We start from the raw sequence: 144,179 nt of genomic DNA on the forward strand, positions 1-144,179 counted from the left end.
TGTGATGACATCATGCTCAGCAATAAAAGCTGAGAGAAGGAGGAAAGGGGAAAGTTTGGAGTCATAACATTTGTCTTTCCAAGTAACTGATACGCGAGATGGAGCACTACTTTCCTGGAGATGGTCCTAAATACCTGCTGCCAATGAGTGGCAGTGAACGAATTCCTTGTTTTGCTTTGCTTGAGCGCACAGCTTTTGCTTCACCTATTAGACTGTCTTTATTTCCATCCATGAATTTTCTCACTCTCACCCTTCAAATTCTTTCCCCCATCCCACTGGCAGGGAGTAGGGAGCAGCTGCTTGGGGCTGAGCTCCCTATGGGGGTTATACCACAACACAGTGCAGAAAGTAAAACTAAATTAAATTGATATAGTATAATTCAGTATGTCCCTGTGCCTCCCATATCCATGGAAGAAGGACAAATGTGATCCTGGAAAACCTTTCACCTTTTTACACAACAGCAGCTGCAGAAATTAAGAGAACGCAATGATTCTCAGAAATGGGAGGGATGAAACCTGGATTGCTTGGTACCCACTTCAGCAGCAAAACCTTATAAGATATCCCTTTAATTTCATAGTAGAGAACAGGTATTTCTAACAACATTATATACACAGCACTGTGAAATAAAAAAAAATATATAAAGAAAAAAAACAATTGTAAAAGGTTCATCCCAATGACTATGAAAAATGGGAAACTTCCAGGAAGATTTGTAACAGTGAAACAAAGTAAGAAAAAATTGATGGAGATCAACCATGACCTTAACAAGAATGGGGAGATTGCTAACAGGGTATAGTAACTGCTATTTAGGTTACTTCTTCTTTGTTTCTGAAAATATATAATTTCTGCTTTGTATAAGAAAAATAAAAACCTAAACCTGCTGTATTATTGATTTTGGTTTTGGGGGGGGGTTGTTGTTGGATTGTGGTTTTTTTGGAGTGGTGGTGCAAATTAATCATCCTGTATGATTATATGATAAATATTATTGGAAGTATTACAAATGTATAAATGAAAACTTGCTTTTTTGAATAAAGGCTGCATAAGAAACATAAAAATAGGAAAAAAATCATGTTGGGAATAAAAAATGTGGTGGTATCGTGGGTTTTTTAAAATAAATAATGTTCAGAATTTTTTTCCCCTAGAATGTAAGGAGATGGTACATACACATCAATGATCATAAATACTTAAGTCTTATAATGCTACTTGTTTAAAAATAAATATATATGCATTGTCACACTTTTTATGGACTTGATTCAAATACTATAAAACAGACTTAGATTTCTGAAATTTTCGAAAATATGTTTTGAGCAGTTTTACCTACTGCTTATGTAACAGGCAATTTTGATAGACCCTTATCTTAATTGGTAATAATTATCAGTGACATAACTACAAATAAATAAATAAAACTGAATTACATCAGAATGAAACTAATCAATTATAATGCTATTTACCTGCACCTAAAGATTACAACCATTCCTTTTCTCTGAGGCTGAAATTAAGCATAAATTGAGGAAAGTTTTCAGAAGGTTCTCAGCTGAATTAACAATATTATAAGCATAAAGGTCCACAAGTTTCATTTTAGATCTCCCCTAAAACTAACTCTTGAAATTTTCCATATAAGAACAATGTGGAATGTGTGCATAAGGGGCAGTGGATGGTGCATCTTTTCTTTATAGATCTGTCTCATTAATTTTTACATTTTCTGAAACAGATCATGACCTTGCTTTTCTCAGTACCAGTTATCCTGCTATAGGGTGGCTTCTATGTGTTTTATATAAAGAGATATTTTTAAAAATCTGAGTGCAAAACCATGGGTTCTGACTTGGAAACAGAGCAAAGTTTTAAATCCAAGGTTTTTATGCTAAAATTCTATGGTCTAATTATCCATGAATTATATCACCTTGTTATTCACTATATTTTATGACTGTATAATTTTTCATTATATATGTTATGAATTAATATAGGAAAATAAAAATAGCTGAATAACAAAAGAAATAAAAAATCTATTAAAGAACTAACTTAGAAACATGAATCTGTAGAATATTGAAAAGTTATGAGATCTAATTTAGCAAATGCCAAAACCAATATTAAAACAGTATTGGTTTCCATCACTTCCATGTATTGATTCACTGTGAAGATTGTAAATATAAATGTAAATGCTGTGCTAATGATTTTAAATAAAGCTAAAATCAACGAAGAAATCACGGGAATAACTTACACTAACCAAACAAGAAATTATAACAAATAACACCATGTCAATGCTCCAGTGCTGTAATGATTTTAAATTAGAAAAGCAACATTTACAGAACAGGTTGCTCATTTAACATTTTTAGGATCTGTCAATAGGATCACTTTTGGCGTGAAACAGCCTATTTATTTTGATTAAAGGAAAATCTCTCAATGAAAATACTCTTGAGCAAATACCAGGAGAGGTTCTTGACTTGTTCAGTGCCTAAAGCATTCCTGCATATCACAAGGGTTTGAGAAAGAAGCAAATAGTGCTTGAGGATCTGAAAAAATGTCAATGCGGTTTGTAGGTAGCCTGTTGAGGTAACTAAAGAATATTGTTCCAACAAAGGGTGGGAAGATAGAGATCCGATTAACTCCTTGGCTGCACTGTTTGTATTTATTTACAGTGTGCCACTTGATGGATGGTAAGAGTGCTCTCGCTTACTGAAATAAACTTTCTAATGAGTCATTCATGCTGAGTAAAGCAGATAGCAAATAATGCTTAACAAAGATTAGCTGGTGCCAGGGTTTTTTGTGGTTTTGTTTGTTTGTTTTTGTTTTGTTTTGGGTGTTGTTTTTTTTTTTCTTTTTTTCCTGTGAAAAACAGACACGTCTATGAAAGGCTCTGTGCGCAAGTCCATTTCTTCCACTCTGATGCACCCTTTGTGTCTTTGGAGATGTTTGCAGGCAGGAGAAATATAATTCATATCAGTGATATAATGACTACAGCAATACAGCCCAACAGGTACTACTCTACTAAGAATAAATGTGTTATGCATGCCATTCTCATTTACTTTGTCTGCTACAAAGTCTCTAAGCTAACCTTTCAAGGAGGAAAACTGTCATCTGGATGAGCTTATATCTTCAGGGACAATGAGGGCATTAAGTATTTTGTTTAGTTACTTTTATTCTAGAAGTTAAAAAAAAACCATAAAATCTTATATAAAAATAAATTACATCAAAGGAAGTATGAGGAACCATAGCATTATATTACTTAGTATCATATTGAAAGCAGAATATAAAATCCTAGAATCATAGAGTCATAGATTCACTACAGTTGGAAAAGACCTTTAGGGTCATCAAGTCCAACTGTCAACCCAGCACCACCATGCCTCCTAAACCATGCCCTAAAGAGCCATATCTACATGTTTTTTGAACACCTCCAGGGATGCTGACTCCACCACCTCTCTGGGCAGCCTGTTCCAATGTCTGACCACTCTTCCAGTAAAGTTTTTCCTAATACCCAATCTAAACTTCCCCTGAGGCAGCTTGAGGCCATTTCCTCTTTTCCTATCACTAGCAACTCAGAAGAAGAGACCAACACCCACCTCACTACAACCTCCTTTCAGGTAGTTGTAGTGAGTGATAAGGTCTCCCCTCAGCCTCCTCCAGGCTAAACAACGCAGTTCCGAGATGCTCCTCAGAAGATGTGCTCTTCAGACACTTTGCCAACTTTGTTGCCTTTTTCTGGACTTGGTCCAGCACCTCAATGTCCTTCTTGTAGTAAGGGGCAAAAAATCAAACACAGTATGTGAGGTGTGGCCCCACAAGTGCCAAGTACAGGCCAATCCCATACCCTGCTCCTGCTGGCCAGGCTATTCCTGATACAAGCCAGGATGCTGTTGGCCTTCTAGGCTGCCTGAGCACGCTTCTGGTTGTACAGGTCACATGGTTTTTTTTTTCAGAAAATCATGAATATACCAATACCAAGGCCTTCTTTCTAAATAAAAGGGTTTATTTTGCTTGGGATGTCTTTTGGTCTTGTTTTTCAGCTGCAAGCTAAACACTTCCATTTGGAAACGTGAAGATATCCAAATATTTATTTAATTCAGTATAATATAGATATAATAGATATTATTTGGCCAGTAGGTATAACCTAAAGAGAAAATAGGAATTTAAATTAACCAGATTATAGACCCAAGTCAGTGTAACACCTAAGACATATCCAATTTTATGCAAACCCAGAAGGGAAGCAGGAAGTCCTTGTCATTATACAAGTATATGATCTACCATTTCTTGTCTTTTTAGGACACTTGAAATTGTTGAGTTGAAATTAACTATTTATACTTACACTGTTTAAATGATAGATTGATTAATAACTCTAACAGAGCATATAATTTCTATTTTAAACATCTTGAATTCTTATTTGTTTCAACCATCTTCAATTGATGATTGCACGTTGACTGCCCATTAAAATGAACAAGCTAGTCTGTAGATCAATTTGAATATTGCCTTTGTTTGCACTGAGGTCTTGATAACATTTTTTGGATCATGGGCACACAATCTTCCAATAAAGGTTCATTACCATTGTAAAACAATTACCCTTGATTACATAGAATTTGTTCCAGTCAGCAAGACCTTTTCAACAATTTGCAATAAAATGATCAGAAAATAATTAACAAGAGCAAAGAAAAGTTGGTGTGCATGCTGGAAGCAGATTATATCAGTATTATTTTCCTAAGATTAGGACACAAAACCAAGGCATATAATATTAGAGGGACTATCCCTAGTTAGCTAGATTTTCAAGAGATAGGCCAACAGCTAAGTTTTTTCCACCACAGTGTAAATCACTAAAAAGGCTTGAAAGCTGATGATAGCTATGATCTGACATACTGGATATGTTAGCTGTGCTTTTTTTCCCCTGTCACACCAATGTACTTATGGATAAAAATGCAACTACATTGTATCTTCTGTAGACAATTGCACTTCGCTAACACATGTTTTTGCAGAAACTTTTTGTTTGTACTTGTGAAAGAATCTGTTCTGAGTGCATTTGATAACCAAGTTCTGGAAATAAAAGCATCTGATTTATCTGACCAGTTACACATGAAACAATTCAAATTGCAATGTTTGCCAATAATTCAACATGTAAACAACATCAATATCAACCATGTGTTTAGTAAATCAAAGGAAAATTTAAATCATTTCTAAATATAAGGACAACATATATTTCAGTGTTATAAGCAATATATTCACATAAAGTATATTAATATATGGACAATGTACACTTCTGAATATTATTTTTGTTGTAAGGTTATTATCAGAATAAATTTTTTAAACATTGATTTGCTGTGCATGGATCATTCACATCTATACAATATTACATAATACAAAGTAGCTCTGGTCATACACTGGCTATAGGCCCCATATGTCAACGTTCCCATACTCACAGGCTGAGACCTCCCATATAATTGTGTTCCTTGTTTTCCTCAGCAGAAATCTGTGCATGGATTTACAGTTATTTTTATACTCCCAAATACTTAATCTTTTGATCTTCCTCTGCTACTTCAATTTTCTACTGCTCTTGCTTTGCTCAGAAACACCTACATCAGTAGAAACATACCCATTTTCAGAAGTTCATTGGTATATAATATTCTTCTAAGCAGCTAAGCAGAGATCTAACTTGTCTAACCCATCTAACTCTTTCTTATTTCTGCTTCAGTGTTTGTCTTACTATTCCCATCCCATCTTCTCACCTGACAGCTTGATTGTTTTTATAGTCCAAAATAGACCTCATTGTAGTTCTGTCATTTATTGTCAAAGAGATTATGCAAATGCATCTCTGGCCCTATATGAAGCTTCACTTTCTTCAAAGCAATATGGCAGATGTGCTTATGGCTGGCAGCCATGCCCTTAAGCCAAAGTAGTGATTGTTCCTGCCTGAACCGATTGGCCTTTTACCTGTATTGTGTTTTCACAGGTTTTTAGAAGGGAGTTGGAGCCCGGTTTAAACAAATGAGGGCAAATGAGCACCAACAGCAGAAGAAGATAAATGTCATCTATGGAATTACATCTGTAATAAGGCAAAAACTGGAATCAGGGAACAGGTGGCTAGAGAAGTTGATGATAAAACAAATACAGTAGAAGAAAAATATGTTAATTTACCTTCAATTAAAAAATGCATTCATTTTTACTTTCAATGATTTAGTTATTATTAACTATTATTTTCCTTTCCAGACTCTTATGTTTATACAGTTATATATCATTTTACATATATAAATTCTCAAATAACGATATCAAGTTCCTTAAGGAAATTAAGTTTAGCAATATAGGAAATTTACTAAATACATAATGAGTCAAAAAATGTTAGTAGTGACACAACATAATTACTATCTTTAATTTTAGCTAGCTTGGAGTTCTTCCAGCTATCTTTGACAGAACTTGAACCACTATCAAGTTCTGCACAGAGCTTAACAACCAACAAAATAACATCTTGCATCTATGTTATGCTCAGCTAAAACCTGTCTTTCCTACCCACCTTAGTTAATTGTAAGTCTTCCTCCTTTTTATTAGTACATACTCTCTTTTGCACAGCTTGTCTGGCCTTGTGAGGAGCTAGTACTGCACTGCATGTCCACTCTACACATGCACTAAAACTCTAGTGTGAAAGGTGAAATTCACTCAGTGTAGTGAGCATTTCTTATTGAAGGGTAGGCTTTAGTTTTAAAATTTGTATAACTTAAGTAGAAAGACGTTCTGTTTAAATACTCTCTGCAGCTCAGTTCATGATCTCTTGGTTTTCAAGTAAGTTTGTTTAAATTTTTCTGTATGAAGTCATTCTGACTATACAGAAAAAATATCAAACCCCCATAATCTGAGACTGTCAATACTATTGTTTTTATCTTTATTTCAGTGGTCCAGATAAATCCAGAGCAGATATATCTGTGCAGGCAATAGAAGAGAGATTTATCTCCTGCATTGGATCTATCTGTTGATGCAAGACCCCAAACAAGGCAAAAGACTCAAGCTCTGTAGAAAGATAAGAAAGAAAATTTTCTCCCTTAAAAGAGTGTGCCAGGGGACAAGGGTGTTTAGAATAGACAAGAAGAGTTAGAGAAAGGAAGCATTATTCTTTTATAACTAACAGAAATGGAACTGAGCTCATAACTAAGACTCAAATTTTTCTGAAATTTTTACCTAAACGGATTGCCCTAGATCACATACAGCATTTCTGGCATAGCTAAACCCAGATTTCCTGAGAAGCCTCGGTAGGAGAATTCCTCTAATTTAAAAACATCCTGATTTATCTTCCAAAAATCCAACTGCTAAGAAACCACTTCTTAACGTTCTTCTGAAAATCCAGCTGAAGATCTTACTTGCTCTGTTTTGCATCTACATATTTCACAGATGAGTGCAAAATCCTTTTCCTTAACCCATGTAATACACTGCATTTCTTTCTAGACAATAGCCTCTGCCAGTGAATATTACTAGTCCTGAGTTTATTACTGTATTTCACTTCTGTGGGTTGAACTGTGAGCCACTTTTCAGCTCATAAGCTTCTTCTCTCCAAATCCTTTTCAATGTGTTAACTCTGTTATTCCACATTTGACAGAACTGCTGAAATTTTAAGGCAGCTTTAGTTGTGGACATGTTTTAAAAGTTATCTTATTGAAAACCATCTGTAAAGGAAGAAAATCAAAGTCATCTTAACATGGAAACAGGAAAATATTTTATACCTGACATCAGATCTGTAGTATCCCTATTTTGATTATTTAATAAAAGAGTAAGATATGATTTACCTCCAGTCACTGTTAATAAATGCAATATTAAGTTGTTTATATATTAAAAAAAAAAAAAGACATGAAACAAACTCTCCTTTACTTCTTTACAGTTTTTGAGGAAATAAGAATAAGAGGCAGATAGAGTTGGTTTGTTTTTCAAACTCTGCCCATAGAGAACTTTTTTTTTATGGCCGTTTTCTGGTTGTGTTGGTTTTCTTTATTCTTTTTTCTTTCTTCTTTTTTTTTAAAGTAACAGTAAAAGCAAGTTAAAGCACTATATGACAGCCTTTCTTGTCATGTAGGAGAGGATTCATATCACAAAAAACCTCAGGTAAATAATTTCAGCTAGTGTGCCTTTCTTCCTCTAAAATCACTGAAGAGGAAGGTAATTCTGGAGGTCAATTTTTCCTAAATATTTTGCCCTGAGGGTTTATTATCAGCAGAAGCTGATAGCAACCTAGATTTCCACTGGAAGTTATGATCCTGCACTTTTTGTACCCCACCCATTGGCCAGTCTTTTTTTCTCTCTGTCCTGGCTTTTGGATATAACACTCACTGACTTGTTAATTGAACAATTTGGTGATCTGACCTATGATCCCCCATGTATTTCTCCCACCACCTTCCTGCTACCAGAAAACTACAGTCCAGTATTAAGAAAGGAGCAGAAAACATGGCAAAGGCCAAAAGGAGAGTGAAAAAATAAATTACTGTCAGAAACAGGCTGATCTTAAACCAACCCAATTAACAAAACTGATTAATTAAGCAACTATGCCATAAAATTTTAAGCCAGCCTGTTTGAGGTCTTCTGCCAGAAAGTGGTCAGTCTTACCCATACCTCTGGTTCCAGAATCAATTCTCACTGCTCCAGGGAAGAGGCTCAGCTTAAAGCTAACCCAGCAGAACAGTGATTAGTTTTCAAGCTGCTCAGTCAAACTGGCTGCCTAAATCCTATTGCTGGCACAAGAATGAGGAACCCACAGGGAAAGATGGGAAGAGACTGAAGAACTCCTTTCAGTAGCAGCTTGTTCACTCAAGTGATAGCGAAACTTAGCCAGAAGAGTCGCTGCTGGAGTTCAGAAAAGACTCTCCATTAACCCTCTGGAAGAGACAAACTCTACAACTTGTTTAGATTAGATGCAAAACTGTTAAATACACAAAGTGTGGTGAGATGGATTTCAGGTTTTAGCCATTCCCATTGAATTCAGTGACTCAGGAACCAGTATCCAAGGTTGCTGATGTTAACGTAGTTCTTAATATTAGCAATTTGAGATCCAAATGGGATGATTCATATTCTTAATTTAATATGGGCAGAAGTTCTGACAGGACTACATCCTCTGAGATTGATTTGTTTAGGGTTTTTTTGAAAATAGGTTATAAGCTGTAAGAATCTTAGAGGGGGTATTATTGATGCTGTGATATTCCCAGTGGAATTCACTGGTTCCTTTGTATAAACAAAGTGACCCCACTACAATGAGCAACTTGAAATATTGGGCCTTAATCAATTATCTGGATACAATCAGATGTCTTTGTCCTTGTTTCTCTGTGTTTCAGGAATGCATTAAATCTGCTTATATATAAGCAGTTTAATATCTACCTGAGTCATTTATTTATTTATTTATTTATTTATTATTTTTCTTTGCTTTATTCTGTTCTATAGCTTCAACAGAATATTGCAGATGTCATGTTTTCTCAGACCAAAATCTACATCTTTACGGATGATCCAAAATATTTCAGTGATATCAAAATTATTCAGATTTTGGAACTATAAAAACCATAACATTGAGGTGTAGTCTATTTTTATGACTTGTACTCTAAGGGGTCAGTATGCAAAGAAAACAATTTTTTACTTAAAAGACTTGAGTTTCATTCAAATTGGAATTGGTCTGAAACTCCATTTTTTATTGTGTAAAGGGAGCTATTGTGTGTTCACTGTGTTGTATAAAAAGCAAACTGTATAAATGCAACGGTAATAGGATAGATATTTGTACATGCTATAGTACCTCATAAGAATTTTTTCTGCATACATTGAATACTGTTCCACTGACTACATTTAAAGCGGGGTTGCAGACTAAGCAAATAATATTCATGTCAATGTTTGGGTTTTCACTATAGCTAATGAATATTCTTAAATAGACTTATGTAGCTGGAAAAGAATGTATTTATACTTCTGAGAAAAAGGCTTTAAACAAGTTAGCAATTATTTTCTAAATTTTAGTTTTTCATCAGAACTTTGGTAATGTTTTGAGAATGTGGTGGATTTACATGGATGGCAGCAAAGCCTCCACCCAGACACTTGCTCAGTCCTCCCAAAGGGATGGGGGAGAGAATCATAAGGGCAAAAGCAAGAAAACTTATGGGGTCAAGACAACAATAAAGTGAAAGAGAAAGAAACAAGTGATGCAAAAACAATCACACCACCAGCAGACTGATGCCCTGCCAGTTTTCAGGAAACAGATACTTGAGGAAAACTCCCCTCCCTGTTTTATTGCTGAGCATGATGTTATATGGTAAGAAATATCCCTTTGGTCAGTTGGGATCAACTGTCCTGGCTGTGTCCGCCCCCATCCCCTTGCTCACCCCCAGCCTCCTCTCTGGGGCAGCAGAGCAAGAAACAAAGGCCTCAAAGCTGTGCAAGTGCTGTTTTGCAGTAGCTAAAACATTGGTGTGTTACCAACACTGTGTTAATCACCAATTCAAAACACACCATCATATCAGATACTATGAAGAAAATTAACTGCATACCAGCCAGAATCAATACAGAGAGATTAGAAGATAGTGCTGAGAAGTATATATTCATATATCCCTCAAATTCTACTTACATAATTAAAAGGGATCCTGAATGAAATAAATAATTTTGAAGTGACAAAAATTGCCTAGACTCTTTACCTTTGTAAGGATATAAGACCGATTTCATTACAGTTCCTTTATGTTTAATGCAGTTTAATATGCATATTTAGAGAGAAAATTTTATCCTCTCAGAATGGATCTATGGTTAACATCTCCAAAAAGTTTGATGTGGCCAATCTTAGATACCTGTCTCATGAAATGCATTACTCTCTGAAAGTATCTATTTCTCTCCGATGTGTGTAAAGGGAGCCTGAAGCAGGGTAAGATATCTATAAGTTAGTTTTTATGTTAGCTGAATCCCATTTTATGTATGCATAAGGCTTCAAAAGCAGCAAAAGGACAAGTCAGGGAGGAGGAAAGTTTACTGCTGCTTGCAGCTGGGCCTTGAATTGGAAAAGCTTTTTCCTGTGCATTTCAGCCCCTGGCTCAGCCACGAGCACTCCATCCCATCATTGTGGAGATGATCATTTAGAGCTGTCACCACAAATAGCTTCAGTTTCACAGGCATGGCGGATGATCTCCTCTTCTATGCATTTTGGTACTTTGAAATCCTTTCAGTATCCCTGGTTACAGATTAAACCGTTTAAAAAAAAAAAAAAAAAATTGTCCCTCTTTCAAACTGTGGCCTTGACAACTGGATGTATCACTAGGAAAGAAATGACCAATGCTTCCAGTCCCTGTGAATGGGCAAGAGCAATCTACTCCTTCTGCTAATCTCAGAAAACACATACATATTCTGATAACTGGAGCAATTTAGTTATCTCATATGGGATTTGAACACTCAGCAGTAAACAAATGGCAATACTTACTAACGATCATGATTTACCATGATTTTGGCTGAGAAAGTATCATTAAAAAGATGAACATATTTTGGTCTGCATGTCCTTAAATTAAGTCATTCGCTATGAGTTTCTATACAGACTTAATTAGCTTCTCTGCTGACGTAATTACTCCTTTTAGCAGAGTTGTATTTACATAGGTAAATCCTGAAGCTGGATAGGAAGCATCAAGATGATCTACACTGGCGAGAAAAACGAGGAGATTACACAGGTGTAGGGCAAGTATAATTGATTCCAAAAAGTAGACTAAAAAAACTAACCACATTATATTTTATATATCATACATGACACACTGGCCCTTCTTATCATCATATCAATGTGTACTGCAATACTAGTGTGAGAGGCTTGTTAGATTGTCAGATTTCTTAAGGACTGCTTTGTCATGAAAATAAGAAGTCATAACAGTTTGGGATTCAGAAGTGAGACCTCAGGAGAGTAAGAGACTAAACCAGCTTTTTGTCTGCTCTTTTGTTTTGGACTTACCTTGTGCCAAACATAAGCCTGATCAGAAAATCTCTCTGCTCAGAAATGGATTAAAGATTTATCTCTTTACATATTTTTTTACTGCCAGGAAGAGGTCAGTGTGGGCAGGCAGGGATTGAAGAAAAAAAGAGTAAGGAGAAGAAACAGGCAATGACAGAAGGAGAGAGAAAGAGATGAAAAGGTAATTTTAACAAACATTTCCATTTCATTTATAAGGAAAAGTAAGAAATATATTATTCTTTGTGTAGCAGCACAGGTAATTTTATCTGTGTGGGGTATCACGATGGTGGCTATGTCATTTAATGTTACATTGGTTACATGAAAATGTGTATGCTTTTTTTTGGAAGCAAATATATCTTTCACATCAAAGTGATGAGATTCCCTTTGTATTTTCCTTTCATTTTTATCCCAGTATGAAACTGCATTAAACTATCTAGTTTCTCTTGATTTTCTGAAGTGTATTTTGAACTCCTGCTTCAAAATGCATTCTGATTTCACAAAATGATTGTTAGTTTAATCTGAATTTTCTTTCTTCAACATTTATAATAAACTTACAAGATTATGGAGGATTTGACCCAGGGAAAAATATGGACTTCCACCATGTAAGTGGGATAATTTCAGAGACGTATCTCAGCAAAGCCAAGAGCTCAAGTGGGACCAGACTTTGATACACACACTCATTTTACAGTTCCACTCTATTTTACATGGAGTCCAGTAGAAGTGAACAGAAGTGATTTTGATACACTTTCCTTTGTGTGCTGAATAATAAATTACTCTGTCAGTTTTATATGTCTGGCTTCCAGAATAAGCTAGTTCAGTGTTTCATGGAAACTTGCTTGAGTGAAAATTAAATACGTCATTTTTCTGTCCTGCTTTTCATTGATCTGGAAAGGAACTGGTTGCTGTCCTCTCAGTATCTATCCTTTATACATTTGAAAACTGATATTATGGTCTAAACCAGCCTTCAGTTTTCTAGATCAAACAATTCCAGTTTCTTTGTTGTTTTTTTTTTTTTTTTTAACAGATCTCATTTTATAAACAGATAATATTTGTCTTCTTTTACCGCAGTATCTAAGTATCCTATAAGTTTGTGTAGTTTCTCTAATTGCTTCAAGTTTGGTTTTTTTAAAGGGATCCAAAACAAGACAAAATAGGACTATTTAAAGAGTTACCTTTCACATACCCTAGAAATGCAATTCACAGCACCTATGTTTTCTTTTCTTTATCATATAAGGAAGGAAAATAGTTTCTGAGGAAAATGGATACTTTTTAAGAAGGAGACTTTATAGAGATTACAAATAATTCCCACGTTTTGTTTTAAGGATTTACTATTATTAAGGGGAGAGGAAATAGTCCGCTTCCTGGTTTACAGGCATTTTCTTAATATACTTCAAAACGAGATTTACTTTTTTGATTAACCTCATGTTTTTATTCAGGCTCAGCTTGATTCATGTATATCTCCATTTTAGATTTCCACATTTGATTTCTTTTTAATATGGTATTTCTCCTACTTTTATATTGAATTTACCCTTATCAGTTTCAGCCCATTTCTCCAATTGATCATGATCATTCTAAGTTTTAATCCTATTCCTCGTGTATTTTATAATCCTGCCAAGGTTGCTGACAGCCCACATATTTAAGTCGGTTTTTTTCTGTTTCACCTTGCAAGACATTAATGTAAATAATAAATACTATTTTTTCCAAGACAGGTTTATTGGATATGCAGTGTAATGCAGTGGAAGGCAGATACACTGCATTTAGCTTTGAGTAAATTATGTTCAAAGTCAGAACAGGTGTATCTGTAAAGCAAGTCGTCAACACTGGAGTCACTATATTCCTAAAACGGCCTTTGAATAGCATTGCATTCGCTTAGCTATCTTAGCTATCTGTAACAAAGCACAGCATCATGGAGTGGAGGTATGCCCTGGGACACCTCACTTGAAATATCTTTCCATTTTGAAAAGAGAGCTATTCACGAAGGGGCTTTTTAAATATTATTTGTTTGTTTGTTTGTTTGTTTATTTATTTATTTTCAATTGGTTGTCCATCCACTTATCATCATTACATCTGGAACACACTTCTCTGGTTTGCTTATATGTTTATGTCAATAACTTTTACTAAATAAAGTTTCCTGTGGATTTCTATCAACTCTACTCCGTCCTCACTTCTAAAAAGATGGAATTGAGATAGTTCTGCATAGTTTGCCACTAATAAATTTTCAATTTCTTATTCTTCTTTCACTATTTTGTTCTTTCTATGTACACACTCTTTGTTTAATAATTAATTAGCAGCATTTTTCTGTGTGTTGTTTTTATGTTCATTAGTATAGATTTTCACAGGCTCTTCTTCTCCCCTTTATTGAAAGCTGTTTTAACTGAGGAGTATCATTCACTAGTTCTCTAATACCTAAACCAAGCCTCCTCTCTTCTCAAAGATTATAAGTAGCAGTTGAGAGAGAACGATAAGAAGTTTTGTAATTGCTCTAATATAAATTTATTCAAGGCCTGAATTCTTAAATATTTCTAGCTTTAGCTAAATACTCTTTAAACTGTACTCTCTCTCTATTCTTGCCTATGCCTGTACTTACATGTTGTTAATTTTGGTTATGTTGAGCCTCTGGCCACAATCAATATTTTTCGTGAAGGCTCAGGGAAAACAAAATGGGGAGGGGGAAGCATTTCAGCCTGTTATGTATTACCTGTTATATCTGCAATAATTCAATCAGTATTAGGTTTAGCACTATGCCTCATAGCAGCACCCTGTGAGGCTCTATCTCAATACTGACCAAGTAAGGAAATAGCTATACTACTTTTAAAGTTGGGAATAAAATTTGCTTGAGTTCAATGGGAATCTTCACAGTGACTTCAGCAGAGTTTGGAGCAAAAATTTGGGACAAGGTACTGGACCAGTCTTTAAGTACAAAATGTATATAAAAATTCCAGCTTCCCACCTGCTTCCAACTTTGGAAGCATCAATTATTGCTGATTTCTAAATTTTCCATGGCTAAGTTTACTGAATCTCTCAATGAACCTTTCTTTACCACCTCGTCTGCCTTATACAAACATCTTTTCCCAACCTGAAACAAGGAGCCACAGGGAATAATAGCAACAGGAATAGCAACCAAACTTGCAGTCTCATGGTTGCTCCAGAGAGCTGGGCTGCTACTGAATGAAGGCTACACGAAGAACACAGTTCTTGTGTGATGGCAACCTGATGGCAGCCACTGCCAATTCTGAGAAATAAGGATGTAGGGATAATGCAACCTCTGTAAAATGTCGCATCCTAATCCCATCAGCAGTGCTCGCAAAGAAAGAGCAGCAACAGTGTAACCCTGCGTTGGGTTGTGGGAGGCTGGGTAAGTGGATATGTTTGGATGTTAAGATAAGAAATACTGATGAGACTGGTTTTTTCCCATCTTTTTCCAAAATACCCTGCACATTAGGCAGAATCATCCTGAGGGCAAGGGCCAGACCTGGACCAGGTAACCAATCAGTTAGTCCAAACTGATCCATAATCTGGTTACTATGTCCTGATGGCTGATGGGGCTTTGGATCTGCTTTGACAAAGACAAACAATGTGTTTATACTAGATAGGTAGTGTAGATATAAAAAATGATTGTAGACATATGAAGCAGCAATAGAAACTCTTCTCTGCCTTGTTGGAAAAAGGTATTTCACATTCTCTTAAATTTGAAACAAGTTAAATGAAAAATTCCAGGAATAAAGGGCTTTACATGTAAAATGCAGGTAACTGTGTGTGCAGGTAGCACATACATTCCTTAAGGAAACTCGAGTAAGCCATGTATTGCCAGAGAGCATTCTCATGTACTGAGCTCATCTTTCCATACTGTTAATTGCTAGAATGATCTCTGATAAGCTTTTGGCCCAAGTAAATGCTTACTCTCCCAAACAATTTCTAAGCATATTTCATCTGTTAGCCCAGAGATAATTTTTAACAAGTATTTTAGATATGACTGCTATGTTTGGGGGATCAGGGAATGCAATAGTAAGGATGCAGGTCATTCTGTGCTGGTTGACATTAGTGTCAGGAACATGTATGTATGAGCATTGTTTCTTCCAATACTAAAGGTGTGGTCCTGCAGCTCCATTAATGGAGAGACAAAGCTTCCTCCAACATCACATGTCAAAATTTTGTCTTAGTTCAACTAATTTCTCTTATTTGTTCTCTCTAGTAATCTTTTCTTATATAGAAATCTATATTTCCATTTTTCAGTAAGCCTACCAGTGTTAACTGTCCAATCACAATTGGCTCATTTATTCCAAACTGGAACAACAAAAAAAATCAAACAAATCTTTCTTTTCAGTACCAATGACTGATAGCAACCCTCTCTGGCTGAATAGCTGAATCCGCTTTCACTACTCTTTATATGCAATAGTAATTAAAAAAGAAACATCAATTTCCCTAGTTGTTAGAATGTTAGACTACTGTTTAGTACAATTTTGTAAGGAAGAAGATTACATGAAAAGGTACGTATATCAATGCAGGTGTTATGAATCTTTGGATAAAAATTAGTAACAGGCTTTTGGAACAATAAGAAAAAGAAAAGAAACAGAAAAAAAATCATTCTTAATTCTCAGGTTCCAAAAACCAAAGATTAAGCTGCATTGAGAGGGGAAAAAGCCAAAACAACAACAAAAAACCTCTCAGCAATTCTATGAAGAACTCCAAGTAACATTAATCCCAGATTCTTCCCAAGTTTCTTTTCTCTCCTTTTCCCTTCCATTCGCCTTACAGTTGATTTTCATCTTAACTTTTTGGCTGCTTTTTTTACTGTAGCTTCAGAGCTCAACAAAACATTACAATTTCCTTTATAATTGTTATAACACACACTGTTTTATAGACAGTTACTATGCCTAATACACGACACAATAATGTACTTTTTATTCTTATACTTGCTTTTATGGAACCTGGTGAAGCAAGGAAAACATTCAGAATATGAGGTGAGTAATATCTATTCCATGTAATCTTCATGAAAGAAAGGCATCCTTCAAGGAAGATGTTATATATCACCCAGGAAAATGGACCACCATGGCAAAAGGTATCCAGTACCTGATGGAATTAGACATGCTTGAGGTGATTTATGGTGACCTGGATAATGAACAGTCTCCCAAAGATCTAGATGAAGCACAGTACATGTAACCCATGTGGCAGAAATTTGTACAGAGTGCACCATCATCGCATGTAAATGGAATGGCAGTAATGTCCTGGAAAGATGATGAGGCACCAACAGTGGGGGATGTGATTGACAGACTCCAGGATTATGAAGCAAATATCTCTTCCTTCCTCATCTCTGCTGTGGAAAAACTATCCCAAGAGGTCCAGCAACTCAAAGAAGATATGTCCTACTCCACAACGGTACAGACCAGTACCTTAGCCATTAGGAGTAAGCGTCCCTTTGCTTAAGAGAGAGTATACACACCACGGGCCACCCTGTGGTTTTATCTGTGTGACCACAGGCAGGACATGAGGATGTGGGATGGCAAGCCTACCTTGACCCTAGAAGCACGGGTACATGAACTGCAAGGAAGAACAATCACTCAGGGGAGTTCTTCCAGGAAAGTTGCTGCTCCAATTTCCAGTGAGAAGGTCCTCAGACAGAGGAGTAGAAGCACTGATTTGATTTCTGATGTTAATAAAGGGGCTTTTGAATCACATTTAAAAGATGCGGGTAGTGAATACTATGAATAGGACTAGGGGGTCCCTGCCTCCAGCCAGGTGGAGGAAAGGCATAACCAGGTTTACTGGACTATGTGGATCCAATGGCCTGGCATATCTGACCCACAGGAGTATAAAGCTTTAGTGGACACTGGTGCACAGTGCACCCTAATGCCACCAATCTGTATAGGGGCAGAACCCATCAGCATTGCTGGAGTGACAGGGGGATCCCAAGAGCTAACTGTATTGGAGGCCAAAGTTAGTCTAACCGGGAATGATTGGCAAAAAATCCCCACTGTGACTGGCCCAGAGGCTCCATGCGTTCTTGGCATAGACTGTCTCAGGAGAGGGTATTTCAAGGACCCAAAAGGGACCAGTGGCCTTTGGTATAGCTGCCTTGGAGACAGAAGAAACTAAACAACTGTCTGCCTTGCCTGGCCTCTCAAAGGATGCTTCTGTTGTGGGGTTGTTAAAGGTCAAAGAACAACAGGTGCTGATAGCCACTACAACAGTGCACAGGCAGAAATATTGCACCAACCGAGACTCCCTGATTCCCATCCAAGATCTCATTCATCGACTGGAGAGCCAAGGAGTCATCAGTAAGACCCACTCACCCTTTAACAGTCCCATATGGCCAGTGCAGAAGTCTAACAGAGAGTGGAGACTAACAGGAGGGAATTGACTGCCTCAGGGGTGGAAACACAGTCCTACCATTTGCCATGGACTGATTCAACCTGCACTGGAACAGGGAGAAGCTCCGGAACACCTACAATACATTGATGACACCATGGTGTGGGACAACACAGCAGAAGAAGTTTTTGGGAAAGGCAAGAAAATATTCCAAATCCTTCCGAAGGCCAGTTTTGCCATAATAAGAATGTAAGGTCAAGGGATCAACACAGGAGATCTAGATTTTATGAATCAAATGGCAAGACAGGCGTCATCACATCCCAATGGATGTGATCAACAAAATAGCAGCCATGTATCCACCAATGAGCAAAAAGGAAACAAACTTTTTTAGGCATTGTGGGTTTTTGGAGAATGTATGTTCCAGATTACAGTCTGATCGTAAGCCCTCTCTATCAAGTGACCCAGAAAAAGAATGATTTCAAATGAGGCCCTGAGCAACGACAAGCCTTTGAACAGATTGAACAGGAGATAGTCCATGCAGTAGCTCTTGGGCCAGTCCGGGCAGGACAAGATGTAAAAAATGTGCTCTACACTGCAGCCGGGGAGAATGGTCCTAACTGGAGCCCCTGGCAGAAAGCGCCAGGGGAGACCCGAGGTTGACCCCTAGGGTTTTGGAGTTGTGGATGCAGAGGGTCCGAAGCCCGCTATACTCCAACTGAAAAAGAGATATTGGCAGCATATGAAGGGGCTCGAGCTGCTTCAGAAGTTGTTGCTACTGAAGCACAGCTGCTCCCGGTACCCCGACTGTTGGTGCTATCCTTCAAAAGGAGGGTCCCCTCTACACGTTATGCAACTGATGCTACATGGAGCCCAAAGTCATAGACTAAACAAACTCAGTGGACATTTGTGGACATTTTACAGGGGTGGTCCATAGACTAAGGGAATCATATCTGTGTATTATATCAAAGGATGCGGAGGGGGTGGTGGTTAATGGGGTTGTATTGAATAGTGTGGGACCGTAGTATGACATAAATGGTATGGAATAAGGAGTGGATACTGTCATGGTTTTGGGTGGGATAGAGTTAATTTTCTTCACTGCTGCTGGTATAGTGCTGTGGTTTGGATTTAGTATGAGAATAATGTCGATAACATACTGATGTTTTAGTTGCTGCTAAGTAGTGCTTATACTAGTCAAGGACTTTTCCAGCTTCCCATGCTCTGCCAGGTGCGAGGTGGCACAGCCCAGGCTGATCCAAATTGGACAGTGGGATATTCCATACCATATGACATCATGGTCTGTGTATTAACTGTGGGGAATTGGCCAGGGGAAGCAATGATCACAGCTTGGGGACTGGCGGCATCAGTCGGCAGGTGGTGAGTGGTTGCATCACGTTTTTTCCCCCGCTGTGTTTCATCCCCCTTCTGTCTCTCATATTATTATTATTAATAATATTATTATTATTATCATCATCATTTCTATTACTATTTTATTGTAATTATTAAACTGTTCCTATCTCAACCCACAATTTTTCTTACTTTTGCTTTTCCGATTCTCTCCTCCATCCCCACTGGGGTGGGGGGAGTGAGCAAGCAGCTGAGTGGTGCTTAGTTGTTGACTGGGGCTAAAGCACAATAATATCATTGGTAGGAAATACTAATGTTGCCTACACAGAGTAAGAGATAACATTTCTGGCAATTTTACTACTACATGGCCTTACAAGCAGCAAGGTAGCATAGAAACTAATGGAAGAGAGACAGTAGTGTTGGGAATGTATTATATGTGAAGATAAAATCGGTCTTTGTACGAAAATCAAAGATATATTTCATGGCTGGGGAAAATGCAGTAGAATAAATCCAAACTGTCATTTAGGCCTGGTTTATATGACTGCACCTTGCCAAAGATACCCATACAAGGAAATACATTTATATTTTTCTGTAGCTTTTAATGATGCAAAGGATAATCTAAGAAGCCACAGTTTACTCTCTGACCATACAGCAGAATGATGAATAAGGAGAAAATAACAGAATGTGTTTTAGCATACTCCAGGTCTGTCATGAAAATAAACAGTTGGGAGGTAAGTATTGGTTGAGATCAGCTTCTGAAATGATCATTTCTGCTGGGTCTGTGAGACAAGCTGACAGGGAGAATTGCGTGCCTCAGGGAGCATTGACAGAATTCCTGCAAGATGGACAATGCCTGGAGTGGTAAACCAGGGTGAAATTGCATCAGTACCTGAAAGAAAAGGAAAAAGCTGGCGGACATAAGGAAAGAAAAGGTAAGAGAACTTAAAGGTAGCAATTGAAGAAGTTAACACATGTGACATAAAATAAAATCATCCAATAAATGTCAGACTGTGTGGACCAGATGTCAGGAATAAAATATAACTCAATAACTGAAATATATGTTTTAACAGAAATGGCTTCATGCTGCAAGAATCAATTCAGGCGTGTGCAGGTATGGAGTTTTGGTTTACCTTGTCAGGTACAAGTATCCTCTTCAGAGAGGAGGGCTTTATTGTGGTAATAAACAACCAATATAATTAAAGAGTAACTCTGTTGAAAACAACTGTTTTATGTCAGTATAGTATAACTACCCATGAGAATAAAACCAGAGTTCTGCATGTATATTGGGTTTGTATTCTGAGTCACAAAGAACAACAGCATACAAGGGCTTAATGCCACCTTTCAGTTGAGGATTGTATGTACTAGTTATCCTACTTAAAATGGTTTCACTGAGTTACACATAAAGAAAATAAGTCATTTCAAAACCAGAAACAGTGTTTTAAAAGACCCTAGTCTTTTAACAATATCTTTGCAGATATATTTCTGTGTGCACATGTATCCCTGATGACTATTGGATGATTCTTATGAGTTTTTTGGTTAAATATATCTGTGGATCTCATTTTGGAACACATGTGTTTCTATGCGAAATCATACAGTACTTTAAAATCATTTCTCCTTTCTATACTTAGGGGGAAAAAAAGACAATAACGATAAGAAAATGGTTGATAACATTGATTTAGAAAAAAATGGTAGACTGCAGGTGACAACAAGTAAAAGTTATCCACACGTATCCCTGTAGGAAGCTGGCTGAGCATGGATGCTCAACTTTCCTTTTTCCTCTTACAGCTGAGAATGTAATGCATTGATGAGACAATGTAAGGAAGTTGTCAGTTCTTGCTGTTTCCATCCTGCAGTTAAAGAGAAAGCTTTATTCACCACTTTGTGTCTAGAACCTTACATAAATCATGACTTAATAACAAATAAAGAATTTAAGCAACAAATTGGCCTGGAATGGGCATCAAAGCAATCATTTCATGGAAGTAAACAGACATTTCAGGATTGCACCACATCCTGTTTCCAACTCCCTCCCCCAGCGTACAGACATAGCACACACTGTTTTGCAAAAACAAAAAGCTTATTTTTGGAACTGACAGAATATTTTCCTTTACAAGGTATGGAATCACATACAGCAATGATTTGGGTTAGAAGGTTCATTTGGTCAAGACTACTGCAGTCCGGCAAATTTGATTTCAGGACCCCTAAAACATTGCTTATGAATGGGTATCAAACCCTAACCTCGAGTATCTCTACTGAAACCAAATCCACTTCACCCCTCTCAACTTAGTCTTTTCCCTGACTATTAGCATACCTTTTAAGTTTTTCCTAATATTTAATCCAAAATTCACTTCTGCAACTGGAACCCGTTACTCGTCTTTCTGTTCTTACTGGCTAAGGGCAGTAATTTCTCCCTGTCTTCCATGAAATACAGCTATTTGAATTAAAGGACAATTATATGCATTTTCAGTCTTCTTTGGCTGTAGAATGAATGCCAGGTTCACTTAGCCTTTTCTCAAATATCTTCTTTTTAAAACCTTTTATTATTTCTCGTCTCTCCTCTGAACTCTGTCCAATTATCTTTATTTTTATTTTTTAAAATCTACTACCCAAAATCGTGTAGAATTCCAGCTCAGTCCAGGGTAGCATGGAGTACAGAATAACCACTTCTTCTCCTTTATTTTTATATGATACTTCTTTTAAAAGGACTTGAAAAGGGTAGCGGAAAAATGATGCTAGTTCTCTAACCTTTTAGAGATATAAGGAAAAGGGAATATTCACGTGTATTAGGTTGACATGTCCAGGTTCTGGTAGTGGGGGACTGCACAGGTGGCATCTGTGAGAAGAGATCAGGGCTGCCCTGTGCCAGACACAGCTGGTTCCAGGAGAAGGAGGTGCTACAGAAGTTGGAGTAGATACTCCCTGCAGCCCATTGAAAAGACCACAGTGGAGGAATGGAAAAGGGTATGAGGAGGGAGGAGCAGCAGAAAGAAACCTCTGTGTACTGATTGTAACCCCTCCACAACCTCATTGTCCTGCATGACTTAAGGTGGGGAGAGGAGTCTGAAGTGAAGAAGTGAAGATGAGCTTGGGAAAGAAGAGAAGGAAAGATATTCTTTCATTGTTTGGGTTTTTTTTTGTTTCCCACTACCTCCATCAATAATTAAATATTTATTTTACTTGGCAATAAATTAATTTTCCTCAAGTTTCTTTTGCCCCCAACGGTAACTGATAAGTTATCTCCCTGTCTTGATCTTGACCCATGACCTTCCTTGCTCCTGTTCTTTTTATTTTTCTTCCCCATACTCCTGGGGGAGTGGGGAAGCAAATAAGCAGCAGGGTGGGCATTTAGCTGTTTGCCAAGCCTAACCTATCACATCATGGTAGATTTGTTTTAGGTTAAATTATGTGTATTTTCCTGTGTTCCTCGTGTTTGGATTCTTTCAAATGAGAAATAATTATATATAAAACGAACAAAATGTTCACAGCACACACACAAAGAAGATGGCTTGAGTGACAGCTTATAAAAGTATCTTATTTATTTAAAAATAAAAGAAAACTAAAGAAAAAGAAAACCACCAAAAAGGCTTCATCACTTTATATAGTGAGAAAAAACCCATATTGTAAATATAACTCATATTTTGACAGCTACTTGAATCTGTCACTATAGTCAAAGAAGAAATTGCCTGTCCGTACATCAGTATTTTACTTTGGATCAGAGGAATACGTCTGCAGCAAATCTCCTGATCATATCCACTTCCTTTACTTAGGTTCTCATTCTGGAGAATGAACATTTAATCCATTCAGATAAAAATAAACTCAGAAGGGTGTTTCAGGAGCTCAGTGTGCTCCCAGTCCTGGATGGTATTCAGTCCAGGAGACCAGACAAGAGCTAATTTGAAGTAAAGCATCCAAACTGCATATAGAGGATATACAGATATTGGGTCCTCAGCATCATTTGTTTTGCTCAAGACATCTGTTCCTGTTACGCTTCTCTACTTGCTGATATCCCTATAACTCTTACTAAGAGAATATTTTGGTTCTCCTCTTCCAGTAACAGTTCAGTCCAAAGAGAGGTGAAGGCCTTTATTCATAAGACATACTGATGATCTTTCAAAGTAAATGTTCAGAATGGAGAGCAAAATGACATGCTCAGAATGGGAAATGAGTAAATTGCTGGCTGCTGATTTCCGATTATTACATACCCTCTGTATTGCTGACTCTGAAAATGCAGTTCCATCTAACAGGGAGAAATATATCATGGTTTTGATAGAACACTGATGTTTTGTTTTGCTTTGCTTTGTTTTGCTTTGTCAGAAAAATGTTACCTGCTAGGCTGCTTGGAGTTGATCCTCCAAGACTAATGACACCAAAGGTTCCCATGTAGACTGCCATCCAGGGACTTCAGCATGTACGCTTTAAGTCTGCATGATGTGTGGACTGCCTGACAGTCAGAGATCACTGAGGCTATCTGCCAATACAGGTGCATAAAACCATTAACAAAGCATCCAGCAAAGACTGAGAATTTCAGAGACTGGAATCACGTTCTCTCGTCAGTTTCTAATCATCATTTGGGTCAAAGCTACTAGTGGACAAAAAAATTCCCTGTACCTCTGAGGTTTATGGTAACTTCCTTATTGTACTCTAGTTGTGTGCCTTTCCAAATCCAAAGGACTATTATGTACTGACTAATATTTGCTGATTCCTGCAGATGTGATCCGGAGCAACTGAGTCTGATCCCTCTTTCCATCATTACCTAGTATATGTACTCTTCTGTTATGCATATATATAAAACTGATCACACAATAGCCTGTAGAACTTACTTATAATGTGCAATTGAAAGCCTCATTTACACATTTTTACTTTAGTGAATTAAATATGTGGTGTTATATTTATTTTAATTATACCTTTATTTATTTTACTTAATTCAGTTGTTAAGGTCCTTTGAAAAATTGTCATGCATATTATGTTGTTGCTCAAATTCCACTTGAATTTTCTTATGTGTCACATATACTGACTAGCAGGCCCTGAATTTCTGCTTAACATCAGAGGTGAAAAAATAAAAATGTGATTAGTTCATATGGCAGATTTAGTTTTGATGAGGTAACAAAGCTTCCTTCTATTTTATTCTGATCAGGATTTCTGAGAGAGTCAGCAAGGGTTGAGAGGGCTGCCCCAGGAGTAGGGTATGTCATGGTTTATCTCTTGGCCTGTGTAATGTGCCCACTTAGGGGAATATTAACATGTTAGATCCTTTGTACAGCATTTCTCTTTGTCAGCATCTTGCTTTGAGACTTCTGTCCTCATGCTCAAAAAATGACACTTGGCATACAACTACAGTGGCTTGGGGATTGGATGGATTCATCTTCTGTTTGTCATTCAGTAACAGATTTACGTTGAATCCTCCACATGCCTAAAGATAATACTGGAGTGGAAAAATTCTTTTTGACATTTTAGGTCCTTTACTTGTAAAATTTGGCATCCGATACTCACTGGTCCATGCTTTCCCAATTCTGATATTCAACATTTCACTGTTATTGTAATTACATGTGACCACTAGTCCTAAAGATAGAGGGTTTTTGAACAGGTACTGCTTTTATTTCCCCACACATTTGTATAACTTGAAAAGAACCAAGGAAACCCCATACTAATAATATTGACATAATCATATTTCTTTTAATGACAAATTATTACAGAAATATTAATAATAACACACATATATATCTGTATATATAGATACAGATATCGATACTGATACACATTGTATTTTATTAAACAATTTATATACTGTATATCATGTGTGATAAAAATTTGCTGAAATTGCTAGGAACGCACACAAGAAAACGTCATTGGGGACCATCTGCTGAAGGATTTCCAATATACCATCAAAAAGTGCTATCACTGGCCTTGAAAATGAAAGCAAAATGGGATATATGGTAGATGGCCGCTTTTTGATGTGTTTGAATGCAACCTTGAGAGGAGCTAATGGCATAGTTTGCACAGGGGTTGCATAGTCTTATCATGCACAGAACTGTGTATCAACCTATGAAAATAGCCCATAACTGACTATGTAGTTTTCATTAGACTGCGTATGTAAGTCCAAAACCAAAGCAACTAGTTCCACTGATTCTGTACTTCAGAATGGGGAATGGGGAAATGGACATGCTGATATCTTCTCCTGTACTGGTTTTTAGGTAAGTATTATGATCAGTAATACTAAGTTCCGTGAAAACAATACAAATGTAATAACAAAAACATCTCATCTTAAAGCACCTTCTCTTCCAGAGGAACAAAGCTTTGTGCAAAACCTAGGAGTATAACCTCTGCAATGGAAGGCATACACAAAGATTAATCGCTTTACAAAAACAATACAAGGATTAGGGAAATGGCTGGTGTTTAGAAGATAAGTATTGTTGTAAGACACACATAGTTTGAAAAAAAAAGCAGAAAGCAAGAGAATCTGAAGCTTCTCTTTCTCCAGGATAGATACTTTTCGATGTGGGTACACCATGGGGAATAATGATTGGTACACAGCTTTTTTGATCCAATTTTGTAAAAAGGTGTTGGTTCAAGGAGACTTCTTGCTGGAAGAATAACTAGTGTGTTACATGTTAGCATTCATCTACAGTGGAAATGAAGACTATAAAAATTGACCTCATTGTTTCATTCTAGTTGTGGTTATATTATTAGAGTTACGTAATTCTTGATGTACCTAGAATTTTGGAAGTTCATCTGGCTCCTCTTTCCAGTATGTTTCCAGGGCATAACTTCATCGTATGGAGACCTAATGATACATGGTATGTTTTGCTAGATAACAATCTCTGTCCCCTCTACCAGGGAGAGCTTTTGAAGAGTTAAATGCAGCCAGCTGAAGATTTACAAATCTGCCCATATCTACTTGAAAAGCGGTTGTTATGAATTCATCTAATGGCTGAAACGCTGTATTAAAACTACAACACATTTCACCGGTGTTTAAGTCCTTTCATTTAATGGCCTATCTCTCATGAACATCATCAGAAGAGACAAAATATCACTGAGGATTTTACATGATAAATGGGATAGAGTGAAAAGAGATACGATAAGGTTAAAAAGAGTACACCTAACCATCTTTGGAATTGTTAGAGGGTTTTAAACATTCTACCTGGTTACTATCATCAGAACTGTCTTTATAGATAATAAAAACACATTCACAGCAGACATTTTCTAGAATTATCAAATCTGTAATATGTCTGAACCACAAACAAATCTAAGAACAGAGCTTGTCAATCAAGGGACACTATGTTCTCTCCTAGGTAGGAATCGTAATTATAAATAATTTATAATGCTGATATAAAGCATAGAGTTAGAATAATCAGGCTTGGTGATCCATATGTCTGATGAATATCTAATCAATGGATTGCACACAGGTCACTTGATATAGAATCATAGAATCATTTCGGTTGGAAAAGACCTTTAAGATCATCAGGTCCAACCGTTAACCTAGCACTGCCGAGTCCACCACTAAACTGTGTCCCTAAGCGTCACATCTACATTTCTTTTAAATACCTACAGGGATGGCGACTCTACCACCTCTCTGGGCAGCCTGTTCCAATGTTTAACAACCATTTCAGTGAAGAAGTTTTCCCTAACATCCAATATAAACCTCCCCTGATGCAGCTTGTCACCATTTCTCTTGTCTTGGGACTAAAGAGAGATCGACCCACATCTCACTACAACCTCCTTTCAGGTAGTTGTAGAAAGAGATAAGATCTCCCCTCAGCCTCCTCTTCTCCACACTAAACAACCCCAGCTCCCTCATAGAGTCTTCACAAGACTTGTTCTTCAGACCCTTCACCAGCTTCATTGCCCTTCTTTGGACACGCTCCAGCACCTTAATATCCTTCTTGTACTGAGAGGCCCAAAACTGAACACAATATTCAAGGTGTGGCCTCACCAGTGCCGAGTACAGGGGCACGATCACTTCCCTACTCCTGCTTGCCACACTGTTCCTGATACAAGCCAGGATGCTGTTGGCCTTCTTGGCTACCTGGGAACGCTTCTGGCTCATATTCAGCTGGCTATTGACCAGCACCCCTAGGTCCTTTTCCACTGGGCAAATTTTGATCCACTCTTCCCCAAGCCTGTAGTGTTGCATGAGGTTGTTGTGACCCAAGTTCAGGACTCAGCACTTAGCCTTGTTGAACCTCATACTAATGGCTTCATCCCATCAATTCCAGCCTGTCCAGAGCGTTCTTTAGGGGGAATCAAGCAGATCAACACTCCTGCCCAACTTGGTGTTGTCTGCAAACTTACTGAGTATGTACTCAATCCCCTCATCCAGATCATGGATAAAGATATTAAACAGAACTGGCTCCAATACTAAACCCTGGCAAACACCACTTGTGACCACCAACTGGATTTTACTCCATTCACAACTCTTTGGGCCAAGCCAGCCATTCATTTTTTTACTCAGTGAACAATACACCCACCCAAGCCATGAGCAGCCAGTTTCTCCAGGAGAATGCTGTGGAAAATGGTGTCAAAGGTTTTAACTAAATTATAGGTCGACAACCTTGTCACATTGTCCTAGAAGGAGATCAGGTTGGTCAAGCAGGACCTGCCTTTCATAAACTCATGCTGACTGGGCCTGATTACCTACTTCTCCCATATGTGCCTTGTGATGGCACTCAAGATGATCTGCACCATAACATTCCCTGGCACCAAGGTCAGACTGACAGGCCTGTACTTCCTCAGATCCTTCTTCTAGCCCTTCTTGTAGATGGGCATCACATTTGCTAACTGCCAGTCAACTGGGACCTCCTTGGCTATCCAGGACTGCTGATAAAGGATTGAAAGTGGCTTGATGATCACTTCCACCAGTTCCCTCAGTACCCTGGGGTGGATCCCATCTGGCCACATAGACCTGTGTGTCTCTAACTGGTGCAGTAGGTGGCTAACCATTTTCCCTTGGATTATGGCGCTTCATTCTGCTCCCTGTCCCTGTCTTCCAGCTCAGGGGGCTGGGCACCTGTAGAACAACTGGTCTTACTATTAAAGACTGACGCAAAGAAGTCATTGAGTACCTCAAACTTTTCCTCATCCTTTGTCAGTATGTTTCCTCCCACATCCAATAAAAAATGGAGATTATCCTTAACCCTACTTTTGTTGCTAATGTATTTATAGAAATATTTTTTATTGTATTTTATGGCAGTGGCCAGATTAAGCTCTATCTGGGCTTTGGACCTTCTAATTTTTTCCCTGCATAACCTCACTGCACTTTCATACTCCTCCTGACTTGCCTGCCCCTTCTTCCAAAGGTCATAAATGCTCTCTTTCTTTCCTGGGTTCCAGCCAGAGCTCTCTGTTCAGCCAGGTTGGTCTTCTTCCCTGCTGGCTTGTTTTTTGTCACATGGGGATGGCCTGGCCTGTGCCTTTAAGATTTCCTTCTTGAAGAATATCTAGCCTTCCCAGACTCCTTTGCCCTTTAGGACTTCCTCTCAAGGGACTCTGTCAACCAGGCTCCTAAACAGACCAAAGTCTGCCCTCTGGAAGTCCAAGTGGCAGTTCTGCTGACCCCCCTTCTTACTTCTCCGGGAATCAAAAAATATAATTTTGTAATTCCTGTGCCCAAGATGGCCTCCAACCACCACATCATACACAGATCATTCTCTGCTGGCAAACAACATGTGTAGTGCGGGACCTTCCCTAATTGGCTCACTTACCAGCTGTGTCAGGAAGTTATCTCCCACACACTCCAGGAACCTTCCAGACTGTTTCCTCTCCTCTGCATTGTATTTCCAGCAGACATCTGGTATGGCAAAGTCCCCCCCAAGAATGAGGGCTAGTGATCAGAAGACTTCTCCCAGATGCTTAAAGAATACTTCTTCTGCCTCTTCATCCTGGTTGAGTGGTCTATAAGAGACTCCCACCACGACATTTGTTGACCTTCCCCCTGATTTTCACTCATAAATACTCAACCCTAATGTCACCATCATTAAGCTTTAGACAATAAAAACACTAACATAGAGGGTTGCCCCACCACCTCTCCTTCCTTGCCTATCCCTTCTAGAAGAGTTTATAGCTACCCATCACAGCATTCCAGCATGCAAGTCATCCAACCATATTTCTGTGATGGCAACTATATAATAATTTTCCTTTTGCACAATGGCTTCCAGCTCCTCCTGTTTGTTGCCCATGCTGGTTGCATTCATGTTGATGCACTCCAGTTGGGCTACTGATTCTGTTACCTTTTTGTGGGAGAAGCCCCAACTCCTACGTGACCATTCCCAGGTGCTTCTGTGGTTGCTGACACATCAATAACCCCTGCATCTTTGCTGCCACATCGATCTCCTTCCTCTGCCTCTACTGAGAAGGCAGACTGAAGGACCTTGCTAGCACACTTTCCCTCAAATATTGGCATGCCATGCCCAGGTTTATCTCTAATGAGCTTGGTTTTATCCCTTTCCCCCTTCAAATCTAGTTTAAAGCTCTTTCAATGAGCCCTACTAACTCTTATGCAAAGATCCTTTTCCCCCTTTGAGACAGGTGTACCCCGTCTGCTGCCAGCAGGCCTGGTGTCGTGTAAACTGACCCATGATCAAAAACCCCCAAATTCTGCCAGTGACACTGGGCTTAGAGCCAAGTATTGATGTGCTGGCTTTTCCTGTTTCTTCCCTCATCATCCCCTGCACTGGAAGCATAGAGGAGAACACTGCTTGTGCTCCTGATCTCTTAACCAGTCGTCCTGAGGCCCTGAAGTCCTTCTTGATTGCCCTTGGACTTCTTGTTGCAACTTCATTGCTGACTACCTAAAAAATCAATAATGGATAATAATATGAGGGCGGTACCATGGTAGAAAGTTTTCTCTTCACATCTTTAACCTGGGCCCCCGAGAAGAAGCAGACTTCCCAAAGAAGTGGCTCTGGTCTGCATTTTAGGCTTTCAGTTCACTTCAGAGGGAGTCTCCTATGACGATGACCCATCTTTTTTTGTTTATGAAAGCAGTTTTAATGCAGGGAGTAGGCTGACTTAACCTTGGTGATGCCTCCAACCAAGATGAACCATCATTCCCATTATTGTTTGGTTCCACTTGCACAGCCTTGTATTTATAATTCAAGGGCACCTGGGAAGGTGGGGTAGCCACAGAGGAGACATACCTGCTGTGCCAGGCAGGAACTTGAGAGAACACAAAGAACCTAGAAAGAACACAAAATAATGCAGATTCTGGAAGAAATTTTACTTAAACACAATACAAATAACTTTTAACAGGAGTCTTTGACACTGTCTCCCCGAAGGTCCTCGGGACAAGGTGTTGCTGTATGGGCTGGATAAACAGTCAATGAGATGGGTTGAAAACTGGCTGAATGGACAGGTCCAGAGGACGGTGATCAGTGGCATGAAGTCTAATTGGAGGCCTAGGTGTCAGTACTGGGGCAAATACTATGTAATATCTTCATTAATGAACAGGATGGTGGGTTGTAGTGTACTCTTATTGGGTTTTCAGGTAATCTGAAAATCAGAGGAGTGGCTGATATACCAGATAGTTGTGCTGCCATTCAGAGGAGCTCTGAAATGTTGGAGAAATAGTCTGCCTTAATAGAGATCTTATGCAGTTCAAAACCAGGAAATACCTTGTCCTTCATCTGGGGAGCAATAACTCCATGCAGCTGCATAGGCTTGGGTCTGACCAGCTGGAAAGGATCTTTGCAGGAAAGGACCTGGGGATGGACAACAAGCTGACCATAAGCCAGCAATGCACCCTTGCAGTAAAGAACACCAACAACCTAGACTGCATTAGAAAGAATATTGCCAGCAGGTCAGGTGAGGTGATCCTTCCCTTCTCAGCACTGGTGATGCACATCTGGAGTGCTGGGTCCAGTGCTGGGGCCTACAGCACAAGAGACGTGGACATACTGGAGCAAGTCCAGCAAAGGGTGACAGACTTAAATAAAGGATTTGTCATATAAGGAAAGGCTGAGAGAGCTGGGACTGTTCAGCATGAAGAGGAGAAGGCTCAGGGGGATCTTATCAGTAAGGAGAAATACCTGAGGGGAGACTCTAAAGAATATGTTCTTTTCATTCACATCCATTAACAGACAATGGGCACAAATTGAAATATAGAAAAATTCACTCTTAAAAAGAAAAAAAAATACTGTGAGGGTCCAACACTGTAATAGCCAGAAAGCCTGTGGAGTCACAATCCCCCGAAATACTCAAAACCTGACTGGAGATGGTCCTGAGGAACTTGCTCTGGATGGCCCTGCTTTGAGCAGAAAGCTTGGAGTAAACAATTTCCAGAAGTGCTTTCCAATCTCAGCCATCCTGTATATCATTGCTGACCAATATTCCTGTGCCCTAGTCTGAATTTTTTATTTGTTATGTTGAAAAAACCCTAAATATTTTGTATTCTTAATTGCAAATATTCTGTTCTGTATATCTGATTTGTCCATACTGAAAGGGTTTTAGAGGTTATGGATGGGTAGCAACTTAAGTATGAGTCAACTACGTGTTCTCAGTGTAAATAAGAGAAGCCACATACTTGGCTACTTTAACAAGAATGTATGGAAGAAGAGGGGAAATTATTATTCTCCTCTACATGGTGTTGTGGAGACCACGTTTAGAGTACTGCATGGCTTTGATTTACTCCAGTTGAAGATGGATGTGGAGAAGATCTAAGAACCGCTTTCAAAATGATAAAGGCACACTACATACCCTGTGAAAAGAGATTAAAGGACGTAAACTTGCTTAATCTAGAGATGAGAAGAGTAAAGGACAATCTAAATGATTCTCACAACTATTTTAACGGCAGCTTACAAAGCTGAGGGAGCCACCTGTTCTCAGTAGTACCAGATGATGTAAAAAGGGGCAGAGGCCACAAATTTGCAAGCAATTTTACAAGATTTGTCACCGTGATTGAAAGAAAATAGTAAAGATAATGACTATGAGAAATATTTCCAAGTGTGCATGGAAAATTATGTGTAAGTGTTGAAGTCATGGAGCTATGCAAGTGATAACGAAGTTCTCCATTTTGGACTTCCAAATTAGAAAAGTCCTAATATATCTAAGGAGAATATATTGATCTTCATCTTTATGGATATTTAAAATCATGGTAATTCCTAAACATTTGGTGAAATGGCTGGAGAGTTTTTATTTTAAATATTTCATGAGAACTTGGGGCATCAAAAATCTGAGCACCACTGCAAGTTTCTGCCAGAAGAATCAACAGATAAAAATTTGTGGCCTGAATATTACAGCATATGCAAGTAATTTCAGCTAGAATGTTCAGATTTGGTCTTTAGAGAACTGACAGTTCATTCCCTACAGTTTAGAGTGTCATAAGCATATGCACTACATATTTATGAAAGGAACACAACAGTAGTGAGATGAAACTTCAGCAACAGCATTTGCACCAAGAACCAATATATCCCTTTATATTTTTTATGACAATGAAAATTTTTCTGCTGGAGATTACATGAGAAACTCCAATGAAAATATTTTTTCATAAATTTCAGTATGGCAGGGTACCAAGAGGATAATCCAGAAAGGATTTTTGAATGATGGAGGGCTGAATCAATTTACAGTTTGGTGATTTAATCAGCTGAGAAGACACAAAGTATATGTTTCATGGACAACAATAACATAGAGTGATATAGAATTCAAATTTGGGCAATTATTCAGATATACCAGATCATTACTGAAGAAATGCTCAGGGAACTGCATAGTAAGGTCCCCTGGAAAAAAGCTTCTGAAGGTGCTGGGGTCCATCAGTGGTGGTTGCTTTTTAAGTACCACCTCCTAACTGCACAGGAGCAGGCAATCCCAAAGTATAGGAAGTCAAGCAGGTGAAGGCAAAGGCAAGCTTGGCTGGGCAGGGATCTTCTTCATCAAATAAGGACAAAAAGAAAGTATATGGCCAGTGGAAGCAAGGTCAGGCAACATGGGAGGACTATAGGGAAGCTGCTCTCCACTGCAGGGAGAAAATATGTGTGGCCAAAGCTCAATTAGAGTTGAAGCTGGCCAGTACAGTGAAGGACAATAAGAAGGGCTTTTTGAAATACATTAACAGCAAAAAGCAGGCTAGAAATAACATTGACCCATTGCTTGATGAGAATGGTCACCTCACAAGGAGAGACATAGATAAAGCAGAGATATTTAATGCTTTTGTCGCCTTGGTCTTCAACACTGATGGTGGGCTCAGGGACCCCCAGAGCCCTGGGTTAGAGAACCATGACTGTGGGAATGATAAACTCCTAATAAACCCTGAACTTGTGCAGGATGTGCTCCTCCAGCAGGAACCCTGTAAGTTGATGGGGCCTGATGGGATTAATCCAAGGGTACTTAAATAGCTGGCTGATGTCATAGCAAGACCTCTCAATGATTTTTCAATGCTCTTGGGAATCTGCAGAGGTTCCAATTGACTGGAAGCTGTCAAATGTTGTCCCAGTCTTCAAGAAAGGCAACATGGATGACCCTGGTAGCTACAGGACCATCAGTCTCACTTCTGTGCCTGGCAAATTATGGAGAAGATTATTCTGGGAGTTATTGAAAAACACCTGAAAGACCAAGCAGTCATTGGTCCTAGCCATCATGGGTTCGTGAGGGGAAAGTCCTGCCTAACAAATCTGATTTCCTTCTATGACAAGGTCATCCACCTAGCTGACCGAGGAAATTAAGTCGATGTGATCTTTTTGAATTTCAGTAAAGCTTTTGATACTGTCTCTCACAGTATCCTCCTGGACAAAATGTCCAGCACACAGCTGGATAAACATGTAATGCAGTGGATGAACAACTGGCTGACTGGTCAGGCTCAAAGGGTCATAGTAAATGGGGTTCCATCGGCTGATGGCCAGTCACTAGTGGGGTTCCACAGGAATCCATCTTAGGGCCGGTACTCCTTAATCTCTTTGTTAATGACTTGGATGCAGGACTTGAAGGAATACTAATTAACTTTGCCGATAACACAAAACTGGGAGGAGCTGTTGACACTCTCGAGGGCAGAGAGGCCCTGCAGAGGGACCTGGACAGACTGGAGAGCTGGGCAATCACCAACTGTATGAAGTTTAACAAAAGCAAGTGCCAGATTTCACACCTGGGGCATGGCAACCTTGGATGTACATACAGGCTGGGGAACGAGAGGCTGGAGAGCAGCTCTGCAGAGAGGGACCTGGGGGTTCTGGTCGATGGGAAGTTGAATATGAGCCAACAGTGTTCTTCGGCAGCCAAGAGGGCCAACCGTGCCCTGGGGAGCATATTGCCAGCCGATCAAGGGAGGTGATTGTCCTGCTCTCCTCTGCGCTGGTGCAGCCTCACCTCGAGTACCGTGTGCAGTTTTGGGCGCCACAGTACATTAAGGATACAAAGCTACTAGAGCATGTCCAGAGGAGGGCCATGAAGTTGGTGAAGGGTTTAGAGAGGAAGCCATATGAGGAGCAGCTAAAGTCACTTGGTTTGGTCAGCATGGAGAAGAGGAGATTGAGGGGAGACCTCATTGCAGTCTACAGCTTCCTCACAAGGGGAGAAGTGGGAGGGACAGGCATTGATGTCTTCTCTCTGGTTACCAATGATAAGACCCAAGGGAATAGCAGTAAGATGTGCCAGGAGAGGTTTACGTTGGATATTAGGGAAAGGTTCTTCACCCAGAGGGTGGTGGACCACTGGAACAGGTTGCCCAGGGAGGCAGTCATGGCACCAATCCTGAAGCTATTCAAGAAGCACTTGGTCAATGCCCTCAGAGACATGGTGTGAATTTCAGGTTGGCTGGTGCAGGGACAGGAGTTGGACTTGATGATCCTTGTGGGTTCCTTCCAACTCAGGACATTCTATGATTCTATAATTCTAAAAGATTTCTATGTCTACAGTTTATAATAAGGGAAATATATAACTTATGTAAACTTGAAATTACTATATAGACTGTTTTGTATATAGCCATGTAGATATCTCTTCTTACTGAAGACTCTTGACTGCAACAGACTGATCCTGCTGTGGGCAAAATAAAAATGCTGTTTCTTCCTCTTCACTGTTACTATTACAGATAATCTGATATATGGCAGTAGGTCACCAGTCAAAGGCTACATTACTGCAGGCAATGAAGACAATACCTGACATCACTGTGCAAGCTTCACTGAGCTTACTATGCAGTGCGTACAATTTTGAAGTGAAAGGGATATTTCATACCAAGGATCTTATGACAACATAGACATCTTTATAACCTCAGTTGTCCTATAGTAAGATAAACCACAGACAACTTTTAAGGAGGCCCAATGCTGCTCGAAGACTGCTAATTTCAAACCTGGGTTATGAACGAACACCAGTTCAAACACCAATATTGTCTAACATTTCTGCATGGAGTTTTGGCACAAGATAAAAAGCTCTCATTCTGATTCTGAATTGTCTTATTTTGAATAGTCTTCATGCAGCTCCCACTGGGTCATACAGATCTGAACAAGCTCATAACAGACTATTGTTAGACCACGTGGATTTTGGTTGAACTAGGATTATTCTTTTCTTTGTCAAATAGCACTACACAGCCTTTTCATAATAGTGACTAAGAGAAACAAGATGTTTTGAAAATGTGACTGTATTTTACCAGATGTATAAATGCAGAAATTTGTCTTAGAAAATTTATAATATTAAATTAATTGTGACTATGCATTGCTAGGTGAACTATTAACTTAAGACTTACTCAAACCACTCATAGTATCAAGCATCATTGCATCCCAAGAGTCACCTAATAATTATCAGTGCATCCAATCTGAGGTACAGTGCTCCTTAGGCTGTTAAGGTGATGCTCTGTCTCATGTTTATAAAACATAGATGAGAGCTATGAAGTGACTATCTAGTACAGTTCAGAGATGAGTAGAAAAGAACCCTATCTCTGCTTAAATGCATACGTTGACTGTGCTTTAATCACCCTTTGGGCTGATTCACTACAAGGGAGAGTACATCTTGTTGTAACTCCAGTTACAGTATAGGCAGCAGTACAAATATTATAGGGCTATAGATCAAGCAAGTAAAAAGAAATGTGACATATGACATGGGATTGGTCATCTGGGAAAAAGAAATCCTGGATTTCCGATCCTGATTGTGTTGCTACAGCTTTTCATTAACTCATTGGATAAAAAAACAGAAAGAAATGAAATGTGTATTTCCATTTTTTTCATCTAACTTTAAGAAACAGTAATACATTGTATCTAGAAAAAATGCAATCAATTGATAAATTCATCTTTGTGCCTTCAGCTGGACCATTATTCAATTCCACCTAACATATTTAGACAGGCAAATACTTGGTTTCATATGGAAAAAAAGAAAAGCCCTGTACCTTGTTGCCTAGGTCACTACAACACATCAGGTTATTCATGCTAGCCATTAGTTCTTTGCTATGTAAACAGTAAGGTCTTCTGGGGATTCCCAGGATATGCCGAGGTCAGGGATTCTAATAAGTGCAGACTGTAAAGGCAGCATTAGTGAATTCTTCTTTGGTAGTAAACAGGCCAAGCTTGGGTACTTGAAATGTTAAATTATCCAGTAAGATTTAGTTCAGCTTATCATCTTTCGATCCATTTCATAGATATGTTTGTGTGTCCATAAATACATGTCTAAATTGAAATAATTTAATGCATAGAATTCAATGATACAATTCAAAATTGTATCAAATGATACAATTCAAAAGATGATAATCTAGAAGATAGTTTTAAATATCAGATGGCCATTCTGTTTTTCTGATCTAGAATATGTGGGTTCTTCTTTTATAAACAGACTGAAAAAGAACATTCACTCAAAATCATTCATCTGAGTTCTCTCAGCCAGACTTGAATGTCCATTTCTTTGTCTTCCCCCCCCCCCCATTTCTGGACTATTCCCTTTGAGAGTTTCACATTTCTAAAAATATTAATTATATGGTTGATATTTTAACAGCATGTAAGTTACCACACTAAAGTGCATGACTTAGCTAACACTTGTAACTAAATCTTAATTCATATTTCTTTTCTAAATTTGCTCCCAAAACGACACTTTCTATATTTCCAGTGGTTATATTGTACAGTCTCATGACCATTAATCATGTTCTTATATTAATGGTGTTAGGCATACTTGATCAGTTTGTTATTCCCCCTACCCCATTTCATCACACAGGCAGCTGAAATCCTTTGGTACATGCATCCAGTGGAGTAAGTGAAACTCTTAGTTTCTTTTTCATGGGCACTTTCATGTTTCGCTATACTAACATTTTTATGTAAATATGAAGAAAATTAAAAAGTACAGAAAATGTGAATTTTGGCAGCAGCAAAGAACATTCAAAACAACTACCTCTACCTAACCTAATAAATAATTTTTCAACTTTGCCTTTGGACTTTTGCAGAGATACCTAGAAGTTTCTGGACACTTCAGTCAATAGATGATGTTTAAGGTCCCTTCCAACCCAAACCATTCTATGATACTATGATTCTATATGAATTGAAATTTGGATGGACATTAACTTGCTGCTGTTGGCTAGTCAGGAGCACAGTTAAACATTAAAAAAGAAAATTTATTGAAGTCCAGAGGAAAGAACAGGTGAATCTGCTAAAAGTTGGTATGCTTTGAAACATGAACTATTCACGGACTATGACATCAGAAAGATGGAAAGAGAGAATGACTAGAACAGTTTCTCTAGAGCTCAGCATTTGTACAAGACTGGAAGATTAAAGAAATTAATGTGATCAAAACGTATTTTGATGCCCACTATTCAGTGTTTCCTTGCTGTAGTACTTCTAGGTAAATGTAAGAAACTGCAAGGAAAAGTAGGAAAATGGTGAGGACTGGGGTTCTGAAAGTGGTAGTAATGAAGGTTATGATTTAGAAATATCCCCAGCCCTAACTGTAATGTTTTAAAAGTTGTATGTGTCCTTCTTTGGCTGTACTCCTGTTGTGGTTCAGCCTCAGCTGGCAACTGAACACCACGCAGCCGCTCGCTCACATCCCCCCCCACCCCTGTGCAATGGGGAAGAGAATCGGACGAGCAAAAGAACTTGTGGGTTGAGATAAGCACAGTTTAATGATTACAATAAAATGATGATGATAAATGATTATGATAATAATGACAATAATGTTAATATAATAAAAGGGAAAAGGAAGTAAAGGGAAAACAGGAAAAAAACCGCAGCAACACGAACGATACAGCCGCTCACCACCCACCGACCGACGCTGCCCGTCCCCGAACCGCGATTGCTCCCTCCCTCCCCCGGCCAGCCCCTCCCAGGTAACATACTGGGCATGACGTTACATGATATGGAATATCCCTTTGGTCAGTTTGAATCCGCTCCCTTAGCTGTGCCCCCTCCCCTCCCAGCTTCTTGTGCACCCAGCAGAGCATGGGAGGCTGGACATGTCCTTGACTAGTACAAGCGCTACCCAGCAACAGCCCAAACATCTGTGTGTTATCTCAACATTTTTTTCCATGCTAATTTCAAAGCACAGCACTATACCAGCTAGAGTGAAGAAAATTAACTCTATCCCAGCTGAAACCATGACAACTCCTAATCCATAATTATTTTCAGCGGTTTACAAGGACTAAATTAGGTGAAACATACTGCAAATCTGAAAACAATAAAGAAGCCTGAAGAAATTTCTTCCCATTAAACTAGTATCTATTCTAACAGTACACTTGTTTTGAAAGTGTTTTTCTGAACTTTTTTTGTTCTGACAAAACATGACCATCCTGTATAAAAGTTGCTGTGTAGTTGATATTGCCTTCTCAGATCTGAAGTGAATGGGCATTCACCTACATGAACTAAGTTAAATTTGACCTGCTGAGGTGACTGGTGCCAGGGAATAATTTGTTAGGGAGTTCAGGATAGGTACTAATCTAAGCTAATAAAAACATTCGTTAGCACCCTGAGAAAGGTGGTGGGTGGATGAAACTGAACTGTTCTTGATGAGTCTATAAGAGTCAGAAGGAATCCACAGAATATTCAAGGTTTATTTTCTTGAACAAAGCCTGTATGAATACCCTTTAATATTTTCTTAATTAGAGGTTTTTAGGTGTTTTGTCTTTTTTTTTCCTGTGATTCTGTGATATTGAGATGGTAAAAAAAAATACTATTCAAGCTTTCCAGAAATGATTTATCTTAAAACAAAACAAAACAAAAAGTAAAAAAAAAATTAACTTGAGAGAAAAGAGGAGAAAGAAAGCATTGAGAGGCAATCTATTATCAAGCTGAATCTTCAATACCCCTTTCTAGCACATATTCATTAATTACCCAGTCAGTGAAAGACGTTTTCTGTGAGGATATTTTCAATGACAGATCCTATAATACTGCGCACTTGTTCAGTCATAACACCGTTCAGCATTTGTTTTTAAGTTATTAAAGAAAACCCAGTACTATGAACAAAAAAACTACCACCACCAACAAAAGATTCAAAATAATGGGCCATATAACCTTACATTATAATGATAGGTTTTAATAGCAATTATATAAAGTGGATTTAAAAAAAGACTTTTCAAACATATGTAGGTAAAGCCTATTAGGAATCCCTCATGCTTTTTGCTGATAGGAAGTTAGACTGCTCAGGATTCACAGAAGATAGTAAGTCCTTATTCAGAGCATTCTCCGTCTTGTGATTATACTACTACTTGCTTAGTTGCAGCCCATATTTCTTGCTAATCTGTCAGTGCTCAGGCCTGTCAACATTATTACATCATATTTTATGCTCAATTATAAGCAGCTTGGTACAACTATTTACAATCTGTATGGTATTTTTTGTCTAATTTTGTGTAACAGTAGTAATAATATTTCTGTAATATCTAGACGTATCAACATTTTAGGAATCTATTTTCCTAAATAGATTTCACTGTAATCTATAGTTGAGAACTATATATAGTATAGAAAAACTATTTCTCTATAATCATAGTGTTTGTAAAACACGGCCTTGCTTAGCATAGTTCATAATCCAAAACAAATAAGTGGAGGAAACAAACAATGGACTGAGGAGATTTACCTAACGCCACACAACTTGTAAGCAGAAGACAAAAAGTAGTTTCTTGGACATTACAATGGTCTTGCCGAGGAACTAAAGACAAGTCACTATTCAGGACTCTTGCTTTTCTGACGGCTGTGTCTCATTGTGGATGCTGTTCAAATTTGGGAAATCCTGCTGAGCCGTGGGGTGAAGCATTCTCAGTGCTCCTAAAATGGTTCTGGGAGTCATTAGATAATTCAGATTTGGTTGAGCTGGAATTTCCTTTATTTCTTTCATTTCGTGCCAATGATCTTGTTTTGTTGCCCATGATTATGTAGCAGATGATGATTGAGGTTAATGTGATGACAGCTTTCTGCACTGCCCAAAGTAAAAGAAAAAGGTGGAAGAAGAGAGAAGAAAAAGTAATAGAACGTCTAGGTTTCCTTTCTTTTATTCTTGCCAGGATAAAAATATTAGCCACATATTAAACATCATTATAATAGTATCACCAATTATCATAAAAATGAGAAACAAAAATTAGCATACAAAAAGGCTATGGAATTCAAGGAAATAAAACAGTTTTGGCATGCCACTTTAGTTACTCATGTTTAGTGTACAGGGAAAATGGCTGAACTGTGGGATCAAAAGCCATTTTAGTTAATTAATTGTGGACCTCTTTAGCATGTTCATTAGAGCAAAAAGTTTATTATTTGGCAAATCATTGCTCAGTCTGTTATTTAAGCCTGTGCAATGCAGACATTTGTGAAATTCGATGGTGTAAGGCACTGACGTGAGAATGTGCTCGGAGGGTTTAGCGTTATAGAGAAAAGTTGAGAATCTCTGTGTTACTGAATCCTATTTATCTCTGTCCTTTCTCTTTTTTTAAGCATAAGAAGAATATGCAGCAGGCACGGAATCACCCAGGGATATAGCTCCCAGTTTTCTCACAAGAAGAAAGGCGCAACAACAACAAAAGAATAATTAACTGCAATATTTGCAAATGTTGCTGTATGCATAAGATGGTTTATTGATATAGTTTAGCTATATGATTTTTGGCTTACAATGAGAAAATAACAACAACAAAAAAATAAAGATCTAATAGATACTTTCCTCTTTCAATGAGAATTTCCAAGATTCCTCAGGAAACTAGTGCCAAGCTCCTTACACAGAGGCCTCAGTTATGACCTTTCACCCATACTTGAGCTTTTTAGTTCCACTGTGCTTTATCATACATAAGTACAGAAATTACTTAATTTCAGCTAACTTAGAGGAACCCAAAAGCCTTTCATCTGCCTTTCAAATTCCTTAGATAATTTGGTATCCCGAATGCTTGCCTTTGTTTTTTCTACAGTGAGTCCTGTGCAAGAGGTCAGCTGCACCCTTGAAGTCTGTGCTTTTAAATACTTTCTGACTCATAGTAATGATTAAGACTAATTGAGGACAGATAAGACTGGTTTTTTTCTGCTTTATTAGATAAACCAGTTAGTTGCTTTGTTTTCTGCTTTGCCTAAGAAGCTAAAATATATGTGTGTGATTCCATAAAGCCTTGAACACGTGTCTGAGTTGTACATAACCTGCACCATTCAATACTGTACTTGCATATATAAGAACTACTGGATAAAATTTCACAAAATCAAGCAACACCCTTGGCACGTGTGTCTTTGTGTGAGGAAACCTTAGGTATGTATCACAAAAATCTCCACAGACACATGCGGAGAATGCAAAAACCCATTGGCTTTCCCTGCACTAATTTCACTTAAATCTTCAAGACAGAGACCTCTATATAATTACTCTTATGGGCTGTTACCATTTTAGCTGCAGCATGAAATTGTGAAAGAGGTTCCAAAATTATTAACAGCCTAATTGTAATTGTATATATTTGAATTTTAAATATGCTTATTGGTCTGAATCATGAGTTTTATTAGGGCCAGACTAGAACATTTAATTGTAGCAAATGGAGGCTGTCCCTGTCATGTTTGCAAAAAAGTCCCTTAACCCAAGCAGGCAGCAGCTGTTTCCACTGCTGCTGGATACAACCTTTTCTGCACCATCAATCACTGCTTGGTGATGCCCTCCTTTTTCACCCCACTACCCCAAAAAGCTATTGGAGCAAACCTTTCACTGAAACTATGAACAATGGTAAGATCTTCAGTTCAGAAAACAATTTGAACCTTTGGACTACAATTGAAACTATATGGACAAACTGTCTGTACTAAAAGCCAAACTCCAAACCAGTGGTAGATTGATTCTGATCTTTTTATTAATAAATACTTTCTTTATTTGCCTAAAACATTTCCATTTCATAAAGAAAAGGGTCATTGGGATCCTTGTATTAGGTGGATACATTAATACATGTATGACTCTCATGTAAACATTGATACAGAAGTGTTGGGGTTTTTTATAGGGACGTATTTTTTACATCAATTGGGGTTAAAGTAAACCAGCATAGAGCTTTTTATGATTGATACTTGTTGCTTGATAGAGATAATATATCACCATACCACAGTTTGTCACATACAAAGAGTTTCAATAATTAAAGAAAAGCTGGAAAGAAAAAAAAATAAAAAGGAAAATGCAATAAATGTTAGCTGGTGATTTTCCTTTTTGTTTGTCTACTAACCTAAGCAAGTTGTCTTTTATTATTTTTTTTTCCTCCACAGGTCCAGACTGCTTTCCTATTTATCACTACTGGAAAGGAAAGGACAATACAAAAAAAAAAAAAAGACGAAAAAGAAAAGACAAAGAGCAGTGTAGTCTTATAAGTAGTAAGAAAATATTTTATTTTTTTTTCAGAGTTCACTGAACTTGTATTTTGTGTGCTTTTCTCTGAAGGGGGATGTCTACTGAGAGCAATGCAGTTACTTGCATAAGTTGCTTTAACCCCATACAAGAAGTGCATTACATTCAAATGTTAATCTCTTCTTGCTGGTGAACTAGACTAATGCCATCATAAGTACTGTTAATTATTTTTAAACCTGCATAATAGATTGCTAGAATAAGAAGGAGGGCAGAACGGTAAGAAGGCAGGAAAGAAGGAAGGCAGGAAGGGAGGGATCAAGTGAAGGAGGACAAAATGGGAAAACAATCCTTCAGGTAATTTAATGTAAGTAACTAAAGATCAGTAAAACTTTGTAGTTACCTACAGTGACCACACTTCCATTCTTTTTTAGTAAAAGGAACTCATTAATATTGGGTTCACCTGTTGCAAAGGGGGAAAAAGATTCTGGCTCAGGAGTTAGCAGGCCTCATTGAGAAAGTTTTAAACTAGATATGAACGGGGAAGGGGATAAAACCTGGCTTGCTAGGGATGAGCCTAGGAGTGGCTTGTATTGGAGATGAGATCCATAGATCAAGTGAAGTGCATTTACACCAATGCACGCAGCATGGGCAATAAACAGGAGGAGCTGGAAGCCATTGCGTGCCAGGGAAACTATGATGTGGCTGCCATCGTGGAAACATGGTGGGATGACTCACACAACTGGACCACTGCGATGGATGGCTACAAGCTCTTTAGAAGGAACAGGCAAGGAAGGAGAGGTGGAGGGGTAGCCTTGTATGTGAGAGAGTGTTTTGACTGTCTAGAACTCAATGATGGTAATGATATGGTTGAGTGCTTATAGGTAAGGATCAGGGGGAAGGCCAATAAGGCAGACATCCTGGTGGGAGTCTGTTATAGACCACCCAATCAGGATGAGGAGACAGATGAAGTACTCTACAAGCAGTTGGCTGAAGTTTCACAATCTCTAGCCCTTGTTCTCATGGGAGACTTCAACTTACCAGATATCTACTGGAAATACAACACAATAGAGAGAAAGCAGTCTTGGAAGTTCCTGGAGTGTGTGGGAGATGATAACTTCCTGATGCAGCTGGTAAGCGAGCCAACCAGCGGAGGTGCCCTGCTGGACCTGCTGTTTATGAACAGAGAAGGCCTGGTGGGTGATGTGGTGGTTGGAGGCTGTCTTGGGCTCAGCGACCATGACATGATAGAGTTCTCAATTCTTGGAGAAGTAAAGAAGAGGTTCAACAAAACCGCTACCCTGAACTTCAGAAGTGCAGACTTTGGATTGTTAAGGAGTCTGGTTAACACATTCCCTTGGGAGGCAGTCCTGAAAGGCAAAGGAGCCTAGGAAGGCTGGATGTTATTGAAGAGGGAAGTCTCAAAGGCACAGGAGCAGGCCATCCCCGTGTGCCATAAGTCGAGCAGGTGGGGGAGAAGGCTGGCTTGGCTGAACAGGGAGCTTTGGCTGGAACTCAAGAAAAAAAGGAGAGCTTACTGCCTTTGGAAGAAGGGGCAGGTGACTCAGGAGGACTACAAGGATGTTGTGAGGTTATGCAGGGAAAAGATTAGGAAGGCAAAGGCCCAGATGGAACTTAAACTGGCCGCCACCGTTAAAAATAACAAAAAAATGTTTTTGTAAATGCATCAGTGACAAAAGGAGGGCCAGGGAGAGTCTCCCTCCTTTGTTGGATGCAGAGGGTAACCTTGCCATGAAAGACGAGAAGGCGGAGATACTTAATGCTTTCTTTGCCTCAGTCTTTAACAGCCAGACTGGTCATCCTCGGGGTTGTCAGGCCCCTGTGCTGGGAGATGGAGATAGTACACAGCATGAAGTCCCAGTTGTTGAAGAGGTGGCAGTCACCGACCTGCTCCTCCACCTAGATGTTCACAGGTCCATGGGGCCAGATGGGATCCACCCGAGGATACTGAGGGAGCTGGCAGAGGAGCTCGCCAAGCCACTGTCCACCTTTTATCAGCAGTCCTGGTCAACCAGAGAGGTCCCAGGTGACTAGAAACTAGCAAATGTGATGCCCCTCTAAAAGAAGGGTCAGAAGAAGCATCCAGGGAACTACAGGCCTGTCAGCCTGACCTCGGTCCCAGGAAAGGTCATAGAGCAGATCATCTTGAATGTCATTACGTGGCAAGTGTGGGACAACCAGGGGATTGGGCTCAGCCAGCAGGGGTTTATGAAAGGGAGGTCCTGCCTCACTAACCTGGTCTCCTTCTATGATAAGGTGACCTGCTTAGTGGATGAGGGGAAGGCTGTGGACGTTGTCTGCCTGGACTTTAGTAAGGCCTTTGAAACTGTCTTCCACAGCATTCTCCTGGAGAAGCTGGCTGCTCATAGCTTGGACAAGTGCACTCTGCGCTGGGTTAAAAACTGGCTGGACAGCCGAGCCCAGAGAGTGGTGGTGAATGGAGTCAAATCGAGTTGGTGGCCAGTCATGAGTGGGGTTCCCCAGGGCTCAGTGTTGGGGCCAGTCCTGTTCAATATCTTCATTGATGATCTGGATGAGGGGATTGAGAGCACCCTCAGTAAGTTTGCAGATGACACCAAGCTGGGTGGAAGTGTCAATCTGCTGGAGTGCAGGAAGGCCCTCCAGAGGGACCTGGACAGGCTGGATCAATGGACCAAGGCCAATTCTATGAGGTTTAACAACATCAAGTGCTGGGTCCTGCACTTTGGGCACTACAACCCCATGCAATGCTACCGGCTTGGGGAGGAGTGGCTGGAGAGCTGCTTGGAGGGAAAGGACCTGGGGGTGTTGGTTGACAGCTGCCTGAACATGAGCCGGCAGTGTGCTCAGGCAGCCAAGAAGGCCAATGGCATCCTGGCTTGTATCAGGAATAGTGTGACCAGCAGGACCAGGGAAGTGATTGTGCCCCTCTACTCGGCACCTCGAGTACTGTGTTCAGTTTTGGGCCCCTCACTACAACAAGGACACTGAGTTGCTGGAGTGTGTCCAGAGAAGGGCAACAAAGCTGGTGAAGGGTCTGGAGAACAAGTCTTATGAGAAGCGGTTGAGGGAAGTGGTATTGTTTAGTGTGGAGAAGAGGAGGCTGAGGGGAGACCTTATCGTTCTCTACAACTACCTGAAAGGAGGTTGTAGCAGGGCGGGGGTCGGACTCTTCTCCCTAGTAACAAGCGATAGGACGAGACGAAATGGCTTCAAGCTGCACCAGGGGAAGCTTAGGCTGGATATTAGGAGAAACTTCTTCACCGAAATGGTTGTCAAACATTAGAACAGGCTGCCCAAGGAAGTGGTTGAGTCTCCATCCCTGGAGGTAATTAAGAGAAGGGTAGACATAGTGCTTGACGATACGGTTTAGTGGTGGACTTGGCAGTGATAGGCTAGAGGTTGGACTCGATCTTAAGGGTCTTTTCTAACCTTAACAATTCTATGATTCTAATCTATGATTCTATGATTATGATGATGCCAGTTCTAACAAGTATTTATGGATGGACATAAAGACACTAAGAGAGATTCAGCGGTTAATGTCCTAATGTAAATCCCAGCCCAAACTCCTAGCTATCAGAGTATTCTGGTTATATTTAAAACCAAACCAACAACAAAAGTAACCCTAAAACCAAAGCAACAACAATCCTCCTCCCCCCCCCCCCAAAATAGAACAGAAGAAAAAATGAACAAAAACCCCACAGAGTTTGAGATCAGATAATGGTTGACAGTGTCAATGTGGAGTTAATGTTTCTAATGAGTGCTTGATTAAACTCAAGACTAGAGGCTCATTAGTAATCAGATGGAGTTAAGGTAGTCCAAACTCATTCTAACTATTTTAAGCTCTTTAGTGAGTTTTTTAAGAATTTATCTTTGGGTACCCCCAAGACAGATAAAATTTTTCCCACCCCCAGAAATTACATAAGTCCTTAGGAGCAAACCCTCTCCTGTATAATCCTGTCTCCATTCCTGGACTGTAGGGCAAGCCTAACAATATCTAGATTGCAAAGAGGAAATGGGCTGTGAAGCAACCTTTGCCTTGTGATCAAGGGGTACATGATGTCTTGCATCATGCTGCTGAGAAGCAGCAGCATTCTTACTTAGAAGAGAATAGAACCATCCAAAATAGAGCCAGGAAGTCAGCTAACAGATTAATAATGTTTAATTAAAACTATTTTCTCCCTAGCTTTCTGTCATTTACTAATATAGTTAAATAAATAGCTGTACTTAAGTTTCAGCTCGTACTCTGAGGGACAAGTCTTCTGACTAAGATACTTTGCTATTGTAGAAAATGGTTAGCAGTACTCAAAGGACTAAAAAACAAATGAAGGAACAGCATACACTTGAAAGACAGCAGGGGAACTTTACTCAGAAACAAAGAAGACTATATATCTAAACCAGAATTCTGAAAGAATTGTACAAAAAGGTGGAGTACGTTGTGGATGGAAATGTTCAGGAAATTATCCTTAAAGTCATCTACCCTTATTATTTCTGATTTTAATCTGAAGTTCTATGAGTATCAGCTAAGTACTTTTCACTGCTTAAATTTTCCTCTCTGTTGGCTTTAATTAATGTTGCCCTTGGGGCAGCATCTTCAACCTGGCAAGTTTCAAAGCACACTTTTTAAGCAAATAAGCTTTTCTCATAACAGAACAGATTTTCTGTTATTATGTAATTCATATGATGGGTAAGAGTAATATATATTTCTTAGCAATATGCTTGCATGCAAGTAAATTCAGGAAAACTGAGGTGTAGGGAAAAATGAATCACAGAATCACAGAATGGTAGGGGTTGGAAGGGATCTCTGGAGATCATCTTGTCCAACCACCCTGCTTGAGCAGGGACGCCTAGAGCAAGGGGCAAAGGAATGCATCCAGGCAGGTTTTGAACGTCTCCAGGGAAGGAGACTCCACAACCTCCCTGGGCAGCCTGTGCCACTGCTCTGCCACCCTCACAGGAAAGAAGTCTTTTCGTATATTGAGGTGGAACTTCCTGTATTCCAACCTGTGTCCATTGACCCTTGTCTTGTCTTTGGACACCAATGAAAAGAGTCCAGTCCCATCCTCTTGACACCCACCCTTTAGATATTTATAAGCATTGATAAGATCCCCCCCTCAGTCTTCTTTTTTCTGGGATGAACAAACTTAAGTCTCTCAGCCTTTCCTCATAAGGGAGATGCTCCAGTCCCCTGATCATCGATGTAGCTCTCTGCTGGACTTGCTCAAGCAGTTCCATGTCCTTCTTAAAACTGGGGTGCCCAGAACTGGACACAGTGCTCCAGATGTGGTCTCACTAGGGCAGAGTAGGGGTGGAGGATAACCTCTCTTGATTTGCTGGCCACACTCCTTTTAATGCAGGCCAGGGTATTGTTGGCCTTCTTGTCCACAAGGGCACATTGCTGGCTTATGGTCAACTTGTTGTCCATCAACGCTCCCAGGTCCTTCTCAACAGAGCCACTTCCAGTAGTCCAGCCCCCAGCCTGTACTGGTGCATGGGGTTGTTCTTCCCCAGGTGCAGCACCTTGCACTTGCTTTTGCTGAATTTCATCAGGTTCCCCTCAGCCCAGCTCTCCAGCCTGTCCAGGCCTCGCTGGATGGCAGCACAGCCTTCTGGTGTATCAGCCACTCCTCCCAGCTTGGTATCATCAGCAAACTTGCTGAGGTTACACTCTATCCCATCATCCAGATCACTGATGAATATATTGAACAGACTGAACGCAGTGCAGACCCCTGGGGAACACCACTAGTTATGGGCCTTGAGAAGATATGAAAAAAATATGACGTAGGTGGTTACTGGGTACTTTTTATGATGCTAATCTTTCAGTTGTCTCTGAAAGCTTATATTACTTTTGACTAACTTGGGCTAATCCAAGAAGAATGAGAATAACATCTTTTTGTTAAAGCACAACTGGAAAACTAAAAGAAGAAATAATAGCTTGCCCATGAAACAGAAAGTCAGTATTGCAATTCAGAATCAAGCATATCACAGTAGTATTAGGCATCTCCAATCACAACATTCAAAATGACATAGTAAGTTAGAAACACAAGGCAATTTTACCTATCACATAGCATTTCTTATTATCTTAAGAACCTTAATACATTCTGACAGTCTGTCATCAAGACATCCAGTTTCAGGATAGCTTTTCTGGCTTAAACTTTCACAGCAGCTGGAGTCCTACACAAGGAACACCGACTACACTAAAATCACTATTCTTCCTGTTAATGTACCCCACAGGTTAACAACATAAAAAGCAGTTACACTCTTTCACTTTAAGAGTTTGATTAAACTATCACATACCGTTTGTATGACGAAAAACCTTTTTAAAAAGAACCTGCTTCAACACTCCTTTCTTTTCACTGTGTTCACATTATGGGAAATCAAGATATGTGTCAAAAACTTTGCTTTCACCTATTCTTCATTGTGTTTAAAAATTAATGTTATTAAGAGCTAACTGGAGTAAGTTTGTCATTCAGTGGCATGTTTTTATTTGTTTGTTTGTTTTCCATGCTATAGTTCAAAAGCCTTTGGTTTCTGTCTTCTGCCTTGTGTGTCACCTATACTTCAAGCAATCTGGTTGCATTTAATTCCAGATTAAGAAACCTATTTTTTCCTTCCTACATGTGGACCAGATATCAAAGCTCCCAGAACAGTAAATTATATAGTCAAGACAGTAAAGGAAATCTGTACATCTGCTCAGCTCACTGTAGATATATACATGGAGTCAGATGGAGACCTCTCAGTTTAATAGCCCTCACATAGGCAAGAAGTGCCCATTCAGGTAACTTATGATGTTTGAGTCACCTACAGGGGCTTGCAGATATGACAGAGGACCTATAGAAGACCTATATTTGTGTGGTAGATAGAGACCAGATAGGAGTCTCTAGATCATGTGCAAAAGCAAGCATGACCAATGTGCACAACTAGAGTGTCATGTGCAACACACTCATTTAACCAGAATTGAGTCTCCATTAAGTATAATGGAAATACTGGGCAAGTTAACATGTAGACACCTGCATCTAGACCTCTAAATTTAGGTGACTTCAAGCTAAAGCTAAATTTCAGTTACTGTATTCAAGTTATATTTTATACAGAAAGTAACTAATTAAATTACAGTTAAATATTCTGTTTCTGTTACCTTTACTTTGTTTTAACTCTGGAAGTCTCACCTCTTCTCTCCTAGTGCCATCCTTTTCTCCCTCAATATTTTTTCCTAATTTTTAATTTTTCCATAATTCTTCATGTTTATAAATCTTCATCTTATCTCTTGGAAGAGTTTCAAACAGGTTTTTTTTTTCTGTCTTTTCTTTTTTGAACTCCAGAAAATCATCTGTCTTGAAAAACTATTCTACTCTGACTTACATTGTTTTCCTTCTTAGTTATTTTCTAAATGTCTTCTTTTATTTGTACCTAAACTTCCCAGTATACTCTAGGAACGATATACATTATTACTACACCTGTACAGAAAAAATAAAAAGTGTTAGTGTAATATGATAGGCAAAGGAATAAATTTCATCTTTAAAAGAATTGCTTAGTGGTTCTAGTCATCCTATAATTCATAGTCATTCAGTACATTTTTGCAGTAAAATAACTGCTTGCTTTTGGGTTTTTGTTTATTTGGTTGGTTTGGTAAAATTTTTAAATATTTTTCTTTCCATAAGCTACAGGAAAATAAATTGTATGGCAGATCTTATGTGGTGGATAGCAACATACTATTTTTGCTATTTATCATATTTTTGCTATTTATCCTTAGTTATCCTTGAAGGTTAAGCCCCAATTAACTTTCAGTAACACTCTACATTTGTGTATTTATATATATGGCTGATTTCACAGCAGTATCATTAAATTTGATCTTTGGAAACAATAATACCCTTGGAAAAAAGTGACAAATTCTACTTTCTTGGAAATAAGGAGCCTTGGAGGTTCAGAGTGAGATGAATGGAGGTATTCATACATCTCAGAAGCTTTATTCTGGTTTTTCTACTTACCTCAGGCAGAAGACAGTTCATCAGTTTACAGTGTCTTCACGTGTTTGAGGTTATATCTCTTGAAACCACAGAAGATAGAAATACAATAAAAAATTATTGAGGATCATGGAAACAAATTTTTAGGGAGTGTTGAATTTCAGAGACACGGGAAACATACAGCTCTATTTACACCAAAATATTCAGGCGTGCATCTAGGGGACTTAAACCTAGAAATTGCTTCATAATTCTTCCAAAGAGTGAAGAACATTACAAAAAAAAAGAACCCCTGAGTTATACTCAGCACCCAATTTTCATCACCTTTTTTCTTGTAAATCTGTTTCAGCCTCTTTCAACCTTTCTATTTCACTTAATAACTGATCTTTCTTTGATGTATATAATTTTTAAGACCATAAGATAAGAAAAAGGAATAATCAAATTGTGTAGAGAAAATATTACTGAAAAATTGAAAATTCCAGGCAAAAAGGATTTTGCTTTTAAGGACTAAAGTACAGACACTGTCATATCTGTGAGTATCTTCAACATAATAGTCTGTGACTGGAAGGTAAAATGGAATGAGTGTGACGCAGAGGTTGTTATGGTTTCAGGGACTTCTAGGACTTTTACTGAATGTAAAATCCTACAAACAAATATGTTAGATCTGATCCTGGAGCCATAACTCACAGAATGAGACAGTCTCCCTGTATAATGCAAATATGTGTGTATGTGTATACCTTTATATTAAAAACAAAGCCATTTATCCCTTCCGTACAAAGAAAGCTAATCTTGCTGCCTATATGCTTTCAAGAATTTGGAATAATTGTGCTAGCATTAAAAAATACTTTTTTCACTTAGTACCCACACATTATCATCTTCCAGAGTGGCCATGGGATTTGGGAAGTTATGCAACCATTCCCATAATAAATGTTTTTGTTAAGCAATAGAGAAATATTTAAAATTCTGTTTTAAAGGAACATTTCCAAAGTTAGAGACAACATGCATGATATTGGTATTCTGTGGGAGTTGGGTGCCTAACTGCCCTTCATGATTTTCAAAGCCTCTCTTTTCTCCTGGATGTTCTAAGTAAATCAAAGCCAATGGAAAGTTTCTCATTTGCTTCAGGGGTGTTTAGATCAGGCCATAAAGGCTTGAATTTGTTCCCACTGGTGACAACATTAAAATCTGTTGACTTCTGGCTTCAGGACAAGTCCCTAAAGTACCTTCCTTCTCATAACATGCACCATTTCCTTTAATACATTCATTTTCCACAAAATGCTCACAGTTCGTATTTCTATAGTTTACCTGTAAATAAACTGTGTCTTTCCTATGAATTCATCACCACTACTACCACAGAGTTCTAGATTATTTTATTGTATCTCTAATGTTTAATTTAGCATTCTGGTAGCTCTTCCTCTACTTTACTAGGTAGGTTATTACAGTGCACCGAATACTCTTCCCCACCTGCCACACCTCCCTATACCATGCTTGCCATGCACACATAGAATATTTTTTTATAACTTTCCTTCTCCTCAATGTCTTGTATTACACCCTGCAGGTAAAATAAGAAGGAAAAACTAAAACATAAAATGAAGGAAACATACAATGAAAATCCATGTTTAACACTGTGAAGTATTTGACTCCTTCCCCACAAAAAAAAAAACAAAACCCTTTCACACTTCAGTATTGACTGTATGCTCTTGAAATAACAAAAACAAGTACTTTGTTTGAAATGATTGCTATTCTTGACCCTTTCCTCTCTTTGACTTACTGTTCTGTATCAAATTGCTTGATTATCTTATCATTCAGAGAAGAAAATACTCAGTTCCAGATGAATAAAACTGATTTTTACAGTCAATGGCATTACAAGACTTTAATATTTATAGTAATTGGATTGTGCAAGAGACTGAATGAAAATGATACAAAAAATATAATTCAGAATTTCGGTTTTAAATTGCTTTATATAAATATGTGTTGCTTCCTTAGTAAGTGGTAACAGTAGCAGCATTTTGTTTCTTGTTACTAGGTCTACATTTATGACCTAAAAAAATATTTTTGAGGGCACTCAACAGTTTCTTAAAATAATATTTATAATAATCTAAAAATATTTTAGCAAATAATAACAATTATAAGCAGTAGTTAAAAAGCAATTATCATTCTAAACTAAAGAGATAATGGGTAGTCAGAGCAAAAATACTACAGATCTCTCATATCTGACTTACATGTAATACTCTTTTTACATAACTGTCATCCATTGTATGTTGTAAAAATCAACATTAAAGTATTAACAATTATCATTGCTAAAAGAGCTTAACTCATAAACTTCAGAAGTGAGCAGCTCTGTGTTTCCACTCAACATTGCATTCTTTTTTCAGTTACCCAAGAGTGATTTTGGGAAAGGGTATTACAAGAATTACTTTGTTTTGTTAATACTGTTAAAATTTGGAGAACTAAAGAATAAAAATAGTCTGCAGAACTTAGGCATGTCAAAAGTGTGCTGTCTGCCCTGTCCTGAGAAGTGGAAGGTTGCAGTCATCTCAAATTTGTGATTTGGTCCTGAATGCAACTGCTGTCCTCAGCCCAATGAGACATGGGATTTTTGCCTCCTCATATCATTGGGTACACATTTTAAATTGCAGAATTTTAGAATACTTAAAATTAGAAGGGACCTCATGAGGTCATCTAGTGCAATTATTCCCTCCAAACAAAGCACAGATGGCCAACATCCTCTTCAGCTTCACTGTTAAAGCATAGCCAGCAGTTTAAAATAAATTATTATTATGCCATATGGTGGTTGTAAAATGGTGCTATGCCTTCCAGTTTTGGGACTCCCCAGCACAAGAAAGACACTGACAAACTGGACCTGGCCACTGGAGATCCACCAGATTGTGAAGTGGCTGGAGTACACAGTATTACAAGGAGAGGCTGAGGGAGCTGGCTTTGTTCAGTTCAGAGAACAGATGGCTCAGGGGTCAACATAACATTGTCTTCCACTATTGAACGTGTGTTTATACAGAAGATCTAACCAGGCTATTCTCAATGATGCACAGCAAAAGGATGAGAAGAATGAATGCAAGTAACATCAAGGAAAATTTCCTCTTGCTATTAACATAATGACAACACCAACAACAGAGGGAGGTCGGACACTGAGTCACCTTTCCCCCAGAGATTCTGAAATCTCCTTGCTTGGTGATTTTTAGAACTCTGTCGGACAGTGCCTGGAGAAACATAATTTAAAGTAGAAGTTTTCCCTGATTTGATCAGGTGTCTTATGGTCCCTTCCAACCTAAAATGTGCTATAGTTTCACAATTTAATATGTATGACAAATGATGAGGGAGGAACCATAGTCATACCAAAACCTTCATGGAGTCTGGAAGTAAAAGGCACAAACTGTACAGCCTACTGGGCTGATAGCATTGGTGGGATTCAGGAGCAATTTACAAATAGGAAATAGCAACAATTCACTGGCTGTCTCAATGTTTCTCTGTAGCAATTGCCCAGGACAACTGTGGTCAGTTTTATGGCAACCTCTGATAACTTGCCCTGGACAAAATGAAACAAATAATTTCCACAGGTTTCCACTCTTACACCAAAGACTAGACAAAGATGAGACAAAAGGAAATCTAAGGGGTGAAATTCAACTTTTCTGTATCTTATTTTTGCTGTAAAAACCTAAATTTAAGTGAGTTAGTATATTGTCTACACTGTCAAATAACGTGCCATTTTAATCCCAAATCACAGTCCTCTGATTAAACATTAGCTAGCTCTTGTGTACTTCTCTGGAATGATATTGCTAGTTTCCTCCAAAACAAAACCAGATGTAATTCTAAGGATAGTTCTAGAGTAACCTTCTGAAAATGTTTATTTCTGTCACTGACTATAGAAAATATCCTAGGGTTTTAGCTCAGATGTTGATACTACTGTTAAAGATTAATACCATCCAAAATGACTGCTTCAAACATACTCTTTCTATACGATGGACACTACCATTATAAGCAGTAAGATGTCTCCAACAGTAGCAAAATTCTGTGTGTGACTGTGATACAAGAAAAGATTTCTCAAGAATCTAGTTATCACTTTATGTTCTTGATAAGGTGTGTTTCTCTTTGTTTTCTCAATTACTTTGAGTATAGTTAGAAGATTTGAAGGAGTCTAAGTGACTAAGCAAGCATGAATTACAGTAAATTAGTTGTAGAATAGGTGGGAAATTTTGTCAAGTGATTATTTACCGATGCAGTCTTTCCTTTCCTCTCCTTTTTTCTTTCTTTTTCTTCTGCCTTTCTTCTTTCCTTGCCTTTGCTTGCCTTGCCTTCCTTTCCCATACATTATTCTGTGAGGTGGTTCTTTACTAGGGAAAAAGCTTCTCCTTTTCATTTTTTAAACAGAGCAGTTCTTAAATCTGTTAGTAGTTGTCTATGAAGCCATATGGGTTTCCATATGGCATTTCTTTTGATGACTGTGCCATATTCAATATCTTACCCATGTGCATGTCTGTGTAATCAAGTGTTTTATCTTTAATTTCCTGTACTGATGTGTAAAAGATAAGTCTGAGTGCATTAGCACATTTCTGCTATATCTGTCTATCATTAGATTGGAGGATAGCATGTTCACACCTTCTTTAATTGGGTAGTTAATTGGTCTAAGAGAAGATGTGGCAATATGAAATGTCTTCTGTCATGAGAAGTAAAAAGTCTTCTCTTTTGTACTGATTGTTTTATCGCCGTAAATAAGCAAGTTGAAATTTGTCTAAAAGAATTTAAAGAACTAAATTGGAGAATGATGGAAACTATGTGAAAAAAACATTAAGGGAGATTTTTTATTTCTGATATTGTTTACATGATTCAGGAATGTCACAAAATGAGAAAATGATTTGTTTAGAGTGTTATAAACAGAGGGGATGGGTCTTTTTTGATTACATAAGCATGACTTCCAACAAGGCATTAATAGAAATATGTAGTCTGAAATAATTCTGAAGATGTAAACCTCATAATGTCAAGTATTTCAGTTCAGCCAAAATTCATTACTTACTTGATACAAGTAGATGCAGTTCTGATTTCATGTCATGACGTTCCTCTCCAAACTAAGGAAACAAAGGAAACTTGTCATTTTCCATAACGCAGTTCAAGAGTATCAAATAAATATGCATGTGTAAATGAGGACTAGAACTGTTGTCTTGCATTTGTAATGCATAAGCCTTGACTATATAGTATATTTTTTTTCTTATAAGATAGTTTTGGCTCCCTTTTACGAAGCCTTCAGGTGTATAAGGTACACTTTTCTCTTAGAAATCTATTATATGGGAGTAGTGATTCTTGCTTCAGAAAGAACATAGATGTCTGTATTTGCTTGCTAATAAAAAGAACTATCCATTTGCAAAACAAAAATTAAGTATATTCCCAATATTATGGTATTGAAATTTTACATTAAATCTTTATTAAAAAATATTCTATTTGAAAGACAAAGGGGAAAATGTTATCATTATTAATATTTTCCTGTGCTTCTATAATAATTTAACCATTTACAATGAAAATGAAAGAGTTAAATATGACTCATAGTCCCAGTCTTTTTCCTTTTCATTCTGAATATGTGCAAACTGTGTAGTGTTAGTAGCAGGCAGAAGCTGTTTGATAGCCATCTTTTCCTCTGGTAGGAACAGTTTCTCCAAGGGAGATTAGTATCACAGTTTGTTTCTGAGAACAGGAGCTATGATATGTTCTTGATTTAAGCTTGCTTTCAGAGATTGAATAGAAAAAAAATATTTCCAGTTACAGAAATACATCAATATTTTGAAAAAATATATTTCAAAGCATTGCTTAAAATTTCATTTATTAGGGCTTACTAGGTAGTACAGAAGACATTATTTTGCCCAAAGGAAAAAGAAGAAAAAAAGGAGGGAAACAAAAAAGAGAGAGAGAGAAAGAGGAAAGTGAAAAAAATGATATTAAAAAAAGTTTGGGAAAACTAATTTTGGAAATATTTAGGAAACCTCATGCGTACACACACTTTGTAAAGCTGACTTTCATGCATGAAGATTGCTTACTGTGCATGTACATACTCAATAAAATTTTATTGTACCAGCTTCAGTTTTGTATGCAGTACATCAGTTTACTGCCCAGTACTGCATTGATCCACAAAGCAATACTGAATACATATTTATGATGAGAGAAGGTTAATGGTCTTCCAAAACTCTGGTTTTGTTTTAATCTTTAATTAATTCAGTAGAAGGGATAATATATGACTTCCTTTGGTTTGGGTGGGTTTGTTTTGTTTTGGTTTGGTTTTTTCCCCCTTTTGTTTATAGGAACACCCAGGAATAAAATCCCAACAATATATTTTCTCAAATAGTTGATTTGTGTAAATATTAGCCCATTAATATATAAAACTTCATCGTTTCCTATCAAACACAATAGCTCCCCTTGTCAAAATTTAATGGCTACATAGGACGTCTGCTGCAGTAAAAGCAATTAATGGTAACAGTATGCTTTGGACCTGCCATTGTGAAGCTCTTTCTACTAAATAAAAGCAAAAACTATCCATACAAATATCAAAAATTTTATAGACAGAGCTGAAATTCTTAACACTTTTGATTTTTACAGTGTCTTTTCCTTATCTGATTCTGCTCTCCACAGAGTTTACCAAAACAGATTCACCGAACTGCTAGCACAAGTAAATGTTTGCCTACTGATGGTATATAAAAGTTCATACATATTAAAAAATACATACAAAAAAGGGTATGTCCAGTGACTGTGCTGATGGAAGAAGTTGCATAATCAGTCACCTTTCTTATAAAAAATATCACTCATACCTCTCTGCAGTACTAACCTGTGCAGTAGATAATGACTATTGATATTCTTTACACTGCAGTTATATGAGCACCAAACCTAAGGAAGACTATAATCTTTTAAAATTCTCACTAATAAGTAAAAAGAGATATAGTTCTGATATAACTGTCCTTGAAAGAAAAAAAAGCCAGGAAAAAGAAAAAACAACAACAACAACAACAAACCCAACCCAAAACACAAAACCGTATTTCTTCATCTATACTTTTTACTAAGCTCTTCATCTGGTGTTATGTTTTATTAGAATAATTATATCAAGTTGCAAGAACTTTTCAAGATATTAAAAATGTGGATTACTACAAAAGAGGAAAAAAACCCACATACCTTATAACATCTGAAAAAGGAATTTGTATGTATTGACTTGTGTAATAATTACCCTCTTTTTCCTTCATACTGAATTATATTTCGTATTTATGAGAAGAGAAAGACCATGAAAGATGCTTGCGTTGTGTGCATACACAATTTATAAGCTCCTGAAATTCTTTAAAGGACAACAAAATGCACTGGAGCTCTCTTGCTTTCCTTTCACACTGCCTTAATGCTTTGCAATTACATAACCAATAAGGGTGTTTAATTATCCAAGAAGATCTGCAGTCAGTTCTGTTTAAAAAAAAAAATAAATGAAAAAACATATTAAATCTGTATGGTCTAGGAGTGAGATCAGGTCAAACTGATGATTCCACCTGAATTTAAATTTATGGGACTTTTCTCTTCTTTTCTATTAAAAAATTACCCTGCATCTATTTTTGCTAGGATGGAGGAGGGAAAATGGAGGTGGGAAAAGTTAGAGAGAATGAGAGAGAAAGAGAGCACTATACATTTACAACCTTCTGTTCAGTTTTTATCAGAAAAAGAACTGTCCTTACTGCAGTGCTTGCAGCCTGAAATGCACTCCATCATTCCACTCTGAAACTCCGATAAGTCCGGATGTGTGATGGCCTTCAGCTCTAAATCAGGATGTGCACTTCAAACATGACCTTCCCCTAGGCACCACAATGATATCTCTTGTTTCTGACTTCCTATGCACAAATTGAATCAAGGTACTTTAGACACATCTTCCTTAGTAACTTTACATATTGTATAGAATAATGGATATCAAAGATTTTTCAGCTTGGATTGTAATGGTAATGATGTGTTTATTCTCTAGGTCTGAACAATGAAAGGACTAAAATACAATAGAAGAATAGTGTATTGTGCATTCCAGGCATGGCAACTGAATAAATAGCATACAAACTTTAGAAAATTCTTTTCCTGCACTTATAAACTCATTCAAGTTACAGAAAAACCTATGATTAAACAGCAGTAGCATGCTATTGTTTCCACAAGCTTCTTGATTGTTTTTATTATTTTTTAACTTCGTAGTCTTTTCTACTGTACTGCAGTATTTTTAAAATTCATAATCTCTATAGTTCTGGAGAAAATAACAGAAAGAAAATTCACAAGGTTTAGAGGTTGCTGCTTCTTTAGTACCCAAGAACTTTTTAAATTATCTTTTTTAAAAAAAAAACAACAAATAATTAATGTTCACACCTTATCTCTTACAAGAATTCAGTTAAAGCCAAGCACTATGGGAACATGACTAGAGGTTTTCATTCATGTTCCCTTCAGTGGGAATTAATTTTGACAAACATACTGGATGTTAGAAACCTTAATTATATCTATAAATTCCACAAGTTTCCAAGCTGAAGGCATCGATAGAAAATAATGCTTCTTGAGATTATGATAATCCCACAGTAGATGCTTGTGTTGATCTTCACCTGAGTTAGTGGGAAACATTCTGTGGGAAAGAGTGTTCCCTACCGCTTCCATCTAGATCAACTTTCTGTGCTTCTGTTTAAGGCTTGAGTTATTTTAAATTTTTGTGCAGGAAAAGGAGAGAGGAGGATTTGCTTATAGAAGCAGTTGTGTCTCAGTGAAATTTCAGTGGGTTTTGTCATTTGAGCTTCAGGATAGAACTGTTAATTAAAATAGCAACAAAAACTCTTCAGAAAACCTCAACCAATTTTGTCTCAAAATCCGGTAGCTGAGGAGACCAGAAATCACTTTACTAAATGCCTGAGCAAATTCCAAGTTTGAAGGTTCTTCACAGAAATCAAAATTAAACCTGGATAATTTTTTTCTTCCTAGTTGATTTGAATTTCAACCTATTGGAGAAAAAAGAAAACCAAAGCACCAAGGTTTTTCAGTCTCTTAAAGTAGATTCACATGTTTTTGTAAATATTTGTATCCACCGGGTTGCAAAATGACAAATCTGCTTTATACTCTCATGGCTGGACTCTCAATAATGAGATAGAAAAATAAAAGTTATAGTAGTATATTTATTTCACATTAACACAAGGCAGGATACTTTCTTCTGGAGAAAGCAAGCCTGAGCTCTTCCTTCTTCCTCTCTTCCTACCCTTCAGAAAAGAAGCACAATCAGAAAACTGATTATTTAATCTTTCTCCTTTGTCAAAAATGGGAAAGTTAGTGCTAAAATTTAGGACAATAGGCTCAGGAAAATCTTTAGTCAGTTGACTAGTCTAGTGTCTTTTTTGTCATAAGACACTTCAAAAGGTCTTTGTTTTATCTGACTGCAGAGCAAAAAGATTCATAAAACTTTACAGGTGTTGTTCTGTAGAAAAAAAAAAAACATTTCTTGCCACTCTCTTAATTGTGCATAAAGTTGTATAAGCAGTGCAATACAATACTGGTTCCTAGTGCCTCTGAATACTGCCTGTTCTGGTTTGGCGTGGTTTATTTATTTATTTATTTTATTTACTCCCTCCTGGTCTCACAGCAGATCAGAGGATAGTAAGGTTTATAACTGTAATTTCGAATCATGATGGCTAATTCTTTCCCAAATTGTTAGATTACAGGCACTTGACTTCTGTTCTGTAAACACCAATCATGAATTTATTGAATATTAGCCACTTCACATAGCATATGGCCTTCCTTACATAGTCACACATGTTATTATAATATAATGTGTGTGAAAGATGCAGTAATTTTTGCATATCTTCATTCAAAGCAAATGTTATGACCAAATACTAAAATATTATTGCATATATGTTTTATGTACATTACAAACATTAAACAATGATTTAGCTGGACTTTCCCTAGACTAGAAGATTACTTTTCAAATTCGTATATGATGAAAACACAACCATGACAGATTTATTAAAGACAAGTGATGTATCAAAACCCAAGAAGTTATATTTTTACTTAAAAGTAAATTAAAACAATAAATTTAATGTGTGCACAGATGAGCCCAGTCTTTGCAAACAATAATCACTTGCTATTTAATTTTCCTGGCCTGGATTGCTTCATATCTTGACCTGATGAGCCATTTCAGCTATCTTCCCTACCCCCATATGCTTGACATTTTGTTCATTAGGATTGGCTTTCCTGATCGTCACAATACAAGATAAACTGTTTTATTACGAGGAAATGATGGTGTCGCCTCTCCATAATTGAATCTGGAAGATGTATCTGCTGTTCTTTAGAATGACATATTCGGGAAGCCAAATAATCAACCTCAAGGGAACAGCTTTCTGTGCCTGAGATATTCAGGTCGCCTAATACTTCACCAGTGGTTTTTGCAGAAAATGTGAAGCTTTTGTCAAAACAAGCCAGCTCACCTGATAAATAATCATGTCATATAGAAATATATGTTTTTGCTAAAACTGCTTTAAAAATAAGGTTTAAGGTACTAATTCAGAGAGAATGGGATGTAGAACAGTCTATTCATCACCCTCTGATGTCTTCTAAAGGCTATGTTCCAGGACTAAACTTCAAGTGCTCTTTTCTTTTTCTTTGTTTTTCTCTTCCAAGAGATAAGGACCAGAAAAGAAGTGATACTTAAAATCTGTGTTTTGAAAAGAAGTCCTTATGTAAAAACACAATGGGATATTATTTTTTTTAAGTATAGATAAAACTGTATTGGGCTTGTGCGTGGCAAGGTTTTGGTAACAGAGGCTAAAGGGGTGGCTTCTGTGGGAACCTGCTAGAAGCTTCCCTTATGTCCAATAGAGCAAATGCCAGCTGGCTCCAAGACTCCCTTCGTTCCCCTCCCTTCCCCCCTCCCCCAGGGCTTTACACCTCTCGTTGTTCTCCTTTACATTGCATTTCTGTTGTTTTTTCTCTTAGTTTTAATTATTAAACTGTTCTTATCCCAACCCACAAGCGTTACCCTTCTGATCATCTCCCCCATCTACCGGTGGGGGAGTGAGCGAGCGGCTGTGTGGGGCTGAGCTGCTGGCTAAACCGCGACACTCTGGGATAACATAGTTAAGAAGGAGAAAAAAAAAACCCTGTGCAATTGCAGCTGTAAGAGAGGAGTAAGAATATGTGAGACTGTCATGGTTTTAGCTGGGATAGAGTTAATTTTCTTCACTGCAGCTGGCACAGTGTTGTGCTTTGGACTTAGTATAAAACCAAAGTTGATAACACACTGATGTTCTGGTTGTTGCTGGGCAGTGCTTGTGCTAGTCAAGGACTTTTCCAGCTTCCCACGCTCTGCTGGGTGCACAAGAAGCTGGGAGGGGAGGGGGCACAGCTAAGAGCAGATTCAAACTGACCAAAGGGATATTCCATATCATGTAACATCATGTCCAGTATGTGAACTAGGAGGAGCTGGCCGGGGGAGGGAGGCAGCAATCGTGGCTTGGGGACCGGCAGCATGGTGAGTGGTTGTATTGTTTGTAGCTTTGTTTTTATTTTTCCTTTTTCCCTTTTCCTTATATTATCCTTATTATTATTATAGTAATAATAATAATCATTATTATTTCATTTTAATTATTAAACTGTTCTTATCTGAACTCACAAGTTTTTTGTTTTGCTTTTGCTCTTCTGATTCTCTTCCCCATCCCACAGGGTTGGGGGGTGGGAGCGAGCGGCTGCGTGGTGTTCAGTTGCCGACTTGGGCTGAACCACGACAGAGAGAAATAACCCTGCAGACACCAAGGTCAGTGAAGAAGGAGCAGGAGGAGGTGCTTCAGGCACCAGAGCAGAGATTCCCCTGCAACGTCTGGTGAAAACCATGGTGAGGCAGGCTGTCCCCCTGCAGCCCATGGATGTTTACAGTGGAGCAGATGGCCAGATGCAACCCATGGAGGACATCATGGCAGAGCAAGTGGATGTACAAAGAAGGCTGTAACCTCATGGGAAGCTCTTGCTGGAGCAGGCTCCTGGCAGGACCTGTGGACCCGTGTCCTAGTCACACTGGAGAGAGGAGCCCACACTGGAGCAGGTTTGCTGGAAGCACTAGTGACCCTGTAGGAGACCCACTCTGAAGCAGTCTGCTCCTGAAGGACTGCATCCCATGGGAAGGACTCACGTTGGGGAAGTTCATCATGAACTATCTCCCGTGGGAGAGACCCCATGCTTTACCAGGGAAAGAGTGTAAGGAGTCCTCCCCCTGAGGAGGAATTTACCTGTATAAATGAAGGAAAAATGTGTGATTTGAACTTTATGGTAATATAAAGCATGTAAAAAAATCTTTAAAAACTGTTTATAGCCTAAAATATAAAAAATTATTAATTTTCCTCACCTTCTGTCTCTTTGTCATCACAACAAACTGGATAGTGTGCAAAATAAGTACATTGCTCAATCAAGACACTATAAAAACTTACCTGTGAACTACTTGGAGGATACTATTTTTGTTTCACAGCAAGAATCTCTGCTAGCTTTCATACTCAGTTTCTTGTTCTCTCTTTTTCACTCATTTTCTCTCCCTGTAGCTTTTTTCCTACTTATTTTATTCCCTTGTCATAAAGATGTTGTCCGATTGTGATTATTTTTCTTGTCTTTTTTCTTCTTTTTCAAAAGATCTTCATTATCCCCTTTTCAAATGTGTGATCATTCAACATAATCAGAAACTTCTTGGAAAGAAATGCTATTGTGATAAAAAATTCCCAGCTAAAATAACTGTTGCTTTGAGCTGAAAACAAAGGAATCCAGTCTTGCAAAGTCATAGTCTTAGTCCAACAGATAAAGTCTGTTCAGTCAAGAGTAAGCATCTATAAGACTGACAGGTCTATAAGGCAGAACTTTGTGATACATAATCTTATTTTTGCTAGCCTAAAGACTGTTTCATACATCCTACTTACAGGTTGTCCCTTTCCAGGTTATCTCACAACAATATTCAACTGATGATCAAAGGACTGAGAAAATCCTGTTCTTCTTATACATGTTTCACAGAATCACAGAATGGTTGAGGATGGAAGCAACCTCTGGAAAGTCTTCTGCTTTAACCCCCTTGCTCAGTCACGGCCACCTACAGCCAGTTGCTCAGGACTATGTCCAGACGTCTTTTCAATATCCAAGGATGGACACTCCACCACCTCCACAGGCAACCTGTCACCCTCACAAGTGAAAAAGTGTTTCCTGATGTTCAGACGGAAGATCCTGGGTTTCATTTTGTGCCCATTGGCCCTGGTCCTGTAAGTGGGCACCACTGAATAGTCTGGCTTTGTCTTCTTTAGATCCTCCCTTAGGGTATTTATAGACATTGATGAGATCCCTCCTGAGTGTTCTTTTCTCTAGGTTAAACAGTCCCAGCTCTCTCAGCCATTTCTCATAGGATAGATGCTCCTGTCCATTCATCATCTTTGTGGGCCTTTGCTGGACTCTCTCCAGTATGTCCCTGTCACTCTTATTCTGAGGAACCCAGTACGGGACACAGGACTTCAGGTGTGGCATCACCAGTGCTGAATAAAGGGAAGGATCACCTGCCTTAAACCTGTGGTGTTACTTTGCCTAATGCAGCCCAGGATATCATTGATCTTCTTTACAGCAAGTGCACCTTGCTGGCACCTGTTCAGCTTGGCGTCCACCCAGACACCTAGAGCCTTTTCTGCAAAGCTGCTTTTCATCTATGTAGCTCATAGCATGTATTGATGCCTAGGGTCGTTCCTTCCCATGTGAAGGACTTTGCACTTCTCCTTGCTGAACTTCATTAAATTCCTCTCAGCCCACTTCTCTAGCTTGTCAAGGTCCCTCTGGATGGCAGCATGACTCTTTGGTGTATCAGCCACACCTCCCAGTTTTGTGTCAACAGCAAATTTGCTGGGGTGTACTCTGCCCCATCATCCAGATCATTAATGGAGATGTTAAACAGGACTGGACCCAGTACTAGTCCCTGGAGTACACTGCTGGTCACAGGCCTCTAGGTAGACTTTGTGCCATTGACTGCCTGCCTCTAGGCCCAGCCTTTCAGCCAGTTTTTAACCCACCTCGCTCTCTGCTTACCTAGCCCTGACTTGAACAGCTTGTCTATGAGGATTTTATGGGAGACAGTATCTCAGGTCTTAAAGAAGCCCAGGTAGACAATGTCCACTGATCTCCCCTCATACACTATGCCAGTTACATCATCATAGAAGTTTATCAAGTCTGTCAAGCATCAATTCCCCCTTGGTGAAGCCTTGCTGACTACTCCTGATGGTTTTCCTGTGCCTGGATGTTGTTTCCAGGATTAGCTGCTGCATTACCTTCACAGGTCTATTTTGAAGAAATAGACAATGCTGCCATAGTGAATGACTACCAGTTAGAGGTCTCAGAATTTTGTCTCTGACTCCAACAGTGACCTATTTCTTGCTAGGAGGAAGATGTAAAAAAGCTAAACTATCTGTATGTAAGTTTCTATTTCCATGACATGTAGCTAGATAGCAGTACTGGCAGATACATAAGGCTTCATTGATGACTCAATTTACTGTAAAACTGAAAAAAGTCTTGTGTGTAACACGAGCATATTAGAGCCATTCTGTTGATACCAAATCACTTAGAATGCAGCAGATTTTGATTCCACTAATTCCTTATTTACCTTGATAGCCACGGGTTGCATACTCCTGGCTCAAAATATGCAAAGGTCTTCTGTTAAATCAAGTAGTAAGTTCTGAGCAATTGGAAACTTATAAAAATCATATTAAAATATTTTTATATAATGCTTTTAACTAATGAAATTTAAAAATTCAAAATGGAAGTGTTTAACTTGCCCATAATACCTAACACTAGAGGCATTGAGTCATTTTAAAGGAGTGTTTCTCAGAGATGTTTTCAAATGAAATTTAAAAGCTGCTTCGAGCAGAGTTATTTTTAAGGCATGATTTTCTAGTTCTAGTGCATATTTTATACTTCTAGTGTATTCACACTTAAAGACTTTAATGACTAGTAAAATACTTGATCCATACTAGGTTTCACCATCTGCTTTGGTATCCTGCTAGTATTTTCAGGTAAAAGGGAGCCAGTAAATGATCTTAAAAGAAGAAGAAATTGTTAATGGAAATAAATTGTGAAAAGTGAAAAAAATTCACTCTTCCCATACCCAAAAGCTTTTTCTTTTTTTAATGTGTTTTATGTGTGGAGGAAGGAGGAGTGAATGAAATGTCTTCACATACTTATGCACTAGATCATAAAGGAGCCTGGAATAATGGAGAAATAAATTGCTTTGGCATCTGTATTATAAAGCTAAGCATATGATTGTGTTATAAATGTAGTCTCTTAAAAAGAATAATTTCCTGTATTTTCATTAAAGAAGTATGATAGTCCATTAATATCCTTTCACATCTCTGCCTTTCTGATGCAGCTACACTAATGTGTTTGCAGGATTTTTGACTAATCATGTTTAAAAGGCTAGATATGCCAAATGAAGACTTTCCAAAGGGAACTTTATCCCATATTTGTTGCAGGTGTTCCAAGTACTTTCTTTCTGAAATGTATTGACCATTATCGGTAACAAGGTATTACAGGATATGTGCCAATACACTGGTCTTTAATCTTATATTCTTATGAATGTCATGCAAGGCTGTTCAGCCTGGAGAACAGAAGGCTCCAGGGAGACCTTACTGCAGCCTTTCAGTACTTAAAAGGGGGCTAATAAAAAGATGGGCACAAAATTTTAGTAGGGCCTGTAGTGATAGGTCAATGGGTAATGTTTTTAAACTTAAAGAGAGTAGATTTAGACTAGTAATGAGGAAGAAATTTTTTACAATGTGGGTGGTGAAACACTGGCACAGGTTGCCCAGAGAGGTTGTAGATGCCCCATCCCTGGAAACATTCAAGGTCAGGCTGGACAGGGCTCTGAGCAACCTGATCTAGCTGAAGATGTCCCTGTCCACTGTCAGGGGCTTGGATTAGATGTCATTAAAGGTGACTTCCAACCCAAACTATTCTATGATTCTATGATTCTAAATAAAGCAATTGGAAAACCTTTTCCCCACAAAAAAAAAAAAAAAAACAACACAAAAAGACCCCACCCAATATATTTCATTTTTATATAAATAAAAACAGATTTTGAAATTAGTTACATACAACAAAAATATGTAAGTTAGACTTTTCAATACTCTAATAACATTTATTTATTTTATAAAAAACTTCAATGTCCCAAAACTGTAGAAGACGAATCAATAAATAAGGAACAATGTGTATCAAACATGGTATATTTTAGTTGGAACTATGTCTAAAAGCAGCTGGAATTTAATGCACCTTGAGAAATGTATTATGCATCTAAACATTACATAAAGACAGTGTAGTCAGCATCAGTCTATGTTAATTTTATCTTGCTAGTCAAATGTATCAGATCGTATCATTCTGTACATAACAGTCATTTCAAAGCTATAAACCAGAAAAACACATATAAAGTAAAAATGGTTTGGAAACCAAGTATCAGTTTTTGTCTCAAATACCAACAACAGTATAATTACACACACCTTACAGATGGGTTTATTAGAACAAATTAAAAATAAATAGCTATATATTAAATTATAAATATGAAATGGGGAAAATCAAGAGTATTAGTATAGATACTCAACAAAGCAAAATCCTATTTTTGGTTTGGTATCCTACATAATAAATTTAAGTTTATTAGCCCATCCCTCTCTTGCAAAAGTAAATGTAATATTGTCACCTTTTGTATATGTGGTGCATGCATGAATGTGCATATTTGGTATGCAGAACACTAACATTTCCTTATGGTTATCCAGGCCTTTGCCAATTTGGGGGGTGGCTGCACTTCTGATAGCTCCTACTAAGATAAAATAATTTCCAGACCAGTACTTCATGCTCAGTGCTTTTACTATCTTCCTTTGACTTCATTCTGTGCCAAAACAAGTAATTTCCAAATACTTATTCAAAGAAATAAAAAAAAACCTTGAGATTTTATCAGAGAAACATAAGCAACAGTGATGCTTCTCACATTTTTCAATAATTTGGATATGGCTTTGACGAAACTTGTACCATTAGAAGATATATGAACTTGGAAGAGAGGAGGCAGTGATTCATGTGCCTTTTCATCATTCCTTTCTTCTACTTAATTTGTTTTTGCTTGCTTGTTTTTTTGCTTGCTTGTCTGTAGGGGTTGGCATATTTTCCATTCATTACCACATTTTCTTTCTCTTTTCCCTTTCTCTTGCCACTAGTTATGAAGAGGTAAGAATTCACAGAGGCACTGGAACTTACTCTGCTCACTAGTGTTGATATTGCACGAATAGCCCAAAATGGCACCAGAGGTCCGGTCTTTTATGTGGTGTTACCAGAATACAGGTGAAGGTGCTTTTAACTTCTTCTAGGGGGGGGAATATAATGGAATTCTTGTTTTAGTTTTGTTGGACTAAAAAGTGTTGTATCTGAGACTCCTGAAGTACCTGAGGCCTCCACATGGAGCAAGACACATCTGATCTCAAACTGATTTCAAACTGATCTCAAGTTTCAAATTGCAACAGAATCAACCTTACAGGCAATGACACTCAAAGAGTTGCCAAATACAGATGTCAATATTAGAAGAAACTGGATAGACACCACTGGCTCTGTTGACTACAATTAGTGTTTAGTTGCCTGAAGTTGGAGTCTAGTGTTATTTCAGAATCTTTAGGCCGCTGTCATACCAGATGAGCTTCCTGTAAATGTTCTGTCATACTTACCACTCCTGTGGCCAGGTTGCCAGCTCGATGACAACTTGAGTAGCATTAGACACCTAATGTGTGGACAACTGATCTCACTCACGATCATCATTACTTCTTAATACATTGTAGACATACCTTGCATGCCAAAATCCTCATTTAAAAGCTTTTAGGTGCTGAGTCCTATTTTTAGATTCTAGGTGATAAAGTCATTTAAGCTACTATACAGTGTAAAATAGAGCAGCCCTGGGATTAACAGTAAATGTAATTTTCTGCTGACCTTTAGTAATAACAAGTTACTATCCCTTTTGTAGTAGGGAATGACTCATTCCTCACCTCATCTACTTCCTAACCACCTGTATGAAAGAGGAAGCTCCTAGGGACAAACTCTGTATCCTTGTTAACAACCTCATCTTACAATGCATCTCTAGGTGGGGTGGAAAAGAGCAGGTAGAGTCCTTGTTCACCCTCTCCAAAGAGCAGTTCCCCACATTACACATTTTGAGAATGAAATTATGTGGTAGGTTGTAATAAGCTCCCAAAATCTTTTAACCTGGCTGCATCCTTAGCTTTGATGCTCAAGAAGTAATGCTTTTAAATTTAATTTTCTGTTTTCATTTAAACATTTTTGTAGTGTATAGATCATTATGGCTTCTTAAAAGTTCATTTGTGTTACGAGTTCTTGGCATCGGTGTAACAGGATCATGCTGTGAAATCTTAATTCTTAGGCTATTATGAAAAACCAGTTTTCTTCACTAAAAAAATCTCATTTAGTTTCTTTATAAATGCTTTTTGCCTTAATCACTGAAAGATCTGGCAGATTATATCAAATTGCCTTACTTTTCTCACTAATACAGGCAAAGAATAACTAAAATGGCACGGTATTTGTTTATGTTACTTCCTATGCAAAATACTCAGCATCTTCTAAACAGAAATAGGGAAAAAAGCAATGGACTGAATCATGTTAGAAACATATATGCACCAAATCTATGTTGCATAAAGTTAGATAATATAAGCTTCTTATTGGATGCATTTTAAAGCAGACTCTGCTAAAGCTTTCAGCTGAAGGAACTGCGCTGAATCTGTGTGCTGTTCAATGCATCAGATATTAAATTCAGTTTGTAGTACCCAAAGTAATATAAAAGAAAAATAAGTGTTCAGCACTCAAGAAAACATTCTATCAATCAAATTTGTAGGTTGACTTCTTACCAGAAACATATACATATCATTCTACGTGAACTCAAGCTTAGGTTGTGCCTAACAGTAACTTGCAATAAAACATGGAATAAAAATAAAACCTAAAAAAGATCAGCCAGCAAACATTTTGGTGAAAAGATAAGTCATGAAAGGGCATGACGTATGAATCTCTTTCAGCTACAAGTGAGTTCCCCAGAAGAATTCTTGTCAGCAGTCACATTACTATAGGAAGGGATCTAATTCACAAAGTCTGAAGTCACAAGCAAGTCAGGTATGCTAATGTTGGGTTCTTCACTAAATAAAATCTTTAAAGCTCTTGAAAGACTGAAATTTCACTTCCTACGATCATGCTTTTATGCTGGACAGAAGAAGAAATCTTTAATTAGCTGTGTTGTATTGTACCTACAATGTAATGACTTTGTCATGATAGTGATAAATAAATAAATAAATACAACATTAGCATTCAGTCTAAATAAAAATACAGGGCAGTACCTAAAAAAAGCTGTTTTCTTGCTGATGAGAAACCTGAAAGGAATACCTGCCACTTATATTTGTCAGAATCTATGTATGGAGTTTTACTGAAATATATAATCTGTATCTTGGGCAGACTCCACATGCTTGATCAGGGACTAACATCTTGTTAGAAGAACGGTGTAGTTAATTATGAGGAAAATAGTCCTTATCAAATATTTTACAGCTGAAGAAAAAGGAATTAAACAACTAAAAAGAGACAAGGAAATAAAAAGAAAAAAAAAGAACAAGACGAACAGCATATCTGGGCATGGTAATAGTCATAAAGTATATTAGAATATTACTACTCAGAATCACTGATGTTGAAATTGGACCTTTGAGTCAGGATTAATCTGAATTAATAGCAGCCACCAGAATAGATATTTAGGCTAGTTAGGCATCTAACAAGTAGTAAGACTCTTTGCTAATCAAGGTCTTGTAATCAACATAACAAGAGAGGTCAGCTTTAAGGGGTGAGTTATCCCATCTGTCTGAACTGCTTTTTTTTGTCTTTCTTCTATAAACTACATAAGGGTTCTGTGTGATTAGTTTTCTTTTTATGGTTTTAACTTTTAAATAGCTATTGATAAAGACAATGAATCTTGTTCTTCTCCATTGTTGATTAATTAGCCTCTAACTGTGTTCTTTTACTGGGGCTATCATTGCATTAGATCTATTTTAACAGAATTGCAAAAAGCAGAGAAGAAATTCATCTGCCAAGGTCAAGGGGATCTAGCTGACAGTAATCCAAATTTTGTCCTGCTTGGCCATCATAATACCAATATCCTATCTTATTTGTTTGTCTAGTCTTAGACTTTAATAAGATTCTGTTTCACTTTAATATGCTGATTGCATTGGGTGCCGGTGCCCAGATGCTGGCAGTGGTGCCTGCAGGGGTGGCCCCTGTGAGGAGCAGCCGGGGCTGCCCCATGCCAGACACAGCGGGTTCCAGCAGGCTCCAACCCACCCACCGCAGGGCACAGCTGAGCTCCTCGGCCAAGGTGGTGGTGTCTCAGGAAAAATGTATTTAAGAAAGGGTAAAATGCTTCAGAGGCAGTGAGGGGCATGGCATGGCGTGGTGTGAAAGAGCCCTGTGGACACCAAGGTCAGAGAAGAGGAAGGGGAAGAAGGTCCTCCAGGTGCTGGAACAGAGATTCCTCTGTAGTCCCTGGAGATGACCACGTTGGAGCAGATACCCACACCACATCCATGCAGCACCCCATGCTGGAGCAGGTGGATGTTTCTTGCAGCATTGCAATTTGTGGGAAGGGACCGTGCTGGATCAAGGGAAATGTGGGAAGAGGAAGGAGAGGCAGAGAGGAACTGTTTTGGACTGACCCCAAACCCCATTTCCCATAGCCCTGCACTGCCCATGAGAGAGGAAATAGAGGGGTTGGGAATGAAGGAGTGAGGTTGATCCTGGAAAGGTAGTGGAGGAAAATGTTTTACTTTTGTCTTTGTTTCTCACTATACTATCCTTTAATTTGCAATAAATGGAATTAATTTTCCCCAATTTAAGTCTGTTTTGCCCAAGTGGTAAGCAATCTCCCTCTTTTTACCTAAACCCAAAAGTTTGTCATCTTATTTTTCCCCCATCCTGTTGAGGTTGGGGAGTGAGAGAGCAGCTGGGTGGGCATCTGGCAGCTAGTCAAGGTCAACCCACCACAATGATAAAAGGAAAAGAAAGAAAGCAGAGACTACCAAGAACATGGTTGTTTATTTGCTCAGCTTTTCTTTTTTCCTCTTCATTTTTTCTTTTATATTGTTTTTTTCCCTGTGTGTAAAACAAAAGACTTGGGATCTAAATGAAAGAAACCAAGATGACAAATTAAATTGAGTAATTCTTATATTAGTCTGATTGCTAACTTACATAACAGTAAAAATTACCTAGTAATGTATATGCAGTGTGAACTTTCAAAGCTTCAGTTCAGGTACTGAGTCTAAATTAATTTAGTTTTAACCTTGGACAACCTTTGGTTTTTCCAGCGAGTTTTCAGAACTGTTCAATCTTTGAAACTAGACTGTTATTTAAATATGGTTGCAATGTTCTTTCAAATAAGTTACTTTTATAGACCTTACTAGACAGAATGAAACACAATATTGCATAAAGTTACATAGGTATATTCTTTTTTTATAACCCACCCCCCAAAGTATAGAACTAGTATTGTATTGTCTGAGAAATGCTTCAAGGTAATGTAAATTCAAGCTGGGTTGTAACTCAAAGGCTGGCAGTTTCATAAGCTTGCTAGCTGCAAATGCCAGACTGTTTAACTATAATGTACTCTTAACATAGTTATTTTCCTCCAAACATCCAAGGGTTTTCTAGGTTTGTTTTTTTATTTGTTCTGTGCTATTTAGAAGAATTAAGAGAAGAAAAAGCATAAAGAAGAAATTTACCTAGCTGCATTCCTAATCTCTGCATTCGCAAAAACAAGCAAAAAAAATCACGTGTATCATCAGTGCATGTAAAATCTAAATAACACCTGCCTTGGTATTGCTCACAACATTGGGACTAACTAAATGTGATACAAAGGATTCTGCATGTGTTCTATGTAATCTAATAAGGACTGTATTGACTGAAATCTAAGCTGCTGTTCTGAGAAATCTCAAAAAATACTTCCTCAAAAACTAACTCCATGCACTAACTCCAGCACCATGTTAGGTCCTTGTTGGTGGTTACAGTGTACAAATTCAGAGAAATACATTTTTAACAAAGGCAGTTGTTTTTCTTTGGATTCATAAATAGTTTAACTTAATGGATTGATTGTAGTGTTTTAAAATGTAAAATTTCCCTTTGAGCTAAGTACAATGCAAAGATAATAAAAATGTAAATTCAGTAATTTAAAAGTCAAACCCATCTTATGTCAATAATCTGAATGTCAAATCCACATTTTCCTAAGTTTTTTCTTCCTTTCTTTTCCTCCTAGTTATATTTGTCCAGTCTTTCAGTTCAGACATTTCCTTTGTTGCAAAATGACTTCTCCGTGGTTTCTTACTTCTCCCATCTTCTACCACTTTCTTTCAAGTAGAAGAACAATAAGACTTATGTTTTTTTCAGCTTTTTTTCTTCTTTTCTCATGTTTCTTGTTCCTGAAAAGATCAAGAAATTCAGTCTAAACAGTCTGGAGTCTAGACAGAATTCAGGAAAGTAGTCCTTTACCTTTCCTGAAATCTTCCCAGGTGTTTTTAATTTTTATTCTCTGTTCTCATTAGCTCATATATTCAGTAGCTTATCTCTTCATTTGCTCTTTTACTTGTTTTGAACATTTCCTTGTTTTTCAATATACTTTCCCATTGCTTCAGATCTTTTGTTTTCCTCCATTTTTCTTGAATAACCAAGGAAAAATTCCAGGTCCTGCATGTAAAACAGAATAACTTGCAACAGCACAGACTGAGGGTTGACTCAATGATCAGTCTCTGCAAAAAAAGAACATGGGTGTCCTGGTGGGTGGGGGGTGAGTCGAACATGAGTCAGCAGTGCATCCTTTTGGTGGTGAAAACCGATGACATACAGGGCTATTCTACCAAGAATGTACATGGCAGATCAAGGGAAGAGATTATTTCTTTTTATTTGGTACTTATGATGCCTCACTTAGAACATTATCACCAGTTGTGGGGCCCCCAATACATAAGATGGTTAGGGAGGTGAAAAAGATTTCATATGACGAGAGACTGAGTGGACTGGGTTAGACAGGATGTAGGAAGGTTCAAGGAAGATCTAATCATGGCCTTCTACCACCTAGATGGTTATAGTACAGAAAGGGCTAGACTTAGAATCATAGAATCATTAAAGTTGGAAAAGACCTCTAGGACCATCAAGTCCAACTGTCAATCCAATGCTACCATGTCTCCTAAACCATGCCCTGAAGGGCCACGTCTACATGTCTTTTAAATACCGACAGGGATGGAGACTCTACCACCTCTCTGGGCAGCCTGTTCCAATGCCTGAACAATACTTCAGTGAAGAAATTTTTCCTAGTATTCAGTCTAAACCTCCCTTGATTCACCTTGAAGCCATTTCCTCTTGTTCTATTGCTAGTGACTTGGGAGAAGAGACCAACACCCACCTCACTACAACCTCCTTTCAGGTAGTTGTAGAGAGCAATAAGGTCTCCCCTCAGCCTCCTCTTCTCCACACTAAACAATGCCACTTCCCTCAACCTCTTCTCACAAGACTTGTTCTCCAGACCCTTCACCAGCTTCATTGCCCTTCTCTGGACACGCTCCATCACCTCAGTGTCCTTCTTGTAGTGAGGGGCCCAAAACTGAACACAATATTCAAGGTGTGGCCTCACTAGTGCCAAGTACAGGGGCACAATCACTTCCCTACTCCTGCTGGCCACACTGTTCCTGATACAAGCCAGATGCCGTTGGCCTTCTTGGCCACCTGGACACACTGTTGGCTCATGTTCAGCCAGCTCTCATCCAGCACCCCCAGGTCCTTCTCTGCTGGGCAGCTTTCCAGCCACTCTTCCCCAAGCTTGTAGTGTTGCATGGGGTTGTAGTGACCAAAGTGCAGGACCCAGCACTTGATGTTGTTAAACCTCATAGAATTGGCCTTGGTCCATTGATCCAGCCTGTCCAAGTCCCTCTGTAGGGCCTTCCTGCACTCCAGCAGATTGACACTCCCGCCCAAATAGGTGTCATCTGCAGACTTACCAGGGGTGCACTTCATTCCCTCATCCAGATCATTGATAAAACTATCAAACAAGACTGGCCCCACACTGAGCCCTGGGGAACCCTGCTCATGACCAGCCACCGACTGGATTTAGCTCCGTTCACCACAACTCTCTGGGCTCCCCCATACAGCCAATTTTTTACCCAGTGAAGAGTATACCTGTCCAAGCCATGAGCTGCCAGCTTCTCTAGGAGGATGCTGTTGGAAACAGCATCAAAGTCTTTGATAGACTTGCCACAGAAGTGCATAGAAGAGGACACAAGAAGAGGCTCACAAGTTGTAAAAAGGAAAATTCCAGTTCTTCACAGTAAGAATGGTTAAGCACTAGGGTGATTTTCTCTGAAGGTTTGTAATAGTTCTATCTTTTAATAATTTCTAAACAGAGATGAACAAGACTATCAGTCAAGTGTTTCTGATCTGCCTTTGAACTAGACGTCAGACCATATAACCTATAGAGATATCTTCCAACCTTTATTTTTCCATTATTTCATAAGTCTATGACCACCACTACTAGTCTATAACTGGCATAGATTCAGAAAGGGGAAATCATGTTTGACCAACTTGATAGTCTCTATGATGAAACGACAGGCTTCATAGATAAGGGGACAGCAGTGGATACTGTCTACCTAGACTTCAGTAAGGTTTTTGGCACTGTCTCTCATATAAACCTCATAGAGAGAATGTCGATGTAAAGCCTGGATGATCAGTGAGTTGGATTGAAAACTGGCTGAATAGCTGGGTCCAGACAGTGGTGATGAGTAGTGCAAAGTCTAGTTGGAGGCCAGTGACTAGTAGTGTACCCCAGGAGTCAATACTAGCTCTAGCTCTGTTTAACATCTTCATTGATCTGGATGATGGCGCAGAATGTACCTTCAGCAAGTTTGCTGATGACACATAACTGGAAGGAGTGGTTGATATGCCAGAGGGTCATGCTGCAATCCAGAGGACCCCCTGTGACTGACTAAAACCCTAAAGGTGGAATGTGACTCACTGAATAAACTTTTAAAATGAAAGAAGGCTCAGAGGAGATGGGCAAGGGCCATGAGCCCATGAAGCTCAGGGCATAACGCAGGATGTGACTGACCACAGCTGTGGCAAAGAAGTTTGCTTTTTTCTCAACTGTTGAGATCATACCTGGAGTCCAGTGAAGGGTCAGAGATGATGAAGGGACTGGAGCTTCTCCTGTCAGAAAAGGCTGAGAGAGCTGGGACTGTTTAGCCTGGAGAAAGTTCAGGGGGATCTTACTAATGTGTACAAACACCTGAAGGGAGGTTCTAAAGAAGATAGAGCAAGGTTCTTCTCAGTGGTGCCCAGCATCAGGACCAGAGGGAATGGGCACAAAGTGAAACACAGGCAGTTCCTCCTGAATATCAGGAAATACTTTTTCACTGTGAGGGTGACAGAGCACTGGCACAGGTTTCCCAGGGAGACTGTGGAGTCTCCATCCTTGGAGATATTCAAAAGCTGTCTGGACATGGTCCTGGGCAACTGGCTGTAGGTGGCTCTGCTTGAATGGGGGGGGTTGGACCAGGTGACCTTCTGGAGGTCCCTTCCATCCTCAGCTGTTCTGTGTTTCTGTGATTCTGTTTTTACCTATCTTAGTCCCAGAACAGGGAGCACCATTGCAGTAAGAACCTTTATACTTCACTTAAAATTATGTGGACAGCAGACAATAGGAATAAAAACCCAATATATGTGTAGTTGTTTGAGTTGTTAGGAACATATACTGGACTGGTTGAAACTGGATGGGTTGGAGTTTTATTGCTGGCTAGGATGGAGACTTGCTGCCAGCTATAAATGATTGAATATGTAGGGCATTATGGTCACCAAGGAATACAGACATATTCTGAAAAGAGTGCACTGAACTGGCTAATTGTGATTTTGTGCCTGAAACAATCAAGGTTTCACTATCAGTGTGAGGTTTCCAAAGCTCTTCTCTTCATCTTTCTATTTCTCAGGCTGAATTTCATCCAGTTATTCTTCACTCAGGAAACCATTTCCTCCCAGCCCTAGGAAAGTTTGGGAATGACAAGTCTATCAATCTCCCATTTCCTTCTCAAGGAAAATACTGAATTCAAGTCCATAGTGCAGTCCAAGTCAACACACAGACCAATTTCAAACTAATATGTGTACAGACTGGATAGTCAGGAGATGAGAAAACCCTGTAAAAGCATGGATCAAAGCAATCTCAAATTACTGGTTGAGTGTAAATTGGAACTTGTATGTATGCCATGATATACAACACAGACCCGGGGTTCAACACTTCCCAGTTTTATGTCTTACTGAAGACAAGAATTAAACCTGGATGTTCACTTTCTTTTGGAAAACAGCCTCCATGAGCCATTGGAAATCACAGCATCACAGAATGGTAGGGATTGGAAGGGACCTCTGGAGATCATCTTGTCCAACCCCCCTGATTGAGCAGAGACACCTAGAGCACAGTGCACAGGACTGCATCCAGCTGAGTTTTGAATGTTTCCAAGGAAGACTCCACAACCTCCCTGGGCAGCCTGTGCCACTGCTCTGTCACCCTCACAGGAAAGAAGATTTTTCTCATGTTTAGGTGGAACTTTCTGTGTTCCAGTTTTTACCCATTGCCCCTTGTCCTGTTATTGGGCACTATTAAAAAGTCTAGTCCCATTGTTCTGACACCCACCCTTTAGATATTTATAAGTATTGATAAGATCCCCCTCAGTCTTCTCCAGGCTGAACTAACCCAGGTCTCTCAGCCTTTCCTCATAAGGGAGATGCTCCAGTCCCCTGATCATCGATGTAGCTCTCCGCTGGACTTGCTCAAGCAGTTCTGTGTCCTTCTTAAACTGGGGTGCCCAGAACTGGACACAGTACTCCAAATGTGGTCTCACTAGGGCAGAGTAGAGGGGGAGGAAAACCTCTCTTGATTTGCTGGCCATAATCCTTTTAATGCAGCCCAGGATACTGTTGGCCTTCTTGGCCACAAGGGCAAGGAGCCTTTGGGAAGTAGCTATTGGGAAAGAGCCATACTGTGAAAAGTACCCGGACTGGGTGATTAGAGAACCAAAATTGTAAGGCAGAAAGAAAATCACACACTTTTGCCACAGTGTGGACACAAGTCCTGAACCCAAAAATCGATAATATTAATGTTCTCTTTAGAACCTGACGATTCTTTTATATAAGGTAACAATCACAATGTCAAATATTACTGAGGGATCCACAAGCATAAAAATGGATGAATGCCCTCTATGTATTGACAGTATGAATCACCTATTTGTGGCATTAATTTTTTTATCTGAATTCACACCACGCTCTCTCAAGTATTAGCTTCAGTTTTATGTTGTTAATGCATAAGGTTATAAATAAGCAGTTATTCAGCTAAGTGGTACTTAGGTTTTTCAGAATCCTCAGTGATGGTCAAATTGTTCAAAACATAAATAGAATGGACTGAGATTTTTAGTGTCTTGAAATAGTGGTACAATTTCTACATATATGTCTCACCTCACTGCGAATAATATTTATCGAGGATATTATTTTAATCTTGTATTTTTTTCTACAATGTTATTTTTTAAAAGAAAGACAATTTGTATTTATCATGTAGTTACTGCTAACTTAGCATACCTCTCATGCACTGGTCAGATCTCAGTGTTCATTTAGAAGCCATTTTTATCTCTTTACCTGCGTTTGTGAAATGGAGGATGCCTGTTGTACCATAAAACCAAACAATTACATTCCAATCCTATCAGCTCCTTGTTCATATAAGCTGCCTTCATTTCTTTTTGTGCTCTCAGAAAGGATGAGAAAGATGAATAAAGGAGTTCAGGTAAATAGTTACATTTACTTCATTAATAGCACTGGAAGATTTTGTCCTTTGAATAAAAAAAAAAAATTAAGATGTGATGCTTGTCATCAGTGTTCCAACCTGTATTGTTTGTGTAAACGTTTTTTTAAACTGACTAAAAATGATTTTTTGAGGGTTTAAGGTTTTTTTGCAATTTATTCTAGTTGGCCAGACCCCCATCACCCTGAAAATTGCCCTTGACTACTATTATTTTCTTGGCAAGACAGGTGTTCTTGCACTGTATGAAGCAGAGCAAGAGCTGTAATTCCAAGGAGGATTTCAAGTGACTAATTCCAAGAACAAAAGGCAAAGGATGCATTGCATTAAACGGTGACAAAATCAAGTTTTGTGTGTTGCAAGTTAGAGCGGAAATGTAATAGAATGCAGAGGAGAGACACATATTGCATGCACAAAGGAATATATTACATTATGAACAAATTATTGTAATTTGTATTCTCAGCAAGCAGTTGTGTTAATTGATATGAATTAACAAGAAATTAAAGTAGGTGTCATGGAAATTCTTTTTATTTCTCATCTTCTTTCCTGTGCTTGTCATATATTCTGTAAACTGCAAAGGTCTCCTTTCATGTAACATTTCAAACTGTACAAAAGGTTCAGGGTCCTGCTTTGCAAGTGATTGTCTAATGTTTCTCAAAATTCTGCTGGTAAGTGCCTTCTAGAATTAGGCAGCACACAGAGAACTAAATCCTTGTTCACATTCTGCATTTTCTCTAGTAAGCCTATTTTTAATAAAGATCTGGGATTGGAAATTTTTTGGAACATCATCTTCTTTATGTTTATTGAAATCCATAAAGCCAAGACTAGCATTTTCTTATGACAGGATTCCTCATCCCTTTATCAATATGACACACACCTCCCCTTAACTGTTTATTGTGAGTTGCATGCTGCCCCCTTTTTTGGCCCTCCATTCTACCAGAAAAAAAAAAACAACTAACAAACTTTTGGTTCTGCCTTGTAAACTAGGTCAGACAAATGATCTGGTATAAACTCATTAAAATGAAAAAAAACCAAAAAGAGGGATAGCATGAAAGGAAGGGAGGATACATTTCAAGGTAGCATGAAAAGGAATACAAGAAACATGTATGAAGCTTAAGAAGCACAAAGTTTTGATACAATCTTTACTTCCATCAAGTTCCTTTGCTCTTTAGCCATTTAAAACAGAATAATATAACTGTGAAATGTTATACAAAATAGGAATAATAATTCTAATACTCTTTTCATAGAGGAAAAGACCTGTTCAAAAGCAAAATACAAAGGCTCAAGGTCACCTGTAGAAATTTTATTTCCTCATATATCATTTTGAAGCCTAGTTTTTGGGACAAGTTCTGGAAGCCATATTGACAAAAATGTGTTTCCGAGTATCCTGGCCAGGGGCTGTTCTCATAAGCATTTCCAAATTACTGTATCTACAAAGCACTGAATTAATTAGGCATGAGATATTTCTGGCATGTGACTGCATAGAATGTAACATAATGTCATGAAATCTACCAGCCTGAACTGCACTGTTTGCAGGGGTGACAGTCTCATGGGAATATTTTCAGCTCTGAATATAAGCAATTTACCTTGAAAGTAAACTGCTAGCTCTCTCTAATGCAACCTCTCTCTTCTCTCCCTCTTTTTCAATAGCCAAGCCTGATAGACTTGCTTTTTTTTTCTATCAGATCACACTTTGCTGCACAACTTAATAAGAAAGAAGCAAATAAGAATGTCCCAGCTAAACTCCCAGCACCTAGGTAAGAATTAAAAAAGAATATGAGATGGCTACAGTATAGTAAACAGAAATAGCTGTAAAATATAATTTAATTTCATTGTGTGCTAGTTTTAAAATATCAAAAGAATACATGTATACATACCTGTGTGTATCTATATGTTTCATATATGCATATTTGTGTTCCTGCAAATGAATTAATTTTCCTCTTTATGAACTTGCTAAAGTGCTTGTATAATGATTTTATGAAACAAATGACAGTGTGTACAATGATTAGATGAAAGAAAGAATCTAGTTTGTTTCAGAGCATAGTTCTATAGTGTTAACAATTGCTGTTTCAAGATGGTGATCTCAACAATATCATCCCTGTAATTTGAAAACTAATTTTGCAGCTGATGAGCTACTTCAGATTGTGACCCCATGACCACTGTACAGAATCAATGGTATATTTAACTGAAGTACTAAATTTCACACTAATTGTGCTGTAAAACTTTATCTAAAAGACATCATTCCTGAGAGAGAGAGATATATAGGTGTTCAGCTCAAGAAAAAAAAATTTCTCCAAATTGATTGTTTTATTTAAGTTAATACTAAATTCTATTAAATGATAGTTTGGTTTGGGGGTTTTATTGTTATTATTTACACAATAGTCCACATTTCTATTGAAAGATTTTATCAGAAAATATATTTTACAGTAACATGTTCATTTGGAATACATTCAGGAAAGAAAATTATCCAAGTAAATTGTTTTATGATCCTAATTTGAAATGGCAAATGTTTCATTTTAAGGAAGTAAAAATGCATCACTTAACAGTGTTGTTCCACAATATTTTATACAATAAGAAACAACTAATATTATAAATATTATGTTTTTACTATATTATATTTTAACACAGAACGAGAATCATTCATGTTTCAAGCTGAGACAAATGTTGAAGTAATGAATTTTTTCTAAAGAATGAATATTTTTTTCCTACCAACTAAATTACATATCTTCCTTCTTCTAAACTACAGTGGTACCAGGACTTGAAAGGTATCAAGGTGAATCATATTTTATTTAATACTTTGAATCATACTAAACTGTGAGGCTCATAACATCACTTCATGTTTTTACTGTTGCTGTTATGATTATTATTAACAATGGGAATGAGGAGTAGCAATAGCGTAAGTACACATTTTTGTGCTATTCTAGTGATACGTGGCAAAATGACGGCCTTTGCAAGAACAGAGTAAGAGATAAACAGATGCAGCAGATCGACAATGTTTACACAGGTAAACAGTTTGATAATGCTGTTTATCATGTAATAGTCTAGATTAGTTAACAGTCTTGTTATGTCCACTTCCTATCTGTTGGCAAGACTTTCACGTGTCTCTTCACAAGCTTTATTGTTACACATTAGAATAAACTGTTTCAGTGGACATGTACAGATGTTTCAATGAACAATAGATGAAAATAAAAAAGAACTTTGAAAAGCTAATGGGAGAGCAATAAATGCTGGCTTCATTGACACAGGAAAGGTAAGTGTTAAAATCTTCATCTGATACAGCAAACGGTAGGTTCCCTTTATGGGAAATGGGTAGTTTGCTTCCAGTGTACTGGAGGACAAGAAGCCAAGGCCATAGGAAGGATTATATTATCTAAGCAGTACTGTGAAAAATAAAACAAATGTTAAAGCATGTAGATAGTGCAAGAGTGGCTGGGTCAAAGAAGGACAGCTGTCATAAAGACATGAAGTACTTGATGACTTTAGCTGTATGAAACCAGAAAACTCTATGTTATCGTTGTTAGGAATGTTGAACATACTATGAAGGTAGAATGCGTAGACTCAGATAGGCGTGCAAATCTAGAATAAGGGCCAAGTCATGTACTTTGTACATTATCCAGGCTTCTGTGACAGAAGATGAGTTACCGTTCTTTACAATTATTAGAATTGCAGTGGGAATTAGTGCCTGCTTCTATGCATGCAACATCCAAAATTATTTTAAATTCCATTGGTCTGCAGGTGTTTCTGGATTAGAAATATTAACTTCTCTCGACAAATTTAAAAATCTACTTGCTAAAGATCAAAACAAACTATTCTTTGTCAAGCTTGTAATCTTCTAAAAGAAACTCTGCATTATTATTTTTCTTCGATCCACTTTTTGTGGATTGGATCAACATATGAAACTTAAATGCATTACAGAAAAGTGACATGTAACTGCTAAAGGACTCTGACATTAAAAAAAGAAAAAAAAAGGAGAGTCTCTGTTGCTTCTAAGTAAAAAGTATTTGCCACAGTTGTGAAGAGATGGGGGGAGGCAGATGAAATAAAATGGCACATTTGATGAAAAGATACATCTGAGACGGGATGAACCATCAAGATTCTCAAGAACTACAAAAATTATATTGATGCAATGAACATGTATGCTACCCATTATTTCATTTTAAAAACAAATATTAAATATTTCATCATGTACAGAATATAATAAATAATTTTAAGAAGCCTTCAAAAGTGTATTTTTTCAGGGAATACCTCTAGGCACATTGTCGTTATGACTGAGAAGACACTGAAGTATGAGACACTTCCATTTTTACCTGTGGGTATCTAAAGCAAAGATTTTTCCAGTGTATGGTGCAAAAAAGAACCAACTAAGGCTTAAAGAGGCTGAAGAGGAGGAAGGAGTGGATAATAATCACTCTAGTGCAGTGAGTCTGAGTGACAGACCAAATGGCTCTCTGTTAGAATGAGTAGAAGAAAATGGAGTACGGTTGGGAAAAAAGAGAAAAAGCTCAAGTTTTCAGATTATGAGTCTTGACAATTAAATGGACAGCCCAGATAATGTGTCAGGAAATACTGGATGAAAATGAAATCAAGGTTGAGGAAATAGATTTGTGAGTCACCATCATGGTAGAAGCCATATAGTTTGAGATGGTGATATGACAGAGAGAAGAAAATGAAGTTTTGAGGCAAAAAATCTTAATAAAAGACAGACAAGGGGGAAAGAACAGACAAAGAATATTTTGGAGGAGAAGCTAGAAATGGAGGGGAATAATCCATGGGAGTATGGGGTAACAGAAGCCAATTAATTATTTCAGTGCTTTGCTAACACTCTTTTGTTGGCTGGTATGTACTGTTTCAGTGCAATCTGGTTTTAACAGCATGGAAATCACAGGTTTATCAAATTAATGAGTATTAATATTGACATAAATCTGGACAAGAAAAACTATTGTCAAGGAAAATCGAGCTGGCAAGCAGGGAATGGCTGGTATTTCTGCCTAATGATAACAAGATTTTTAAATCCTGCTTTTCTTGGGATTTTTTTTTTTTTGTTTTGAGATATATACTTATATGCTCATTGGCATCTCCCCTTTCTGCTGCCATGTGCTGCCTGCTGGTACACAGATCCACTTCTGACATGTGGTTGTTACTACTTTATGCAGTTGTTGTGGTTTGAAGCCAAATTGAGAGCGCAGAGACTAGGTTTAGCTACCACAGCACATTTAGTCACAGGTGTATTTGACATGTGCGTGACCTCCCTGCTCCACATCAGTCATAGTGGGTGGGTACAGAATACCTGCTTCTAATTGGCTGAAATTCCCACCGCACCTGGTGATTGAATGTTATTGTCACCACAGCAACCACATTGCCATTAACAGTTTAGTTGTAGGGTAGCCGTTTAAGCATAAACAGAGTTTAACCAGTCCCAGTCCTCTGCCAAACTACCACCATGGCCTGTTTTGCACTGTGCTTCTGCCAAGATCAGGGCTTTGTTCTGGTGTGGTTTTGATCATTTGGCTTCATATCTATATTCTTTCCAACTTTCTTATAGCTGTTCCACTTAAAATATACATTGTCTACAACAGACATTGTATCCCTGAATAGCAAAACAGAGACCCACCAGCCTTTATTGAGAACTGAGGTACTAGTACAACATAAAAAAGTCAGTAATAGTATACTGACTGTAGGCTGCTTACAAAAAACACAGACCAGCCTGACCATTCATAGGTGCCATGCTGCAGACATTCCCATGTTAATAATCTGCAAGGAGAATTCTCTTCCACACTGGAGTTCACAGGTATCTGTTCTTTTGCAGAGTAATTCGGTGTATTCTGCTTTGTCACTGGGTGTTGTCTTTGTCCTTATGCCATTGCTGGATTGAGCAAAACATGAAGTTAAACATCTTAGAAAAATTACACAGAGACAGGTGGGGTTTTCCCCTGTTAATACTAGAATATTAGATTTCTCCTGTTAAATTTTATCCTAGAGTTATACCAAAGATGCTAGTTTATCAGCAATCACTGACCTTAGTTTAAACTGCATCAAACAAAACTTGTGTTTAAAGATTATTTCTTGTGCTTTAGCTGTTTTCAAATCTGACAGGATTTAGAGGAGCATGCACCTTCAAGTGCTGACAGAGCTGCTACAAGCAGGGAAGCAAATAGTCAGTCTCAGTCGAGAATTCTGCCACAGAGAAGGAGCACTTAAACTGCAAAAAGCAGTATCTCATCAGAGTCATCTGTTTTCTGGTTCTGTAGCCATTTGTCTGCAAACAAAACTTTTACATTCACTAAAAGACAGTAAAGAAAATGGGGCAGGTAGGAAACATAAAGGAAGACCCTGCAGGACAATGTAAGGAAAGGTACAATAGTTGACAAAGATAGCTTAGGCTCTTGATATGACTGGGATCAATTCTTCCAAAGGCCAAAATGACTCTTCAGTTCCAGGAATAACCTTGAAGGGTTTAGATTTACATCCTTCTGCTGAGGAGATACTAAACCCTGAGTTGTCAGTGTCTGTTGTTTGTCCTCCAATTCACTTAAAAATAGATCTGAATAAAGTGAAAAACAGCGTCCCATAAAAGATTAGAGGGATGCCACCTTTAAATATTCAAGTTAGATGTGTGCCAGGCTTCTAGTATAATTAAAATATATGGAGATACTTCTGTACTAGGTGATTTTTTTCCTTCTAAAATTCATCCCTTTGTTGTTCCTTTTTTTTTGTATCAGCTATAAAGAAGCTTGGATATCTCCATTTCTCACTTAGCTATGTCTATTAAATGGGGCAGAACTGGACTGGAAGGGTCTGATTTTTGGATGTGATAGATTAATTTTGTTTCTTTTTAAACCTAATTTAGGTTTTAAAGGAAAGTTACGAGAGGGAAAGATGTTTTTGCATATGTTTATATTTATATATTCTTTACAGTAAAATAAAATATTTATAGTAAAATATGTGGTCTTCCTGATAAAAGTTGGTAATGGGAGCCCTATTTTTGTCTCTCCCCTTGGAGTTTTTAAGCTATGATTTTAAGATTTCTTAGCAGTCCCTTTATTGGTTTCAATATATTTCTACTTAAATAAGCATGAGAACTTAGGCCACAATGTTTCAAAAACTCTCCAGCTAAAGTTACACCTAAATTTAAAGGTCTGTAAGAAAACCATTATTAAGTGAGCTTAGTGAAAATATCTTTCTAAAAATTACTGCTGAGGAGGCTTGTAAACATCATGCTGAGCCGTAGGTCAAAAAGCCCAACCCATCAACAACTGTTAGTGTTTGTTAGGGAATTCACTTATCCTGGTAGGTGGCTACTTCTCTTCACTCACCCCTTTTGACATTGTTCTTAAATCATTTGGGCATATTCAGTAAGGTGATATAAGGGGCAGAGTTTTCCTGTACTTGTTTGTATGTAGTGGAGGTATGGAGACTTGTAGCTGTTTAATAGGCTACTTTATTTTCACTTGCCAAAGAAGCTTGGCATCATATAAAGTGAAGTGCAGGGTGAGAAGGGACTCGTACCAACTGTGTAAATTCTGTTTGGAATACTTACCTTATAACCTGCACAGCCCTACTGAAGGAGGTAGTATATAATTCAAGCTTTATCCAGGATCCTGTCCTTCCATGGTCTGGCATTTTTGAGGATAGAACTGGAACCCATTTAAGTTAAGTTTTCTGAAGTTTGTATAGAAGACAGTTAAAACTAGCACACATGAGGTCTATACAAGTAAGATATTCTCCTAAGATAAAAACAGAATTAAAGCAGCTTTTTGCCTAGTCACAGTAGTGAAAGCAAAGTACTATAAGATGAAAACATAACCATTAAATTGTCGGTGACTTGGCTGATGAGCCACTGGAAATACCTGATATCCAGCTGAAAATCTAGGTGGGAACCCATGTAAAGAATCAATTGTCTAATGGTCCATGTCTAATGGCACATGTTGAGGAACTGACAAATGTGTCAACTCTACGTTTTTCAGGAATAAAGGGAGAAATCTAACCTAAGCTCTGGATACATCTAACTTTTTACTATAGGAAGAGCATATATACATTAAAACAGAGCATATATATTATGTAAGCATAACTGATATAAAACCTTATAGGAAGTCATAATCTGAGGTTAAGATAGACACATGGTGCATTCATGTCTTTCCTTTGAATTCAGTGGAGATGGTGAGATTGACTTTGTAATGTCCTAGGGAACTGTGGCCTAATACAGTTATATGCCTGTATAGCTTGTAATCATCGACCTGAAGGTGCTTTCATTAAGCCCATATTTTCATGTTTCCTCTTATTTTGTCCAAATTCTCACAGGTGCCTACGTGGCTGCACAACATCTACATGTGCTGGACCTCAAGCTGTTGAGAGCTTGGGTTTGCTTGCAGCTATGGCAGTACTTATAAGGTAAAAAAAAAAAAAAAAAAGCACTTTCCTAAATAGATAGATAGATAGATAGATAGACAGACAGACAGACAGACAGACAGACACAGACAGAAATTACAGAACTGAGATTTGGATGTGGATTGTGCACCTAGAGAGCTGGCAATGTGCCCATTATTTACATATGTTTTGTGACATGCATAATCAGCAGCACAGGACCTGGAAGGTGCATATGCCCTTCTCACATTATTTTAAACTTGTATTATCAGCCCAACTATATTCAACAATTACAGTGCTAATTAAGCTCAAAGTGAACAAACTCATCTCCTGTTTCATTAAAGAATTAACTTTTCCAATTAAAGTTTAGCTTTCTTTAGTTAATTTACATAGACATCATCCTAAAACAAATAGAAGAACAATTTATCACTGTTACAGCTTTCTGAGACATAATCACGATGAGCTTATCCAGTGTCAGAGTTACTGAAATAAAACTTATAACAAAATTGATTAGACAGATTTAAGGAAAAAGGAAATTCAGCATTATTTGTATAATGAGATACTCAATAGTCAAGTTACAAAACAATCTGTAGTCAGGAAAATGTTGATCTTTCAATAGTCATTTTATAGCAAAGTCAAGTGTACGTTTATATAAAATGAATTCTATTACAAAGCACATACCTCTGTGTGCCTTTGTAAAACATACTAAGACCTGGTCTTCTGTATTTATGCTACTGATAATTAAAAAGTGAAATATTTTTTACTTATAATTTCCATAAAATCTTCACCTTATCAAATTAAAGAAGAAATGCCATAGAGCTTTGCTTAATAAACCACAAAATGCAAACTGTAGGACAAAATTATTACTTTAGTGGAATTGTGTTACGTAAAAACTTGCAAGGCCCTGAGTAACACCAAATAAAGGTTTACTCAGTGAGAGGTGTTTTATCTTATTTATTCATCTTTACCACATATGAGAGTATGAGATTTAGTAGACAGTGATGTAATTTGGAGAATCCATGAGGGAACAGTGATACTGAGCAGTTACTGTAGAAATGTTCCCTTATGTAACCCTTATCTATCTATCTATCTTTATATTGCCCTTTCACAATAATATCTGAATGTCACAGAATACTCACTGTGTAAGGCCATTGTGAAGTGTCAATAACCTCATTTTAAAGGTGTGAAATAAGAGACAGAAAAATAGATAATTTTTTAACCACAGATTACTTAGGTAACATATGGCACTTAGATTGAATTTTTATCCCCCAAGTCTTCAGTTTGCTACTTAACAGTAGTTTATACGTCCTTATATAATTATTTATAATTAAATGTAGATCAAAACATAAATGAGATAACTGTTATTTTCAGTTTGTAGAAAGGTTGAATAAAGTATTCTTGCACCAAGTTCAACAACTGTAACTGTGGCTCTACTAGAGATCTGGGAAAAGTGGCTCTCAATTTTATTAATGTGGGTTCCAGTCAACTCCCTTCTTTTGTTCCTCCATGTCTAACTTAGATATTGAAATGAGAACTGAATCAGAAGAGCTGGAGCTTGAAAAAAAACCCTCTCTCTCATTTTTTTTTTTTTTTCATTCTGGAAAACTTTGAAAATTCTTTCTTGTTCTGAAAAAGATCTTTATTTTCACTAACACTTTCATATTTCCTTCAGCTTCCCTCTATGTTATCATTTTTCATCCAGATGTTCTGCATCTCAATACAAAGCAATCTTTTTGTTGCTCAAAATAAAACCACCAACATTTCAGCTTTTCTGTCACCATTTTTGAAAGTTTCAATAGAATCTGGGCATTCAGAAAAGTCTAGCAATTTCCCAGGTTGGCAATTCTTCCAGTTCCAGATCATGACATTAAAGTTCACCTTTGTTTTGACAATCTTATTTCTCTAGCTGAGTGTTTAAATCCATCATAGTAAGGAATAGATGAACAGAATTATCTCGTCTCACAACTGCATTGGGACCTCATAGAAGAGATGGCTTATTTTACTGGAAATTTATCAAAATAGCTAGAAAGGGGTATGATAGTGGGAAAAATCTGTATAACCTAGGTGTTGGTAAGCTTCTGTCATCACTCTTTCCTCACAGCAGCCTTGTGAGGAAAATAAGCGCTATTCTTCCCTTTATACAATTACAGAACAAAACACTAAAAGCAGGATTATTTTCATTTGGGACATCTAAAATTTAGGTGTCTAAAACCAAACTATTACCCTAAACTTCCTGTGTCAGTACAGCTATTGAGTCAACATTAAGCACATCAGGAGGGCTTTTATCTGCCTGCCTCTGATTTCACCATGACATGAGTTGTACTTTGGGGAACAAACTCAGTAGTAGCGATCATACATTCAGGTGACTTAGACAGAGATGAATGCCAGCCTAAATCCGAAGCTCACTCTGAGAACTAGGCCAGTGCCCTAGGATGAGTAATTTTGTGTATATTAGTAATTGCTGCAATGAACCTCTTTTCTTCTCAGTCTAGGTTGGGGAAAAAAAAAGTCCAAAAACCCCCAAATCCCAGAGGTCTAATAGGTAATTAATTAGCACTAAAGAACAAGCTAAAAATATTGTGTGTGCAATTTCATAGAAAGAAAAATCTATCAAGGTGGTCAAAGTTCAGTTACTAAGGCTCACATTCACTTAACAAACTTTAGAAACTTAACTGAGACTCCTTGAAGCTTGATGTTTCCACCCCATTTTTCTCTTATAACTTTCCGTATATCACTGAAGCACCTCATTTAGGAGTCATGTTGCCATAAGGTCAGTAGAGTGAAAAAAGCGTCTTCAGATGTTAGTCAGATGAGCTAAATTATTAAGTCATTTTCTAGATGAGCCTTGTTCTTTTTCCACTGACTACAGAAAAAGAGTTAAGGAAACTACAGTCTCAGCTTATAGTGAGACACATGTCTTTTATCATAGGTGTCTAGAAGTTAGATGTTTAGGTCTGAGATAATCAATCCAGAGTCCTTCTCTAGCCACTGTTGAGCAGTGTGCACTTCTCTAAGGCAATTAATCTTATACTAAAAAAGGACATCTAAAATAGGTCTGACAAATCAGCCTCTTAACGTGCCTTTTTCTTGTCACTGAATATGAAAGGACCCTATGGTGACTAGCTCAAAGTTAGAATTATAGCTATAGAAAATTACATGAAACGAATTGCCCTTCTGCTACGTGGCTAAAACTATGTAAGATAAATTGCTGTATTGCACCTGCCTGGAATGGAGTTAACCTTACCCATAGCAGACCATATAGTGCAGTGCTTTGTATTTGTAACTAGAATAGTGTTGATAACACAGCAGTGTTTTGGCTACTGCTGAGCAGTGCTAACATATCATCGGTGCTGTCTCTTCAGCCTAGGGCTGATAGATTGGGGGTGTGCAAGAGGTTGGGAGGGGACACAGCCAGGACATCTGGTCCAAACTGTCCAAAGAGATATTCTGTAGCATATGATGTCATGCTCAGCAATAAAAGCTAAAAGAAAGGTTGCGGGGGGGGATTCACAGAATCACAGAATCACAGAATGGCAGGGGTTGGAAGGGACCCCTGGAGGTCATCTTGTCCCACCCCTCTGCTTGAGCAGGGACACCCAGAGCAAGGGGCACAGGAACGCATCCAGGCAGGTTTTGAATGTCTCCAGGGAGGGAGACTCCACAACCTCTCTGGCAGCCTGTTCATTACTAGGCGTTTGTCTTCCAAAGCAACCACTATGCATACTGAGGCCTTGCTTCCCAGGCAGTGGCTGGACGTCACCTGCATATGGGAAGTAGAGAATAAATTTTTTTTCTTTGCTTTTATTTATTAAACTCTCTTCATCTCGACCCTAGAGATTTTCATCTTCTTTTCTCCCCCTGTCCAGCTGAGGAGGAGTGATGGAGCAGCTTTTTGAGCACCTAGTGGCCAGCCAAGGTCAACACACCACAATTGCCATCCAAAATTTTTATCCAGTTCCCTTTAAAATCAATTAAAATCCTTTCACTGTCTTCAGTAATTTTTAAGTCTGGCCTCAAAGTATTTAGAATATTATTTATTGTGGTGCTTGTTCACTTCTGACTGCAGACACAGCTGCACCTGCCTGTAATGTGCACAGAGTGCTTGTGCTTTATCTAATAGTTAACACACTTCAAGCAGTTAGGATGATCCATATAATTGAAATTGAGGAACGTTATTGTTTGTAATGTGGTACTTGTAATTATTTTTGATAGCCATTGTAAACCAGATATAAATAAAAGTCACAAATTACTGAAACATTTATTGTCAGCATTGTTAGATAAAGGGAAAAAGTGATGTATTCACTGTTTATGTGGTGAGTGACTGAAAAGATATAGTAAAAGCGGTATTACTAAGGACAAAGAAAGCAACAGGTGAAGCATCTTTTTCTTAGAAAGTTAAATTAACACTGGTGGGAATATAAAATATGGAAATTTATTTTCCAATAATATTTTCAGTCAGTCAGTCTTATTAGATATCTCAGAATCAGAAGGCTGAACTACAGAAATGTAAACTACTGCATTTAAAGAATGAACTGAAGGGTAGTATGCTTCCACCACAAGCTTGAATTAAAATCAGTGAAAATATTTTGTAGATGTAAAAATAATAGAGGGGTTTTTTTACTCCTTTTTTATCTTTTAGTTTTGCATTGGTCTGTACTTCATATTTTAGCCTGGAACATAAGTAAAATGAAAACACTGTCAGGAGATATTGAAAAGTACAAAAGAATATTTCTGGCCTGCTTATACAGACAGAAGCACTTTGGATAATTTGAATAAGTTTCAGATAAGCAACCATATTTTTGGGTGCTCATTAGAGCTTGGTGAATAATTTATATCAAATAATTTAGTTGATGAATTTTAACTCTCTTCGGCTCACAAATTGTCCATGAACAGATTGTGATTTTCCTAAATGAGCTCATTATTCACAATCATTCAGTGAATAATTCCTGTGAATAATTCTTTCTCTGTTACTAGTTTGTGGCCAGTTGTTGTAAACAGTTAACTTTCAAGCTGCTTTGGTCTGACATATAAATCCTGTAGAATATTTCTGCTTAACTGTAATGTTTGAAAGACTATCAGGAATAATAACAATAATAATAAACCCCTATTTAATACATTGGCTTTCCACCCTAAGTTTGAGTTCTCTGTCCATCACTGTAATATTTAGGAGACGGCCTGCAAAATCAAGTTAATATTTTCATACACCCAAAGTGAGAAAAATCCCAATATATTCAAAAGATCTCGAGCAGTTCCTGAAAATGTTGGTCACTCCTTGGCTTCCTTTGATTCAGTGTTTGTTCATTCGTTATGGGTGGGCTGCCATCAGCCAGAATCATCACAAAATGTGAAAACAAAGGAAGTACTCATGCAGTTGCAGTAAAATCTTTTAAATGCTTAAGGATATTGATGGATCAATTTTCCAAGATAAGTAATAAATCATATAAAAGTTTTTGAGTTTGACTTGTCTTTTATAATCTTGATGTTGGATTTTATTTTATAAGGCTAATGCTGCATAACCCCTTTTGAATTTTGAAAAAAAAGGAAAAAAATTATTTACCTCAGGATGTAAACCACATCTTTTGGGATTAAAAGAGGAGGGGTAGATGGATGTTTCTGAGTAACTTACATCCTTGTATTGTCTGTATATTTTCAATTCCTTAAAACTGTAAAAAAATTTAAATCAAGCCATTAATTTATGACTATATGAATACTCTTATGCTAATGTTTACTTAACAATGCTTACTTAACTTACTTAATACATTTACTTAACATAATTTTTCATTATATTCTTTTTTCTTCTTTCCATTATTCCATTAAATCCCTGTTTAGTTTGAATGGTTTGTCAAAATATTGTCACATATCAGTATTCTCTTTACGAGGAGAAATAATGAAATATTAAGATACGTTTTTAAGTGAATCAGCAACTTTATTTATTTGCAATGAATGTACAAGTTGAATTCTCTAGACACAGGCATAATCAAGCAAGAGGAAACAGTTCCACAGCAGGAGGTCTCTTTAAGCGAATAATCAACAAAACCCCCTCTTCTTTAGCTTCCTTTAGGAGCACTGATGTTTTTGAAGCTTCCTTGCTGAATTCTGTATCAGCTTTTGTTTCCCAGACACCAAGAAAAATGATCTTTCTTCAGATACTAAGAACCTTAATTTGCTATATGTTTGCTCTGGAAAAATGGCAAAGGTTAGAAGTCTCAGGTTATATTCAAGTCTCTGTCCCTGTGCTCTGGATCTTAAATTGGTTTAAGTATTGCATTACATGGAAAAGTTTAAGAAATGAAACATCCTTAAACAAAAGTTAGCTGTAAGGAAATGACTACATACTGTAACAGATTCCACAACACTGTTCAGATTTTTCTGAGGCTTGATTGCTGAAATTAATTGGACTTTGATTTGAATAACAATTGCAAGATCAAGTCCCCAGTTCTAAGTGATATTTTTTGCATACAGTAGGGTCTCCATCCATTGCTATATTTAATCAGAAACATATAAGCATGCCACACTGTCAGTACAAAAAGGTACATTTTAATTCACACAAATTTATTTTTCAAATCCATAAAGTTCATGTTGTGCATTAGCTCATACTCAGTAACTATCAGCTACAGAAGACTCAGTGCTGTAACATTCGCTGTCACTTCCTATTACCTTCAGGTACTTGCCTTGTTTCCTGTGCAGAACCTCTGCTCTATAGCTGTGTAGATTTCAGTACTTAATACTGCTCCTAGTAGTGGGGATGCTTTAGCACGGGTTATTACTCAGAAACTTTCAACAAGTTATTGCACAAAACTTTCATAAAATCCTTTATCCAAAAAAGAGATTTTTTCAGAAGAGCATCAGCAATCCCAGAAAACCTGAATCACAAAAAGAAATCAGTAATTCACCAGGACCATAAAGCAATATTAACAGGAAGGATTTTTCAGAAATTATTTCAAACAAATCGTTCTTGAAATTAATTATCTGAATTTTATATTTCATCTTGAATATTTTGTTTTAATAATTATTATTTAGTTTTCTTATCTGTATTTCTAGAAGAAATGTTCCCTAGGTTCCTAAGCTCAAAAATAATGTCTAAAACCAATTTTTTTTGTGAGAGTTTTCCTGTACAATGTTGTATTGCAATGATGTGAACCATCAAGTCCCAGTTTTCTGGATAGATTATTTCCAAAACAGTGTTCCCCAAAGAATAAATTTCCACCTACTCATTAATAACTCTATGATAAGGGTCCTAAATGTTCACTGATACAGCCTGAAGAAGGGGATTCTAGAAGTGTAATTAGGGAAAAAAAGAAAGATGAAAAAAAAGAAAAAAGAGACATGCCAATAGGGTTTCAGAGAAAGCAAACATATATATCCACTCAGAAATATGAGCCTATGGAGTCTGCTTATTTTACAGAACTATTTCCTTAGCCTGAGTAAAGGTATATATTTTTAAAACATGCACTGAGGGATGACAGGAAGTCAACGAGTTTTTAAGTAGTATACTTAAATAAGAATCTACACTCCCTGAAGTCAACAAATATTTCAAACAATGAAGGAGTGCATATTAGACTCTTGTCTCATTGCAAAAGTGGGGGAAAGAACCAAATAAGAACATGAAGAAAAATTAGTTGTCAGGTTAGTTCTCAGGGCATGGAAATCAATGATTTGTTTTGTGCTTTTGCCTTGAATCTTTTAGCAGAAGCTCTTGCTTTCTCCCCATGAATCGGAGTTAGCTGGTATTATTGACATATCCACAGAAAGGTTGTAATTTTAAAAATGTATAATACTTGGCAATGAGTTTATTTAGGGGAGCTTTCGAATGTCAAGGACATTTGAGACAGTTTGCTCATTTTAGGCTGTAGAATTTCGAGACATGAAAGGTTGGGAATAGATAGACATACTTTTTTGTCTAACACAATGCATAATAGACCTATTTTAATTCCTTTTTCTTCTTAAATTTCCATGCCTCATAGTATTCAACACACCTGTTCTCAGAAAGTCCCATGCTGTACAGACAAGTGTCTGTGGCAGCTACTGAATCTTCAACTTCCAAGTCTTTGGCCTAGTATCAGTTTTATTATATGTAGTAACTTGCTCTAACAGTAGAGCATGTTAGATACTGAGTACTATCCTCAGTTATGTACATATTCTCTCTTTTTTTATAGCAACAGGGCTATTTTTCCCAAAACATACATTGACCCTCCCTGTGTGCCGGAAGAATGAGTAAGAGGTAAAAATGAATTACACGTTTAACATGAAATGAGGAAATTTTAAGTACATCCTTCAGTGCATGTAAGATTTAACAGAATCCAATGAAAAGGCGGCAGTGGAAAGAATGATTTAATGTATTGTGAATCTCTGTAAAAGATCCGGCCAGCTGTGATTTGTTCAAAAGCAGATGTAAAGTATAGGTGTTCACATTCTCTACATAGCTAAAACCTGATGGAGTCTAAAGTCACAGACTAAATTCAGGTTTTCCTAATGTATTTTTTCAAGTAAAAGAAAGCCAAAAGCACCTCCTATAGGCTTGTTCCAACTTGTTGCTCTACAGCTAGAATCTTTCCTGGGAGTATGTTTTATCACTCAGGTTCTTTATTTTGGTAGCAACCGTGTCCAAACAACTACTAAGTCCTGCTAGCATATAATGATTATTGATTCCCAATAATAAAATCTTTTCATTTGTTTAATTTAAGAGGTTTTACAGCATACAATATTTCTTACAGCTGTTTTAGAAAATTCAATGAAAGAAGTATTTCATTTCCTCTTCACTGTCTGAGTATGTTCATTAACATTCCCTTGAAATACCTGCTGTTGTTGATAACTCAGTGCTCCAAAGACTCTCACTGGTGTCAGAATAACTCTATCGACTACAAGAAAGAGCAACCTACTAATACTGCCCTTCCCAAAACTCTCAGCCTGTGACTTACCAAAGGGTTCTATTTTTCTTGGGTGAACACCTATGCAGTGAGATAATGTATCAAAAGATTTTTATCCAGCTTGTAGCTATTATGGTGATTCAGAGGATACCATAGGATGAACATGTTATCACTTGGTATGTCCTTCATACCTCATCAAATGCAAGAAGGAATGCTTGATTAGGTTCAGACAGTTGTGAGCAGGAACATGTTTAGTTGCCGTGATTCAGTGCAGGTATCAGCATAATTGTTATCCGCTATGAAGTTAGGATAAATATTTTTTTAATAACAGTGCACTCCTGACAGAGCTGTAATTTGTGTGCAGAATATTAGATCAAACCAGAAATGACTGTACTTGTTGTGAATAGTATCAGTTCTTAATATTCTCCTTTACTTTAGCCAGGGCCTGATATTCTGCAAAGGACATGATACAAATAACTGATAGATTACTTTACCTGGCACAGCACAGGTGGTGGTCTGAATTCAACCTTTGTTCATGGAAGTAAATTACTTGAATATAGCCTGAATTGCACAAGACTGAAGTTTTTAGGGAATTACATAAATGCAGTAAGACTGACCGAGTATATTTTGTTTGCTGCACCGATGGAACTGTCTGTTTTCTAAAGAGCTGAATTTGCTCACAGTTTGAACACTGATCAGAAGAAAGTTGCCCAAGAAGTTCTTGAAAACACAACTCCCTTTAATCTCCCTACTCACTCTAGGTAGTTGCAATTATCATAATCAGTCGGTTTGCTTTTTTGCAATCAAATTTTGGGCCTGAATAATACAGCTACAAATACAGATGGAAACCAGAAATCCTTCCTATAGTATCTATGAGTAAAAATGATTCTGGAAAAATCATCGAAGATACACAAGTAAGCCTTCCTTTAGAGGAACTAAAGGAAATTTTGAAAATGTATTATACAAATGTGTATCTTTCCACCTTCCTCTTGAAAGAAATGTTATATAAAGTTTTACTCACAGCAGGTTTGTTTTATTCAATGTAGTATTTCGCACATTTCTTTGTGTCAGATATATGTACTGTCTTCTAAAAAAATCGTATACAATATTTGACTATAATATCCTGACATAATGTGTTCTATAAGATGACTTCTTATAAGCCTTGTAACAAAGTATAATATAGTGATAAAGGATTTATTAATAATTTAGGTTCCCATTGGAGTCTGTGTAATCAACAATATTCCCACATATCTATAATAAAGTCTCTTTCTGTTTGTAATTGATTTTAGGAAACTAACTTCCAAGTTGCTTTGAGTCCCTGAGGCATTGAAGAAAGAATGAAAGGAGTAATTCCCTACTTACGGTGCTCTCTGCTTTTTCCCAAGAATTAAAGAACAATCCACCCTACCTTTGAGATTTTGACTTATGGCATGGCTTTTTTGTTGTTGTTCGTTTCTTCTATTTTAACTGAGCTGTCATTACCATGCTATTTGAACACTTCATGTTAAATTCTGGGAGTAATTCAGGGAAAGTCAGCACATCAGCTCTGGAAAGTAAAAAAACTTACATTGCCCTCACCTTTCCTGTGAAGGCTACAGACATTGACCTGTATGTGCAAGGTCAAAGAGCTACTTCTGTGAGCCTCACCACCTATGTATCTTCTCACAAGTGTGGGTGCAATAGAAGAACTCCATGTACTCCCCCTATAGAACTGAAGTACTATAGTAGAGAAAACGTCTGTATAAAAGTAAGACAGCTTACTTTTCCCTCTCTGTTTTATCCCGTGTTGGACTCTGGAATAAATTTTGGTCATTGGTATACTCTTTCAATGAGTTTGAAGGAGCTTGTATGGAAGTTCTTATAGACAGGATAAGGAGGAAGTGAAACATGAAAAGTTGCTAAGTAAGAAATAATAAAATGCCCTTTTGAAGTGGCAGAATCTATCTCATGATGTACTAAGCATATAGATAACCATATGAATCTTAATAAATAATGCCCATTGAATTCACTTTGTGTGTCTGTGCAGAAATTTCTGCCTTGTGATTTTTTTCCATTTGGTAAAACAACTTTCCCTGAATAAAGAAACAGCTGATCCGCTTTCAGCAAAGCACTCCATAGAGATGGATGGAAATAAGGAAAATCATCTTGAAACATTGAAATATTGAAGCTGATTATATTTTTCAATGTTTGAAGTGCAACACATTTTCCATTCTTGTGATTCTTTTCCTCTTTCCCAGAGGAATCAATGATTGTGTGATTTATATGCATTCTTTCTTTCACTTTTCCTCCTTTTTACCACAGAGTAAATGATAATAAATATTATGTAGAACTTGTTATTCACTTATTGGTAGACAGAAATACTAGTCTTAAAATACTTAAAATTTCTACAGTGTTGGAAAATTTCAAAGCTGCAAACAAAATAAAAAAGCCACACAAAAATGGAAAAAAATTTCTACAAATGTATTTGCAGATAACTATACTGCATTGAATGAATAAAAGAAATAAAGAAAAAATGATAAAAGAAAGATTTGGTGAGGTGATATTTTTTCTTTGTCACCATTCAAATATTCCAGATTTAAAAGTAGCTTTAGCTCTTCCAAATGAAGTTAAGTGCTAATTCCATTTTACTGAAGTAATCATTACAGGTTTAGGAACACTTGGAGGTTTGCTTATTAGCTTGGATTATGGTGCTAAACCTAATGAAACCAAACTTTCACACTGGTTTGTTTTTAACAAGGACAAAAAGGCAGAGCTTTTTTAATAATTTGTTTTGCAAAGAAGAGAGGAAACAAGAAAAGACACCTCATTGTCCCTGAATAAAATGTTTCAGAAGAAAAGATTTTGATAATATCTATATTAATATTCTTAATATTCTTTACTTAATGTACCTCAGATAACCCTATAACTTTCTATGATAACAAATCTTACTTTTGTATAAACTCCTTCCCTACCATACTTTTACTTACCTACCTTGTTCTTCTCCAGTGAGTAGTAATTTTTTCTAATGACCATCAGTTTTGGAGTAAGAACATCATTCATTTTGCATAGGACACTGAAGAACTATCAAATCGTAATGATTTTCAGTCATTGCAGACCTGGGCCAGGTTCAAGCCTAGTGACTCAGTGATGAAAGCCCCTGAATACTATTAGCAATTCCCTGAACTGCTCGGTTCCCATTAAACAAATGCACAATGTATTTGTCATTAGGACTCCTATCTTCTCATTCTAATCCTCCATATTAGAAGCTGTTGGTCTAAAAATAAAAATGTGTTTGCATCCATCGGGTAATTTTTTCTCCAGCTGCAGTGTTACATTAATATATCCACAGTTATGGTCAGTTAAGTTTTCTGCTGCAAATGAGTGGTTGGAGGATTCGTATCTTCTAAATTCTAATCAGTTTCTAGGTGTGATACACATCTTATGAGAAAACATATCAAGCAAAAACTCCAACAAAAATGTGTTTTTTAAATGGTCCAATAAGAATAGATAGCAATAATGGTCCAAACTCTTCAGAGTGAAGGGTCATCTGACATTCTTTTGTGAGCTCCATAGTTCAAAAATATACCTTAGCAGTTTTAATTCACACTGTCACACAAGTTGTTAGGCAGATGCATTGATTTGTAAAAAAATATTTTAAAATAATAAAAAAAACTTAATTATTTAAGCCATTGTTTAATGACCATGTAACAATGAAATAATTATCTAGTTATTTTTCCATATAAACTGAAAGCCTTATTACAGAATGTGAGAGCAAGTTATAAGGTAATTGCTTTTGAACTACTTAGCAACTTCAGGTATAATTGCTAAGTAATTTGGAAAATATGTAATTACAGTGGGCCATATGTTCCTATGTCTCATGTGCTGCACAATGTGGAAGTGTGTCACAAAAGTGACTCAGGGTACCTAAAACAGCGTATAAGTGCCTGAGCAGTATTAATGTTAAGGTACCTTGAAGAGAAATCTGAGCACAGCCTACAGTACTTTTACTGATAAGCAACAGAAGTCATTGCTATTGGAAAGGTGGGAGGAGCCAGCTAGGAAGTATTTTGTACCATATGTCTGCTTCACAACCCACTGAAGAAATGTCAGAAGAACATTGCAAGTTAATATTGCCTGAGACAGTGATAACTTACAATGCACTGACAACACAGATTGCAGATGGCCAAATTACCACTACAAACACCTTCTGGCACCTGACAGCTCACCAGATGCTGGTGGGTGTCATTTGCTACTTAATCATGTACCTGAGGAGAGATTATGGAGTTTCTATCCAGGATCCTGTGGTATCCATGTTAGTAAACAATCGATGGCCCTGATGCAGGAATTCAGCGGAGTGCCAGGGTAAATAGTGTCATGTATGTTTGTAGATACCCTGATGAAGTACCTCTGCTGCCTTACAGAACAAATACAAGACTGGCTTAACTGGTTGCTTTGCATTTGTAACCTTATTAACAGTAAGTCTAGGGAAAGCTCCAAATACCAAATAACACCTTTATAAAGTTGCAGAACAGTGACTCAAAAGCTTGTCCCACATGGGTTTCTGGAAATATCCGGAATATAAGTTGCAGACTTCTATTCCTTCCATCCAGAAATAATCATAGTGTGTTTGCATGTGGCCATATAATTGGAGTTGTTTGTCAGTTTTAGATTTTTAATGTAAGGAAATTCTGACTATTGAATAAATATTCTTCTAGAAACTTAAGAGTGAGAATATTCCAAAGTACCCTGGGAATCATACATGTGCTTTTCCTTTTCTATTTTAATATTTTATCCAACCTTTTAAAATTATTTTAATCCTGTCTCCCAGTTGTAAGCTTATTCAAGATTTTGCCTGCCTCTAGCCATAAAATAAAATTTTTAAAAAAAAGCTCTGCAGACCTCATAGAAACCAAATCACATAGCAACAGATCACCAAGGTTTTCATGAGCCTTAGTGCTTTCAATATGTACTCTCTGCTGACTTTATTTTATAGGTATTTACATAGGCTATTTTAATACATAGCTTAAAAGGCTTCAGATTATTATCCAGCTTGCAGGGTAAAAATAACACATAATGAACTCTGACAATTAAGTCATATACATTTTTGTGGTTCACAGACTGTTTTTCCTTTTTCTACTCAAAGTTCCTAAGTGACTACTCTTTTCATCCACATAGCATGGAATACAACAAGGGAAAATTGGGATCCTAGAATCCATGCTTGGTTAGCTGCCAATGAGAAATTAGGAGCAAAAGTTGTATCTGTAATAAAGGATACATGACTTGTATTTAGATTAATACAGTATTAGTATAGACCACAGTAAGACAGCCTGAAAGCTGCAAAAAAGCAGGAAGAAGGATCAAGTGATAGTCAAATACAAAAAGTGAGAGAAAATGTTGGCACTGTGGAGGACATGAGAGAATCCCTGTCTGGACACCAGATATTGATTTTGCATGCCACTATATAGAAGAAAAGATGAGGGTATCAGAGTGGAGGTAAAAACAGAAGAAGGTCCTAATCTAGTAACAGCAAGAAACCACACAGGAGCTGAGAAAGAGCACAGGGATCCAGACTCCACTGCAGCTATATACAAAATTTAAATAGCTTTGTTTAGCTGTAGCTTTGCGTATGTAAACTCCTCATAAATTTAGTACAACCTGTAGTTTTTAATAACAAAATCTTACACCTAGTGACTGGTGACCCAGTGTCACTGTATTTGCTCTTTAAAGTACAACTTCAAACTGGAATAATGGTATATTCTCATTGTGAAAATTTGCCTGCTTAGCTATTTTGAAGCTCTCAGTTGTTAAATGAACTAGTAAAATGAATGGTGAGCAGACTGAAAGTGCTCCCTCAATCAGCTAGTCTGTTTATTAGGTGATAAATTATCTCCCAATTAGACAGCCAGGGCTGGCCCAGTTGTTGATTGGTGAGCTTTCCCACAATTGACTGCCCAGGTTACTGAGGGGTAACAGAACTTGACTGACATGTATCAAAAGGTAGCCTAAATATTCTGGAGTGTAAATCATTTATGTAAGTATAAATAGACAACACTTAAACATAAGGAAGGCCACACAATAAAAAGGTAATTAAAAATCAAACTTAAAATTCAATTAAATAATCTGAAGTAATGAGCTGGAGGAAAAATTAAGAGGAAATGGTAGTTGGTCATAGACATAATGCAGGGTGTGTTCACATCTTGCGTACTTCATGCAGTTCCAGTTAGCCCATCTTTAGTCCATTGAGAATTAAAACTGGTACAAAATGTGGTAAGGATTATCTGGTATGTGGGATGGATTCTGTTTGAAGAAACAACTGGTGTTGTAACTGCTCATCTTGCAAAGGAGGTAAAGAGTAGAGCTGACCTAATCAAGAATGGCACTGAGAAGATGAATAGGAAATGATAATTCTGAACTTCTAACAACTGCAGAACTAAAGATACCATGTGGAATTTTTAGTCAGAATATTTAGAACCATTTTCCACAAAACCAGCAATTATGATGTTTACTTTCCAAAGAAGTAAAAACTCTCCCAGAGTTCAATATGGAGTTAGGCAAATTGCTGGAAGATCAGTCTATAGAAAAGTATTACACATTATCATCCAGGGGAAACTTTTTTTGGCTCATGAAGTTCCTACATCACGGACTGCCGAAAGCGAGGAGAGAGAAACAGTCATTTAATACTTGCTCTGCTCTTTTTACCCTTTCCCTAACCACCTCTTCTAAGGTGCTGATGGAGATGGTACACTTGGCCAGATGGGCCTTCAGCCTCATCCAGTACAGCCGTTCTTACATTATTTTGTATTTATATACATGCTTAGTCCTGAATAATGAATAACGGGAACAAATATATGGTAGAACTGAACAGATGTCCAGATTTAAACAGTTCATGAACTGTTACTAGAATCATAGTTTCTAAGGCCTGTAAGATTATTGTATGGAGTTAGGAAACTGACACCACTTTTTCACAAAATCTCTGCCACTGTTATAAACCAGTGAATTATGATGATAATGTGTAAAGATGTCTTCCTATGGCATGATAGATGTTTGAGGTCTTGTAGTTATTTATGCTAGATGTTTGGTTTTTAACAGTTGTCCACTAAATGGTTTACCAAAAAAATCTGGTTTTGTTTTTTATTATGTAGGCCAATATAAAGTAGAGTAATAAAAATCTTTCTATACTAACGTCTAAGAAGAACATTTTCTAATATGTTTTTCTAGGCTGGTAATTACTACATTATATCTTTTCATCCATGAGTAATGCATTGAAATAATAGAAGAAATTAGTGGTATCTTATATTAGCTATAATAGTGATTCAATTTTTATAATCTGAATTCATAAACCTTGACATGCAGGATAATACACTTTTACAGGCTATATTTGTTTGAATATGATTTTGAACTAGATCGTGCTAGGCTGTTGCAGACCATTTGTCCGGGATAAGGCAGAGAACCTTCACATAGTCACAGAAAGGCTGAGGTTGGAAGAGACCTCTGGAGGTCATCTGGTCCAACCCCCCCTGCTCAAGCACGGCCACAAAAGGCAGTTGCCCAGGACCATGTCTAGACAGCTTTTTAATATGTCCAAGGATTGAAACTTCACAACTCTCTGGAAAACCTGTGATAACACTTGGTCACCCTCACAGTAAACAAATGTGTTTCCTGATGTTCAGGAGGAGCCTCTGGTGTTTCACTTTGTGTCCACTGTGTCCTGTCACTGGGCACCACTGAAAAGAGCCTGGATCTACCCTGTTTACATCCTTCTTTCAGGCATTTGTAGTCCCTTTGGATGGCAGCACAACCCTCTGGCATATCTACCACTCCTCCCAGTGTTGCTTCATCAGCAAACTTGCCAAGGTTTACTCTGCCCCATCATCCAGATCAATAAAGAAGATGTAAAATAGGTATGGAGCCAGTATTGATCCCTAGGATACACCACTAGTCACTGGCCTCCAACTAGACTTCCACCACTGATCGCTACCCTCTGGGCCCAGCCATACAGCCAGTTTTCAGTCCACCTCACTGTCTGCTCATCCAGCCCATACACCATCAGCTTCTCTATGAGGGTCTTGTGGAAGACAGTGTCAGGAGCCTCACTGAAGTCCAGGCAGACAATGCCCACTGCTCTCCCCTCATATACCAAGCCAGTTAAACCTTGTTTGCAGGTTATGTGACCAGCTGCAGAAACGAGCCAGTTGTAATGGGATTGAAGACGTGTGTCTATTAAGTCTGATTTCATTTTCCTGGATCTTCCTTCAAATGTATAAACAGTCAGTGGTTAGGTATTATGGACTTTTTATTGTGCTAGACTATCCAGCTTTAGAAGGGCAGAGTTTAAAAGCTCTAGTTTCTCTGAAGGACAAAACTGACAGGTTTCACAGCTCTGCAGTGAACCTTCGGAGACTTTTGCTGCTCTGTTCAGCTGATGCCATTCATTGCATTCCTTCACAGCAGTAAAACTCTGAGTACTACTGCATTCTCTCTAACTCCCTCAGTGAAAACCAGTAAAAACAGTTAACATTAAACCCATAATTTTTTACTTACTTAGCAATCTTATAATAGCAATATTTAAATTATCCTTATGCCTATTGCCACTTATTGCCTATTAAATTTCATTTCTTTCTTCTGTCTTCCTTTCCACATCTTCAAATATATTTATTCTGACTGGCTTTTTTTACTTCTCTGTGACTTAAATAAGCAATCAAACAAATAAATTAATAAATGAATGTATATATTACAGACAGAAATCAGAATGACCATATTGTTTAGGTTGGAAGGGACCTCTTAAGGTCATCTAGTCCAACTCCCACTGTTCAAAGCAGCGTCACCTACAGCAGGTTGTCTGGTACCATGTCCAACTGGGTTTTTGACTGTCTCCAAGGATGAACACTCTACAATGTCTCTAGGCAACCTGTTCCAGTGTTTTCTACCTTCAGAGTAAAAAAGTGCTTTCTTATGTTCAGATGGAATTTTTTGTGTTTTAATTTGTGTCCATTGCCTGTAACCTGTCAACAAACACTACTGAAAAGAGCCTGGCTCCCTTTTCTTTATTCCCTCCCTTTAGGTATGTGTATGCATTGATGAGACTCCTCCTGAACCTCCTCCAGGCTGAAGATTCCCAGCTCTCTCAGCCTTTCCTCATATGAAAGATGCTCCAGTCCTTGAATCAGTTTTGCTGGAGCATGACTTGGTCTATTAAGTCTATATATTTCTTGTAGAACTGAACCCAGCCCTGCAGGTGCAGCCTCACCAGTACTGAATAGAGGGGAAGGCTCACCTTTCTCAAACTGCTGACAGCATTCCTAATGCAGCCCAGGAGGCTGTTGGCATCCATCGCTGTGAGGGTGCATTGCTGGCTCATAGTAACTTCTTCTCCACCAGGACCCCACGGTACTTCTTGGCAAAGCTGCTTTCCAAATGGTTGCCCTCCTGTACGTACTGGTGCACAGGGTTGTTCTTCCCCAGGTGCAGGACTTGGCATTTACCCTTGTTGAAATTCACAAGGTTCCTCTCCAGACTATTTAGGTCCCTCTGAATGGCAGCACAACAGTCTGGTGTATAAACCACTCCTCCAAGTTTTGTATCGTCTGTGAACTTGTTGAGATTTCACTCCATCCCATCATCTATGTCATTAATGAAGATGTTGAAAGTGGACCCAGGACTGACCCCTGGGATATGCTGCTAGTGACTGCTTCCAGTGGGACTTTGTGCCACTGATCACAGCCCTCTGGGCCCAATCATTCAGCTAGTTTTTAATCCATCTCACTGTCCACTTATCTAAACCTTACTTTGTCAGTTTGTCTGTGATGATGTTATGCTAGACAGTGCCAAAGGTTTTTCTGAAGTGAAGGTAAACGATATCCGCTCTGTCCTCATCCACCAAGCTATTTGCATCTATCAAGATGGTCAAGCACGACTTCGCCTTCATAAATCCATGCTAATTACTCCCAGTTACCTCTTTGTTCTGCATGTGTTTGGAAAAGCTTTCCAGGAAGTTTTTCTCCATCATCTTCCCAGGGACTGAGGTGAGGCTGACTGGCCTGTAGTTCCCAAATCTTCCTTCTATCCTTCTTGAATATAGGAGTAATATTTGTTCTCTTCTAGTCTTCAGGTACATCTCCCAGTCACTATGATCATTCAAAGGTAATCAAGAGTAGCCTTGGGATGACATCAGCCAGATCCCATCAGATCCCATTGACTTACAGACATCCAGTTTGTTGAAGTGCTCCCTGACTTGGTCATCCTCTGCTGAATATAAATCTTCATATTCTTCATAGTAGAAACAGTATAGATAAATCTGTATGACTATGTAATATAATGTTTACAGCTCCTTTCTCCTAACCAATGCATATGGATCCTATTGCTATTTTTTGTCATATGCTAGGAGAGCTTTTGAGTCCTTTTCATTATCATAAGCTATCTGAAGGTGATGAATATTCTGTATGGTTCTTCTCAGAACTGCTTCCCTTTTCTTCTGTCTAAGAATGCCCATGCCTAAATTGGCACCCTTGGAAGTCCAACAGCTAGTTGGATATCATCTAAATGTAATGTGTTATAAAGTGACTGCAGTAAAACCTTTATAAAGCAGAAAATACAGTATCTGGCGTAGTGTTGGAAAGTGTCTAAGGCCAGGATCTGCCTAGAGATGAACAGAACATTAGGGGAGAGCAAGCAGGCTCTGAAACAAGTGCTGCATTTGGAGTCAAAACCAAATCCAAAGATTTCCATTCCATAGCCAAGAGCCTTTGAACACATCCGGTACCAAACATCTGACCTGCTATGACTCCGACCAAGTAACTATCACAAAGAAATCAATCTTTCTTTATTAGTGAGAAGTGATGCATATTTTTAATTCACTATAATTCTCTAATCAGTGACTGGAAAACAGTCTTTCTCGTAATTGGGACTCGGTGTTTTTAGTTATGATCAAAGCTCCTTTATTTGTATTCCTTGCCTAACAGAGTTAGCATGTTACTACTGTGTGCTTTTGTGTCAAAAAAAAAAAAAAAAAAAAAAAAAAGCATTTTGCCTCTTCTGGTTCTGTTAGCCAACTCAAACGATATTGCTAATTACAGTATGACTGCTGTCTTATGCTCAGATGAAGTAGACTTCACTGTGCCCTGGATTTCTTTGATAGAATGAGTGATTTTCCTGTAAAATTACTTTGATGCTTAATAAATTCAGACACTTCTAAAGCAAACACAATTTTAAAAAAATCTTTCTATTGCCAGGAACAAAAACACTATCATATTATAACATAGTGCAGTTGCCTTGTAAAAACTACAACTATACTGTAAGGCTTCATTGTCTCACATACTAACTAAAATTTATGGTCTTGGGTGGAAAAGATAAAATTACAAATCGCTTCCAAAATTTGCGTGTTGTGTTTTGAACCAAAGCTGCCTACTGTTATACTGAATGCCCGACTGACTGCTATGTAGTTTAGTTTCATGTGCGTTCCTTTGAAAGTCAAAAGGCATGCGGTAGATTCTGTGATGATCACACATCAACTGGAAAAGCCAGAATTATTTTTCAAACATACAAACTTTATTTCTTTTGAGGATGAAGAAGACAAAAAGGAAAACAGCTTGATTTTTGCACCCACATTACATTTCCTTTAAAACAGCATCTTTCCAGTGTAAACTAAGCAAATATTCTCTTTAAGACCAGAAGTTATACAAAATGTTAAAATCTAAATTTTAATGTAATATCTTCACCATTGGAAGATTCAAATTGAAGTCCTCCTCAGTGTTTAAGGGGAGCATTAAACCCTATGAGGCCTGAGACCTTTTAGAAATATGTGTCTGAATCCTAGCTTGTAATTTTTCTGAGAAGAATCTCACTTAGGAGGGATTCATTTGGGTTTGATTTATAGGGTGGGGTGATGACAGACGCTTGACAGAAAGATGAGTTGAGAAGCTAAGCCATTAGTCTCAAATTTCATCCTTGTCGCTCCATGCTCTAAAGAGCAGCTTTCACTTTCCAAAATGTACTTTCTGCAGAATAATTCCATTTAGATTTTATTTAGTTTGTCATTTAAAACACAAAGCATTAAAATATTAACCTCTGAACAGATCTTTCTCTGTTATGACCTGTATTCTCTGTCTCTTTGTCTCTGTCAAACTTATCTGTATCTGTATCTCATATTTACACAAGTTTTATGATAAACCCTGGAAAACAGAGACTGCTAATGGAAAAAGCAAAAGATAGTGTCCCTGAAAAAGCCTTCCTCAGCTGAAAAAATCCTGCCTGCTGCAACATAAGGGGAATAAGTCTGTGAGCATTTGGAAACTATACTTAACATGTATTAACAGCTAATCCTCAATGGGTGTTTACAGATCTCAATCTCTATAGAGGAATTCCCCTTTCATACTTTCCTACAATAGAAGAGGTTTAGGAACTTAAAGGCTAGAATGCACTGATAACTATTTGACCTTATTTTCCCTTTAGCAACTATATGTTCTTCCGTTTACCTTTTACACATCATATATAAGTTGAGTAAATTTAATCTTTTTTTCAGCAAATGATTGTAGCTGAAAAAAGTTATGGCTTTAGTATTTAAAGGTAGCTGCTTCAGTCAATATTTAGAGGCTCATGTGAAAATATTTAGATTTTTCAGAGGTCTCTATCATCAACATATTCCCTTATTGACTCATGCTTCATGTCCTGGTGTGGGGGAAGTCATCATCTTTAAGGGTAGGTATATATAAACCATTTTTAGAGATCAGACAAATTAGACAAGATACAAGGTTACCAAATCACAAACCTCAGAACATAAAGGATAAAACCTTGGAATAATATTCAAAGACTGGATATTCAGATACTCTCCCTTATACTGAAGTTGCCAGTTTTATAAAATTGAAATATTTTTAAAAGCCCATGTAAGCAGTAAAAGAAAGTAATGAAATCCTATTTAGGTCTTCTCCCATTTTATTTCTGATACATAAATCACAAAGATATAAAAGAGGGAAGTATAGCCCTATTGGTAAGGTACTATTCAAGCATTTCTTTTTTCTCTCTGTGGTGAGAATTATGCTATTTTGACATATTACATGCTACTCTTCGGAAGCCTGTGCTAACCTCCCTCCTTGGCTCTCTCTCTCTGACTATTGGAAGGAAGTTTGCTTAACTGTAAAGCAAAATGCTCTCATGTGAGCATGGGCAACACTGAGCTCACCATGCATTTGCTGTGTGCAAATGGTTTAAGTTTGGAAAGCTTCAGGAAGTATCTAGCCTCGGGTGGTTTATTATGAGACTTGGCAGGTTTTCCTTGGTGTGTCCCCCAGGTACCTTAACCACTGCTGACAGTACCTCTGATAGATCTGCTTCTCATGCTGTAGAATAAGCATTTGCTCAAGGTACCTCTTCTGCTCCTTTTTTTTTTTTTTTTCAAAATCATGCTCAGATGTTCATCCTTATGATTTCTGACCATACCAGCTTTTCCAGAGAGGATGATGCCTACACACCAGGGTCTTCTGAAGGTTTCTGCAAAAACAAAGGCGTCTTCCATCACTGGGCCAAGATAGTGATGGTTCATTGTATATTGAACAGAGGCACAGGCTCCAGAATTAAAAAAAAAAATAAAAATCACAGAGCTTTGCTTTCAGCCACAGTTTGAGCAGTCCTTGGAACTGTTGTACTTGGCTACGGTCAGAACCAGCTGCCTTGCCTCTCAAATCCAGCACATCCTAGGGGCTCTAGATTCTGAGGTTTCTTCTAACGGTCACTTCAAAACTTTTCCTCCCACTCTCAGTTGATATTGCTGGCCAAACTAGGGAACATATATTTCTAGTCACAGCTAGGGAATTGTTTATGAAGAATGCCAGCATCCCCCACAGGAGTGACTATGCACAACACAATCTAATGGGACTGAGTTATGCTGCAGGCCATGAAGATGTCCTAGAATGTTACTTAGTGCCAGGACCAAGTGGGCCCAAGTAGCAGGGCATCCAATTTAGATCCCTACAACCTCTGATTTTAGTTTTCAACCTACTTCTCATCTGACTTCTTATCATAAAACTGGCATCAAGGATTTTAAAAAAACAAATCAGGATAGGTTTAGCATATGATATCTCTCTGGCTCATAGAACTCAAGATCTATCAGAAAATGCACACTGCCTTCATTCACACTCTCTTCCCATTCTCAATGCAGCTGATTAAATCCCACTCAAAACAGTACTCTCTGAAAGGAGTTTAGAAAACAAGGGGGTCTATTCTGAATCTTGTGACTCAATAGGATGGTCCTCCTTATCCCCTGCATCCACAATCCCTTGTGAATCATTCTGACTTGAGCATACCTGAGTTTTCCTTTGTGCACTTCTATGTCAGTAATAGAGTGAATCTTGCCATTCTCGAATCTTTAAGTCACTAAGTTGATTGTAAAAAATTCCATCAAATTGCTATTTTAAATTGGCTGATGCTGTTAAGAATTATACAACCTAAATCTGTGATTTACCTCAAAAATATTAATAAATCTTAAAATGCTAACCAAAGCTGTGTAACAAATCATATTTCCAAACATTTGGTGTAGTAGGCAGGATACACAAGGTTGTATTCGCAAAAATTTGGCGTAGTCAGCCACATCCACAAATCTGTATTTGTTGCAGAGATCTAAACAACTTCTTCATGTTGCTAGCTTTCTTCTTAATATATTAACAAGATCAGAGCTTGGAGAATAAAAAAAAAAATGCACCATTCTTCATTTGAATTTTTAAATGAATTCACTTTGACTGATTCTGAATCCCTGTGGTGTGTGCTTTTCATGTGTATTTTAGCAAATAGGTTAACAAGAAGACACAACCAGTAAAACAGTTAAGTTTCAGAAAGAGTTTTAGAATGTATACAGAAAGTGAATCACAAATTCACAGTTCTTCAAACAGGAAATAATCCTACATTGTCTAGAAATATTGTGCTTATCCAGTAAGGAAACAGAATACACATGATATGAAATACAGAGATGATCTGTTAGACCTAGAGCACTTCACAAAAGATGCTGTTGTATACCTCCCATGGAGCTCAGTACTTCACAGGATTTTGAAAAGTTGACAAAATATTACGTGAGATATCAATTAGTTCTTCTGGAATAAAAGCATACATAATTTCTGATTCTTCTTAACCGCAGGACCCTGTCTATCATGGTGGTTTCAATGGCTCATACGCCTATTTTAAGGCCTCCTTGAGTTCAGAATCACAGAAAATGGCAACAGTATAAATGAGAATTGGATAACAACATACAAAACTTAAGTGAGATCCTGAATCCTGAAAAGGGCTCAGGTGTGTTATACATTGAGAATGAGTAAAATATATATTTATGGCCCTATGAGGCCTGCATGCAAAATTATTTCTAGTTTATTCAAAATGCATGCTATTCAGTTTTTGCTTGTTGTGTGTTTGGTAAACAAGAGTCACTTGTGAATGATATGTTCTAAAATCAAATTTAAGGGTAAACTTAATTATGTCCACAGATGGTGAAGCATAATTGATGACAGTGTGTCAATGTAAACTGGAACTAGCTGTGTCTAAAAACATATCATCACTATCAACAGCATAACAACATTATGAATACTTTAAATGACTACTTTATAAAAAGGATATGCTGGCTAATTCTGGTTGCCTCCATAGATGGCCTAGTGTATGTCACCTATTTTTGTTTATGTGAGTTTCCTTTTCATTCAGTACTACACATGCTGCTTTTATTATTGCTGCAAAGAATCAACAGGGGAAATATTTGGGTAGGAAAAGGAAAATACATAGACTACACTTTTAATGAAACAATAATTGGGGCACTGCCATCTGAATTTCACAGGAATTAAGCAAGAAAAATTAAAGAATATAAACTTCTTTATGCATGATTTACCATCACCAGCAGTGAAATTCTTTATTGTTATTTGATAGCAGCTACATCCCATTTACATAAGACGGAGTGAATGTAACAGTAGAAGACCATAGGCATCTCCAAAGGGAGGGCAGAACATTTGTTCATTATATGACTTCCTTACAAGTGAAATTGTATTTCAGTGGCCTGAACGTTATGTATGACAATCAGGTTTGCGTGTTTCCAAAGAAACTTTCACTATGTTGTTCATTCATTATAAAGCTGTGAAACTTGGAAATCTTTATTACTATTTGGTTTTGTTTTGTCTCTTTTAAATATAGATTACTCTTCTTCTGATGAGTGTGTTTTAACATTTGACTGAAGACTGATAGAAGACAAGAACACTGATTCTCAGGTAACCTTCTCTATGACTATTTGGGCTGTGGGAATGGCCTAGGGTGCTTGTCAAGAAACTTTAATGTCACCCTACCCTAGCTCTCTAGGAATAACATTAGGCTGTTAAATGTTCTTAATCGCAGATTATTCTTGTCTGCTCAGGAGATGCTTGCAAAAAGCAAGTAGCCGTTTACTATATTTGTATAAACCCCTCTTCTAATTCAAAGAAATCAGAGGGAAAATGGAATCTGCTCCCATAAATCGTTACAAATCTGCTGTTCCTTGTTCACACCCTCTCATATAAATAACTGAACAAAACAGTGATTTGCTCTGTGAGGAGCTTACATAAGGAAAGTCCCTATAGTGGCATAGACTGGAAAATACGAAATATGAGAAACAAAGGAGACAGTCTTATCTTTGAAAACTTATCTATATCCATCACTTCTCCCAAGGACAGCTTCTAATTTGTCCTGTTGCCAATACAAAAGATGTTTGTTACTATTAACGTGCCAGTGCTTTGGTGCTATGTAGCTCTGAAGCAGCTGTTGCTGGTCCCAGGTGGACAGTACGGTACATGATAGGGAAAATGTTGCTGCGGAAGTGTTGTTTGTAAGCTGCCGTTGCTCTTGCAAGTTGTTACAAACAGCTGATAACCACAGCAGCATCCCTCCACCCCTGCATTTCCATTTGCTGGAACCTTATCTTCCCTGAGAATGAAACAAAGATTTCTATAGATTCTCTGGCATACAGCAAGGCTTCCATAATGTCCTCCTCCAAATGCAGAAGACACAGTGGGATTGCTCTGTAGTGTTAATGCATAGGTGTGCTTAGGGAAAGAAAGTTTTAATTTAAATAGACTTTATGCTCTTTTTTATTATTAATATTATGCTTTTATTTATGTTATACTTGTTTCCTGCCAGATAAAAATTTAGATTTCATGAAGCAATTACAAGAAACACTCAGGCAGAAATAGGTTAACAACAAAGTGGAACAACTTTACAACTCTGAATACCCAAATAATTTAAAAGAAAAAAAAAGGACAAGAATAATACTTATGCCATGAAAATATGAGAACTCTGGGAAAACCATTGAAGAAAACATTCCCCTACAAGAAGAAATTCAATAAGCTAGTGTAATTTCCTCTGAAGAAAGCATGTCCAATGGATGCTATAGCCATTCAAGCATATCCCTGAGACTTCTGTGAATGTAAGTTTATGCATCCTCATTTAAATGGATTTTTTGTAGGGCTGCAGAATAACAGCAGATCAAAGCAGCTATCTCATATGCTCTACTTGCGCTATGCTATGACTATATCAACTGTGATTAAAAAAATGAATAAAAATTAATTTAACATCCATTATGAAATCTATGTTTAAAACAGACGAAGACACAACAGCATAAAATATGTAAGTCCACTTTTATTACCCTACATTCACCATTTAAACAATGTGATAGTTTGTTGCTGACCTATGTCAGAAATAGAGCCATAAGACTTCCTCTAAAGTTCAGATGAAAGCAAGTTTTCAAGTGTTTATGGATATTCTGGGTTTATGTGTCAAGGTTTTGGCAGCAGGAGGAGTTCCAGAGGTGCTCTCTGTGAGAAGAGACCAGAAGGAGCCCCCATGTCCAACAGAGCAGACTCCAAAATGGATCCACTGCTGGCCAAAGCTGAGCTGGTGGCACTTCTGTGATAGCATATTCAAGTAAAGGTTAAAACGTTACACAGCAGCTGTGAGAGAGGAGTGAGAAAAGTGTGAAACAACACTGCAGACACTAAGGAGAAGAAGGAGGGAGGAGGTGCCCCTTGTACGAAAGCAGACATTTCCCTGCAGTCCATGGTGAAGACCATGGTGAAGCAGGTATCCACACTGCAACCTGTGGAAGATCCGACACCAGAGCAGGTGGAGATGCCCTAAAGGAAGATGCAGCCCATGGAGAGTCCACAAAAGAACAAGCTTCTGGAAGGACCTGCGACCTGTGGAAAGGAGTCCATGCTGGAACAGGTTTTCTGGCAGGACCTTTGGCTCTGTGGGGAACCCACACTGGATCAGTCTGTTCCTGAAGGACTGTACCCCATGGAAAGGACGCATGATGGAGCAGTTCTTGAAGAGCTGCAGCCTGTGGGATGAGCTCATGCTGGAGCAGTGGAAAAGTGTGAGGAAGGAGTGGCAGAGATTAAGTGTTATGAACTGACCACAGCCCCCATTCCCCATCCCCCCGTGCCACTCAGGGGAGAGAAGGAGACAGAAGAGTCAAGGACAAGAATGAAAGAGTGACAATGAGCTTGGGCAGAAGGGTGGGGAGTAGGTAGAAGGTATTTTTAGTGTTGTCTTTGTTTTCTCACCATTTTACTATATTTTTAATTGACAATAGTACATTAATCTTTCCCAAATAGAGTCTGGTTTTCCTGTGATGGTAACTGGTAGGTGATCATCCTGTCGTTATCTCAGCCCAGAAGATTTTTCATCTTATTTTTGATCCCTGTCCTGTTGAGGAGGGGGAGTCAGAGGGCAGCTGAGTGGACATATGTCAGCCAGCCAAGTTTAACCCACCATATTGGATCATCTTTTGAAAGCAATACCTTAGATGTGAAGTATTTAATCAAAAAGTCCATTTGCTGCAGTTTTGCTTCTCTGTCTCATTGCAGATTCATGTCAGACATATATGCTGGGATTGGCTGAAATATGTTCTGGAGCTTCTTAAAACACTTTACTGACTTTACAGGACACCTGCAGTGATGAGCTTAGACTAAACCCTCTTTCTAAATTATTGAAGTTGCAAAGAAAATTTTCTGAGTCTTACAGAGTCTTTGTAGAAGTGAACAGATCTAGTTTTAAATTACTTTTATCTACTAGGGGACTAGTGGACATTATTCTACAAGGCTGTCTTCTGGAAGGTGCAGTAGTGTTTTATTCTGTCAGATCTCATATTTTGCTAGACAGCCAGTGATGCATGGATGATCAGAAATCCTAAGATGAGAATTCAGCGAGGACTAGCTTAGTAAGGATCAATTCCAACAGAAGTTTAGGGAAGCAAATTTCATCCCTTTGTATGACACATCACATCCAATATCCATGATAATGATCTGTAGTAGGAAGTACAGATTATTCTCTCTCTCCTGACTACTTTTGAATGTTCAGCAACATGAACTCATCTGGGAAAGGCTGTGGATGTTGTCCACCTGGACTTTAGCAAAGCTTTTGACACTGTCTCCCACAGCATCCTCTAGAGAAGCTGGTGGCTCATGGCTTGGACAGGTATACTCTTCGCTGGGTAAAAAATTGGCTGTATGGGGGAGCCCAGAGAGTTGTGGTGAACGGAGCTAAATCCAGTCGGTGGCTGGTCATGAGTGGGGTTCCTCAGGGCTCAGTGTTGGGGCCAGTCTTCTTTAATAGCTTTATCAATGATCTGGATGAGGGGATGAAGTGCACCCCTGGTAAGTCTGCAGATGACACCTATTTGGGCAGGAGTGTCAATCTGCTGGAGTGCAGGAAGGCCCTACAGAGGGACCTGGACAGGCTGGATCAATGGACCAAGGCCAATTCTATGAGGTTTAACAACATCAAGTGCTGGGTCCTGCACTTTGGTCACTACAACCCCATGCAACACTACAGCCTGGGGAAGAGTAGCTGGAAAGCTGCCCAGCAGAGAAGGACCTGGGGGTGCTGGATGAGAGCTGGCTGAACATGAGCCAACAGTGTGTCCAGGTGGCCAAGAAGGCCAACAACATCCTGGCTTGTATCAGGAATAGTGTGGCCAGCAGGAGTAGGGAAGTGATTGTGCCCCTGTACTTGGCACTAGTGAGGCCACACCTTGAATATTGTGTTCAGTTTTGGGCCTCTCACTACAAGAAGGACACTGAGGTGCTGGAGCATGTCCAGAGAAGGGCAGTGAAGCTGGTGAAGGGTCTAGAGAACAAGTCTTGTGAGGAGAGGTTGAGGGAAGTGGCATTGTTTAGTGTGGAGAAGAGGAGGCTGAGGGGGGACCTTATTGCTCTCTATAACTACCTGAAAGGAGGTTGTAGTGAGGTGAGGGTCAGTCTCTTCTCCCAAGTCACTAGTGATAGAACAAGAGGAAATGGCTTCAAGGTGAATCAGGGGAGGTTTAGACTGAACACTAGGAAAAATTTCTTCACTGAAGTATTGTTCAGGCATTGGAACAGGCTGCCCAGAGAAGTGGTAGAGTCTCCATCCCTGTCGGTATTTAAAAAACGTGTAGACGTGGCCCTTCAGGGCATGGTTTAGGAGACATGGTAGCGTTGGGTTGACAGTTGGACTTGATGACTATAGAAATCTTTTCCAACCTTTATGATTCTATGACTTATGATCTACTACTGACATCCAATAAGTTAAGCACTCAATACTTTGTGTGCTTCAGGCAAGGCATGAGGGACAATATGGCCCATTAGAGTCAGTATAGGGTTAGGAATTCCTGACTTCAAATTACCAGGTCTCTTAAAAGCTTGATTTGTATCCTGCAACAATGTGCTTCATACTGTTAGCTTCTCAATAAGAAACTTCTCTGAAAAAGGTAGTAAGATTATTTTTTCTCTTCCCAAGAGTGATGTGAGGATATATAATTTGTAATTTACAAAGCATTCTGAAATTAAAAAATCTCTACCTTGTGGATAGAAGTATGTCTGCTAAAACTATTACTAGAGTTTCATTCCTTTATTATTAATTCACTAACAGAAATCTGGATTTTGCTGAGAACTGACACATCCAATTTAGTAGACAATTAGCTCCCCTGAATTGAGTGCCAGGACCAGGGAGAACTTTTCATACTAGATTCTCATACCTAGATATACTCAGATTCATCTGTGTAAAAATTTTGAGTAATTTAAGCAAGTTGAAGCTAAAAATAATAAGGGTACAAAGATAATGGTTAGTTGTGACACTGTGGAAGAAAGAGTTATTGGCAATGTGGGAACTTAAAGAGATCTTAAAAAATTCTCCAAAATTTCATGAACTTTCTAAGATTCTATTGCACAATTTTGAAAAATTGCAGGTTCTGTAGTGCACATTTTTTATCTTCAGTATCTGAGATAGCTAAATTTCATTTATAACTGCCATTGACTTTGGCACTCCTGTTTCATTTACAAGCCATTATGTAATAGCTGTGTTTTGATAAAGTGTCACTTCACGCTTTTTAAGATAACTGGAGCAACTGGCAAAGAAAAAGGAGAAGGTACTGTATCATCATATATGATGAATATATTCTATTCCACAAACACAGAGAAAGCAACAAATGAAAGCAAAATAAAGGTTCTTTTCCAAATCCAGTAATTTAAATAGTCAAATATTTTAGAATATTGCAACTGAAGCTTACCACTGAAATGCTGAGTTGATTACAAAGTTTTTCAATGCAACAGAAGCTTTCAACCACCTGATTTTTCCTCTGTTTTGTAGACATTGGATCTATAGGCCTGGAAATTGCCACTTGCTAAGATAGCTTTGTTAAAAGAACATTATGTTTATACTAGACAAATCTCATAGAAATTTACTGAGGAAACAATTAATAATTCCTATTGATTAAACTATTGGGTTCATTTTAAGCAACTCTTTTATATCCCATCAAAGACATAACAAAATTTTCACAGTTTGTCTTGTGTGACCTGGAGCCAACTTAGTCACAGACATCCAGAGGGAAATAGCCAGTATTTTAACCAAATGTACTGTCCCATCTTTTCTGGCAGATGCATTCTGTTTTTCTGGTTCATCTATTACTATTCTATTCTGGGTCCTTGTCTGCCCTTAATGTTCAATACAAAAGCTAATTACTGTGCTAAGTAGCTTTTCTAAAGGCTCTGCTTTTGCATCTTTGATACTTCATGAACAGAATAGCAAATTAAAACATAGATAAATGATCCAAAATTGGAAACAATTGTTTTACTTAACATTTAATAATAAACACAAGGGGTTTTTTTAAGAGAACATATATATTCAAAGACATTTACAAGTTCGCTATTCTACAACTCATGTATCACCTCCTCACAGATTTTTTTTGCAGTAATAGCCATGTAATGAGTCTGTTTAGGATACATCTTACTAAATGGTTCTAATCTATATAGGTTCTCATACCACACTCATCACCATAGTATCTGAGCGCCTTCCAATAGTGCATTAAGCAATGTGACTAGCAGCTGTCACATATTTTGTTCTCTCATCATTTCCCCAGGGGGGCAACTATGTGCAGTGGAGTGTTTTCTGCTGGATTTATTTTTTTAAGCAGTTCATGACTTGGGGGCTATTTAGTCCACGGAGGGTCACACAGATGAAGTAAAGATTATTGTTAGTCACAGAATGGTCACAGAAAAATATAAACTGGGATGAAACACTTACCTTGAACTGAGGTGTTGAAATGAATGTCCCAAACATGTAAGTATATCTATTGATAATTTTCACCTGCACATCCCCAAAAACTTCTTTCTGCAGTTTCATCTTAGGAAATTATACAATATTTTACTCCTATCAAGTGGTTGAAACCTTTTCTTTTAGACTAAGCAAACTGCAATGTACACCTGGAGCTTTTGTATTTCATATCTTAGAGATGATCTAGATAGTTTACCTGTGTCTTGTCTAAATATAACTTGCAATTAACTCCAGCAGCTAGCTTGGATTAGACTGCAAAGGTAAGGACCCAAGTCAGAACCACACTGACAGAGTGCTTTATCTTCCTTTCCATTCAGGACCACATATAAGCTTAACTATTGGCTTTCTCATCTGAAGACAATATACGTAAAGCAGATGCCTGCAAGTAAGCATGTGTTTAAGTACTCTCTTCTTTCCATGAATCAGGGCATAAAGAGGGTAAAAGACCTATTTACATCCTTTATCCCATTCCTCAGATCATGTGCAATACACATATGCTTCCCTCACGGCAGATTTGATAGGATTCTTTTTTTTCTTTTCCAGTTGCTTGAAGTGGTTCAAAGTAAGGTTCAGTTACTTCCTTGCAGCACAACTGCATAGTTTAGCCCATCTCAGCTGGCTGTTTTTTCCCTCTGAGTTCATTTTTACTCTTCTTTGCCTCTTCTTAGCTTCCTTCTGCGATAAAGCAACAAATTCTTAAGAAAAAATTATTTTTCCATACCGGGGTGTCGTAGTTTAGCCCCAGTCAGCAGCCAAGCACCACGCAGCTGCTCGCTCACTCCCCCCTGGTGGGACAGGGGAGAGAATCAGAAGAGTAAAAGTGAGGAAACTCATGGGTTGAGATAAAGACAGTTTAATAAGTAAAGCAAAAGCTGTGCACAGAACCAAAGAAAACCATGGAATTCATTCACTCCTTCCCATGGGCAGGCAGGTGTTCAGCCATCTCCAGGAAAGCAGGGCTCCGTCATGCATAACAGTTACTTGGGAAGACAAACTCCATCACTCTGAATGGTCCCCACCTCCTTCTTCTTCCCCCAGCTTTATATGCTGAGCATGACGTCATATGGTGGGGGATATCCCTTTGGTCATTTGGGGTCAGCTGTCCTGGCCGTGTCCCCTCCCAGCTCCTTGTGCGCCCAGCAGAGCACGGGAAGCTGAAAAAGTCCTTGACCAGTGTAAGCGCTACTTAGCGACAACTAAAACATCTCCACGTTATCACCACTGTTTCCAGCAAAAATCCAAAACATAGCCCCATACTAGCTACTATGAAGAAAATTAACTCTACCCCAGCTGAAACCAGGACACGGGGTGAGGAGGGAAGTTTAAGGTGAAAAGATAGTTGGATGCATAAGTTAGAAGGCTAAGCTTTTGACAGGCAGTCAGTGTCACCAGAAAACAGATAAGGCAGGAGTTACCTACAGTGCTCTGTGTCTCCAAGGTCTAATCAGGGCCTCAAAGAATGCAAGTAAAGAAGAATTTCTCAGAACTACCACAAAGCCCACTAGGTAATCTGTTTACCTCTTTAATCTGAGTGACAGAAGCATTCTTTGGTTAATATATCTTACTTGTTTCTGAAAAAAATAGTTTATTCCCTCTCTTTCCATTGGTTAATATGAGACATTATTGGCAGATGTCTCACTGCCATGTTCCCTCTTTAGGTGTTCTGGAATCAAATACCTGACTCTTTTCCTAAGTGCTCTTGTGCCTGTGTGCTTTCTAAACCATAGAAGGGCAGAACAAAGGGCAGAGAAGGCATTCAGTGTGATACTTATTTGAAAGGATACTTGGCAAATTTCTGGACATGCATACAGCAAATTAGAAGAGTGAAGAAAATGGAGACTTTTGAATGTAATGATTATTTAAGATGTGCTCCATTATACATACTAATAAAGCATCATTGTTTGTATTAATTTAAGTAAAATTTATGGCATCACTGATGGTTTTTATCAGCATGATACTGCTATGGAAATTTAGATAATAAGAAAAATAACAAACCCCTGTGCAGTTTCAAATTGCTTAGTAGAAAGGATTTATTGTAAAATTTCAAATTTGTTTTCAAGCGAGATAATGTAAAATGGGCAAAATATTTTTTACATTGATTCACATTTATGTGCTTTAGTTATGTGTGTTGAAAGTCCTGACTTATTAATACTGCATTTCAAGAGGTAGAAAAACATAAAATAATTAATTTAAATGTCATTAATCAAACTATACAGGGTAATTACAGATATCAAAGAAGGCCATCAAGCCTTGAGTTTGGTATACCTAAGAAATCCAGGAATAAATTAGACATGTTCAAGGAGGTGTCTATTTCTCATTTATTTTTCCTAGTCAAAACCACAGAATTGTCACTATTTTTTACTGCAGGTGTTTTCAAATGAAATCCAGTTTAATCAAAGCTATTCAGAATGGCATTTTGATATAATGTGAAGTGCTTAAAAAAAGATGGAATTGGAGCATTCCATAGGCATTAAAGGAAACTGTCAGCTTGCCAAGATGAAGGCCTGTAAGAGGTGGACTAAAGCCTCCAGAAAGTGAGAGAGATTTCTGCCAAACACAGCCAGCTGTACTGTGCATACATGTGAAGGGAGGGACACAAGAGAGGGCAAGAGAACAAATTGACAGAAATTCTTTGTGCAGTGAATGTCTTGTTTCTCATGTAAATTTGTCCCTGTTTTTCTGTTAAGTATGCTATATGTATATCTGTGTGTGTGTGTGTGTGTACATATATATATATATGCACATGTCTGTGTATATCTATACACATACACTGGGCTATATTCTAAGCCTTTCTGGAGATATCACCAAAAATCCCTTCAATGAATGACATTTCCTTAGGAAATTTCATCTTTGTCCTTGATCATTACTGTCTCTTTGTAATATGTTATCAGCCATCATCTTAACTTAAATGTTAGCATTTTAATAAAAATACTAGTTTTTTAGCTCTTGATTATGTTTAATCAAGCTTCAAACTCAATTGTGATCTGCAGTGATTTCACTGAGAGCTAGTATGGTGTAAGGAAAGTGTTCCTGATGACACGCTGTCACAATAATCATTGCTGTTATTAGAACAGGGAAAATATTTTATGATGGAACAATGTTCTGTCAAAAATATCAATTCAATACATCAGAAATTTCACAGAAATACAGTGATTTTTTTTAATTTTAATGAAAAAATGTGATTCTGGTATAAAATTCAAAATTTATGAAGGTTTTTGTTTTATTTTGTGTCCTGCAATATTTATAGTGCAATACAGTTCAAAACTAGTGTTATATCTTAATAGACACAGTGGTAAAACTCAAACAAACTGAGGCTTTTCATCCAATCCTACCCAAATATAAGAAATTAATACTAGGAAATATTATTATTTATATTTATTTCATAGTTTTACATTTAAAATACTGTATTTTTATTAATTTCAAACCAGTTTATATTCTATCAGTGTCTGATACTCTATCAGTGACTCATTCTATTGTGACTGATATTCTATCAGACATGGGGAAATAAAAAGTTTTTCCTACAATATTCATCTAAGTGTTCTCATAGTATGTTGTTCAACTTAAAATTAGAAAATAGAATTGTTCCTTGCTGACTATTTGTTTAGAAATGTTACAGAAGTGTATGAAAGATTTACTCTTCTCCCCTCAAGACTGTCAAAGGCGGCTTCCCTATGTTCTGATCTATTATTCATAATTATGCTGATGAAGAAAATTGAGAAAAAGAGATGGGGTGACCTGTCAAATTGTTACTACTTCTGGAAAAAAACCCAAAAAAACAAACATAGAAAATGTGTCTAATATATGTCTTTTTATTTAGATAATAAACTCCTTTATTATGTATTTGCACAATGTATAATGAGGCTTCATATTATACTTACATGAAACTGCAATACATTTTTTAATAATGACTAGAAGATAATAATAATTATATTAACTACAATACTGTATTTAATTATTTCAGTTTTTAAAGACGTACTCTCATTAATTGGAGACACCAAGAGCTATTTTTCCTCCTTCATGTTTGCAAATCGACCTCTATTTTTGTTGCAGTTGTCCTATTGTGCTGTTTGAAGATTTTGCAATATACACATTTAGCTTTCCTCATAAATCTCTCACAGATAAAGAGAGGTACCCAATAATATACATTAACGCTTTTAGTGGTAGTCAGACCTCCTTGCAATTCCTTTTAGGTGTTGATTCTGGCAGTTCATTACTAGTTGCTTCTAAATGTGATGCTTGTATTTATCTACATATCGTGTTGCAATGAATTAAAAGGAAGGTTACATGCTATTGGCCAACATATGTGTCACTTTCCCTTCCCTTTATCTTTCCTTTTCTCTTTCCGTTTCTCTTTCCTTTTCTTTCTTTCAAATGTATTGGAATATTTGGAGAGTTTACTATGCTTTCTTTAATGATATAATTTCACTATCAGAGATCATATATCATGTATTAAGGTCCAAATGCATTACTTTTCACAAATGTGTTTTATTGTTGTTTGTTAACAAAAGTAAAGGTAGGAAAATTAAGTTTAGATTTAAAGATATAAAGCAATGTCATTTTTAATATAAAAGCAATTCCAGCTGTAATAATTTTACATAGAAGTTACATTAGGAAAATTCATTCTTGATTAGAAAAAAAAAAGAAGGAAAGAAAAAACAGTTTAATTTTCATCATACGCATGAGCTGAGCAGCTTTGAGACTTCACTGTCATTATTTGACTTGAGAAAACTGAAGAACTGCTGTCTCATAAAGCTCAATATGTCAAAGGAATGATTCAGCATCACAATATGTTCCTGGCAAACAAGTTTTCTAGTGCTCTGCATGTTTTCAGTTTGCATCTTGTGCATTGGTGGTATTATTAGCATATACAAAGATGCCTTTCTTATCTCAGGTAATGTTCAGCACTCCACTTTAAAGAGGACTCTGATGCCCTTCTATTTATACAGTACATCTCTCCTTCTATCTTACACCTCAAAGGATGAGGCTGACAAGAAATATTGTGTATGATTAAGTAATTTCATACCTCTGGCAGCTCATGAGGTGTTCTATGTACAGAAAAAGAAAAAAAACCAAACAAAATAAAGAACCACAAAACCAGTAAAACCAATCTCCCTGCCCCAGAAAAGAAGTGTGTGTACCTTTTATGAAAATACCTGGTAAGCTATCTAGCATACATAAGCTAAAATATTAGTATTTTGATTATGTGATTATTAGTATTATTCTGTATTTTGTATATAGTATTATTCTGATTATTATTATTTATGATTATGTGTTACTGTGCTAAACATAGCAGAGTTTCTTGTCAGACTCTGCTGGATATAAAAAAGCATCCAATAAGACAAAGCATGTAAGTAACATTCATTATTTCTCAGAATAAGCAAAATTAGGGGAGGTTCCTTCTGACTCTGCTCTGGTCCTATCCCTTAGGGTTCCCATAGCATTAGGAAGAGGCTGTATTTGTAGTCCCTTCCTGGCTCTGTCTTGCTTGCCAAGAAAAATGGCAATATGAGAGAAGGCATCATGAAAACAAAACAAAACCAGAGAAAAGGCCACACTATAAAAAGGTGTAACAGTAAGTGCATTCTCCCTGCTAAGGAGCTAAGTGTGGCCTTCAGCTTCTCTGAGGCAGACAGTCTTCCTATCCAGCCACAGGATTACCAGATGCATGAGCTGGCTAAGTTCCAGGTGGCATACCATGGAAGACTTCATTATTTTTAAATTCTTCTCGTGTTTACTTGCCTTCTTATGTTCACTTACCTCCTTTTCTTTTCCTTTTACCACTTTTTCCTTTGTTTCTCTCAACTTATTAACCCCATTTTAGTGCATAACTTGCTGGGATGCTACTAACATCTGGCTGCTTAGTACATCTTGGATGGCCCGAGCAGAACCTTTCTGTTTTAATGTGTGGTTAATAATTTTTATTTCAGAATGGAGAACTTTTTTCACAATCTTAAATAATTACTGATCAAACTCACTCTGGAACTAGCTTTGGAGAACAATTTATTCAGTTCAACTCAGTAGAGTATCAAAACTAATCCTAATTAGAATTGTGACAGGCAAACTTTACAAGCTGAGGCATGGGGCCATGCAATGATAGCCGTACTGATTTTCTGAAGTAAGTTACATTGTGCCGTATGGCTGAAAGTTTCTTTACAAATATTAGATCACAAATATGTGTTTCATAGTCCACTTCAGTAGCTGGCATTCTGTGATATTCATCAGTCTGCCTCTTCATACAGTATCAGCCTCTACTGCTGCAATGCACAGAATGATAATGAGCATCCCATTCAAATGTGTGAATTTCTCCTGGACACAGGAGCTACTTTTCCTCTCTCTCTTCTGTCCCAGGCTTCTGCATATGTATTTGAAGGTTACCATGACACTGAATAAAAGTGTGAAATTTAGTAGCTCACCTTGAAGAAAGATTTTTGGGCTTTCCTCCAGTCTTCAGCCATCCTGAGTTGCTACTCCTTGTCTTTGATAATTTTTCTGGAAGTGATATTTATTTTCACAGAAAGAAGAAGTTGAAATGTGTTATTTAGGATTTCTTCCTGAAAGCAAAATTGTTCCCTGCAGTACATGTGTTTAGGTGGGTGGGTTTATCTTTTTCTTTGTTTTTTTTTTTTTGTTTGGTTTTGTTCTGTTTTAAATTTATGTGTGTGTGTTTTTATTTCCCTGTAGTCATCAGGAGGCCTAAGTGGTCCTGCTGAACTATGGCAGGGATCCAATACAGACGCTGAAGTTTACAAACCCCAGATAGCATGCTGACAGATGAATTGTGATGGCAGCTTGAGTGCTTGGTATATTAAACTTGATTAGGGGATGGGTGAGAAATGTGGGTCTCTGTGGAACTGCACATTCTTCATCTGACCCTTTAAGCTTTCTAAGAGCAAAATTCATTAGGGAGATTAAGTGCAAGAGCAAACATCTGATGTGACAAGAGGGTGCAACTGGATTTCTTTCCATTGACCCAGTGCTGATACCTCAATATTAAATTGATTAGGTCATAAGTATGGCCTTCTGGAACTGGTAAACTATTTAAAGCTCGAGCTTGGGCACAGGGCGTTCAGTATTGACACATGCAGCCAGCCTTCAGAAGATGAGCCTATGTCTGCTGAAGTACCACTTGCCCGGATGACACCAAAGCTTTGAAGAGTGCCTGTTTAAATGGCTTGGGTAGTATGTGGTAGCTGATTATCTTATTAACCTGCTTGAAACAAGGCTCTAGCATCTGATCCTGTACAAGTCTTAGGTCTTCTGAACTCTCTCAAGGCAGATTCCACACTGTTTGATTCTAATTAGTGGATTAAAAGCGACTAAAGCAGCATTTTTTAAGTATCCTGCTCTTTTCCTATGTTATATTCAACATGCACCCCAACTTAAACACAGTGTGTAAGATTATGCAACTCTAGGCAGATATGTCAATTATGGGATAGATGCAACATCTGTCTTGAAAATATTAGCAATGGTGAGACCAATCTCTTATTTCTAGCAGGCAACCTGTAAGACTACGTTCTGTTTATACACAGTAAAAAGTATTTATTCCAGATTTGTCCATGTGAAGCTTTCACAGGCTAGGTAATGGAATGCATCAAGTTTGATCCTGAGCATGATATCTCTTATTCCTCTCTTTCCTCACTGTACCCTGCATGGATCTCTAACAACGTACTGTATCTTTGAAGCAGGTGAGTTTCCTGTAGATAAAATTACTCTTCATATCTGTTCTGAAGGAAAAATTAAATAGATGCACTTCATTTGTATGGGAAGCACTATTACGTATGGCTAGATATGCATGGCTTTTATGCAAGAATAATTGGAGATCAAACTCATGTAAGGGCACCGAGTATTTGAGGTATAAAAAAACACATCAAAAGAAAATACAGACTGGTAGTCTGTGGATAGTACAATGGCACTGAATTGTCTCTTATGTTGTTGGTTTATTTTAGTTTTCATTTATTAGAGGCTAAGATTCATTTGACTCAGGTTTAATAGGTTTCCAATCACAGAGGCACAGAGGAAACAGCTTCTAAGGTGCTTACTGAGGTCATCAGCAAGGCCTTTGAAGAGGGTGCCTTAAATTACAAGTGCTATCTGCAGAAATGAAATCAAAAAGGTTGTAGTGAGTGTAGATACTGAGGATCTTATTAAAGCAAAGTAAACGATAAAAGAGGGGACCAAAGACATTAAACTATGTGACAGAGGGGACTGTGACCGTTGTAATACTCAAGATTCTACTTCAAGGGTTATATTGGCACATATTTATTAAGTCATATTGTCAAGTGAGAAGTAGCAAAGCAGCTCGCCTTTGCGAAGCGTGTGGCTTCAGCGTTAAAGAGGCACGGAGCGCTTGCCATTTCTTTGGTATTGCACTGAGGGCAAAAAGGAAGAAAGAGGCGTCAGGGCAGTCTCAGCCTTATTCCTATTCTTATTCTTTTATCATTAACCTGTTGTCTGGAGCAGCCAATGGGGTGCACTGCCTAGAAACTAGCTATTTCAGAACTAGGATGGAGTCACTGCAAAGGAAGAGAGTTTTGACACCCTTCTGTGGCCAATACGTTATGTGATCTTCTCTGCTTGGTGAAGTTAAAGGTCATCTCTGTTAGAATGTTTGTGTTCAAAAAACGTGTAGATGTGACACTTCAGGGCATGGTTTAGGAGGCACGGTGGTGTTGGGTTGACGGTTGCACTTCATGATCTTAGAGGTCTTTTCCAATCTTAATGATTCTATGATTCTATGAATCTTTTAAGTTCTAATTTAGTTTTTAGCTATTTCTATTAGTTTGGCTCTGCTTTGTGCAAGCCATCTGAATGTTTCAAACATCATTTGAAGTATGGGCTTTTGAAGAATTTGAAGAATGGACAACCTTGATAAACTGTCTATAATCTGAAAGAGGGATTTTCCAGCTGTGAGTATAGAATACAGACTGGGGTGACTGTCTTCTGACACACTAATTAGTCATCTGAGTAATGAAAGTATATGCTAGTGGGGTTCAAGTGGATTAGTGTCCTCTCCCAGTGATACCAGTTACTGTGATAATTTCCCTTGCTTCACATAATGTTTTAAACTAGATAACATATATCCGTGTCTGTACAGGTATTTATCTGGTGAACTGAGCATTATTTGGGGTAATATGTTATTTGTAAAAGTGTCTGTAACACTGTTAACAATAACTATGCTAGTGAGATCCCTTGGTAAACAAAGAAATCCAACTGTTAAAGGAATTTCAGCTAAGGATTTTTAGAATTAAGATTCATGAATAAGCTTATACGTTTTCTATGTCTTGTTCAGTTGACAAGCCTGAAGGAAGCTAGCTTATCTCCAATACAGAAACCTGACTATCTCAGAAAAAGAACATAACATTTGTGCCGAAATGATGAACTTATTTGAATGTGAGGGTATTTTCACATAACTGAAGTAATGCTGTTTCATCAGTCACTTCATTTCTCATGTCTGAGTAGTTTTATCAGGTTGCTGACTGCTATAAACATATTGCTGTTATCCTCTATAGAAAAGAGCAGTGGGACAAAGGACAACATTCTTTAGATACAGTCCAGGGCAACATAAATGTTTATTTAATCACTAAAGAGTCTGAATGAGTTGTTCTAGCATCAAAACAATGTTGTACTTAGCATTCTGTTTCAGAAGTTATGAAGGGTTAGCAAAGAAACAAGTTTGATTGCCTAAGTTAAAACCTATAAATTACTACTCAAAAAATTGAAAAAAAAATATTCATAATTTCCGAGTGCAGGACAGCCTCCAAGACTGCTGTAAATATAGATTGCTTTGCTTCCCACTTACCTCTAGTGTATGCAACTGCACCTAGATATTTAGACATACCTAGCAACACATTAATGCGCTGGATATACAGAACCTATATCTTATGCAAGTAGATGCCAGCTGGGATGGAATATAACACCAGTAAATTATACAACTTGGATATGCAGTATTCAGAATACCTCAGAGCTGCCTTCAGCAGACAGTATAGATACAATGAAATTAAAAGTCTTCTCCCTGAAAGAGGATCCATGTTTTGTTTTGGTTCTTTTACAATCAGTTTAACTAGAATAATCATGACACCCCACAGCAGAAAGTAATATTGTCAACTGGAGATTCAAAAGCTTTAAATCTTACCTGAAAAATCAGGGAAGTAAACTATGCCCAAGACACCATTGCCCAATACTTACTAATGAACTGTTGTAAGGTTTGCTTTGTATGGCTTTGTTAGAAGTCAAATTTGTTTCACTCTGTAGCAGGCACCTTTTGATAGCTATCACTAGTGTTTCATTCCAGTATCTGTAAGTGGCACATCTCCTGCCGTGCTCTGAATTTGATGTATTGAGCCAACAATAAAATATACTTTTATATGACATGCATTTGATATTGAATTGCTACAGATAAAGGATTTGCATGATTATATGAGCAAAACTGGAAGTCTGATTAGCATTCCTTTTTAAATTACGTTCTGTTGATAATTTTCATTTTATTTTATTTTTTAAACATACATCTGTTCATAGGCATAATTTCTGATCTACAGTGACAATGCTATGTCTTTAGTTAAATTGGGGAAAAATACTAAGTGTTCCCTAAGCAAAACCAGAAAAACTGTGGACACCTCTGTTGAGAAATATAAATCACAGTTGCATAATGAAAACAAGTAGTTTATATGAGCAAATTATGATTTATTTAGTTTACTGGCTTTGCTTCTGTCCTGGTTTTGTCTTGGAAAGAGTTCATTTTCTTCCTAGGAGCTGGTATAGTGCTGTGTTTTGCATTTAGCATGAGAATAATGTGATAACACACTGATGTTTTAGTTGTTGCTAAGCAGTGATTATGCTCAGTCAAGGATTTTTCAGCATCCCATATTCTGCCAGGTGCACAAGAAGCTGGGTGGGAGCATAGCCAGGACAGCTGACCCAAACTGGCCAAAGGGACATTCCATACCATATGATGTCATGCACAGTACATAAATTGGGTGGAGTTGGCTAGGGGGCAGGGACTGCTACTCAGGGACTGGCTGGGCATCAGTCAGCAGGTGGGGAGCTGTTTCATTACCTGTTTTTGTTAGGTTTTGTTCCTCTCTCTCTCTTGTTGTTTTAATTTTCATTACTATTATCATTATTATAACATTTCATTTCAGTTTTTAAACTGTTCTTAGCTCAACCCATAAGTTTTCTTACTTTTTCTTTTCAGATTCTCTCCCCCATCCTATGTCGGGGTGGGGGGATGGTGAATGAGAGGCTGTGTGGTGCTTGGTTGCCAACTACAGTTAAAACACAACATGTATCTGTACATAAACACACATAAAAACAGTAGAAAATTTTCTAGACAGAATGTTTATTAAACTAATGACTCTGATCATCATGTAAAGGATTGAAAAGTATTTCCTATGAAATTTTAATTTCTAGAAACAAGGACAGTTGCAAAGTTCTTCACATAATCACTTAATTTACTGACAGAACCCCAAACATTTAAAAGCTCTGAGGTGAATACAGCAGCTACTCTGGCCCTGGTGGCTTTCTGAAACAGAAAACAGTGAATCTAGTCAAGTGTCGTATCCCATAACTTAGAAGTTTATTTCACCTCTGGCAACATAGTGATGAGATGCTCTTCAGGTTTTAATATTCCTAAATTTAGATGTTGGTATCTTACACTTCCAACATTTCCACTGACCATAGTGGAAGTTCAGAGATCTATCTCATATGTAAATACAATTTGTAAGTGTCTTGCACTGGATCTCATCCAATAAGACTTAAATTATATAAACTCCAGCTACTTTAAATAGTCTCGAGAATAGTAAAACATAACTGAGAAGCCAAGAAGCAAAACCACTTGTTAAAAGCAGTTTATACTAAAGAATATTTTTTAACCAATTAATGCTTCTTTAGAGACCTGAGTCACTAATCTGTGCTTACCTTTAAAAACATACATACATGTCCTGTAGACAGCATTCTTCATTAACATGTTTGCAGTGCTTTGTTAGCTAAAACCTTAATTCAAATATGGCATTCCTACTTACAAAGCAAAGACAGAACTGGAAGCCTGTTTCTTAACTATCACAGCCTTTTCTATTTTGTTTGTCTATGCGGAATCTGAAGGCAGGCTTCCTCTGTCTAAATGTCGACATCTCCTTCTGAATATCTATGTCAAAACTAATTTCCCTAAGCATTCTTAATATATTCCACTATGGTCCTATAGAGAGAGAAAGAACCACTTGTAGGGAACAATTAATCTCAGCTTAAAATAGAAAGAACAAATTGCTTCCTAAAAATGCCTCTTTGCTTCACTTGGAGGAACTATAAAGAGATTTTAGGGAGAGTGTCTCAGATGTAGACTTCCACATTATAGACAACTAAACTTGTCTAAAGGTACATTAAAGACCCACATCATGAAATTATAGCATTTAGATGAGAAAGTTATGGCAGTTTCATAGCAAAGCAACTTTCTAAATTACTTTGATGTGAAGTTGTAAAAGTACAGTTTCAGTTCTAACCCTGGATTTTTTTCTGCTTTCATAATCCACAGTGTTTATAGCTCTCATGGAAAAAGATATGGGTGGAATGTCAATGCAGTGACTTTTCAGAACTTAACAGCTACTCAGTCCTGGTTTGAGTTAAATATGTACATACATCACATGCACACCTACTCCCACACATGCCCTTACACACACACATATTAAAAAAAAAAAAGGTATATATACATTCCAAGGCAATACTTACTGCAATGCAGAGACCTCACCTATAAATCCTTAACTGCTTAAAATGAAGGCTTTCAGAAGCCATTAGAGGCATAAGCAGACAGAATCAAAACTAATAATATTTAAAGGGCAAAATGATAGTTGTTTAGCAATATTGGTTTTGATGATCTGAGTTCTTTCAAATTTTTACCTAATTTCTAAATATCCTAAGTGTCTGAAACTTCCTCCTTCCCCCCCCTTCCTCCCTCCCTCCATCTTTTTTTCCTATAGAATTCACTGAGAACTTTGAAGAGTTTTGATCTTGTTAACCCTTAGCCTAAAATTCCTTAAATATAACCAGATTTGACTGTTGTCTATATTTAGCTGCATAGAAACTTATAAGTGAGCCCATGTCTCTCAAAGTACCAGCCATTCTAGCACAACATTCATTTGTTATCAGAGCTCTCAGTGAGCTTGTTATGATCGTTCTCTCCCTATGGTTGCTTGCATGACCATTATTCTCTCTTGTCCTAAAGGCAAACATGACAGAAGTGGTACCTGGTTTTATTGTCTGACATGTTCCTTCTCTTTTGATCATCACATATTTTTTCTCATTTTCCTCTTTTGATCTTATCAAGGCTTGTCTTTCCCATTCTTTGTCCAAAACTTCTGCTTTTCTTACTCTGCTTGCTGTTTGGGACTTTTTGTTTGGTTAGGTTTCTTTGTTTGCTTTGTCTGTTAATGCCACTATGTATTATTTTGTTGTGATTTTCTTCCTGTGATCTCCACATGCATGACTTGGAAAGTTTGATTACTTTGAGTATATAAACAGCAATTTAATTATTTCTTAGATGGGCAGAAGAAGTTAAAGTGAGTTCTCCATCAAAGCAAGGATACCTATGTAGGTTATATTAATAGGTATTCAGGTATTACGCAGGTGTTATGCAGGCATTATGTTAATGATTGCTTTATTATAAACACATTTTTAATCCAGAGCTCCCTGCATGTGAATAGATAGAGGTTCCTGTACTGGTATGGACTGATTAGGTTTGTATTTCAAAGGAGTGTCCTTTTGCTTATTTCCTTAGTACTGTCCTGACCAGTGGGAAGGCGTACTGTAAATAAAGACAAGCATAAAGCTATGGACGTGGATCATTTTTTGAAATACTGTCATTTCTCAGAATCTGTGTACAGATATATTGTAGAGAATTTTGGAATAATACACTGACTTACCTGCCAATACCACATCTTTTTGTAGGTGCTGCTTTTCTTGATAATTCACTGCCTTGCTGCACTGACCGAAGATCTATTGTTGCTGCTTCTTGGATGTCCAGGAATCCTGCAAAATGGCAGAATGACATAGTGAGCAACTCTTCAGTAAGCAGAACATGTTCAGTCAGTTTTATTTGTCCTCGAAGCAACAGATTCACTGTACATGTGATATAGAACCATGATGTGCAGGCATGGTATATATATCTCACAGGTATAAAACATTTTCAACTTAGTGTCTGCACAGCAGATTTGTGATGACATGCATTGAGTCAACTACTTTCAGGCTTGCAGTTCCTTTTTGGCAGTCCTGCACTGGTCACAGGTTATATACTTTTTTGCTATTTTTGCTATTAAAATTTAAGTAATTTAAGTGATCTGATTAAAATTTAGGTAGGTTAATATCAAATAGCATTCCTAACAGTGATGTGATTTCAGGTTTAATTGTGAAGTCATGGGTTTATCCTTATTCCAAGGATAATTAATTTTGATGACACTAAATGCCTCATAATCAAAAAAGTGGGGGCTTTATTTTGGTAGTGAAGTTCACAACATTTAGCTGAGCACATGAATTTTCACCTGAAGATACCAAACATAAGAGAGATGGGTTGCAAACATAGAATGGAAAATAGCCAAAGCAGACTGCTTATAAGAAATATCCGATTAACTGTTCCTCTCTTGAAGCTGGGTGCCCACATCTCAGGTTTACAGGTAGGTGCCTCTATGGAACAAAAATGCAAAGATCAAAACATCTTCAACTTTTAGAAAAAATGTGCATTTTTTGTTTAAAAATGGGTCTTGCCTCTTCCACAATAACTTTTGTCTGTTTTTTATCCAATGACTACTTAGGGTAAAATTCATAAACAATTCAGGAATGGGACTACTGATGTCCTTTTCCCTCACCAGAAAGACAGCTCTGTTTTCAAGTCTGAACAGTCAAGTTCCTTCTAATCTGTTGTTTTTCTTACCCTGTGATTTTATTGCTTTCTTCTACATGGTGTTTCAAATTTGATTATTTTACCTTAAGTTGTAGGCAGCAGACAAATAAAACAAGGTACAGATCTTTTTAAAAGTTTTCTTTTGCAGCCGCTCTACTTTTCATGGAATAATTAAAAATTCATTGGTTTAGAAAGAGGGAAAATAAACGTCACTCTATAATCTTATGGCACACAAGTGTAGTCTTGCTTCCAGACTCATTTTCAATGCTGATTAGTTTCAATGGAGATTGAGGGCTTTTGAAAATACTATTGAGGCCTTTGTAATATCTTAGGCATCTACCTACACTTTAAAATCTGACTTATGATCTCAGTTTCTCTAAAACAAGAGCTGGGATTCTGGTATTACAAATTTTAAAAAAAAGTCAACATGAAATAGTAGTATACTACAATTAGATAAGTTAGGTATTAAATAAGATTAGGATAAATTCTAACCGCAGTCACAGTAATATAAATCTAAACTGTTTCTGCTGAGGATGATTAAGTTTTTATGAAACTATGGTTGTTTTTTTTTTTTTACTTTTATATTCTCAGAAATAATTGTTTTCTACAAATATCACAAGTTCTACATTATAGCAATATAAGACATATAAAAAAACTTTTTTTTTTTTTTTCACAGAAGGCCTTCAACCTTATTTGCCCAGGTACTTTTTATGCAAGTAACGCATATTAGTGTAATTCAGGGCAGTAGAGACATTACTTGCATCTTAAACATATTAAAGGAAGAATTAAAAATAGATTAAAATGATAGCTTAGAGGAAATAGACTATAAAACTATGCATGTTCATAATTTTTACTCCTAATTACATTTTAAACTGCTGTATCTTAATGTTGACTTAATCTCTAATGTAGAGGGATTTTCAGTGTAAAACAAGTATATGATTTTTCATAACATCACATCGTATATGATTTTTCGTAGCACCATCTTATAATATAGATTAAAAACACTTGCTAAGCAGCAAGGAAAATGTGTCACACTGCATTGGCTGTGGAAAGAAATTTCTACTATGCAAGAGTGGACTGACAAGAATAAAGAGATATGGCAGATGGAAAGAATCACAGCTGTCTTGAACTTTCAAATTAACTCTTTTGCAGCAGAGTGCTTTCCATGGCACTTCACTGTTACTCTGCATACATTTTTTGTTCTTCTTCCTTTTTTTAAATAAACAACTTTTTAATTACTAACCAGAACTGATTTTTTACTCTTTGTTAACATAGAACCTGATTCTAAAAAAGTCCGGAGCAAACTATAGCGGACAAAAATTGAGTGAGCTCAGGTCTGCGCAGAAAAAGGAAATGCATTAGAGTTGAACTGGACAAAGCCTGTTTTCTAGCATTTTCATCATACTGAAAATATAGTGGAACCTGATTTAAGCCAGGCTGTTCTACTTTTACTCCAGCAAAAGTGCACTACATTTAAAATTAGACTAATAGAGCAATGAAGCAGACCTTTCAATGTTAGAACCAAAACCAGTGCAGGAAGTCAGTGACTCCTGAATTTATGAAGAGATGAATGTGCTGAACTTGACAGAGTTATCAGCTTAAAATGTAACAGTACACCTGTGAATTAAGCAGAAAATTCACCTCGCATTAATTTTAATACATATTTAATTTATAAATCTGCCTTTTGCGTTGTATTTTTCTATTTCATGATAATTCCTTTTAAATACCTATTAGTAATATTTTCTCCCCCTCCCCGGTCTGTTGGGCTTTTTTCCTTAGCAGTCAGCCCTATGGCCTGCCTCTTACAGGTACACGTCAGTATCACAGTGCTCCAGCCCTTAATTTCATCTCTTTGCCCTAGCTTAGCTGAAACCTTCCAGGCAGAAGTGCTGCAGAGAGGTTCTTCCTATGTCTCAGTGAACATTGGGAGATTTATTTATGTATTTTACTCCAAAGAGGTATGGTACCTCACGGACCCCCTGCTGGGGTAATGAACTACACGGTATGCGTTTTAGGGCTCAGCCAGCTGATACCCTTTTCCTCTAAAGCAAAATCTAAACAAACAAACAGACCACCCCCTCAAAAACACAACAAAACAAAACAAAACAAAAGTCCTGTCAAAAGCATTTTTTTCCTTTTCAGGGAACAGATTACAGTAAATTTCCAAGCCTGGCTTCTCATCGTTGTGAAGCATCCTGCCAGGCTTTCTCACATGAAGTATGCAAGGTGACTGATGATAAGCAGCATGATTCTCATCACAAAAATGAATGTGCATGTCAGAAAATTCCACACTGAGTAAATCCCTCATTCGGTCAAAAGTATTAACTAGTTATAAATACTGACAGTACTGGATGGATTCTACTGGCAGACAACCTTCTCTTTTGCTGAACATTTGCAGTTTGGATCAAACCCTTGTTTTCAGCGAAGTGAACTGTAAAATTTCCCTTTACTTTAGAAAAGTTACATTATGCCTTCTCATAACTCTAAGATATTGTACAAAGTCCAAGAGTTCTAAATATATACTGTAATTTATTTATAATATTGGGAGATATGATGACAATGGTTAAGTGGTACTTGTCTGTGTTGAACTATTTTTCTTTTACAGTGTCTGCCACCTTACTTTAGCCTAGATAATATTTTCTCTTCTTCTCATACGTATATCCTGAAGAGGAATATTAGTAACCACAGGCAAAAACTGCTTAGGTATGTACTCTATTTTTTTGAGTCTATCCTGTTTCCACCCCATCTCATTTTCCATTTTTTCCCTTCAGAAAGCCAGAGTAATAACAAGGCAGTACAAATGTCAGTATTACAATATTCAGCATCTTCAGCTCTTTACTAAAGTATTTATTTCACTTCTGCTTTGCTCAGTTTTATAGAATGGATATGCCAGAGTTTATTGGAAAACTAATATACAGTGATGAAGTATGTTTTTGCTTCAGAGTTTTCCTTTTCTTTCTTATTTCAGATGTTAGGAGGATGTTGTAGAAGGAGAATGTTTTTCTTCATGCAGAAGTGCAAAAGTTTGATTAGATCCTCACTTGACATTTTTAAATAATTGCTGTAACTCAGCTGCTTACAAAGAAGTGAGTGAGCTACCTCTGCGTACTGTTCCACCAGTTTAATACATAGTTTTATATGGAAGCTTTTTGCTAAATCCTTGACAGGATGTGTTGACTCTTTAGAAGATTAGAATGAGGTACAGTAAGTCAGAATTCTTTTAGCATAAATCCTTTCAAAAATAACTTTCTTATTTTCAGATCAATGAACCATTTTTTAAATCAATGAAGGCTGGAATTATTAAGTTAGTCTTAAATTCTGATCATGTTTACATTAAAAACAGCAAATACATATCTATCAAGTAAAAATATTTTCATTTATTTTTTACAATACAAAGGTAGTGATAAAATTATTTAACCTGCTGAAATTTTTCTCTTATATAACATCAGACACTTTAAAATAAATTAGTTCCTGTTTATGAAAGGTCAATGAAGTTTAGGGAGAAGGAAATCCGTATATAAAATCTGATTTCATATAAATTTCTTGATGATCTCCTATTTTACTCTAAGATAATATAACTTTTCTCTCAAAAGTTTTTCAGATCTAGAAAAAGTTTGCTATAGACTTTGTCCATTATATTAAGTTAAATATGTTCTTTCATTTCTCCCTTTATATAAAACACTGAACTCCTTTTCTAATTTTTTCTTTCTACAAAATTTATGTTATTTATCAAAACTGTATGAATTATTTTGTCTATCTGTTTCAGATGTATTACTGCAGTTAGACCTTTTGTCCCTTAATTTTTTTGTAATGCCTGGACCATATATTAACCAACAAAACAACCACAGAAAATAATCTTCTTTAAACTAAAGACAAAACCATTGGTCTCATTTTTATCATACATGTATATTGTTATCTTGCAATTATTTAGTTCTTTTTAAAGAACAATCAACAAAGCCATAGTGTTGCATTTATGCTTCGAATTTGGCTGCTAGTGTGACAGATGACTTAATCTCCCTGTAATTTGCATTAGGTACATTTTTAGCATAGTCTAAAAAATACTCTAAAATTGAATATTAGAACTAATGATCTTTTAAAACTTTTTAGTAGTATGATTTCATGGTGATACCTCAAGACTAAGGAAAAGTTAAATACTCTGAAACTGAAAGGAGATTTTGGGGTGAAGTCTTTCGGAATGGTTTGATAAAGAAAACAGGAATGGACAGTCGTGTTATTAAGGCAATCATTGAAGAAAAGTGCTTTGCAGAAATGAGTAAGACGCAGCAGAAGATTATATAGAGGGAAATCAAAAATATCAAGTTAAAAAAAAAGTAACATGTAGAAATTAAAATTTCTTACTTTATTATTTCTTTAGAAGAGAATAATCTCAAACATCCATGAAGAAGACGACACCCCTGAGGGAACACTGCTCCAGCAGAGTCCCACGAGAACCAGTCTAAGGCCACTGTTTTCAGAAATAACCAGAAGAATATAAAGAAGAGCAAGACTTAGGCATTTATAGCAATTTATAAACATGAAGAAGATTAATTTCCTTCAGAATTAACTTTGTAAAAACTAAGGTAAGTGCTGTTATTGAAATGTGTTGAAATGAGGAACTGAGAAAAGCAAGTATATGACATGGCTCTGACTGAAGTTAGCATAGGAGTTTTACACAAATGGCGAAGCATGTGCCTCTGATCAGTAGAAGAGTAGTTAAACATGGTCTGCACTTATAAATGCTTGTTTTACGTATCATTGAAACCAGTGGAAACTGAAAATTCAAATGAGCCTTAGTTCAGGGAATTCAATACATTCTATTCATTTCAGTGAGCATATCCCTTATTTATACAGTTCTTTACTATTGTTCTAAGGCTTATGTGGAAAAGCCGAAAGCAGAAAAATCAGTACTGTTCACAGAGTTATCTACAAGTTAAGATGATAAAGTTGTGCCTATCAACACATCTTGAATGTTAAAGGCACCTGGTCCTTAGAAAGTCTATGAAAGGATGGTGGTATGCAATAACTTGAACATATGAATGCCACCTAAATGTTCCTGGCGTCTCCCAACTTGCTAGCAGGCAAGGTTTTCATAATCCTTTAACTCCCCTAATGGTGATCCAGTGTTCTTTTAACTTCCAAGGCAAATATCCTACAATATTTATCTGTTTTGATGAATATATGCACGGGGAAACTCAAGCGTACCTTGCACTAAAATGTATATGACAATCTTTAGCAATATGATGTGTGGTTATGTGCTTTGCCTTGCATTTATGCCTGTTAGTGTCTGTTTTTTCACTTTCCCCAAATCTAAGGGATACTTAAATTGATAGGATAGAGCTATTCTTTAAAATACCCATAATCTTCAGTTTTCATGCCCAACACTTTTCAGAAGTTGTGGTCCAGTTAAATAGAAAGTCAGAAGTCACATTTTGATAGCCAGCTGTAAAAATGAAAATTACAGTGCAATCTTCATACACAGCAAAATATCTGACTCCCTTCTTTAAGCAGAAAAATAATCTCAGCCTAACAACAGAAAGTACATTTTCCATTAAATTTTTAAAAGAGTCTAAGTTGTTATTATGTTCATATCCTTTGGGGTATATGAATTCTGACTGTAATTAAAGGCTGGAATAGCTAGAAGATTGTATTTTCTCCTACATTTAGTTCCAGGTTAGATGCCCGCAACAATACCCCCTTTGTAGCACGTATGATGTGCTCTAACTCATACATACACCTAAGATCTCTCAGCGGTGCAGTTTCTGAGAGAAATAGGTCGTGAGGGAGGCAGAGGCTGAGAACTGGTCCTAGTGATTTATGTTTCAGTCACTGTTTCTATGAAGTGTTTGAGTTAGGAAAGACAAGATACTATTTTCTGGATGTGTCAAACCAATAATTATCATTTAATACTCCTTTCCCTGATGTCTCTTCTATGGAACAAAGGGCATCGACTCGTGTGAACGTTAATAATCAATATGGTTTCCTTTATACAGAGCAATTTCTGTGGCTAATAAGGTTACTGCTATCCAGATTTTAGTACTGCTTTTGCCTGTGTTAGTAACACTTAGCTGCATGATTAAACAAGCCCTTTGTTTGCCTCCCTCTGTCCAGATGGGTACTTGGCTCACTATGACCCAAAAACAATTAGGTAAGTGATGTTGCTGTGCTATTTGCTTCTGACCTTAGATGCCAGATATCCTGTATGCCAACACTGAGCTCAGATAAGCTTATACACATTGTGTGTGGGCCCTGTACTCTCCCAACTACACTTCTGATTTCCCCGTACGAAATAACTATGGTCTTTTTTTGCCCTGTCAATTCATTTAGTTTTGCTGCCAGACATGACTTTTACATGAAGAATTGCTCAGGAAGGCAACAAGGTTCTGCTCTGAGAACATAGAAGATTCACATGAAAGTTCTGGTTAATTGAACGCAAACCTCTGACTGAATCTGCAGGAGCCGGGTCACTGACAACTAAAGTGAATCCAGCTGGCAGGTTTAATTCAGCAGTCTCTTATGAACCACTCGCTTCGTGTGTGCAGCTCCAACACATCATCTGGATAATACACGTTATCTATGGAGGTAACCTTTGTGCAGCCTTAAATCTGCTCTGCCTTAAGTCTAGATTCTCAGCTACACTCTGATGGACTTATGAAAGTGAAATACATCTTCAAATAACTTGTTTCAGCAATGCCTCTGTGCTCACAAAACACTTCCTACAAGAACTGTAAACTGATGCAGGTTTTCAAATAATTAACAAGGAAATTATTTAAAACTACAGTGACGAGTTCTAGAAGTGTAACTTCATAGTCCACTTTGGAACCAGTCCCTTAGGGACAGCAGATCTTAAAATGCTGAAAGTCCCTCAAAGCCTTTGACTTCTATGAAAAATTTTACTCCGTGAAAATCACACTTGAGATCTTTTTTTTCCTTAAAATGTTCTTTGGTCTAACGTTTTAATTTGTTTTTTCTTGAACTTGTAACAGCTTCATGCATGATATATACAATTTTGTTCTCTTTTTTCCTATGTTTTTCTTCATGCTTTTTCAGTGTTTCCTCATTCTGTCACATACTACAATATAGTTCAGCTATGCTATTGTATAAAGGATGCTACAAAACACTGCATTACAGTCTATTAATGTTCACATCCCTTTTTAATTATGCTGCTGTAACATTAAGTGTAACAGCGACAAGCCCTGATATCTATGAGAGGAAGATGTTTATCTTCCGCTGAATGATAGACTACTTAAAAGGGGAAATGGCTGTCATCTTGATATGTGAAAATTTTCTTGTACCAAGGCCAATGTTAACCAATATATGATCTGTCACATAGCTTTTTTAGCACTGAAGATTTTAATGCTTCCATTTATGTAAGAGAGAATAAAGTAAAAAAAATAAAAGCTCTCTCAATCACAAAAACAGAAAAAAAAGATATTTTTTTTAAATAACAGTGATTCCATCTGGTCTGTTGTTTTTCATGAGGGAAGAATCTTCAATGTCTTGTTGTTAACTTCTGATCCCAGAAGAACCAACTTCATCTTACTTCTTTCCTTAATCCGTGGCAATTGAATAGTGGATAAGAAGGAGACTATCTCCTTGTGACCCATATTTAGTTAGGATAAATCTGTTTTATAAAGAACATGCAAACAATCTCATTACAGTTCTTGGATTATGATCTCTTGCAATGTATCTTGTTTCTCAAACTGAAAAAAAGTTTTCCTTTCTCTTCCCATTCCAATCATATGCAAATAATTTGTCGGATTTATTCCCCTTTTCATAGTACATTTGTTAATTAAGCTTTAACACATTGTCTGTGTTATTCACCACAAAGTGTTTAGTTTCCCTCTGTTTAATCAAAAGTTGGAGGGTCCTGGGGTACCTGCTTTTTATGTTGCTTTTTTCATCTCATTAACTTCCTTTTCTAATTTACACTGGTACTCAAGATATACTTTTTGTACTGCTGCTGCAGCTAAGCAAATTATTCTACCCCTCATGACTGCTTTGGCAGCTTCCCACAAAACACCCAGGCTAGTTTCTTGGTTTTTATTGATATTAATTTATTCTGAAATAGTCTTCATCTGTTGCACAAATGCTGCAGCTTTAATTAGAGAGTTGTTAAATCTCCATACTTCAGATCTCCTATAATTCAGTATACCATCCAGAGACATAGACACCAGAAAATTATCAGGCAAAGCTGGATTTCAAATACCAGATGGTTACATGTTACAATGTATCCTCATAAATAAATAAGAAGAATCCCAGTTTAAATGTAGTGGAACTAAAGTATAAAAGGTCCGGATTGTCTGTTTCAGTGTTGCTGTTGGTATGGATCAATGAGGGCTAAATCTTTGTTATACCCTTTGCTCACTGCACTTTTAAATAGTTATTTTACTAACAAAGGTCAAATCTTACATCCCTGTTTCAAAGTAAAGAGTAGCTAGAGTCTTCATCTATTACAGCTCCTGGAAGCACCTGCTGTTAGGTAAGAAAGGATCAAGAAATAAACAAAGAATTTGAACCATAGGGGACATTCAGATTTGCAATTGTAATAGGACTACCTGTCATAATCCTTTGCGTTATTGCCTTTTTATAATAAACACTTTGGGGATTACACACCCCAGTTCCACTTTTTAAATTAGAAATTGTACCAAAAGTAATAGACCTTTTATAATGCGGCTGATTTGACAGAAATAAGCAAGATGACAAATTGAAGGATAAGAAAAACAAATGTAAACTTATGTCATCAGAAAACCTCAAAGGCAATTGTACTGTTAGATGTGTTTTAGCATGCATTATACTTTCCATTCTTATTTTACAGTTCCTCAGCAGTAACATATTGTGCAAACTTAATTCAGTTTCAAAGTGTGAATTAAAAAATCTAGACCAAACCATCATCAAGATATAAATAAATAAAATATAGAAAAACAAGCAAAATGAATTAAGGTATCTGGGAAGTGTTCTGAGGCTAATGTTAAACACAGGAGATGCACAAAAGTGTAAGAAATAGCGGTAAGAAATACTCACATTTGCACTTCCAAAACTATGTTAAGTATGTTAATCTTAAAATATTAATAGCATAATTAGAATACTACTTCAGAACAATGATAGAGAATTGTATTTTAAATATCAGTAATAATAAATAAATAAATAAATAAATAAATAAAAAAAAAATTATAAATAAAAGGTCTTTATAAGCTGCTGAATAATCATGTCACATAGATTTTTTTGTACATTTAAGCATATGCTATTTTTATAAAAAGCCTTTAGAGTCTCATATAGTTTCTTCATCACTATGGTTAGGGAGGAGAGAAGGTCTCTCATATTTTTATACACAAGTCAGTTTGGAATAATGCCTGTCTGAGGTTGAGCAAGTAACAGTGTGAGGAGATACAGTGGGAAGATATAACAGTGTGAACAAAACACCATAACATTTCAGTGGAGAAGTGTTATTGTTGGCCAGAAAAAGTAAAGCCTGAAATTCAAGTTTTTATTAGTTTCATTTCAGAAATGCGGACCCTCTGTATACACAGTCAGCAATATTGCTGCAGTAATCCTCTCACCTAAGTTTGGTTTTCTAAAAGCTGTTCATCTAGCCTAAATTGTTAATCTAGGTGCTTTTGTTGTCAGTAGAGGGAAAAATGTACCTCCAGAAGATAATTTATCCCGTACTATGACAAAAGACGCAGCTCCTGCATGTGGCTACCTCCTTCAATCTGTTACCTTTGTGTTCAGTAACTATATAGGAAACTCAGACCCAAATTCAGCTGTTCATTCGCAGGTATGTAGGACCATTTGAAATACTATAAGGTATTCAGGACACCTTCAGGGAGGTGGCGCTGAATCCCCTTGTAAGACACCAAAGCCTTCAAGGATATCACAAATGGCGCCAGACATCCAGATAAGGGCAATTCAATAGTGTTCTTAGAGACTAACTTAGATGGGTTGTCTAATGTTCAGATGGTTTAAATTACGTGCAGTGAAGCTGACCCAAGAAGAAAATTGGAATATACTATATGCCTTAATGAAAATGTAGGCTGCAAACTGAATGAATTTGAATTTAAACAGCATCAACTGATACATCCACTTTCACAACAGACTTTTTTTATTAGTCCTCAGAAATCCAGGACCTGAACTTAACATCCACTATATGCAGGTGGATGGCATCTGCTGTGCATGACCATAACCTAGGCTAAAAGTGGCTATTTGTATACTTAAAAGTCCTTAGGATTAGTATGAGCAGGACAAATGCTTAAAATAAGAGTTTTAGGTACAGATCACATTTACTACCTCTTTTCCATATAAATCTGGTACTGTAATTACCAAATGTATCTCTGTGGAGACTGACTTTCAAGAAATAATTTGTCCTGGATATTCTGTTGCATGGAGATGGTCTGATTCTTAATCTGTCAGTTTGGTAACTGCTCATTCCCCCTTGTGTTATTTGTATTTTCTGTTTCAC

General features: G+C 37.5%; 1 pseudogene; it reads right to left on the bottom strand.

Annotated features, from left to right (window-relative positions):
- Nucleotides 1–74,419: 74,419 nt before the first annotated feature.
- LOC142052031 (uncharacterized) lies at nucleotides 74,420–105,742 on the bottom strand (annotated as a pseudogene).
- Between the last annotated feature and the right edge of the window lie 38,437 nt (nucleotides 105,743–144,179).

The sequence above is a fragment of the Phalacrocorax aristotelis genome, chromosome 1 (genome assembly GCF_949628215.1).
Source record: "Phalacrocorax aristotelis chromosome 1, bGulAri2.1, whole genome shotgun sequence".
NCBI classification, from domain to species: domain Eukaryota; kingdom Metazoa; phylum Chordata; class Aves; order Suliformes; family Phalacrocoracidae; genus Phalacrocorax; species Phalacrocorax aristotelis.